At 34.7% G+C, this 144,179-nt stretch overlaps 2 protein-coding genes and 3 long non-coding RNA genes across 11 annotated transcripts; all 5 read right to left on the bottom strand.

The window, feature by feature from the left end:
• Positions 1 to 23,836: 23,836 nt before the first annotated feature.
• On the bottom strand, positions 23,837 to 29,185 carry LOC126825024 (uncharacterized). The gene is made up of 3 exons (XR_007681766.2): positions 29,127 to 29,185; positions 24,305 to 24,404; positions 23,837 to 23,906 (listed from the first exon to the last, which is right to left on the bottom strand). It is a non-coding gene; the product is annotated as an uncharacterized LOC126825024 (long non-coding RNA).
• Positions 29,186 to 38,694: 9,509 nt separating this feature from the next.
• LOC126824978 (uncharacterized) lies at positions 38,695 to 63,664 on the bottom strand. The gene is made up of 14 exons (XM_056101689.1): positions 63,615 to 63,664; positions 63,226 to 63,243; positions 59,911 to 59,928; positions 58,318 to 58,335; positions 58,080 to 58,097; positions 57,340 to 57,357; positions 50,285 to 50,302; positions 50,077 to 50,094; positions 47,697 to 47,714; positions 47,503 to 47,520; positions 46,722 to 46,739; positions 43,727 to 43,744; positions 42,876 to 42,893; positions 38,695 to 39,538 (listed from the first exon to the last, which is right to left on the bottom strand). Exons 1-14 carry the CDS (start codon positions 63,662 to 63,664, stop codon positions 39,493 to 39,495), a joined length of 312 nt encoding a protein of 103 aa, XP_055957664.1. The 3' UTR covers positions 38,695 to 39,492.
• Positions 63,665 to 65,209: 1,545 nt separating this feature from the next.
• Positions 65,210 to 109,933, bottom strand: LOC126824973 (uncharacterized). 7 transcript variants are annotated; one of them, XR_008788386.1, is made up of 8 exons: positions 109,904 to 109,933; positions 84,421 to 84,504; positions 80,253 to 80,327; positions 80,007 to 80,087; positions 76,650 to 77,083; positions 76,115 to 76,234; positions 72,563 to 72,580; positions 72,342 to 72,356 (listed from the first exon to the last, which is right to left on the bottom strand). It is a non-coding gene; the product is annotated as an uncharacterized LOC126824973 (long non-coding RNA). The 7 variants fall into 7 exon arrangements; XR_008788382.1 differs by lacking the exon at positions 109,904 to 109,933 and adding an exon at positions 104,319 to 104,462; XR_008788387.1 differs by lacking the exon at positions 109,904 to 109,933 and adding an exon at positions 102,145 to 102,163.
• Positions 109,934 to 114,498: 4,565 nt separating this feature from the next.
• Positions 114,499 to 121,987, bottom strand: LOC130013075 (uncharacterized). Its single transcript, XR_008788389.1, has 3 exons — positions 120,820 to 121,987; positions 119,616 to 119,633; positions 114,499 to 116,214 (listed from the first exon to the last, which is right to left on the bottom strand). It is a non-coding gene; the product is annotated as an uncharacterized LOC130013075 (long non-coding RNA).
• Positions 121,988 to 123,715: 1,728 nt separating this feature from the next.
• On the bottom strand, positions 123,716 to 143,673 carry LOC126824932 (filamin A-interacting protein 1-like). Its single transcript, XM_056101688.1, has 14 exons — positions 143,549 to 143,673; positions 142,166 to 142,234; positions 140,558 to 140,638; positions 138,291 to 139,297; positions 136,376 to 136,393; positions 133,325 to 133,342; positions 132,182 to 132,199; positions 131,953 to 131,970; positions 128,437 to 128,454; positions 126,749 to 126,766; positions 126,511 to 126,528; positions 125,732 to 125,749; positions 123,942 to 123,959; positions 123,716 to 123,737 (listed from the first exon to the last, which is right to left on the bottom strand). The coding sequence occupies exons 1-14, from the start codon at positions 143,558 to 143,560 to the stop codon at positions 123,716 to 123,718; spliced, it is 1,353 nt and encodes a 450-aa protein (XP_055957663.1). The 5' UTR covers positions 143,561 to 143,673.
• Between the last annotated feature and the right edge of the window lie 506 nt (positions 143,674 to 144,179).

Below are 144,179 nucleotides of genomic sequence, written 5' to 3'. Positions count from 1 at the left end.
CCTATACGTTCAAGTAAATGTACACTCCTGCGCTCTTCCAGCTGAGCTATGCCCCCAAATCAAAATTACTCCTTAGTTAAAGAGCATTATGTATGAACAAAACCTGTCTATAGCAGGTTTTTATTCTGGCTTCAAATGTTATATAAATTATTATATATGTAGACATTTATTTATACGATAAGCCTATAACCAGGGGGGGGGGGGGGGGTTGGATGGCTGAATGGTTAGCGTGCGCGCGCTGTATCAAAAAGTCTGTCATTGAGTCGACTGGCGTGGTTTCAAATCCCCGGTTGTACGTGACAAGGAGTAGGGTCGCCTGTCAAATAAAAAAATAAAAAATGGGCCGTGCGTTTCTTTTTTTTTTTGAAGAGTATATATACTTGTATTATATGGTTTATTACTAACACGGGGGGGGGGGGGGGGTGGATGGCCGAATGGTTAGCACGTGCGTGCTGTATCATACGGCCTGTCATTGAGTCAACTGGCATGGTTTCGAATTACTGGTTGTACGTGACAAGGAGCAGGGTCGCCTGTCCGACCTCGTGGGTTTTCTCCGGGTCCTCCGGTTTCCTCCCACTGCTAAAGACCCCTATGCACAAGCGAATTATTGAAATAAAATTAAACCATATGTTAGTCCCGAAATGACCTAGTTTGTGTCGAGTGGACGTTAAACCCAATTTCTCCCCCCTTCTCCCCTATAACCAACCCACTAGACGCAGATATAAACGGATTAAAATATGATTCAAATTTTAAAAAAAGGGAAAAGCGAGGTCGTGTCTCGATAAACAAGTAACTTTGATAATATATCAAAACTTCAAACAGTGATAACGTTGTTCAGGATAAGGTAATTGGAAAGAAATTTTCAATAAATTGTTTTTGAATCATTAATCATAGCAAGAACCTTCGAAATAATACATCAAAATAATACCAAAACCAAATAAATTCCCTATAAAAATCCCTAATGTATATATTTTGCGGCACAATTTGATCAACGGTCCGGTATCATTGTTACATCGCTATTCTCCGAACACTTGGACCTTTACTGGCGCTTGTCTGGTCTTTGAACGGCGCATATTATCCTGATGCTCGTGTCGTTGACAGTTGAATCAATTCAGTAAGCACGTCGCCTCTGAGCACCGATTGGCCTAAATCGTTGCCGTTCACGGAGTCCACCTTCTTCTATTGGTGTTTGAGTCATCTCTATATAACTGACTGATGTGACGAGTGATAACAGATACACGGCCGAACTTTTGGTCTTCGAAGGAATTGTTAGTGAGCAGAAATTCGCCCGTATATCCGTTATCACCCGTCACATCAGTCAGTTATATAGAGAGATGACTCGTGTTTTCCTTTGGCGTTCGTCACTTCCGATTCAGGAAACCTGTATTACTCAGCTATCGTAGCAATGATCTCTGTGTTAAAATTATATTTGGAATGTGTTTAACCACCTCTATCACATATGTGATAATGACTGGCACCAATATTGTCCTTTAATATCACTATTATCAAATGCAAAATATAGTGAATGGTACTTACTTCTCTACAGTGAGTTGTAACATATTTCCCGCGCTTTTTATCAATTGATGAGCTTGCATGTGTGTTAAGTTATGGGCGTTGGTGTTTCCTATACTGAGGATGGAATCTCCTGGACTCAGACAGTTGCTGGCTGGACTCTGTGGTTGAACCTAGAATACATATTAAAATATAAATTTACAATTATTATATCCATGATCAACAAATGTAACTGAGGCCCGGTTTCACAAAACATTCTCAGACTTGAGTTAAGTTAAGAATTTACACAAATTGTTCGCCGTATTTTAACTAAAATATAGTTTATAAAACTTTTGTTGTTTTAATGTATCAAATACATCACTAAGAAACTATGTGCAAATTTTTGTGTTTTTGGATCAAAGATATTTCTCATAAACAGTGATTGAAAGTTGGGTAAATTCTTAACTTTGGAACCATAAATGGGTCTAAAAGCATATATTAATGTATTTAAAGTGGTTTATATTCATTTTTTAAAAAAAAAGTTTTGTTATTTCTAATCAATTGTGTTAGGTAAATACGTGAATAGTCCAAACTGGTTTATATTCATTATTTTTTTTTAAAAAATATTGTAATTTCTAATCAATTATGTTGGGTGAATACGTGAATAGTCCAAACTGGTTTATATTCATTATTTTTTTTTAAAAAAATATTGTAATTTCTAATCAATTATGTTGGGTGAAATACGTGAATAGTGCAAACTGGACGACAGTCGTTTACGCCTGCTTCGTCCGTTCTAAACGTTTTTTGTGTATTATGATTTTAACATTTGGGAATCAGTCATTACCATTTACTATATCGCATTGTAATTTCAGATATGTTTTTCTTTCTTCATTGATTTTGCGCTCGAAACGAGTCGTGGATAGCATATTTTCACGGCAACATAAAAACATCAATTTGAGTTGAAATGGACCAATATTGAATTCTATTGTGTTTTTAATTTCGAATACTATGGAAAATATTGAGTTTGGAGACTTAGCTCCTTTAAGTCTGAGGGGGGTTGGATGGCCGAATGGTTAGCACGCGCGCGCTGTATCATAAGGCCTGTCATTGAGTCAAATGGCGTGGTTTCGAATACACGGTTGTACGTGATAAGGAGTAGGGTCGCCTGTCCAACCTCGTGGGACCTCCGGTTTCCTCCTACTGCTAAAGACCCCTACGCACAAGCAAATTATTGAAATAAAATTAAAACCATATGTTAGTCCCGAAATGACCTAGTTTGTGTCGAGTGGACGTTAAACCCCATTCTCTCTCTCTCTCTCTCTCTCTCTCTCTCTCTCTCTCTCCCTCTTTAAGTTTGAGAATGCTTTGTGTAACCGGGCATCTACTCTAAACTGACAGTCAATAAAACTGTTGTGTGTCTACTCTAAACTCTAAGCAAACGTGTCCCCGGATGCTTTCCAGCCGAGTTCAAGTGGAGGTTCTGCGTGACTGTGCTGTCGGTGATTTCCAGTCCCGACTCCAGTTGGGATGAATGATGGAGAGTTTAAAGCCTACTACCCTCTTGTCAAGGCTAACACAACGATAGTAGAACTGGTAATGAGCTATGGGACCAAGAATAAAGTAATTTGACTGAAATTTGCAATACATTCATTTTTCATTAACTATTTTTGAACTATTATAGCCAAAACAACCAAACCAGCTCGTTTTCTGAATCTTATAGAATGCATCTTTAATTGTACGCGTGACATGTTCAAATAAAAATAATTACAATCAGAGATACCCCGCCCCTTCCCGCCTGAAACAAAGCTCAATTTTCATGTGTGTCAGATGACCACAGATCACCAATGATTTCCCCATTGATTTTAATGTTAATTTTCGTCTCTTAAACCGGCTTTAACTTGTCCCCAAATTTTGTTTGGGTAGACCGCTTCTACGACAGATAAAGCAACGTGTGTCAACCTCTTGCTCAAAAGCATGTATGAGGTTTATCATCGAAAACTTGAGATAAACAAACTGAAAGTAGAGATAAACAAAAACATGCAATTTTCCGCCCTACATTTCAACCTTCCCAACTTCTTAACTCTCGTATCCTTACGCCTCAAAATCATGAATATTTACCACAACCTACCAGAAAATGTATATTCAAACCCTTTACTTCAGTTCTATACCAAAAAGTCGAAAAGATCGAAATGCAAAAGCAGGAAGAGGGAAAGGGAGAGAAATTAGCTTTGGCCCTTGTTTCGGCGTATGTATAATTGGTGAGCTGTGTCCAGATATCCTACTGCAGGACTTTGAGCTAAACAGATGTTCATATGTTTGTATTTTAGTAAAGTGTAATATATATAATATAACATCAATCGCCATAACAACGGCTGGTTTTAACTCCATGACAACCGTTGGTTCATGGTCCATGACAAAATGTTTTATCTATAAATGTAAATATATCTGAACACCATCAACATTTAAAGAAAAATAAATAAAAGTCGAGTATATGATTACATGGACTCCACCCTGCACTGGCATTCAACCAAAACACACTACAAGACATCCATATACCCTAGTACCAGCATATGACAAAATGAAATACTGTTCTGCATCGAATGAGCTAATGAAGATGGGCATACGCCATACAGTGTTATGAGGGACATTTTGCCCGGACAGCGACACTACGGTCTACTCTTATACTATTTGATCGAATTCCAACTGCCTAGGGCTCTTGAACGTGCACGCCAATGTGGGCCTGGCTTTTACTACCACCCGAAGAATGAGACGCCTTTTTCCTACATAGCTTCCCGTCCATCTCCACGGATAAGGGGACCTCTTGCGTATTTATTGTGAGGGGGTAGATGTTGTGACAGTAGAGTTATTCATTTAAAGGGAGGGAGTATACTGGTTTAATGCGTGTGCGTGCACGTGGAACTATAAGGTCTGTCATTGGTTCAACTTGTACGTGACAAGGAGTAGAGTCGCCTGTCCAACCTCGTGGGTTTCTCATGGGCCTCCGGTTTCCCCCACGTCTAAATACCCCTACGCGCAAGCGAAGTATTGAAATGAAATTGAACCATATGTTAGTCCCGAAGTGACCTAGTTTGTGTCGAATGGGCATTAAAACTATCTCATATATAAAACACGAATTAGAATTCCAAATTGAACTATTTCAATCAATATTGATGTTGTGATCTTGCCGTTAAAATATGGGATTCTCATATCCGATATCTAAGACACAATGAACATTTTTTAATCAAAGTTTCCGGGCGTCATTTGTAATGATCAAAAGAAAACATGCCCTAACTACATGGTTGATTCACAAACTACAAAAAAATATTGTTTAAATAAAAACACATGTCGAATGGACTAAAGCAGGCGTAAATGACAGTCGTTCAATTTAGACTGTTCACGTATTTCACCGAACATAATTAATAAGAAATTACAATATATATTTTTTTTAAACTAAATATAAATCATGCTCTTTGAAACTAATTTTCGTCTATTTTAAGATTCCAAACAATACAGCCATATGCCCTTTAAAATCTACCAGAATACCTATTTAAGTACTCGAGACGAACACGGGGAGTCCAAACGATACAGACGTCTTCCATCAAACAAAGTGCCTTGTTATACGTCCTCGTGTGTGTAAATTTTGTTTTAACATTTAGATTAAAGAACACAGAGGGCGAACATCCGTTATACTTTATGATGAGTTATAATCTGGGCGTTATTTAATTTACAACAGGAAGCAGCCAGAAACCTGAAACTGTTCAAATCTCTTGTAAAGAAATACATTCAGTCTGTTTAACAAACGGCTAGAATTCTCAACTATGAATTGGTATTAGACTTTCAAAAGGGCACTTGCAGATCCTGTCACATGCATGATAACGGTACTACACGAAATAAAGAGAGAGATGGCGTTTAACGTCCACTCGACACAGTGGGAGGAAACCCGGGGACGCGGAGAAAACCCCCGAGGTTGGACAGGCGAATTAGTCCTAGATTTCTGCATATTAACTGAACAGAAATCATACAGAAACAGATGCAATGATGTTTAACGTCCTATTTGAGATGGGCATACCCAATGCAATGGACCATAAGAGAATGTTCACCCGCGTAGATTTTTTGGGAGTAGATTTTGGAGAGAGGATGGGAGGGGGATACCCACTAGTCCCCATCCGCACATAGTACACACTCTGCTTGGCGTATACCCATCTTCGTTATCTGAGTTGATGCGGATGAACATATAACGTTTTCATTTCCCGTTATATAACAATATTGAACATATATCATATCGTCTACTCAGCAGTATATATAAATAGACACGTGGCATCAATAACACGTGCTACCAATAACTATTGCGTAACTCTCTTGTTATATGTAACCTATAGTTACCAGGTACAACGAGTCGGGGAATGTCTCATCTCAAGGGTAATCAACTATCTAATAACACGTGTGTGGGGCTTTAAAGGAACGCTGTGGGTACTGTTATATATTAAGAACCCACTATCGTCGAATTTGTTAGATACACAATAATATATTTTATTAACGTGTCACCATCTACATGTATAGGCCTACGGAAGTTTTAAAATATTTATTAACACATATAAGTAATCTACATGTATACAGAAGTTTTAAAATATTAACACATATAGTTACATAAAAGTAAAAAGTAGATGCCAGCCGATGACGACTTATGAAGCACAATACGCAGTAATATAATATAAATAAAATAGTCACACCTTTCGGGTATTTTAACTCTGTGATTCTACGGTGAGCAAACCGGGGCAAAACATGGAAATCCGTGGCGAGACCGTAGTGAAACTGAGATGATCCTGGTCAAACCGTATTCAACTACAGGTCGCTATGGTGATTTTAAAACATGACTAGTCTTATACTCCGAGACTGTCAGCAGTGCGAGATGTAATGATATTTGCAGAACGTAAGCAGGCGAACACAGAATACGATAAATTTAAGTATTTCTTTCGTTCTTTATTGATCGTATTTGTTGGTAATAACAGGTTTCGTTTATGGGAAGACGCTTGTAAAACTATGTTTTTGGTAATACGCATTTCTCTTTATAAGACTACTATTCGTATTTTGATCCCACACTTGTACGTGACAAGGACTAGGTTCGCCTGTCCCGCCTCCTGGGTTTTCTCCGGCTCCTCCGGTTTCCTGCCACTGCTAAAACCCCCTATTATTGAAATAAAATTGAACTAAAATTGTGTTATTCCTGTAATTACCGTGTTGGTGTCGAGTGGACGATAAACCCTGACTACATCAATTTATCATCTGTGTGTGTGTGAGAGAGACAGAGAGAGAGAGAGAGAGAGAGGGGGGCTTGCGACCCTACTCCTTGTCACGTACAGCCGGGGAATCAAACCACGCCAATTGACTCAATGCCAGACCTTATAATACAGCGCGCACGTGCTAACCATTCGACCATCCAACCCCCATCTATCATCTGAATTGTCATGGCAATATTAAATCATTGTGAATACTACATCGTCGAGTAATGTTGGATAATGTAGACATAAGATTGTCTACCTATATATTATAGGCATAAACATCTTAAACTGGTATAATCAGCTAACTATATCTATATTATAGATGTTAACCTCTTAGGTTAATGATATAACTATATATATATATATATATATATATATATATATAGTAAACATCTTAAACTGGTAATCAGCTAACTATATCTATAATATCTTAGAGACGTACACATCTTAAACTGGTATAATCAGCTAACTTTATCTATATTATAGATGTTAACCTCTTATGTTAATGATATAACTATATATATATATATCTAGTAAACATCTTAAACTGGTAATCAGCTAACTATATCTATAATATCTTAGAGACGTACACATCTTAAACTGGTATAATCAGCTAACTTTATCTATATTATAGATGTTAACCTCTTATGTTAATGATATAACTATATATATATATAGTAAAGATCTTAAACTGGTAATCAGCTAACTATATCTATATTATAGATGTTAACCTCTTATGTTAATGATATAACTATATATATATATAGTAAAGATCTTAAACTGGTAATCAGCTAACTATATCTATAATATCTTAGAGACGTACACATCTTAAACTGGTATAATCAGCTAACTTTATCTATATTATAGATGTTAACCTCTTATGTTAATGATATAACTATATATATATATAGTAAACATCTTAAACTGGTAATCAGCTAACTATATCTATAATATCTTAGAGACGTACACATCTTAAACTGGTACAATCAGCTAACTTTATCTATATTATAGATGTTAACCTCTTATGTTAATGATATAACTATATATATATATATAGTAAACATCTTAAACTGGTAATCAGCTAACTATATCTATAATATCTTAGAGACGTACACATCTTAAACTGGTATAATCAGCTAACTTTATCTATATTATAGATGTTAACCTCTTATGTTAATGATATAACTATATATATATATATATATATATATATATATATATATATATATATATATATATAGTAAACATCTTAAACTGGTAATCAGCTAACTATATCTATAATATCTTAGAGACGTACACATCTTAAACTGGCGATCAGCTAACTATATCTATAATATAGATGTTAACCTCTTAAGGTAATGATATATCTTATAGACGTAAACATCTTAAACTGGTAATCAGCTAACTGTATCTATAATATCTTAGAGACGTACACATCTTAAACTGGCGATCAGCTAACTATATCTATAATATAGATGTTAACCTCTTAAGGTAATGATATATCTTATAGACGTAAACATCTTAAACTGGCGATCAGCTAACTATATCTATAATATAGATGTTAACCTCTTAAGGTAATGATATATCTTATAGACGTAAACATCTTAAACTGGCGATCAGCAAACTATATCTATAATATAGATGTTAACCTCTTAAGGTAATGATATAAATATACATATATTTTAGACGTAAACATCTTAAACTGTTAACAATCTGTCTATATTTATATTATAGACGTAAAAATCTTAAACGGTTAACAATTTGTCTATATTTATGTTATAGATGTAACCATCTTAAACTGGTAATAAAAAAAATCTATATCTATATAAACTGGTAATCATATAACTCTATATTATAGATGTTAACCACTGACACCTCTATTTTTCACCTCTATTATCTGAGAGGATAGCATCCCCCTCCCCCCCTCTTCAGCCGAATAACCTGCATACGCCACCAATTATAAACAATGGCATGCTCGGGTTAATTGGAGCTGGAAAAGAGCTTACAATCTGAACGGTTGCCAAACCCGATAACTCTAGATGCCAAATTGACTTTTTAACCATTTTTCCAAAACAAATAATCAGCTGCTAAAAACTGCACGTGAATTTGGGTACGACTTTGTTTATTTCTGTTATTTACGTCATTGAATGAATCATTGAGGATATTTTCATATATTAAAAAGCGGCTAGAAGGAATCGTAAATAATTCTAAAATTAGACGATATAACAAGAATTTATGTTTTTACTGTGATGACAAACAGGCGAAACAGAGATAATGTTGAAGACAGCGGTCTTTAAAATGATTAGACCTCTTTGTTTTGGCTGGATGGGACGAAAAATCGAGGTCCCGTGTACACATCCGTTGAACAACTCTTGATATTTGTAATTTGATATAAAGGTAGGCCGTAGCGCAGCTGTCCAGGAAAAATTGGCCCCGTAACACTACATGTCGTATGCCCGTCTTCATATAGCCCAGTCGCTGCAGAAAAGTAAGGTCTTCAATCCTATTTCTTTTCAATTCATGTCTTTGATTTGGGAAGGGACGAAAAACCGAGGTCCCTTGTACACAAAGATCTCTTGACTGTTGGAATTCGATATAAGAGTAGCATATAGTGCCGCTGTCCGGGCAAAATTTCCCTCATAGCACACTGTATAGCGTATGCCAGTCTTCATTAGCCCAGTTCGGAGCAGAACAGTAGGACGTTAATCCCCATTCCAATTCATTTAATGTCTTTGATTTGGGTAATTTGGTTTGTTGTTTACTTTCTGTATTGGGTGTATATCTGCACGTAAAATGTAAGGTCTTCAGATAGAGTCAATATATTGAGAGATTAACTGATTTTGTTTATCATAGTCGACAGTTGAAATAAAAAATCTGAGGTCCTCAGACAGAGGCTGATTTTGTCTTTCATAGTTGACAGTCGAAACCGAAAATTAGTGCGTGAGAGAGAGAGAGAGAGAGAGAGAGAGAGAAAGAGAGAGGGGAATGTCTGCAAGCACCCTGTTCAACTGCCAGAAGAGACAAAAGGCGAACGTCAATGTGTGCCTTCTACAAACAAGCCGACAATCTTTCGAAAACCCCGGAGTTCCAACACGACCAAAAATAGAATGAAATGTAATTCGTCAGTCACCGGCAACAATGGGGTACCTGTAACGACACAATTCTAAAGGTATGGTTTATTGATGTGAGAACTGACATTTTATAACAGTTGATGTTGAAATCTTCACGTTACGCAAGCAAGCCATCTGTTAAACCGGTATAATAAAGAGCAATAACATTATAACAAACATATGTGTCTATAGATCTTGCAGTAAACTGCTCAGCCAGTAGAATAAGTGAGAGGGTTCGTTGACCGAGATCGCCATGTCTATCAGTGGTTTGTATCCCAGACTTTTCCATGAACAGGAGTAGGGTTGCCTGCCTAAAGGTTCTTTTTCTCCAGATTCGACGTTTCACTTCGTCTTAGCGATTCAATTAATTATAAGTAAATTACGATATACCGTACTTAAAGGCACATTAGGTAAGATTAGTAAATTGAATTAGGTTTTAACGTCCTACTGCTCCGAACTGGGCTACTGAAGATTAGATAAAGGTACGATTAGATAAAGAGCTGGCAGTTCTCGCTATAATAGTTAAAAATTCGATAATGAAAACAGAATATGCAGCAAATATCAGTCAAATTGCTTCACTCAGAACCGATGTATTGGCGATTTAATTTTAGGCTAGCCTCGATCCGTCGATCGTCATTACTATCGTTGGTACGATATTAGGATAATAGACAAAGTCTCGATTATCCATTTTTACGTTGCATAATCCATCACAAAACGTATTCAAATCAACTAAATATCGCTGGCTAACGATGGCACCGAGAGTTGATTATGGTCTTGATAAGTTAATTAACGTCTAATTAATAATTTAGATAATATTTAAGGCCTAAAGAAAGACCTGCAATAGGCAGATTTAGTTCTTGCACAATGTATGTTTAAGTCTCTTAATCCCTGGTTGTACGTGACAAGGAGTAGGGTCGCCCGTCCAACCTCGTGGGTTTTCTCCGGGTCCTCCGGTTTTCTCCCACTGCAAAAGATCCCTACGCGCAAGCGGATTATTGAAATAAAGTTAAACCATATGTTAGTCCCGAAATGACCTAGTTTGTGTCAAGTGGACGTTAAACCCCATTTCTCTCCCTCTCTCATGTTTAAGTCTGGAACTGACAAGATTTCCGTTACGTGGACGCGAGATAAGATCTCCCCCCTCTCTCTCTCTCTCTCTCTCTCTCTCTCTCTCTCTCAGTTCTGTTTACCGCATTGCATATTACTAGTTTTGTAATGTAATCTATTTAACAATACAACACGTCATAAGTTTGTACAGCGCTAAGCTCAGAAAGTTGACGGCATTACTGGTCTATTAATACCTACATACAGCTCATTCCATTCTAAACATAAATAATGTGGAACGTCTGTCATGTATGTTTGTATCAGAGGAGTGGTAGCAGACGTCCATTATATCTGTGGTTATCAATGAGGTCACCAATAACACCCGTCACGTTTTCGGTTACCGCCCCAAAACAGTAGAAAAACAGGAATTTAGAGACAAGATAGAAACTATAGTGTGTATATCATATTCACAGCGGACTATAGAAATTATAAGGTGGTTTAATTCATTCAGGGGAGCCTGATTAAACCAAATGTCATAGTTCGTTCATTAAACGAATTTAAACTGCCAATGGTTCTTTTACGTGCACGCCTATGAGTACACGGGGCCTCGTTTTGTTTATTCTATCTATACTAATATTTGTGACTGTCTTTTGTTTGTCTGTTCGGGGTTGGCGGCTACTCTAGGTCTGCCCCGAGTATAGGGGTAGCTCGGACCGGGGAGTAACATAGGCCAGGTGGCGTTAGTCTACCACTTCCGGTTTCGGGGTTATGACCCCCGAGCGAAGCCAGGCATTCTGCTAGTATAATATAAAACCTAATTACATGCCATATTGGTTTATAACGACAGAACAAGCATCACGGTGAATACTGCACAACCGTGCACATCTCATCTAATCTATAATCTGAATTAAGGCGAGACAATTAACCACAAGTTCGTCTGTTAAAAGCAATTTTCTCTTTTATCCGTTCTGTCCGCCTTTTGAATGTCAATCGTGGATTTCTTGATCCAGATTCGAAAAATGGTGTATGAATTTACATTTTCTGGCAGGTTTTTTTTTCAGAACATTTATGATTTTGGAGCCGAAGGACCACAAGGTAAACAGACATGTAAAAGAAATATCACATCACATCCGTTTTATGACTGACCTCGCGTAGACCACCCCGCTTGCATATTTTCATCAGATGATTGTGGACATTTTGGGATCAATGAGGTTATAAAGGTTAGATTCATCGGAATATTTTAACAGACGGTATCGGCAAGAACTGTTATGACATTTTCATGGAAATGAAATGGGGTTTACTGTTCTGATCCAACGGGCATACGCCATACAGTGTGTTATGAGGGAAATTTTGCCCGGGCAGCGGCATTGTGGCCTACTCTTATATCAAACTCCAACTGCGAAGGGATCTTGTACGTGCACGCCAAGGTATACACGGGACCTCGGTTTTTCGTCCCCCTCAAACGACTAGACGGTTATCCTGCACCAAAGACAAGGAAATTCTGAAGAAACTTTCACGGTCAATGCAGGGATCGAACACGCGACCTCCTGGCTAGCGAACCAGCGTCTTACCCACTTAGCCACCGTGGCTCCAATTTAACATGGAAGTCATTGTGTAGGGCATTACCAGTTTGGGTATCTACGAAGTAAATTTTATCTTTCAGTATGATTTATGGTAATGTACTAGACGATATAAACATATGTACTGATATGTTATCTTTATCACCAACCCTATATTCACCAACAGGTTATAACAAAAAAACACACATCGCATCAATAACACTATATTCACAAACAGGTTATAACAAAAAAAAAACACACATCACACCAATAACACTATATTCACCAACAGGTTATAACAAAATACACACACGTCACACCAATAACACTATATTCACCAACAGGTTATAACAAAAACACACATATCACATCAATAACACTATATTCACCAACAGGTTATAACAAAACACACATCAGAATCTTAACAACAACATCCCTAATATCCCTGGATTCACAAACAATGTGTTCCGATTATTTAAGCTGCTTGATTACAATCAAATGGTTAAAGATACACTATGGAAGATTAGATAACGAGTTGATTGGTCTCACTATAATAGTTAAAAAAAATAACGTAAATAGAATATGTCGAAAATTTTAGTCAAATTGCTCCACTCTGTGACTCTGAACCGAGATATTAGTTTTTGAATTTTAAGTCTAGATACAAAATGGGAGATTAGATAACGAGTTGATTGGTCTCACTATAATAGTAAAAAAATAGATAATGTAAATAGAATATGTAGAAACTTTCAGTCAAATTGATCAACCCTGAACCGAGATATTAGCTTACATTAATCATCATTACTAAAGTCGATACGATAAAAAAAACATAGTTTCGATTATCCATTTTTTGGATTTAATCATCAATGAGCGCTGAGTAGCAGATTGTATTCAAATTCAGCGAAAATCCGACACATAAGGTGATATCGAGTTTTGATTATGGCCTTGATAAGTTAATGTCTAATTAATAATTTATATAACATTTCAGGCCTAAAGAAAGACCTGCTGCAATAGACAGATTTAGCTCTTGCATAATGTATGTTTAATCGTGACTGACAATTAATTATCCATCATCTATAATTACCAATACTATATAACAGTTTACGTGTTTATTATCTACCCGTTTACTTCATATAGCAACGAGATAACCGTGAGATAACAACTTCCTTTATATATACACCTTCTATAATATCATGTTACCATACCATACTAATTTGGAAACGAGGCTCACGTGCAGCTCGTGTTATACATATATAATAGATTACCTTCAGGTAACATTAGTTATTAATGGTACCACGTGTTGTTACTCTCTGTTATATCCCACATCAGCCATAAACACTCTAACAGTTCAATGTTCGGTTTGGTTCTATTGTAGCCTATATTGATGGGAGCGAGAGTCGTTGATCGGGCATTACACCGTGTTACGAAAACGGCAGACATTAATACGGAAGTAGTACAATGGCCCGTACGATTTGATTCCATTGACCACTCTCTTGTCGACTTGATGTATGTCATTTTGAGACTAACATACGATATCCATACAGCAATCATAAATAATTTCCAATGTCGGATCCGATTTGAATGATTTAAACTTCTCATAGACACTTTACGTAGATCATTATGAGACCAAAATACGATTATTCTTACATAAACCATTCATAATGTTCACTATTTAATTCGGACGGTGGCGGATCATGAAAAGGCGTTTAGGCCAGAGTCATAAGACTTGTTTAGGCCAGAGTCATACAAACTGTTTAGGCCAGGGTCATAAAACTTGTCCAGATCAAGGTCAAAAATCCTGTTTAGACCAGAGTCAGAAAACTGGTTTAGGCTAGGGTCTTAAAACATTTTAAGACCAGGGTCATAAAATAATTATTTAAATTCAGTTTTTCTCCAATTTCAAACGCTTGTTTTTATCTCTCAAAATAAAATATATATTTGAAAGATGTTTCAATATTTTCTATGGCGTACTACTTCAAAAATTTAGTTATTCTTTAGTTGCGAAAGAAAATGATTTACGATTATGTGCCCTAGAAATTCTCACAAACAATGTGCACTATGTTTGATTCTAGATATGTCTGGTTTAATGTTTCACCTGGTGTGACTAACGAAGACCACAGCTGGAACTAGAGCAGTTGGTGTTTACCAGATCACACGATATGGAAAGGAGACCTTCTGGTCACCTTCGTATCTAGTTCGAAATAGATGTTTCATTATTATATTTTGCACGAATAGTTAAAGATTAAGACGTTTAGGTCTATGGGATATCTGGAATCTTCCAGCTAATTAGGTTATGCATTCTCGCAAATTTCGATGCTGGTAATTAGTGACTCAGTGAGTCCTGCCTTGGCCGAGAAAGTTCAACTGGCAAGGGACAACGCATAGTCGCTCGGATGGAACGAAAAACCAAGGTCCCGTGTACACATTGGCGTGCACGTAAAATATCCCTCGATAGTTGAAATTCAATATGGTTGTAGCGCCACTGTCCGGTCAAAATTTCCCTCATAGCACATTGTCTGACGTATGCCCATCCTCATTAGCCCAGTCGGAGCAGAAAAATAGAAGGTTAAATCCTATGTCATTTCATTGTAATTACATGCAAATAAATTTACCAAGTGCATTACTTTAAACAGTAATTATGATACTGTACACGCCTACAGCAATTACAACACGGCATAAATTCACAGCATGTTTAATTATCTTATCGTTTAGTGGTTTACTTTAATATTTAAAATGATATAACGCCTAGCAACCTGCCACGTGCTTTAATAACACAATTACCTTAATAAAATGAAGCAATTATCATTAAGAATTTGACAAGAAACCGCAGTTCATTTTAAAATTAATAACGATAAATGTTACGTAAATTCGCTGCCCCTGTAAATAATATTGTTGACACTAACATGGCAATATTTTCTACACATTGAAAGCTAGGGTTAAGCTATATATTGCTCGGATAATGGATTAAATAATTACGCAATGAATAGGATGCTTAGGTGGTGTTTTTTGAATTCCAACTAACAATGAATAGTTTCAGTAAAATGTCTTTAGTAAATAGAACACATCGTATTCTAGTTACTATACCAATCGGTCTTATCAAATCCAAAAGAGCATACCGAATGCATTGAGCTGTGACGGACATTTCACCTCGAAGACGCCGTTTTCGCCTACTCTTCGTCTTTGGTGTGCACCCGAACCCACTCACCCTAATCCCCGTCTCTAAACAACTCCAAATCGGCAGGGGTGGGTATTTTGAAACCCATACCAGGGCGGTTGTACTTAGGTTTCATCTTTCGATAACAAATGGATTTATATCAATGAAAATTCTATCTTTTATATTTCTAAAAAAACGGGGGAATTTAGTCGAATCCCCATTATGTGTAAATCAACACAATTTCTACATGTTTAAATAAGCAACACTAGTTTCAACCCAGGCAATAATTCGTTTTTTTAAAGCAAATGACGCTATGATATCAAATGTATATACGACGTTTAAACAAATACCGTAGTAACAGATGTACAGTGAAACAAATTCTTTTTAATACATGATATCTGAATATTCCACGGAGGGATGGGTTGCCGAATGGTTAGCTGTCTTATAAGGTCTGCCATTGGGTCAGCTGGCGTGGTTTCGATTCCCCGGTTGTACGTGACAAGGAGTAGAGTCGCCTGTCCAACCTTGTCGGTTTTCTCCGGGCCCTCCGGTTTCCTCCCACTGCTAAAAGTAGCGAAGCGAATTATTCAAAGAAAATTGAACCTTGTGTTAGCCCCGAAATGACCTAGTTTGTATCTTAGTGGACGTTAAACCCCACGTAAAAGATTCCTTGACAGTTGGAATTCGATATAAAAGAAGGCCAGGCAATCTCACACTGTATGGCGTATGCCCGGGCAGCGCCACTACAGCCTACTATTATATCGAATTCCATCTGCCAAGGGATCTTTTACGTGCACGTCAATGTGTACACGGGACCTCTGTTTTTCGCCCCATCCCTTGCCAGGCCCTCTGTTCTGTACCACTGACAAGGGGGAACCACGCCGGGGCCGACGTCTTACCCACCTAGCGACCGTGGCTCCGGATTTACCTATAGGTTTGGCATGTTGAAGCCAAGGGCCATGGCGTATAATATTTTTGACACGTCATCTGTTTTTGTTACACGCACTTTGGTCTTAAACCTCCTAGACTTGACTCCATTGATTTTAAGCCACACTTTAATGTTCCTGTAGTCGTGAGGGTGGAGAATGGGAGGGGTCTCCTACGTGAGGGTAGGGAATTGGGAGGGGTCTCATACGTGGGTAAACCTAGGGACCTCTCTTCATCTTCCTCTAGTCGTGAGGGGTGGGGGATTGGGAGGGGTTTCATACGTGGATAAACCACGGGACCTCTCTTCATCTTCCTCTAGTCGTGAGGGGTGGGGGATTGGGAGGGGCCTCATACGTGGATAAACCTAGTGGCCTCTCTTCTCTTCGTCTAAATCCGTCACTGCATGTCCATTAAATTTAGAAGCTTTAATATTCATAAGAGGAAAATACGCCATTTTGAATGTTCAACTAAAGAAGCATTAGTTAAGGGTTTAATAAAAAAAAGTTGGTATTTGTTGCTATAATAATTCAAGAATAGATGATAAAAAAAGAAAATATTGAAAATTTCGTTCAAATTAATTCATTCTGGGATCACTCAGGGTTCTGGTATATTCGAGACGTAGCCTCGCTTTCCCATTTTTAAATTAAATTTTTAAATGGCGAACCGTTCTAATCCAGTAAATATCACAGGTCAGCGATGCCATCGAAAGTTGATTATGGTCTGGATAAGTTAATTAATGTCTAATTAATAATTTAGATAACATTTCAGGCCTAAAGAAAGACCTGCAATAGACAGATTTAGCTCTTGCATGATGTATGTTAAACACGTAATCCACAGCTAGTTGTCTGAATTCTTCCCGTAATTATTCTTCTGGATTTTTTGTAATAGCGCGTTGCCATTTATGGACAGCCACTATGATAACCGGTGGGTAATACCTGAGCATGCTGCGCGTTAATACAAACACACACATACACTTACCTTTTTTACACTTAATACCTGTCGATAATCCCTGCCACCTGATAGACGAAATCCCCAGGATTCCTGAATATTGTTCCTATGTAAACTCACAACTACTGGCATCGACATTTTGGAATATTGAGCCCTCAGTAAGGCGGAGCGGAGTATAAACTTGTTATTAACCCGATTGTGGAACTACTGATGTATATATGTAAATGTATATATATATATATATATATATATATATATATATATATATATATATATACCTAACCCAGGACAACGCCAAATATTACATCTATAAATAGCACACGCGGTGCTCGTCTTCAAGAGTACTGGTAAACACGGTAAGAGTGGGATCGTTTCCTAGTCTACCGATTTCACACGTACGTTAAACGATACCGCCGCTTGTTTACATGATACTAAATTATAAACATTATATTTCGTAAGAAAAAGAAAAAAAACCGCTAAGTTTCTAAATTATGAATATACAAATTCGCCTGGAAACCTCCCCCAATTTCCCATCCCTAGAATTTATATTTCAAATGCACAGAGAGCAATGTATCGTTATGTAGGATAGATACTCCGTTATTCCCCCTAACAACCCCGAAAATCTTTTGTAGTTGATATTTAAAGATTTAATCATATTTAACTCAATATTAAATTTAATCATATTTAACTCAATATTAAATAACAACAAATATTTTGTGAATATATGTCTAGGTGATTTATCCGAGTGAGTAGGATATGATTTACAAGAAATTGGTATCGAGGTTGGTATGGTGATGTTTATCTGTGTAATATATACATATGTCTATACGTATATCAGATAAAGCTGTATAGACATGATCTACAGGTAATCTAATAGCAACCATTTGAATGATAGCGTGTGAAACATATGTCATAGCTTTGATCTTCCAGTAGCAAACTATTATATATACACTTTCTGTGGTTCTGTATTGTGCATCTTTTAATATACCAGAATGTATTTAAACGAACACTTGTTGTCCAAGACTTTAAATCTGTAGCGTGCATATAAAAGAACCATTGATATTTCTGCTAATTACAACCGTTTAGATTATCCAGTAACATAGTTCTATAAGATTCAATACCGATATTCTGTAAGCGTGTATTCGTTTTAGATTAAATTGTATGACAAGTAGCTTCTATGATCATATTGATTATATTGCCGGATATGACAACTTATACGACTAAATGTAAAGTCGACTCAACGTGAGACAGAATATGGGGGGTCCGCCATCCACAGTCCCACACCACAATGAATGCAAACAAAATAAAACGGAATGAAAAGGGAATGGGGTTAACGTCCTACTGTTCTAATGAAGACGGGCATACGCCATACAGTGTGCTACGGTCTACTCTTATATCGTATTCCAACTGTTGGGGGATCTTTTTCATACCACCCCAACGACTAGACAGCTGCCCTTGTCAGGCCCTCCGACTTGCATCAGTGACAAGGGGGAACCACGCCGGAAATTTGGATGAACTTTCGCGGCCAATGCAGGGATCGAACACCCGACCTCAAGGCTAGCGAGCAAACGTCTTACCCACTTAGCCACGTGACCCCATGACAGACGAGTGAAGAATGGTGACATAATTAATGGGCTTTTAATTTATTGGGACTGTGCTTGAGGGGACTTTGTCTCACGAGGGTACTTACCTGATATCGCTCGAGGAAGGGGGAGGGGGGCTACGACATACCCCACAAAATTATAAAATATTTTGGCAGATGTGTGAAACCGTCTACATGTAAATATATTTTTAGTGTGATACATGTATTTGCCAATGATGGTATCAATCACTGGCAGAAAGGTCATACGCAATGCAATGTGCTGTGATGGAACTTTGGCCCGGATACGGTATTTCCAGTTGAATTGAAATCGACATTTACGTGCAAGCCAACACGTACTCTTATTTCGAATTTCAACTGTCGAGTGATATTTTACGTGCACGCCCAAGTGTACAAGGGACCCTGGGTTAATAATCACATCCAAACGACTATACGTTGTCCCTGTTCAAGCCCTCCGTCCTATACAACTGAACAAAGGGGGAACCACGCTGGAAAACCCCGATGAACTTTCTCGGACACGGAAAGAGCATACATCTTACTTATAAGCCACCGAAGCTCTAAGGATATCGGCCATTGTTCCATAGACCTATCATAGCAGATGCCGCACTGATTTAAACTTTATCAAAATTCTCAAAATTTATTATTCGGAACTGAAGACAGAAACAATTCTTAAGACATTTTTTCTCTAGTACATAACTCCCTCGACATTCCCCAACGATTTTGAAAATTCCGTATGTAAATGTATGAAATATAAATCTACCGATTGTGGTTTGTACATATCGTGTATAAAGTGTATATGGCCATCTTATAATTAAATCGTTCCTCTACTTTACTTTACTTTTCAATATATATTAATGTTTGTATGGAGAGGGGGTCTATAGGCTATCCAGTTTATGTGAATAAATATTGACTTACACAATTTCAGTGTGGGGGGTTGGATGACTGAATGGTTAGCCTGCGCGCGCTGTATTATAAAGTCTGTCATTGAGTCGACTGGCGTGGTTTCGAATGCCCGGTTGCACGTGACAAGGAGTAGGGTCGCCTGTCCAGCCTCGTGGGTTTTCTCCGGGTCCTCCGGTTTCCCCCCACTGCGAAAGATCCCTTTGCGCAAGCGAATTATTGAAATAAAATTAAACCATGTTAGTCCCGAAATGACCTAGTTTGTGTCGAGTTGACGTTAAACCCCATTTCTCTCTCTCTCTCTCTCTCTCAATTTCATTGATTTCCACATAAACTGGAATAATGAGTAATATCACTTAATTTAAGACAATCCAATAAGTTTATGATTTAAATCCATGGTGTATTCTGGGTTTAAACCATGGTTTGTCGAAGACGTTAAAAACCATGGTTGACGACTGTACTAGTATCTGACGGTTTAGAAAATTCGTTTTCCCTGTTAAGACCATGGTATTGTTTTGTAAGGGAAAATTTGATATAATAAATATTTGATAGTTTATGTACAATTCAAATCACAAGTTATCTATCCTTTCCACATCAATATTATTTTCGCGAAAATAAATTATGACGTAATTTTAGTGAAAATGAATTATGACGTAATTTTAGTGAAAATGAATTATGACGTAATTTTAGTGAAAATAAATTATGACGTAATTTTAGTGAAAATAGATTATGGCGTATTTTTAGTAAAAATAAATTATGGCGTAATTTTAGTAACAATAAATTATGACGTAATTATCGAGCAAACAAATATAATGGGGTTTGACATCCCATTTTCTGCACCGGTCAGGATAAACAAGATAGGCATACACCATACAGTGTGCTATGATAGAAAGGGGTGTTTGCGCCCACTCTTATTCTATTTCAAACTGCCAATGGTTCTTTAACATAGCGGGTGTTAAACCTCATTTCATGTTATTCCACAAGAATTCCCCGAACAAGAAGATGGATGTCACGGTGGAGTGGTCCCCCTTTAATTGAGATAAACACATTCATCAATCGATATATCTACAAATAGTAATTGCTTAGTGCTTCTATTTATAACGATTCTCCTTCTCCCTTTCCTGCCCTTTTGCATATCAATTTGTCTATTTCATGTTCGTGATAAAGTTCCTATCGTATATGTTCTGTTGTCTGTAGTGTTACAATTGGCGAACGCCATGTGGTGTGCTATAAGGAACATATGGTCCGGACAGTGGCGTTCCGGTCTACTTGTCTTCTAATTGCAATTGCAAAAGGGTCTTTCACGTACACTCCTACGTCTACAGAGAGCCTCTGGTTTTTCGTCCTATGCGAATGACTAGACGGTGTTTCATGCTCCCGACTAGCTATGACAACCCACCACAAGACAAGAGCATCCCCCCAAATTGTATGGACAATATTTATTGTAACCTAAAATGGAAATTTCTTGGATTCTGGCTGATCGACAAGTGGCGTAGAATGGGAATAACACTTCTCTCAATTTCCATCTCGACTCACTGTGAATGAATATTTCCTGGGTATGTTTAACTGTCAGAAAACTCATTGTTATATACCTTCCGACATGTGGGGAAACTGGAAACTAACATCTAATAAGGAGCTGGGTCTCAATACACAAGGTCATAATTATACCACATATTATCGTGTGGCACTAGCTGACCGATGTGAATTCCATTTAAGAAACGGCCATGATGTACATAGGTCATATGTAATTTGTCAATAACATGCTCTTTGTCACACAGTATTCATTAACCAAGTTGTCACAAAAATGTAAGAAATTAAACCCCATTTCATTTGACCCATTTGCAATTCGTTTGACCCATTCTGTCATTGTTAGACCAGGAACTCACTCCTCTTCTTTTTGGGGGCTGCGTTCTTCGAAAAGGCCCAAGACTCAACCAATTCAAGAATGATCGACACTGAAACCCTTGTATTGAATATACAATAACTAAAACAACAATCTAAAAAATGATGGGGATATTTTACTATAAAAGCAGATAAATCAGAACAAATATAAGTAAAATATAAAAAAATGAAATGCTGAGAATTTTGATGTACCACAATGAATACAAACACTAAATGACACAATTTGCACCTACAGTTCTAATTGAAAAAGGTTTATAGACAACATTGATAGGGTTGCTAGTAAAAACCATGACGTTACCAACTCACTAACTCCTGAAATGACAAGAAACAGGAATAAAACGAATTATAAATAAAATATGGATTTAACATCCAGTCTTATACCTCTAAAAAACGCCAGGTGTTAACAGATATAAAATATTTTAAACACAATAATTCAGGTGAGACAAGAAATGAAACAGGTTTCAACGCCCTTATTGTATACCTCAGCCGGGATTAAAGGAATGAAATGAAATAGGGTTTAACATCCTACTGTTCTGCTCCTAGTGTCCTAGAGTGGCCTAGAGTGCCACACTTCGACTTCTAGCTGGCCGGTCACCTCTGGCTTGCGGCTGTGGTTTCATACCTGGTGTGAGCGTATGTGGCTTGGAGATAGGGGCGCCTTCTCAACCTCGTGGGTTTACTCCGGGTCCCCCGGTCCCCCTCACAGGAAACACCACTGCACGTGTACTAAGATAATAAAACTAAAAAATACGACTTGTCTGCGATATCACCGTGGGTGGAAGCGGACGTTAAACACTAAGAACAACAACGCCAGTACGATACACAATAGTGTGACAGGGCCATTACTGACGTCAACTGAATGTCTACACGAGAGTGATCGTATGTTACAATAATTTCTACACTAGACTAGCTAGCGATAAAACCTCCAGAAAATGGTTCACGAATTTCGCCCAGAGAGCGGGGTTGTTGCTAAATATCAAGATTGGTTTTACAAGCACCGTAATGTTGGGGTTTTTTTCATTCCACCTGAAAGACTTCACAAACTGAAATTGTTAGCCACGCAGGTTAACCCAATAAAACTAAATGACGAGTTTAAAGTATGTAGAGGATTCTCTCGGCTCAGATCGTGATTAGTACCCAAGCCATTTTAGTCGTTAGCCCAGTGCTCTGAACGTTCGACTACCAGTACCCCAAACACAGTTCTATGGATAACAATCACTATATTATAAGTGACAGTATTAGTTCTTTAATCAAGTTCTGGATGACAGACTAGTTTAACATCTTAAAATACTTTTATTCTCTGCTTCTTCGAACATATTATATACAAAACTTAAAGACGCCATAACTAACTTGTATTGAGGGAGTCCTGTCCTAGCTTGGCACAAATGTGCCAACTCTCGGGCGCTCTTCCTCGTTCCGTCTCGTGTCGAGCATAGGCGCCCATGGCCTCCGCTCTCGTGTCCTGTCCGGACCTCTCTGAGTTTTCGTTTGTTAATCTGGGTTTATAAACCATTTCAGACAAAGGAATCTTATTAGACATCTGGCTAATGTATCATATCAAGTTTAACATTCGATACATGCTAATCAGACAAAGAGAGTTTAAATAAAACATGCCAACAAGTTAACGTTTACATAATCATTACATAATCACATAGACCAAGGACTCCAGGCATGTCGATAACGAACAGGTGTCAAGTTGGCAGGAGGCGTCTTTAACATCAGATAATCTGATTATGTAACATATATACACACGACGTTTCGACAAGATTTCACTGGCATGAAATATAGTGATTGCTATCCATAGAACTGTGTTGTGTAATATTATGTTCAGTCGCTAAAAGCCATTCAAAGATTATACCAGTACCCCCATGCACTAGAAAAAACTCACCATTGAAACAGTTACTGTAATTTCTCGATATCACTTCCTCGTCGTAGCTACTGAAACCCACTTGACAGCCTTTATCCCTTAAACATTTAAAATACGGTTCCCTTTCACTGAAATATAAATATCAAAATTTATAAACGAATTCTAACCACATTCTTCAACCATAATGGTATTTTCAGTATAAGATCACTGCAGAGGCCATCGGGGATGACCCTAATTTGACGTCTGCAGGGGCGGACCAAGAGGATTGGGGTGCCTCCTATACAGCTACATAAGACAAATTTACGTCAATCGGGGTGTTGGATTTCTCTCTTTAAAAACCTCAGTGTGTATGATGGCATCATGCATTGTCAACTGTCACATTTCCATAACAGGAACCTGGCAAACCCTCTTTCTGCAAAGATTCCTGGATCCGCCCATCATTCTGGTCCATTTGCCAGGGTAAAGGTCATTTTTCCGAACACAACGGAAATATGAAAAAAGATAAGAATTATATGAAATGGTTAACCTGCATGTTGTAGCTGATTCAACCATGACATTAGATAATAAACAGGTTGATGTAGCTTCCGTACAACTAGCTTCATCGGCTTTCATCCTTTCAGTTACAGCTAAAATACATAAACATATCCAACAATAAAGAACAAATAACAACTAGCCTCATCTACGAAAGCTCAGAAGGCTCATTCCAAATTCATGTCGTATCAATCTATGACCATAACTTTGGCAGTAATCATCGGAAATCGTTAAAAATCAATAGACTTTTTCTTTCATGACCTTAAACACTGTGTATAAATCTAAAGTCAATCGGCTATTCACTTTTGCCTCCAGAGCGTTCACAAGATTGTTCAAAGTGACCAAGGGCCATAACTCTGGCAGTAATTATCGGAAATCGCTGAAAATCAATATAATAGGATTCTTCGTCTCATGACCTTAAACACTGTTTATAAATATAAAGTCAATCGGATATTAACTTTAGCCTCTAGAGCGCCCACAAGTAATTGTGGCGAAGGACGGACGGGCGACAATATACGACCACATTATACGATCGCATTTGGAATTTGGAATTTCGCATTTGGAATTTGGAATTGCGCATTTGGAGTTTCGCATTTGGAATTTGGAATGAGTCTTCTGGCTTTCGTAGGCCCAGGCATCAATTAGGTAAACTAGCACTAATTTGTTGTTTAAAATTACAATTTATTTAAATTCAAATTTTTTAATTGGGGGGGGGGGGGCTGCCAATTTGCTATTTTATTGGTAAGACATGAATTTGGAATTTCGAATTTGAAATTTGGAATGAACCTTCTGGGCTTTCGTACTCATCTACTTTTATCCCTTCAGTTACAGTTGGAATACATAAATAATACTCGTCCAAAAAAGAAACGCAATGTGACTTTCGTCGTCGGTATACCCTCGCTCTACCATCGCCTCGTTACAACAGGTACCGTGACACGCCGCTGAACCAAACTGTTCGCTAGTGTTGCTGTGGCCATACCCTCTGTGTCTAAACCCATGAAGTCGGATTTCACGGTGTCGGCGTATTTCAAAACACCCGGTTTCACGTATCCGTTTACGGACTGCCTGGTCTGAGATTTTACGCCGCCCAGGTATTGCTGCTGCAGTAGGGGGTCACGTTTTTTGGTGCAATTAAGCGAAAACAAATTTCGGCAAAAAGTATGACCAGTCACAAATAGTGACCCTACATTTAAAACCAATAATGTATTTCATTGATCCTTACATAATGACATTAAAAACAAGCAAGATTTTTGGAAACAAGGACCACGTTCAAATAAAAAATGATGAAAAATGGGCTGTGCGTTTCTTTTTTTGAAGAGTATCAACAATCATTTACAACAACAACTCGCTTCATCTCTGTTCATTCCTCCAATCACAGCTCAAATAAATAAATATATGTACACTCAACAATAAGGAACATTGTTTAACAACTAATAGATATATACAAATACATTCAACAATAAAGAACATTCTCTAACAACTAAAATATATAAATACATCCAAGAATTAAGAACAACTAAAATATAATTACATGTACATTCTTCGACAAGAACGAAATGAAATGACTGAAATGAGGTTGGACGTCCTAGTACTACTTTTCTTTCCTGACTAGGCTAATGAAAACGGGTTCAACAATAACACGTGTGCTAGGCCCTACCTGACAAGGGAAGTGGGATGGGGGGAACAACCCGCTGGAAAATCACATGGAACTCCCTCGGCCTTTATCGGACTGGATCCTTCTCACAAAGCCAGAGTAGCTCCCGATTGTAAATAGACCTGCAAATTCGAGCAAGGTCGATCATTTATACCAAATGCATTACCACATACGTCATTTGTAATGCAATATTCTTTGTCCCGTTTGATACCAAAAGCAGGTTCCGCCACTTCAAACATAGTATCTTACATCTCGATCAACCACTATCTTTATCTAACCTAATTATCATTTAATAGAGGTTTAGAAGAAAATATTACATTTCTTTAAAGTTAACACAAAAATTCGACACAAGATAAAATGAAGTAAAAAGAAATAAAATGTCAATAGCAGTAATCAAGAAACTTTTATATTTTTTTAAAAAGCAATTAGATTGACATTCTGACTAATGCACTGAGCTTTTTGTGAAACGAATTGAAAAGGGGTTTTACGTCATACTGTTCTGCTATACGCCATACAGTGTTTTCCGCTCCACCCAAACGACTAGACATTTGTCCTTGTCCGGCCTTCGTCCTGCACCACTGAAAAGGGGAACCACGCCGGAAAAGCCAACACAGGGATCGAACACGATCATAGAAATTTTCGAGAAAGCATAATCTAATTCGTTGAGAGATTCTGGATATAACATAGACCCAAACGCTTCAATCTCTCCCGATTCCTGCAAAATAATCAATTTAGCGTTTGTTCTACCAATTAGGGATGGCCGTGAGGGATGGTAAAATTATGTTGTGGTTTCGATCCAACATCGGCCTCGTATCCACGACCTCCAGGATAGCAAACCAGTGTCTTACTCACGTATCCGCCGTCGGTTCCCGAGATTTTTGATTATTTGTATCATGAGAAATCTTTAGCGAGAATTCAGCAGCCGATCGAGTGTTGCGTTCAAGGTTCAGTTGACATATCGGGTAAAATATAATGTGTTTGTGTCTACTTCCGGGACCCACGCGACAGGGAGTTTAAACAAGAAATTAGGGTATTTGTGAATCAGTTAAGTTTAGACAGGAGTGGAATATTCTGTGTTTAAAACATAATTTCGAGGAGTTTGACCTTTGAAATCTAGATCTGGATTCAAAGATTTGATCTTAAAGCAAACAGACTTTCAGTCCATAGCAATAAAAAATGTTATCTTATTAATGGAGCTTACCCTCTATTCTTTGGAGCCTAAAATGGACCAAAAGAAAAACAGATGTTAAAGGGGCATTATGTAAGATTAGATAAAGCGCTGACAGTTTTCGCCATAATCGTTTAAAAATAGATAAAGAAAAAGGAATATGTTGAAAAATACAGTCAAATATTTCACTCTTAGCGAGTTACCGCCGTTACAAGACCAGTGTTGCCTCGATTGTCATTGCAACCGTTGTTATGATAATAAACAAAGTCTCGACTATCCATTTTTACGTTAAATCATATATAAATCTGTTGAAAATCTAGAGTATCCGATAGCACCGAGAGTTGATAGCGGTCTTGGTGTGTAATAATGTCTAATTAATAATTTATATAACATTTATGGCATAAAGAAAGACCTGTCAGATTTGGATCTTGCATAATGCCTGTTTAATGTAGTATTAATGGCTAGAAACTAATTTATAGTCATTTTGTCAAAAATGTTTGTAGCAATTTCTAACCACCGTTACAAATGGCGCTCGCTATTATAGAGAACACGACGCCACAGACTGGTTTGATTTCGTGACGGTCAATTATTTTCAAACATTTACGGCGTGGATCCCCTTATCAGTCGTGCAGGACAGGGGGCCTTGTAAGGGACAGCTTATAGTAGTCGTTCTGATGGGACGAAAACCCGAGATCCAGTGTACAAATAGGCCTGCACGTAAATATCCTTTGACGGTTGGAATTCAGATTACAGAGGGCCGTAAAGCCGCTGCCTTGGTAAAATTCTGCTCATATCTCACTGTATGGCATATGCCCGTTTTCATTAGCCCAGTCGGAGCAGAAGAGTGGGACGTTAAGCCCCATTTGGGAAATTTCCCCCCCCCCCAGTTTGATATCAACATTAATCGAAAAGGAATCGCCAGGGATCTGAAAATCGCCTGTCTACATATTATTACAGCCTACTTTCCTTTATTTACGTCACTTCCCAATTTTTCAATTGTTTGTACAGATCAACCATAGCAAATATCTCTGTGGGGTTTTACATAGGCTAAGCCTGTTCCCCAATCGAATTCAGACATCCTGAATAAAAATATTGTTTATAAAAAAAAAAATAAAAAAAAAACCCTGATGGGGTTGGTGGATAGATTCTAAAGCCTGGTCTATTTAATATACGAGCCTCCTTGCACTCATCTTAGTAGGATGTCGATGGATATCATATTTTGAATGTGTTGAACTACAAGACCAAACGGTTTAACGTGTGCGCTTTGTACCTTAATGCCGGGGATCACGTGGCTAAGTGGGTAAGGCGCTCTCTCGCTAGCCTGGAGGTCGGGTGTTCGATCCCTGCATTGGCCGAGAAAGTTCATCTCGATTTTCCGGCGTGGTTTCCCCTTGTCAGTGATGCAGAACGGAGGGCCTGACAAGGACAGCTGCCTAGTCGTTCGGATGGGATGAAAAACCGAGGTCCCGTGTACACATTGGCGTGCACGTAAAAGATCCCTTGGCAGTTGGAATTCGATATAAGAGTAGGCCGTAGCGCCGCTGCCCGGGCAAAATTTCCCTCATAGCACACTGTATGGCGTATGCCCGTCTTCAATTAGCCCAGGTTAGGTGCAGAAGAGTAGGACGTTAAACCCCATTTCATTTCATTTCATTTGTACCTTAATGCCAGTCTTTGAGGCAAGTGACGTGGTTTGGATTTCCAGCTTGTTCGTGACAAGGAGTAGAATAGTTTGTCCAACCTCGTGGGTCCCCTTACGCACAAATGAATTATTGAAATAAAATGTAACCATATGATGGTTCCGAAATGACAAAGTTTTTTAGTCGAATGACCGTGGTTTTGATTCCCAGCTTGTACGTGACAAGGAGTAGGATCGCCTTGGATAATGTCTATGCGGTATCCACCCCCTCCCCCAAGAAGACACAAACAGGTTAACTTTATCAACAATTCCTTGACGACGACCATTTCATTTCAGATATCTTAAGAGATACTCACCCAATAGAACAATCACGGTCAGAAGAAAATTCATTTTAATTCTAGCCAGAGGTAGACGCTGTTGGATAATTACTATATATATATATATACGGTATTTATGTGATCACGTGAACAGTAATAGCTATAATGCAAGTTATCAAATTGGACTAGTGGCTTCATGCATTGATGTCTTTGATGTTACAGGAACCAATTAGATTTGAGAGAATATGCGATTTAATAAAGATTAGCAGTAATTGTTTTGATGGAGAATACAGATGGCCTTTAACTGGCTTTGAGTTAAAGGCACACTTTACAAACTCGATCTGTTTGTATGAGATCGGGATTTTATGTAAAGGCCAACTTCACAAACGCACTGTGCATCAGATCGTGGATTTTATGCTAAGTATGGTCACCATGGTTAAGTGGGTAAGGCGCTGGCCTCCTAGCCTGCAAGTCGGATGTTCGATCCCTGCATTGGCCGAGAAAGTTCATCCTGATTTTCCGGCGTGGTTCCCCATTGTCAGTGAAGCCAGACGGAGGGACTAACAAGGACAGCTGTCTAGTCGTTCAGATGGTACGAAAAACCGAGGTCTCGTGTACTCATTGGCATGCATGTAAAAGATCCCGTGACAGTTGGAATTCGATATAAGAGTAGACCGTAGTGCCGCTGTCCGGGCGTACGCCCGTCTTCATTAGCCCAGTTAAGAGCAGAGCAGTAGGACTTTAAACCCCATTTCATTCCATATCATTTCTTTTTTATAAAACGTTTATAGATAGGAAGTAAAGCCTGTCAAGTGAGTATGTATGATTCATTGTCTATTAATTGTAGCGACGCCAAAATGGGGTTCTGGAGGCTTTTATACAATAAACACATATTCAGCCCACCCTCACCACCCCCGGTTCTGCCGGTTCTGGATTCTACATTCAAATATGTGAAGGAGTGACGTCGTAGCGCGTTTGACGTATTATAGCCGGTGGTCCAGTATGTGTAGATTTTCGCGCTAAAATCCACTCGTTGACCTGGGATTGAAAGATGGCACAATAAATAAATTCAATAAATCAATCACCCATGAATTTGTCTTAATTGTTCATCTTGGTCGTCATGTAAATATTTGTTGGTTGAAGTTGAAATATATCGATCTGTAGGCATTACTTAAAGAAACCATTCAGTGATTTTTTTAACGTGTTTTTTTTTACTCAGTAATCTGTGAATAATTTATAATCAGGTGTCGTTCTAGTGAGAATCCAAAGAGATTGAATACTCATAAGACCTGAACACATTCATTTCTGGAATAGTTTTAGTTTTATCGGATATTTAATAAAACGGGGAGGTTACCTAGGGGGTCACGGTGATTTTCGCAGCCCGACGCCCCTTGTCAATGGTGCAGGACAGAGAGGTTGACAAGGGACAACGTATAGTCGTTCGAATAGGACTAAAACCGAGGTCCAGTGTACACATTGGAGTGCACGTAAAAGATTCTTTGGCAGATGGACATGGATATAAGAGTCCAGTCGGAGCAGAACAATAGAACATTAACCCTCATTTCATTTCGTTTTTCATTTCATTTCATTTTTCCCAGCCCTGTTTCCCATTGTCGGTGGTGCAGTCTTCATTAACTCGGTTGTTTCAAAAAATACAATTTCCGTTTATTACTATAGAATGCTTTAGTCTTTAAGTGTGCGTGTGTGTATGTGTGTTTGGTGGTGGGGGTGGGGGTGTTCTAGTGGTTTAAGGAGTGCGCGTAAAATCGCCTGTCCAACTTCGTGGGTTTTCTCATGATCCTCCGGTTTCCTCCCACTGGTAAAAAACCCGTACGCGTTAGTCTTTAATCCGAGTTAAAACAGCACTCAGCGATGAGAGAGAGAGAGAGAGAGAGAGAGAGAGAGGGAGAGAGGTTTAACGTCAACTTGGGACTAACACATGTTTCAATTTTAATTCAATATTTCGCTTGCGCGTAGAGGTCTTTAGCAGTGGGAGGAAACCGGAGGACCCGGCGAAAACCAACGAGGATGGACAGGCGACCCTACTCCTTGTCACGTACAACCGGGAAATCGAAACCACGCCAGTTGACTTAATGACTGGCCTTATGAAACAGCGCGCACGTGCTAAACATTCGCCCCTCCCTGCTCGGAAATAAGGAGTAATCGTATTCCATTGAATTGCGTTGGGTGTATTTGTTTGATTTAAATGAAATCGAAAATATCATATAGCATAATATGGGCTGTGGTTACACACCTAATGACCTATATAAAAATCAATTATTTTTACTCTGGCACTCCGCATTTCCTTGACAATATTTATCGTTTACTTTGAATCTATTGATGGTTGTATTCACTGTCATGGTCACCGATAAACGTCCCTTGTGATTGGTTGAAAATAAGGCTCACTCTTCGTTATGACATATATTGAAAACTTTCGTCTATTCTTGAATTAAACCACGCGCTTAGAATAGGTCACAATAAAACAATATAGATATATATTTAAGTAGAAATATTTGTCATTCTCAATCAAGAAAACACCAAAATGAAAGTGGGTCTTGTTTTAATAGTTTTTCTAGGTAAGTCTGTATTTTCATTTTTCATTGAATAACTGAAACCGGCTGATTTACGGTCAAAGTATAGGCTATCGGTACTTCATGTAAAATTTAACTAATTAACCTGACAAATTAGTTCCAACCTCGTGGGTTTTTTGACAGCTAAAAACCACAACGCACAAGCGAATTATGGAAATATACAAGCTAAAAAAAAGGCGATTTTTCGTACAATCAGCGGTCATAATCCAGTAAGGTCCGACATGCTCAAGCATCGAAAGGAACCCAGATAGTTGGGATATAAACATATATTTTAAGTTTCATCAAAATAAGATAAAAATTGTGACCTCTAGAGCGTCCACAACCTTAGTATTACATACTTTTACACTATTTGCCTACGTGGAGCAGCCATTTTGTCGGGCAATGTCGGTCCTATTTTCACGAAATTCGAATTCAACTGCCATTATGTTTTAACGGTGATAGATTTCAACGGTTTTTAAAATCAGATAAAAAAAATGTGACCTCTACAGTGTCCACAAGCTAAAAACGCGATTTGTCGTACAGTTAGGGGTCATAACCTAGGCAGTTTGGTGAATATCGAAAATAGCCGATATATTTGGGTTATAAACACAGATTTTAAGTTTCATCAAAATCGCATAAAAATAGTGACCTCTTGAGTTTTTACAAGCTAAAACCGTGATTTGTCGTACAATAAGGGCCATAATCCATTAACTTACCGTCGGATACATGCAAATATCGAAAGGAACAGATATCTTTAGAGATGGACCTTTATCTCAAGATTCGTAAAAATCGGATGCAAACTGTGACCTGTAGACTGTCAACAAACAAACTGTGAACGGCGTTCGAACGTACAGGGGCGACGACAATCCCATATGAAAATGTGGGCCTATAAAAAACCAAGTTCTTTAATACAAGAATTTATACACGTAGCCTCGGGTTTCCGTCTCATCCGATCGACTAGACGCTGATTCTTACCAGACCTCCGTTGTTTGCCCACACCAATATCTCCTGATTAACGATCCAGCACCGTACACACTGAGCAGGACCGGATTAAGATCCACAGAGGCGCTAAGCTCTTTAAAGATTTTGGTGCCCGCGTATAAATATAATTTATAAATATAAACAATAATAAACCACAAACAACCATCAAGCACGTGATTATAGTTTTTCTGGGATTTTTTACACGTCATTATTAATTTCGCCAAAACATGTTACATTATGAAAAGACAAAAAGAACGAAAAACTAATGGAAAGTGCTTAACTAATTATTTTTAAGTCAAATATTTTAAATTTGGTATGTAACAAAGCAGACATTCATTCTGTGATGCCTCCATTATTATGATGCCCAAAACTCGTGATTATTTTGCTTAATAGTTACTCCACCACCATCGTTACCGATCAAATGCTGATCTGATATGATCATTCGTGACTTCGCTATAGAAAATTGAACCAGCCAGTAATGCATAGAAATGCATTGTCAGCGCCAACCGGGTTATATTCGACCGTTTCGTGATATAAAACTAACTACATACACAATTAAAAGTTATGCTATAACATATTGGTAACAAATCAAACTTATGTTCACATAAGTAATACTGTTGAAGGAATGTGGCTAATAGCCATGTTCTTCTATCCCTGGCTTATATACATACATATAAACACAGGTACTTATACGAAGTATGAATAATTTATTAAAATATGAATTGATTAATGTAAAACAAATGCTGCATTTAGGTGATAGCCAACCACTCTAATACAAGGGTTACAAAGCACTAAATATTTTTTTAAAAATATGAATATTTCAGTAATTACAACACTTTAACAATCAGAGGTATCCTTGAAACTATACATAGTGTAAATATTTTGTGGAAGCAAGTTGTTTTAACTTTACATAATTTCCTGACAAAATGAGGTGGAAAAGGCGAGTTATGACATAATTCACAGCATAAAAATAGTCTGAAAAGGATATTAATTAATATTTTATTCCTCTTTAAGTGCCACATATTAAAAGATCACCACAAATAATAGATTTACATCCAAAGTGTAAAATATTAAGCTGTAAAATTCACATCTGCAACATATCCATTTTAGGGTGTGGACTCAATTGGAAGAAATGTCATAGGATTACATGTTTGGTCATAAAAAAAGTCTTAGAAATCCTTGAAATCTTAAATGTAGCTATTTGGTGGTTTATAATTCAAGCACAAAATTCAATTACTGCTAATTTGGAGTCAATATATGTTCAATTGAATATCCAAATATCATGTCCAAGAAAAAGACTTGAGGACAGAGAAATTTCCCTGCAAACACATAGCTTTTACTTTCTCGAGAAGGGAAATGCAACAATTTCAGGTTTTAAAAGATTAAAATTGTGTTAAGCCAGAGGACCACAGCAGCAAAATGCAGTTCACTCATGTTTTCAAAATTCTAACAGTACATAATTAGTCTAGATTTCTATAGTAAAATGTTGATAGTTTTTCAATATCTGACAAACATGGATCCTATCCAAGTGCTTGCCAAGTTGTTTTACAATGGAAATAAAAACATGCAAGACATTTTGGTTACCGAGATGGTGAAATTTAATGGTGGTCTGCCTCCTTATGTAAAGCTGAGTTATCTTCCTTATGTATTGCAAAACCATATTCTAATAGCCAGGGACAGACTCCGGCTTCTCCTAGGTCGAGTCTTATGGCGGTATATTAGATTCAAAATTTCAATAACTCGCTTCCGCCTAGGGGTCTTTAGAGGTGGGAGGAAAACGGAGGGCCAGGAGAAAACCCACGGGGTTGGACAGGCGGGAACCTAGACCACAAGACCATCAACACACCCTGCCCCCGTTCTTTATGTTGAGAACAAGAAACGCTCCATTTCGATGTTTTAGTAAGTAATTTATCTGGTTCCAGGAATAGTTATGATGGTGGAGGGATTTTTGGACAATCTTCAATGTGTTGCAAGTACTGCGGCATGTGTAACTCAACTCGCGACCGCCACAACGGGCCAGACTTGCAGGTTAGTCTCAGTTATTATTATTAGTAGTAGTAGTATACAACATTTGTAAAGCGCACACCAGTCACTCAAGTGTTCAGTCAGAGGCGTTGTACACGCTACAAAAGGGTGTCAACTATTCTACGTATATGTTTTGTATAAAGAGTAAACCGGATAGGGCCCAACACTGATCCGTGCGGTACACCAAACAAGATGACACATTCATTTAATGAAACAGTATTGACAACAATCATGTTTCCTGCCCACAAGATAACATTTTAACAAATCGGACCAGAGCACACGGACTATGTGTGTGCGCGTATAAAGAATTTGTAGTCGACAGTCAAAGATTGCCACCGTCGATCTTTTAAGCATTATTTCGATTGAAGTCAAGATAAAATATTGAATTCTAACAATTGAATTTTCATTTGAAATAATAAGTCTGTTGACAATGGAACATAAATTTTGTGGGTCTAACATTTTAAATGCAGATATTTCACCGAGTTAATCAAACTCAATTAGCCAAATCATCTGTCTCTGTTTTAATTATTTAATCTATTGTAATGGAATTGTTCTATTTCAGTGATAGGCGGCCATATTTTCAGTGTTTAGCAAGCAATGGTTGTCAAGCTTCTACGGATTTTTACAAGGGACAAGTTACCGCCTTAAATTATACTGGTTGTGGTACGTAAGCCTTTATCAATTATTTATACGGACGGCAGTTGATATGGGCCCTCTAACAAATAAGGAAATTCCCCTTATTAAGGTACATAGTAACTTATCTATCAATGATATTCGGTTTGGAGATGACGTTTATTCTATCCACAATTATCTAATGCCTATATATTTAAAAATAAATCAATATTTCATTTCAGATGCGGCTGAATTGTTGGCGTCGGTATCATTATTAGTAGTGATGTTGGTAGCCTCAAGACTTGTCTCAAACTAAACTTTCAGTCAGCAACTATATTTTCACTTCTTTTAAACACTGCACATGATAAAGCGGGGGGGGGGGGTACTTAATTATTTTCTCTTATCCCGCCGTTACAAATATCCTTTATATTCCATATCGTGATTAAATACAACCCCCACCCCCCACCCCCCCAGCACCAAATTTAAAAGAGCAAAAAAGTTATTGCAGAGTACTGAGGTATATGTGATACAGTTAACTTTTCTAAAACAATATTTTACTCAGGGACTAGAGAAAAGGATTCATCAAATATAAACCAGTATTTTACCCAGGGACTGGGAGAAAGAATGTGTAAAGCAGTATTTTACCCAGGGACTGAGAGAAAGGCTAGATCTATGTAAAGCATCATTTTACTCAGGAATTAGAGCATAATAAACAATATTTTACTCAGGTACTAGGAAAATAATGATTCTATGTAAAACAGTCGTTTACTCAGGGACAGGGCGAAAGGCTGAAATTATATAAACACACATTACTCTAAGATTTGGAAGCAGACTGAATATAAACCACTTCAGTCTATAAAAAACCTATGCTGTTCTTACCTAAATTCAGCTTGGCAGCACGCCATCAAAATATCTTATTAATTAAATTCATAAAAGAATAAGGAGTGAAAAATAAAAGAGACTGTACGGTTAAAATCCAGCTTGACAGAAGGCCACTAAAATATTTTATTAATTAAATTGATCAAAAATAAGGGCAAGGAGATTGTAACTAAAAACACTGGACGCGGATTGTCTAATATCTTGAAACAGGTGTGTGAGAGCTCTACAGCCGCATGGCGACGTGAAAGGCCTGGTCCATAACTAAATTTAATAATTGGCGTATTATTGGTCCCTTTATATTGGAGTGTAAATTGTCGTCTATTCTTGTGTTGTGTCCCCATTTCATAAGACATCAGCGGACAAGAGAATAAAATTGTTGAAATAAAAATATTCCACATTTCCACATATAATGTCTATGTCCAGCCCTGTAGAAAGGCGAAATATTTATTGTTAAATATATAGCACAGAAACAAAAACTAACCTTGCCACGGCCTTGTATCAAATATTATATGATATACGTGTAAGCATATTTATATATTTTTAAGAAATAAAGATATATTCAACTTCATGTGGCTTACCAGGTTACTAGAAGGATGGGAGTGTTCGCTCATTGAGTTAGGCAATAGTTCGCTAACCTGGAGATCTCAACTTCATGTGGCTTACCAAGTAACTGGAGTGGGTGGGGGACGTCCGCTCATTGAGTAAGGCACTAGCTCGCTAACCAGGAGGCCTCGGGTTCCCTACTGGTGTTAACCGATAAAGTTTTGTCGCGATTTTCTTGGGTGGCTTCCCCTAGTCAGTGGTGTAAAACGGAGGGTCTGACAAGGAAAAGCTTCTAGTGGTTCAGATGCACGTAAAATAACTCTTGGCAGATGGAATTCAATTGCTGTCCGGGCAGAATTGCCCTCAGAACACACTGTATGGCTTATGCCTGTTTTCATTATCACGGTGGGGGCTGAAAAGTAGTGTAACAGAGTGATGTTGTTCGTTGTGTGATTGTTGTGATAGATTGTCTATTAACTCTCCCAGGTTTTCTCTGTTTTGACCTGTGATCGTCTATCGTATTTGATCTGGACTTCACGTTGATTTTACACGACTAACACAGTATATCTTCTAAGTAAACTTTATTACTGTTGAATTATTCGAGGTGGCTCCCAGTAGAATTACTTCGGTAGATAAGCTCCGTTTGCCTAAAGAAACGGGTACTACGTCTTGACACCTGAGAAGACAGACCAAAAATCAGCTCTCGGATGAAGAAGAGATCTTCACTTATATTGGTAGCCGCAGTGGAGATTATTTACCGAAGTAATTCTACTGGGAGTCACCTCGAATAATTAGTAAATACATAGTAAGTACATAAATAAAGTATGTAGAACCTTCCTACAGTAGGAAGCTTAACCCCATCTCATACATTATCGAACATACAAACACTGAACTTCATAGAACAAGACATTTTACGAATAGGTTAGCCGAAGTTGAAAACACGAATATTTCAAACAACAGATCTGCCTCCACTGAGTATGATACCAACTGACCCAGACAATCGAGTCTAACAATATCTCGAATAGTGATCATTGTGACAGGTTGTCAGCGTGTTGTACCAATGGTGCAGCTTGCGATCTTTGATTTCCCCGTTTACTGTAAAATGTTTTTAAAAAACCTTCGAATAATATTATTATCACGTCATATTTGGGGGTCACAGTGGCTAATTGTGTAAGTCGCTGGTTCGCTAGCCTGGAGGTCGTGTGTTCGATCCCTGCATTGGCCGAAAAAGTTCATCCAGATTTTCTGCCGTGGTTCCCCCTTGTCAGTGATGCAGGACCGATCCAGTCGTTCGGGTAGGAAGAAAAACCGAGGTTCCGTGTACACATTAGCATGCACGTAAAAGATCCTTGACAGTTGGGATTCGACATAAGAGTAGGCCGTAGTGTCGCTGTCTGGGCAAAATTAACCCATTTCGGAGCAGAACAGTAAGACGTTAAACTCAATTTCATTTCATGAAGTCATATTTGTGAAGTGGACTCGGTCTTAGTAGAAAGTACAATGATCCTAGATAACATCTATGTAGAATTTTTAGAGAAAATTAAAGGGAAGGGGACATGGTACAAAATTCTTGTTTCTCATCTTCAGAAAGTATACGCCCTTGGTGGGTGGGGTAAGTCAATTGGAACGGGGGTTGAATTAAGAAATAAAAGCTCAGTGTCTAGTGTGGTGTTTTGGTACATTCTAAGGTAAATTCTGATTATATTAAACCATAAATTTTAAACATCAGTCAAGGGACGAATTCCAAAATAAAATGTTATATCAAGTTATTTGTTTATTTCTGTAAAACTGTGTGACCTTATGATACAGCGAGCACGTGCTAACTATCCGGCATTCCAACTCTCTTTAAAAGAACAAGTATGGAAACAAATCATTCGGAATTGAAGCTCGCAAATCGGAATTAATGGGGCGCTGCTCATATCAAATATTATTAGGTCCTAGTAACGACACTTGTAGGTGAAGTACAGATTTGTTGCAATGAAAACATAACTTTAAAATCAAAATACAAATAAGAATTTATTTTAGTTTCAGAATACATATATCTATATTTATTGTAATGAAAATATAATTTTAAAATACATAGGAGAATTTATTTTAGTTTCAGAATACATATCTAGATTTATTGTAAATCAAAATATAATTTTAACATCAAAATACAAATTAAAAGCTATATTTGAGAATACTGCTATAGATTTGGTGTAATTAAAATAATATATCAGAATACAAAGTCATGTTTGCCCTTTGAAAAGAGCTAATTGGGTATAAGAAAATAAAACATATGGTCTAGGTACAGTGGTGGACAAACTTTTTAGGTGAAGGGCCAAACACAAAGTTTTGAAACAGCAAGGGCGAAACAAGGATTATGAAATGTCATTTTATTGAATAAAGTAATACGGAACAAAGCACTTTATTTTTAACACTATCCTTATCAGGCACATTGAAAAATGAAGTTAGTGGGAACAATGGTACTGAGATTTGTCAGACAAAATAGTTTTACAGTGCTTGTCAAAAGCATTTCAACAAATCAAACAATAACGTAAAATGAAAGTAGGCCCAAGTCAAGCGATGTCACTTAGGCGCTGCAAGCTATAAATAGATCTACAAAGATTATTGATCCTAAAGAGTTTTCGGGCCCAACAATAAGCAACTTCGATTTTTTACTTCAATAAAAGATACAATTACTCATAAATTTTCAGATGTAGTGGTAGGGTCTGGCGGGCGGGTGACAGGGTTTTGTGGGTCGTAGTTTGCCCACCACTGGTCTAGTATGATGTAGAAAGCATCTGGTAGATAGGTCAGTTGTTGAGTGTTGATATTATGTACGTCTGTCTTCTGTATTCACTGTAAATAAAACAACATTTAGTTTTAATTTGTTTTAATATTAGTCAACATTTACATATTCATAAACTATAAAATATTAGTAAACTTTAACAGATTAATATACTTTAAAAATATAAGTCAACTTTAACAGATTAATGTACCTTACTTTAAAATATTAGTCAACTTTAACAGATCAATGTACTTTAAACTATTAGTAATCCCGTGAATTCAAAACACAATATTCAATCATCAATCATTGTATGTACTATATAATAAAATAAATACAAAGCTCAATCATCAATATGTTACATCATCAATGTTTTTTTATATACTATACATATTAATATAATGTTACAGCTTCAGTTAACCTAATCTCTGCTTTATAAAACAAGACCAGTCGTCCATTGGACGTTCACATTAAGGATTTGGTTGAAATAGGGGGGCGGGGGGTAGACAGCTAGGTTGGATGGCCGAATGGTTAGCACGTGCGTGCTGTATCATACGGACTGTCATTGAGTCAACTGGCATGGTTTCGAATTACTGGTTGTACGTGACGAGCAGGGTCGCCTGTCCGACCTCGTGGGTTTTCTCCGGGACCTCCGGTTTCCTCCCACTGCTAAAGACCAATGCGCGCAAGTGAATTAATGAATTAAAATTAAACCATATGTTAGTCCCAAAATGACCTAGTTTGTGTCGAGTGGACGTTAAACCCCATTCTCTCTCTCTCTCCTGTTATTGAAATGATTATTCATGCTGAATTTAAACACAATCTGTTAATATTTGCAACAAGTGGAATATTTGCAAGCAAAATATATTAACAAAAACTTGGATGTAGCAATAGATACCGTCCTCATGCTAGAAGTATGACACGTTACAAGGGGATCCATTTAGAACTGTCGTCCGTGGGCGAGACGCAAAAAATGTTCGTGACACTACACCTACGGGGTGGGCATGCATCAAAATCAATAAGTACTGTCCTTAGTGTAGAGGCAATGGATGTTTCAAGATCATCAGTTCAGATTTGCGGCCATAAAATATCAACAAAAAGGTGGCGTGGCACAACCATTGGAGTCGGGCATGCACCAAATATAAATAGGTACAATCCTGTTATTAAAATCATTGGAACTAAATCTGTTACCAATTGAGAACTGTAGAGTATTTATAGACTTATCCTATTAACACAAATGTGGTAGTGGCACCTTGCGTAGGGGTTGGACATGCGCCATATTCAATAGTTGTCGTCCTTGGGGTACAAGAAATAAGTATGCCAAGATGATGAATTTAGAATTGTGACCTGTACGAGAAACAGACAATATTGGGTATGGCGCCGCTCTGGGAACCGAGCATGCACCAAAATGTATAGGTGTCGTAATTAGGGTGTATGTGTTCAGAATTGCAGCATGTAAGCCATGTATGTCACTGGAGATTGGGCATGCACGAAACACAATATGGATTATTCTTGGGTATAAAGAATAACTATACCAAGTTCTGAAACGGTCTCCCACTGCTAAAGACCCCTACACGCAAGTGAAGTATTGAAATCAAATTAAACCATATTATTATGTTGGTACCGAAATGACCTAGTTTTTGTCGCGTGGACGTTAAACACCATCTATCTCCCTCTCTCTCTTAGACGTTCCGAGAAGAATTGTGACCCGTAAGCGACCCCCTCCCCCACCCACACACATATGAAGATAAGATCGGGCTGATAACAATACACCACCATGTTGCAATGAGGTCGTATTAAAACAGTTCGATTAAATCTAATTGAATTTACCTTAGTTCCGAAGAGTAACGATTTCTATATGTCGTAACCTGAAACAGATACATGCATATATAATTCTTCTATTCGTTCGTCATGTTGGAACATTCGTCATAAGTATAATAGTATGTATCGTGCTGCGTTTGAAATCGTGGTTTTAATAGTGGTGATCCTACCAGGTTTTATCATATATTGAGGTCAGTCGTACCCAGAGGCGTAGCCGTGAAATATATATTGGCGGGGGGCTCGCAAATGAAATTATATAAAATGTTGAAAATCTGTGACACCGGAGCCGATGTAGCGCGATGGGGAGAGTGTGGGAGGGTTTGGGGGGGGGCCACACCACGAATTTTTTTAAAGTTTCAGTCTTCTGTAAACACTGTTTTGGCATATTTTACGGGGTAAAACTAAAACATCACACCAACATATTGGGATATGTACAGATTTTACAATGATAGAATCTTAACTAATCCTAATATTTGTTGTAAATAAATAGGAGGTCCAAGTATATTCAGACCACCACCCCCCTCCGAAAAACATGGGCGTCACACATGGTGGGAGGTCCAGGGGGAGGCCGCCCCCCCCCCCCCATGTATGACGCCCCTGATCGTACCGAAACGCATCCTAATGTATCTGCACATACCAGATCGCAAACTTAACCGCGGCAAACCTATCGTAACGCATCGCACGACAGTGGGAATATAGCAGTAACATTATGTTGACCTGAATATTGGAACGTCTGTCATCAGTGTACACCGCATAGATCAAACAATTTTCAATTCAACATATCTTTGAAAATACTGAACAGAATTGAACTAATATTGGGCTGATATTCCTATTTGAGAGTCATCTTTCACACCATTGTGATTCATCTAGCTTAAAATGGTAAATCTGGACTTTTAGCATTGTTATATTATTAGAAACAATTAATACATAAAACAATAAAATCAACATTTTATACCGATAACATTAATTCTAATGTCACTGAAAAAAACCTTTCAAAAATAGATATCTAAATAGTTTATCTATTATCGAGAAAACATTTTTAAAAACCATATCTAAATATGTTATTTTACTGTTGAGAAAACTTTTGGTGTTTAAAGTTATTGATCAGATGAATTAAATTGTGTATAAACAACAAAATTGATTTTATTTGAAAGAGAACAGCTTTGCCCGCCGAAAGTAAATGTCGTGACATTTCTCTGGGATTTCAAAATGGTCGAATAATATTAACTTTCTCTTTTGCTGAAATGTTCATGCTATTGATGACATCTTACAGAACAGCGTGTTTACATTCGATTTAGTATTTAGGTCTATTACATCTTACTCTGAGAGGTAACAACAAATGGCTGACTTCTAAACAAATTTCAATTTGTAAGATTATGTAACAAGAAAGATGTAGGCCATTCTCGTGCAAATTATTATTAATTAGGCCTGACCACAATATTACAATTACATATATTATTCTATATTCATTGTATAATATCACAATTATTTATATTATTTTAAATTATCTTGGATCTTCTTGATAATAATTACATGATGTAGTATGATGTATTAGTATATTCAATCCAGTATAATAAAATAATGACTTACCTCTGGTATTCCTCCTCTCTATAAAACAAACAAATATATAATATTTATTAACATCAAATATAAACATGATTAAAACACAGAATATAAAATGTTTTAATAGTGGTGATCCTACCAGGTTTTATCATATATTGAGGTCAGTCGTACCCAGAGGCGTAGCCGTGAAATATATATTGGCGGGGGGCTCGCAAATGAAATTATATAAAATGTTGAAAATCTGTGACACCGGAGCCGTTGTAGCGCGATGGGGAGAGTGTGGGAGGGTTTGGGGGGCCACACCACGAATTTTTTTAAAGTTTCAGTCTTCTGTAAACACTGTTTTGGCATATTTTACGGGGTAAAACTAAAACATCACACCAACATATTGGGATATGTACAGATTTTACAATGATAGAATCTTAACTAATCCTAATATTTGTTGTAAATAAATAGGAGGTCCAAGTATATTCAGACCACCACCCCCCTCCGAAAAACATGGGCGTCACACATGGTGGGAGGTCCAGGGGGAGGCCGCCCCCCCCCCCCCATGTATGACGCCCCTGATCCCACCTGAAACGCATCCTAATGTATCTGCACATTCCAGATCGCAAACTTAACCGCGGCAAACCTATCGTAACGCATCGCACGACAGTGGGAATATAGCAGTAACATTATGTTGACCTGAATATTCCTCCTCACTATAAAACAAACAAATATATAATATTTATTAACATCAAATATAAACATGATTAAAACACAGAATATAAAATATAAATAAATTATGATCAATAGTGATTAGGTTTTATTGTCTCTGTTCAGTATGATTAATTAAGAAATTAATAAATTAAACTATATATTATAGTTGGATGACTTACCTGATAATACCTTTATTTCTATAAAACAGAAAAATAATATATATATATATTAACGCCAACTATAAACATATATAATTAATATATATACATGCTAGAAATATTCTATAAGCATAAAAATAGGAGTAACTAAACGATGCGCCATTGACATTTCTCGATAAAATATGAAATTTACCAAGGCTAAATATGCTAATATGTACTTAGATTGATTATTTAACATTTAATTAAGAAAACAAAATCAAAATACCAATGTTAGATAATGTCCCGGTATGGAATCAATATCGGATTTCAAACATGATTTATCATTAAATTGTTGACAATAAATAGCAGCGGGCTTATATAGTTAGCAGCATAAATCGATGAAATTTTACATATCTTTGTAAATACCGAAAGGATATGAATCATTATTGGGTTATTATTTCTATTGTAGATTCATCTTTCACAATATTGTAGTTTGCAAGTGATTGAATTTATTTAAAATGGCGCATCGGGACATTTAGCATTGTTATATTAATAGAAACAATAACATCTACATTTTATACCGATAACAACTTTCATAACGTATACTTAAATAGTTTATCTATTATTGATAAAACATTTGTAAAAAAAGACATCTAAATAGTTATTTTACTATGAAAAAGAAGTTTGGTGTCTAAAGCTATTGAATGAATTAAATTGTATATATGTAAACAACAAAACTTATTTTGTTATTTAAGAGACAACAGCTTTTCCAATCGAAAGTCTTATGTTGTATAAAGACATTTTTATAGAATTTGAAAATAGTCGAATAATATTAACCTAAAATTTCGTAGCCCAACTTTCTCATTTCCTAAATTGTTCATGCTATTGATGACATAAAGCCCATGCAATGTCTACTAAACATGGATGACATGTTACAGAAAAGCGCGTTTGTATTGGATTTAGAAATATGTAGGTCTATATACAGCATCGTATACTATAGGATGTAACAACTAATGGCCATCTTAAAACTAAAATTAAATCAGGAAGATTGTCTAATAATAATGATGTAGTCTATTTGCATATTACCTTGCTTCTATGAATATGAACACTTTATTTAACTCCAATAGTAACCCGAAACACATATATAATTCCTTATTTCGTTCGTCATGTTGGAACATTCGTCATCAGTGTAATACTATGTTGACTCGTCCATTAGAACAACGTCCATGGTCAGTATGTTAACGGTATTATTGTAACGTTTGTCGCTAGTGTAACAGTCCATTAGAACAACGTCTATCGTTAGTATAATATTATGTAACATTTCCCACTAGCACGATTCATGCTACGATTGAAATCGTGGTTTTAATAGTGGCGATCGTATCAGGTCTTATCATATATTGAGGTCAGTCGCTGCAATCGAGCTGATCGTACCGAAACGTATCCGAATGTATCTGTGCGTACCAGATCGCGAACTTAATAGCGGCAATCCTGTCGTAACGCATCGCACGACACGGGGAACATTGCAGTAACAATATGTTGACCTGAATATTGGAACGTCAGATTTCAGTACGCGTTTCCGCTAGCATGGATCAAAACATTTTTAATTCAACATATCTTTGAAAATACTGAACAGAATTGAACAAGTATTGGACTGATATTCCTATTAGAGATTTATCTTTTACTGTAGTTTGCAAGTGATTCATCTAGCTTAAAATATAACCATTGTTATATTATTAGAAATAATTAATACATAAAACAATAACATCAACATTTTATACCGATAACATTAATTCTAATGTCACTGAAAAAACTTTCAAAAATATATATCTAAATAGTTTATCTATTATCGAGAAAAACATTTTTTAAAACTATATCTAAATGTTATTTTACTGTTGAGAAAACTTTTGGTGTTTTAAAGTTATTGATCAGATGAATTAAATTGTGTATAAACAACAAAATTGATTTTGTTATTTGAAAGAGAACAGCTTTGCCTGACGAAAGTAAATGTCGTGACATTTCTCTGGGATTTCAAAATGGTTGAATCAAGTTTAGTTATAATAAATCAGTTTAGTTACACCAAATTCGCGTTGTTAATGCAAAGTGTTATTAATTAGAACCGATCACATTTTTAACAGTTTATTTATCAGATTTCCTTAACCAATGTACATATCGTTATATTGAATTACACGTACAAAATTATGTAAAAATCCATTTTCTCTTTGTTCACATTGGATAATCTTCTGAACTTCACCGTCTATAGATATTTTCTCCACAATATTACAATTACATATATTATTCTATGTATAATATTACATATAGATATAGTATTTTAAGTTATCTTTGATCTTCGTGATAACATAAAACAAACAAATATATAATATTTATCAACATCAAATATAAACATGATTAAAACACAGAATATAAAATATAAATACATGATCAATAGTGATTAGGTTTTATTGTCTCTGTCCAGTATGATTAATTAATAAATTAGAACAAGTTATTCACTAAAGACCCCTACGCGCAAGTGAAGTATTGAAATAAAATTAAACCATATTATTATGTTGGTCCCGAAATGACCTAGTTTGTGTCGCGTGGACGTTAAACACCATTTCTCTCTATCTATCTCCCTCTCTCTCTTAGACGTTCCGCGAAGAATTGTGACCCGTAAGCGACCCCCTATTGATGACATCTTACAGAACAGCGTGTTTACATTCGATTTAGTATTTAGGTCTATTACATCTTACTCTGAGGGGTAACAACAAATGGCTGACTTCTAAACAAATTTCAATTTGTAAGATTATGTAACAAGAAAGATGTAGGCCATTCTCGTGCAAATTATTATTAATTAGGCCTGACCACATTTTTAACCATTTATTTATTAGATTTTCTTAACCAATAATAGTTAACAAAATGATCTAAAAATCCGTTTCCTCTTTGTTCACGTTGGATAATCTTCTGAACTTCACGCCAATGGGTAGCAGAATTTCAAGTTAGCTAGCAGAAAATAAACATAGAAATAATTGAAAAAACTTACCTCAGATTCACCAGTAGCCTATTCAAGAAAGAAATATAATATATGATTTTATTTATATACCAAAATATTCCAATGTATCGAGAAACAGGTTTTACGATATTGTAATAACAAAACGGTTGTCAAAACTAAACGTATATTAGTCGTTCGGATAGGACGAAAAGGAGAGATCCGGTGTACACATTTGCGTGCCTGTAACATATCCCTTAACAGTTGGAAGTAAGGCCATTTTCATTATAGCACACTGTATGGAGTTAGCCTGCCTTCATTAGCCCAGTCGGTCCAGAAAGGTAGAACGTTAAACCCCCTTTAATTTCAATTCTATATATATAAATATATATTCTAGTATGTCGGGTGAACAAGTGTGATTTTTAAAGTTGGTAACGTTGCCGTTATAAATCAAGTTTAGTTATAATAAATCAGTTTAGTTACACCAAATTCGCGTTGTTAATGCAAAGTATTATTAATTAGACCCGATCACATTTTTAACCGTTTATTTATCAGATTTCCTTAACCAATGTACACATCGTTATATTGAATTACACGTACAAAATTATGTAAAAATCCATTTTCTCTTCGTACACATTGGATAATCTTCTGAACTTCACCGTCTATAGATATTTTCTCCACAATATTACAATTACATATATTATTCTATATTCATTGTATAATATTACAATTATTTATATTATTTTAAATTATCTTGGATCTTCTTGATAATAATTACATGATGTAGTATGATGTATTAGTATATTCAATCCAGTATAATAATATAATGACTTACCTCTGGTATGCCTCCTCACTATAAAACAAACAAATATATAATATTTATTAACATCAAATATAAACAGATTAAAACACAGAATATAAAATATAAATAAATTATGATCAATAGTGATTAGGTTTTATTGTCTCTGTTCAGTATGATTAATTAAGAAATTAATAAATTAAACTATATATTATAGTTGGATGACTTACCTGATAATACCTTTATTTCTATAAAACAGAAAAATAATATATATATATATATTAACACCAACTATAAACATATATAATTAATATATATATACATGCTAGAAATATTTTATAAGCATGAAAATAGGAGTAACTAAACGATGCGCCATTGGCATTTGTCGATAAAATATGAAATTTACCAAGGCTAAATATGCTAATATGTACTTAGATTGATTATTTAACATTTAATTAAGAAAACAAAATCAAAATACCAATGTTAGATAATGTCCCGGTATGGAATCAATATCGGATTTCAAACATGATTTATCATTAAATTGTTGACAATAAATGGCAGCGGGCTTATATAGTTAGCAGCATAAATCGATGAAATTTTACATATCTTTGTAAATACTGAAAGGATATGAATCATTATTGGGTTATTATTTCTATTGTAGATTCATCTTTCACAATATTGTAGTTTGCAAGTGATTGAATTTATTTAAAATGGCGCATCGGGACATTTAGCATTGTTATATTAATAGAAACAATAACATCAACATTTTATACCGATAACAACTTTCATAACGTATACTTAAATAGTTTATCTATTATTGATAAAACATTTGTAAAAAAAGACATCTAAATAGTTATTTTACTATGAAAAAGACGTTTGGTGTCTAAAGCTATTGAATGAATTAAATTGTATATATGTAAACAACAAAACTTATTTTGTTATTTAAGTGACAACAGCTTTTCCAATCGAAAGTCTTATGTTGTATAAAGACATTTTTATAGAATTTGAAAATAGTCGAATAATATCAACCTAAAATTTCGTAGCCCAACTTTCTAATTTCCTAAATTGTTCATGCCATTGATGACATAAAGCCCATGCAATGTCTACTAAACATGGATGACATTTTACAGAAAAGCGCGTTTGTATTGGATTTAGAAATATGTAGGTCTATATACAGCATCGTATACTATAAGATGTAACAACTAATGGCCAGCTTAAAACTAAAATTAAATCAGGAAGATTGTCTAATAATAAAGATGTAGGCTATTTGCATATTACCTTGCTTCTATGAATATGAACACTTTATTTAACTCCAATAGTAACCCGAAACACATATATAATTCCTTATTTCGTTCGTCATGTTGGAACATTCGTCATCAGTGTAATACTATGTTGACTCGTCCATTAGAACAACGTCCATGGTCAGTATGTTAACTGTATTATTGTAACGTTTGTCGCTAGTGTAACAGTCCATTAGAATAACGTCTATCGTCAGTATAATATTATGTAACATTTCCCACTAGCACGATTCATGCTACGATTGAAATCGTGGTTTTAATAGTGGCGATCGTATCAGGTCTTATCATATATTGAGGTCAGTCGATGCAATCGAGCTGATCGTACCGAAACGTATCCGAATGTATCTGTGCGTACCAGATCGCGAACTTAATAGCGGCAATCCTGTCGTAACGCATCGCACGACACGGGGAACATTGCAGTAACAATATGTTGACCTGAATATTGGAACGTCAGATTTCAGTATGCGTTTCCGCTAGCATGGATCAAAACATTTTTAATTCAACATATCTTTGAAAATACTGAACAGAATTGAACAATTATTGGACTGATATTCCTATTAGAGATTTATCTTTTAGTGTAGTTTGCAAGTGATTCATCTAGCTTAAAATATAACCATTGTTATATTATTTTATACATAAAACAATAACATCAACATTTTATACCGATAATATTAATTCTAATGTCACTGAAAAAACTTTCAAAAAATAGATATCTAAATAGTTTATCTATTATCGAGAAAATATTTTTTAAAACTATATCTAAATATGTTATTTTACTGTTGAGAAAACTTTTGGTGTTTAAAGTTATTGAACAGATGAATTAAATTGTGTATAAACAACAAAATTGATTTTGTTATTTGAAAGAGAACAGCTTTGCCTGCCGAAAGTAAATGTCGTGACATTTCTCTGGGATTTCAAAATGGTCGAATAATATTAACTTTCTCTTTTGCTGAAATGTTCATGCTATTGATGACATCTTACAGAACAGCGTGTTTACATTCGATTTAGTATTACATCTTACTCTGAGGGGTAACAACAAATGACTGACTTCTAAACCAATTTCAATTTGTAAGATTATGTAACAAGAAAGATGTAGGCCATTCTCGTGCAAATTATTATTAATTAGGCCTGACCACATTTTTAACCATTTATTTATGAGATTTTCTTAAAGAATAATAGTTAACAAAATGATCTAAAAATCCGTTTCCTCTTTGTTCACATTGGATAATCTTCCGAACTCCACACCAATGGGTAGCAGAATTTCAATTTAGTTAGTAGAAAATAAATATAGAAATAAATGAAAAAAACTTACCTCAGATTCGCCAGTTTCCTATTCCAGAAAGAAATATAATATATAATTTTATTGATATACAAAAATATTCCAATGTATCGAGAAACAGGTTTTATAATATTGTAATAACATGTACGTTGGATAATCTTCCGAACTCCACGCCAATGGGTAGCAGAATGTCAATTTAATTAGCAGAAAATAAATATAGAAATAATTGAAAAAAACTTACTTCTGTTTCGCCAGTTTCCTATTCAAGAAAGAAATATATATAATTTTATTGATATACAAAAACATTTAAATGTATCGGGAAACAGGTTTTATAATATTGTAATAACAAAACGGTTGTCAAAACTAAACGTATATTAGTCGTTCGGATAGGACGAAAAGGAGAGGTCCGGTGTACACATTTGCGTGCCTGTAACATATCCCTTAACAGTTGGAAGTAAGGCCATTTTCATTATAGCACACTGTATGGAGTAAGCCTGCCTTCATTAACCCAGTCGGTCCAGAAAGGTAGAACGTTAAACCCCCTTTAATTTCAATTCTTATATATATATATATATTCTAGTATGTCGGGTGAACAAGTGTGATTTTTGAAGTTGGTAACATTGCCGTTATAAATCAAGTTTAGTTATAAAGTAGAAAGTAGAAAATAAAAAGCAAAAGAGAAAATTCTTATCCAAAATGGACATTTTCGTGTGGGAAACATAATATACCGCTCTTGCCTTTCAACCTAATACGTCCACCATTTCAACTTTAAGTCGTAAATATTCTACTTTCAACAACAGAATTTCTACTTTCAATAATCAACTTTTGACATTCGACTTTCAACTTCAGATTTTATACTCAAGATTTTCTGATCGAGATTTTCTCCATGCATATTACGGAAATAAATTTGATCACCTGACTATTTCTGCATACCATTAAAATACGGTAATTTCCCGTAAAAATAAACGATCCCATAGATACCGTATTTTAATTACATGCAGAAAATTTTGAAAATTTGAGTGCACCTGGGTGCATTCCTGGGCCTCAAATTGAAGTGCCTCAGACAGGGTTTCATGGCTGAATTTTATGAAATTTCCCTCTTCGACTCCTCCCGCCGATATCATCTTGAGAGTAGCAGAGAGTGTCTTTTGAACTCTACGCCGGGGGCAATACAGCTGTAGTATCACATTGCAAGTGAACTATAGGTATTCTATTATTCTATTCATGCTGCTCAATAGGCACCTTATGTTGGACACAATAGGCACCTACATTTAAGGCACCTACATTTAAGGCGCCCGTAGGCACCCTACATCGGGCGTAGGCAAATGCAAACACTTGAACCGGCGCCTTGTAGGCGAACAAATAAACCAGGGCCTCTTTAAACCCGTAACCCGGGTATAAAAGGGCAGGTCCCAGGAAAATGGCGATAAATTATGCAGCCAAGAGCTCGAGCTAATTTTGAACTATTTCTTCTTCGTATAGCGTAATGAGGTGGACAACCCCTTCCTAATAACCCGTGCAGTTTGGAATTTGCGTGTATGAATGATTCATACAGACGGGCACTTGGTATCGTAGCAACGCGCGTAAACAAAACAAAGCTGGTGCGGCTCATTCAGATATCATCAGCATAGCGGATTACCTTATTCGCCAATTTCTTGATTATCCTTACACAACCATTTATTGAATGTAATAATCTTCGAGTGTATAATCCAATTACAATATCCTGATGTTAGCGATAATCCAAAATAGAAGACATGAATTTAAAACAATGGGATGGATTGCGTTAGCACTGGGTTTCTAGGGGACAGGAGCGCTCGAATTGTCGAACGCAGTGACGTTAAAACTGATAGATTTTAGATGCCCCTTTCCCGCCTAAACCTCGCTACAACTTTACTCCCCTCGAGGTAGACTGATCCGATCGAATTCTCAATCTCAAAACGTTCAAAAATGTTCTGTCAGTGCAAATGACAAAACACTGGACACGAATCGGAGGCTAGGCCGGTAGGACTACGCGAGACGAGAGGAGCCGCGAGTACGTGAGTTTGATGAGCGAGTACGCGTGTTCAGTGGAGACCAACACACCTCACAGTAGCTTACATCGCACGTATGGTATCAAGACAAGAGGATCAGGAGGTGATGATGACAGGCAGGCCTCGGTGGACCATGCTACGAGCCTACAGGTCGCCTACCAATTTGAAAACTCCTAAAAAATCATTATTGTCGGCAAAATATTGGGGGGGGGGGGCTAATTCGATTTTTTGAGGGGCTTAGCCACCCAATAGCCACCACGTGGCTACGGGCCAGCATGCACACACACTAGGGGCGACGGCAGTAATACGCCCACATTATAAATGAGATCAAAATAAAGACATGATAAGCTGATGACAACATACAACAACTTGATTGTAGATCTTACTATTGGAACTTCCGTCATCACAGCAGGCCACTTTCCATGTACGCGTTTCCGACAGCATGGATCAAAAAATGTTCAATTCCACATATCTTTGTAAATACTGAACGGATTTAAACAATTATTGGTCTGCTATTCCTATTATATATTCATCTTTCACAATAGTGTTGTATTCAAGTGATTAGGTATAAATACAAAGTATACCACGTTCTGATACGATCCTTTCAGTCACTACTAAAAACTTTTGTAAGGAGTTCATTCGTTGTAGACTTGGAATTCTTCTATCTTTGTAAATACTAAGCGGAATTGAACCATTATTGAACTATTATTTATATTAGCGATCCATCTATCACAATAGTGTTATAAGTGATTCATCTAGCTTAAACATACATTATGCAAGAGCTAAATCTGATTATTGCAAGTCTTTATTTAGGCTTCAGATGTTATAGAAATTATAAATTAGATCTTCATTTACACACCAAGACCAAAATCAACTCTATAGACCCACGGATGGCTTGGCTTCAGCTTGGATTTAAACAGGATTTCATTGATTGATTAAATTTTTAAATGGCGCCGTAAGCGGAGATTAACCGTTACGTTGACGTCATACTCCCGGAAATTTCAGATCGAGGCTAAATGATAGTGAACAAAGCGAGGCCGCTGTTGAGCGAGGCCGCATGTCAGTCAATTTGATTGAAAGTTCGATATATATACGGCCTTGATATTATGTTTAGCTGTGGTTAAAATGAGAGTTTGGATGTCGGTATTATACGCTCTTTTGTCATATGCGTTTACAGAAAAATTATGGAAATTGATAAACATCGCAGCTAACAATAACATCACCCCAGTTGAATTGCAGCGACATTGGATCACTGTTTGTTGTCTGCTTCGGTAGTTACGTAGGCCTAGCTACCAGCTGTACAAGAGTACACACAGGCTAACAAGAAGTCGGCTATACTTATGCCTCATTGACTTGGTCCATTCCTTTCAAACTTTCGCTTCTTATCTATATATTAAAAGTCTTATTTTTAATTTGTAGTAAAAATAAATGTTATGCGAATTGAATTGCATCCCCGCCGAATAGGCTAACGGTACCACAGCCATTGAAAACGTTACTTGATAATCGATATGATGTAGGTGGAGTTAACGCCTGTCAATCAAACGTTCGGACATTCTCGGAGACGGTGTAGAGGCAGTTGACTCCTATTTCTAGTCAAAAATTACAGTGGTGATAACTTTGTTCAGAATAAAGTAATTTGACTGAAATTTTCAATATATTCTCCTTTCATCATCTATTTTTGAACTGTTATAGCAAGAATGGCCAAATCTCTATTAAAATCTCCCATAATGTATCTTTAATATGGGGCCTGATTACTTTAAGTATTGTCTTAGAAACAATTGATACATAAAACAATAACATCCACATTTTATACAGACAACATTAATTCTAATATTATTGATAAAATAATACATTTAAATATTTATTTTACTATTGGGAAGACAATTGATGTCTAAAGTTATTGATCAGATGAATTAAATTGCGTATAAACAACAAAACTGGTTTTGTTATTTGAAAGACAACAGCTTTGCCTGTCGAAACTATTATGTAATGTCATGATATTTCTCTGGAATTTCAAAATGGTCGAATAATATTAACTTTCTCTTTACATCTTACTTTGAGCGGTAACAACCAATGGCTGCCTTCTACCAATTTCAATTTGTAAGATTATGTAACAAGAAAGATGTAGGCCATTTTCATGCAAATTATTATTAATTAGGCCAACCACATTTTTAACCATTTATTTATGAAAATTTCTTTACCAATAATATTTAATAAAAAAATAAAACATAACTAAACGATTCGCCATTGACATTTACCCCTAAAATATGAAATTTATCATGGCCTAACCCACGTTAGTATGTACTTAGATTGATAATTTAACATTTAATTATGAAAACAAAATCAAAATACCAATGTTAGATAATGTCCCGGCATGGATTCAATAGCGGATTTAAAACATGATCTACCATTAAATTGTTGACAATAAATGGCGGCGAGCTTATAATATAACAGAAAATTAATACATATATATATATTAACACCAACCATAAACATATAATTAATATATATACATGCTAGAAATATTTTATAAGCATGAAAATAAAAGTAACTAAACGATGCGCCATTGGCATTTCTCGATAAAATATGAAATTTACCAAGGCTAAATATGCTAATATGTACTTAGATTGATTATTTAACATTTAATTAAGAAAACAAAATCAAAATACCAATGTTAGATAATGTCCCGGCATGGATTCAATATCGGATTTAAAACATGATCTATCATTAAATTGTTGACAATAAATGGCAGCGGGCTTATATAGTGAGCAGCATAAATCGATGAAATTTTACATATCTTTGTAAATACTGAAAGGGTATGAATCATTATTGGGTTATTATTTCTATTGTAGATTCATCTTTCACAATATTGTAGTTTGCAAGTGATTGAAGTTATTTAAATTGGCGCATCGGGACATTTAGCATTGTTATATTAATAGAAACAATAACATCAACATTTTATACCGATAACAACTTTCATAACGTATACTTAAATAGTTATCTATTATTGATAAAACATTTGTAAAAAAGGACATCTAAATAGTTATTTTACTATGAAGAAAACGTTTGGTGTCTAAAGCTATTGAATGAATTAAATTGTATATATGTAAACAACAAAACTTATTTTGTTATTTAAGAGACAACAGCTTTTGATGACATAAAGCCCAATGTCTTCTAAACATGGATGACATTTTACAGAAAAACGCGTTTGTATTGGATTATTAAATATGTAGGTCTATATACAGCATCGTCTACTATAAGATGTAACAACTAATGGCCAGCTTAAAACTAAAATTAAATCAGGAAGATTGTCTAATAATAAAGATGTAGGCTATTTGCATATTACCTTGCTTCTATGAATATGAACACTTTATTTAACTCCAATAGTAACCCGAAACACATATATAATTCGTTAATTCGTTCGTCATGTTGGAACATTCGTCATCAGTGTAATACTATGTTGACTCGTCCATTAGAACAACGTCCATGGTCAGTATGTTAACTGTATTATTGTAACGTTTGTCGCTAGTGTAACAGTCCATTAGAACAACGTCTATCGTCAGTATAATATTATGTAACATTTCCCACTAGCACGATTCGTGCTACGATTGTAATCGTGGTTTTAATAGTGGCGATCCTATCAGGTCTTATCATATATTGAGGTCAGTCGCTGCAATCGAGCTGATTGTACCGAAACGTATTCGAATGTATCTGCACGTACCAGATCGTCAGTATAATATTATGTAACATTTCCCACTAGCACGATTCATGCTACGATTGTAATCGTGGTTTTAATAGTGGCGATCGTATCAGGTCTTATCATATATTGAGGTCAGTCGCTGCAATCGAGCTGATCGTATCGAAACGTATTCGAATGTATCTGTGCGTACCAGATCGCGAACTTAATAGCGGCAATCTTGTCGTAACGCATCGCACGACAGTGGGAGCATTGCAGTAACAATATGTTGACCTGAATATTGGAACGTCAGCCTTGAGTACGCGTCAGCCAGCATAGATCAAAACATTTTCAATTCAACATATCTTTGAAAATACTGAACTGAATTGAACAATTATTGGACTGATATTCCTATTAGAGATTTATCTTTTACTGTAGTTTGCAAGTGATTCATCTAGCTTAAAATATAACCATTGTTATATTATTAGAAATAATTAATACATAAAACAATAACATCAACATTTTATACCGATAACATTAATTCTAATGTCACCGAAAAAACTTTCAAAAATATATATCTAAATAGTTTATCTATTATCGAGAAAAACATTTTTTAAAACTATATCTAAATGTTATTTTACTGTTGAGAAAACTTTTGGTGTTTTAAAGTTATTGATCAGATGAATTAAATTGTGTATAAACAACAAAATTGATTTTGTTATTTGAAAGAGAACAGCTTTGCCTGCCGAAAGTAAATGTCGTGACATTTCTCTGGGATTTCAAAATGGTCGAATACTATTAACTTTCTCTTTTGCTGAAATGTTCATGCTATTGATGACATCTTACAGAACAGCGTGTTTACATTCGATTTAGTATTTAGGTCTATTACATCTTACTCTGAGGGGTAACAACAAATGGCTGACTTCTAAACAAATTTCAATTTGTAAGATTATGTAACAAGAAAGATGTAGGCCATTCTCGTGCAAATTATTATTAATTAGGCCTGACCACATTTTTAACCATTTATTTATGAGATTTTCTTAAAGAATAATAGTTAACAAAATGATCTAAAAATCCGTTTACTCTTTGTTCACGTTGGATAATCTTCCGAACTCCACGCCAATGGTTAGCAGAATGTCAATTTAATTAGCAGAAAATAAATATAGAAATAATTGAAAAAAATTTACATCAGATTCGCCAGTTTCCTATTCAAGAAAGAAATATATATAATGCTATTGATGACATCTTACAGAACAGCGTGTTTACATTCGATTTAGTATTTAGGTCTATTACATCTTACTCTGAGGGGTAACAACAAATGGCTGACTTCTAAACAAATTTCAATTTGTAAGATTATGTAACAAGAAAGATGTAGGCCATTCTCGTGCAAATTATTATTAATTAGGCCTGACCACATTTTTAACCATTTATTTATTAGATTTTATTAACCAATAATAGTTAACAAAATGATCTAAAAATCCGTTTCCTCTTTGTTCACGTTGGATAATCTTCTGAACTTCACGCCAATGGGTAGCAAAATTTCAAGTTAGCTAGCAGAAAATAAACATAGAAATAATTGAAAAAACTTACCTCAGATTCGCCAGTCGCCTATTCAAGAAAGAAATATAATATATGATTTTATTTATATACCAAAATATTCCAATGTATCGAGAAACAGGTTTTACGATATTGTAATAACAAAACGGTTGTCAAAACTAAACGTATATTAGTCGTTCGGATAGGACGAAAAGGAGAGATCCGGTGTACACATTTGCGTGCCTGTAACATATCCCTTAACAGTTAGAAGTAAGGCCATTTTCATTATAGCACACTGTATGGAGTAAGCCTGCCTTCATCAGCCCAGTCGGTCCAGAAAGGTAGAACGTTAAACCCCTGTCGGGTGAACAAGTGTGATTTTTGAAGTTGGTAACGTTGTCGTTATAAATCAAGTTTAGTTATAATAAATCAGTTTAGTTACACCAAATTCGCGTTGTTAATGCAAAGTGTTATTAATTAGAACCGATCACATTTTTAACAGTTTATTTATCAGATTTCCTTAACCAATGTACATATCGTTATATTGAATTACACGTACAAAATTATGTAAAAATCCATTTTCTCTTTGTTCACATTGGATAATCTTCTGAACTTCACCGTCTATAGATATTTTCTCCACAATATTACAATTACATATATTATTCTATATGTATTGTATAATATTACATATAGATATAGTATTTTAAGTTATCTTTGATCTTCGTGATAATAATTACATGATGTAGTATGTTGTATTAGTATATTCAATCCTGTATAATAATATAATAACTTACCCCTGGTACTCCTCCTCACTATAAAACAAACAAATATATAATATTTATTAACATCAAATATAAACATGATTAAAATACAAAATATAAAATATAAATACATGATCAATAGTGATTAGGTTTTATTGTCTCTGTCCAGTATGATTAATTAATAAATTAGAACAAGTTATTCACTATACAAGAACTTTAAATGTCAACACAATTATTATATTCCACTGTATATTATAGTTAGATGACTTACCTGATATACCCCTCATAGCTATAAAACAGAAAAATTATATATATTAGCATCAACCATAACCATAGATAATTAATATATATACATGCTAGAAATATTTTATAAGCATGAAAATAAAAGTAACTAAACGATGCTCCATTGACATTTCTCGATACAATATCAAATTTATCAAGGCTTAATGTGGTAGTATGTACTCAGATTGATTATTTAACATTTAATTAAGAAAACAGAATCAAAATACCAACGCTAGATAATGTCCCGGCATGGATTCAATATCGGATTTAAAACATGATCTATCATTAAATTGTTGACAATAAATGGCGGCGGGCTTATTGCCTATATAGTGCGCAGCATAATATAATTATTAAATTTCATTTTCACATATCTTTGAACATACTGAAAGGATCTAAAAAATTATTGGACTATTATTCCTACTGTAGATTCATCTTTCGCAATATTGTAGTTTTAAAGTGATTGTGAATTTATTTTAAAATGGCGCATCGGGACATTTAGCATTGCTATATTATTAGAAACAATAACATCAACATTTTATACCGATAACTTTCATATCGTATACTTAAATAGTTTATCTATTATTGATAAAACATTTGTAAAAAATACACCTAAATAGTTATTTTACATTGAAGAAGACTTTTGGTGTCTAAAGCTATTGAATGAATTAAATTGTATATATGTAAACAACAAAACTTATTTTGTTATTTAAGAGACAACATCTTTGCTAGTCGAAAGCTTTATGTTATATAAAGACAATTCTATAGAATTTGAAAATGGTCGAATAATATAAACCTGAAATTTCGTAGCACAAATTTCTCTTTTCCTGAATTGTTCATGCTATTGATGACATAAAACACAATGTCAAGTATATATATAGATATAGATAACATCTTACAGAACAGGGGAGCCACGGTGGCTAGGTGGGTAAGACGCTGGCTAGCTAGCCCGGAGGTCGCGCTTTCGATGCCTATATTAGGGATTTTCAGGCGTAGTTTCACCCCTTGTCAGTGGTTCAGGACGGATGGCCTGACTAGGACAGCTATGTAGTCATTCGGATGAGACAAAAAACCGAGTTCACGTATATATATTGGCATACACGTAAAATACCCCTTGGTAGATGGAATTCGATATAAGAGTAGGCAATAGTGAGGCTGCCAAGGCAAAATTTCCCTCATAGCACAATGTATAGCGTATGCTTGTCTAGCCCAGTCGGAGTAGAACAGTAGGACGTTTTATTTTATTTCTTCCAGACCAGCGCGTTTATATTGGATTTAGAAATATGTAGTTCTATATACAGCATCGTATACTATAAGATGTAACAACTAATGGCCAACTTCAAACCAAGATTAAATCAGGAAGTTTCAATTTTTGTAAGATTGTCTTATAAGAAAGATATTGTTTATTATTAATTAGGCCTGGTCACACTCCTTAATCATTGTACATATAGTTAACAAAATGATCTAAAAATCCGTTTCCTCTTTCTTCACATTGATAACGTTTTAAACTTTACACCTTTGGATGATAGGCGAATTTGAATTTAGATAGCAGAAAACCAATATAGAAATAATTGAAAACACTTACCTCTCTTCCCGTAACAACCTATTCAAGAAAGAAATATAATTTTATTAATTTACAAAAACATTCAAATGTATCAATATATGAATCGTTGATATCGAGAAACGGGTTTTATAATAAATATATAAACTTGGTAATACCAGAAAGTTTGTCATCAGTAATCTTACATTAGTCGTTCGGATGAGACGAAAAGTCGAGGTCCCGGGTGAACACATTTTCGCGCACTTTAAAGATACCTTGATTGATGGAACTCGAAAAAAGTGTAGAACTTGGCGCCGTTGTCAGGGCACATTTCTGTCATAGCAGACTGTGTGGCGTAAGCTGGTTTCCATCACTCGAATTGGTGCAGAAAAGTAGGACGTTAAACCAAATTTCATTTCATTTCAAAACTTACATTTTTCTTATTCTTGTTACAAAGGTACTTGGAAACATACGAGTCTTTCAAATTCAAACTGAAAAGGGATCCTTTATATGCATTGCTCATTTTTACACGATTTGGAATTCGTCGTCATTTGAAAACTATTTAATATGTGAAGTATTTTATCTGTACGATTGTGAATTGATCCTGCTTAAAACAGGCAGTTAAAAAAAGTTCAAAAACAGTATTGTAGCTAATTAGTATGGTTATATAATCTTTCATAAAATATTTCTAGGTAAAAATCTATTTTATTCCTGGTTATTCTATATCACGTGTTTATCTCATGTCTCAATTTTAAATAAATAAATCATAAAATTTTGTAATTACATGAATAGAGTTATTGTGAATATTCTTAGAAATAATTGAAATTGAGGCAATTGATTTATTGCTGAGAGGAATGGAATGAAATGGAGTTTAATGTATTATTTCACCAACCGGGCTAATGAAGAGGGACATACACCAATTATCAAGTGTTCATTTATATGCACGCCAACGTAACCACATGGTCACATTTATGTGAACGTGTATTCGTTGTTGGAAACAGCGTTTTCTTTATAAACGTCAATGATGAATAAATGGTATTCTCTTAATATTCTCTTTCGTTGTAACACCTATGGAAAGCCTAATATTTTACCTTTACACGTTATTTACGTGACTGACCCCAACTTAAACAAACCTTCCGTCTGTCGATAGTTATAACTTTCTGATTGCATCTTCGTAAAGTAAGATTTCATATTTATCAGTTTTATTGTTTCAGACACAACCACTAACATCCAAATCGTAGAAGTTCTGATGTTGATCGCTTGAACGGAAATATATATTGGTAGTTACAGGGTAACAGTGTTCAAATCCACCTCTCCTTCCCTTTCCTCCAAAAGGCCCAAACCAAGGTTCGTTAACGCACCAGCTATCTAGATTTCTAACTTTCTGGTGTGCAACTGACGTACAATTTCCATGTAACATTATTTGAACTTGCGCTATCGTAACTCTACCAGATATCAACTTGTTACATTGGAATGACGCGAGCTGCTTAGACAGGAATATAACTAGAACTTAATGAGCAGTAATACAACCAACCAAGAGTGAGTTATCATATTCGGCCATCAAGTAAAAGTAATACAATTTTAGAAAGTATCCCCAGTTTTGTTAACGGTTTGTAATGATACATTAGGATTTTTTACTTAGTATACCCGCAGGCTTTCAAAGTTGGCTACTCCCTCCCCCCTCCCACCCGTAGATCACTCCTGCAATTATTCTCCCTATTCAATGTACACTAGATCTAGGTTGTGGGAACTTCGGCATAAGTCAAATATCAGATTGATATGGTGCTTAACGTCCACCGAATATCAACTAGACTATGAGACTGACATGTTGCATATATCGCCATTTAATAGCACTCAGAGGTTTTGATTAGTTCGAGGTAAACGGAAAATGCGAGAAACCCACGAGGTTAGTCACGAATCAGCCAGGCCATATTTCAACAAGCCGGCTAATGAAGGGTGGTACATACTATGCAGTATGAGATGGGAGAATTTTGGCCGGATAATCCAGTTATCAACGGTTCTTTTACGTGCACGCCCATGCGTACACATATTATTTATGTCTATTGTGTGGATGGAGTAAGTGTGAATTAAGGGATGGGAAAGGTGGGTGTTATCATACTCGGCCACCAAGTAAAATGGATAATGGAAAATGCACTCTAAAATCAGGTTAATATGATGCTTAACGTCGACTCAACATCGGCTAGACCATTTCGAGGCTGCGTCCGATGAAGGGTGGTACATACAATGCAGTATGACATGGGGATAATCCACTTATCACTTTTATAAGCACACAAATAAAAGTAACTAAACGATGCTCAAAATACCAATGTTGGATAATGTCCCGGTATGGATTCAATATCGGATTTAAAACATGGCCTATCATTAAATTGTTGACATCAAAATGGCGGCGGGCTTATTGCGTAGCGAGCAACATATATCGATGAAATTTCACATATCTTTGTAAATAATGAAAGGATCTGAACTATTATTACGCTGTTATTCTTATTGTAGATTCACCTTTCACAACTGAAGTAAATGAATGTGTTTAAAATGGCGCATCGTGACTTAAACCATTATTATATTATTAGAAACACATAAACCAATGACATCAACATTTTATACCAATAACATTAATTCCAGTATTATTGAGCAAACATTTAAATCGTATATTTAAGTAGTTTATCTATTATTGATAAAACATGTTTTTACAAATACATCTTTATGTTACCATAGAAAAGATTGTTGGTGTCTAAAGCTATTGAATGAATTAAATTGTATGTAAACAACATAACTTATTTTGTTATTTTAGAGACAACGGCTTTGCTACGCGTAAATCTTATGGTATATAAAGACAATTCTATATAGAATTTGAAAATGGTCGAATAATATTAACCTGAAATTTTGTAGCCAGAACATTCTCTTTTCCTAAACTTTTTTTATACTATCGATGACGTAAAACCCAATGTCAAATAAACATGGATGACATCTTACAGAACATCGTGTTTGTATTGGATTTAGTAATATGTAGAGGTCTATGAAAGTATCTTATACTATAAATTGTAACAACTTATAGGAAACATCTAAACCACGATTAAGTCAAGAAGCCTCTATTTATAAGATGGTGAAACAAGAAAGATATAGTCGCATACAGATTATTATTAATTAGGCCTGGTCACACTCCTAGTCGTTTATTTATCAGATTTTCTAAACCAATGTACATATAATTAACACAATTATCTATAAAACAATCCGTCTACTCTTTCTTCACATTCTATAACCATGTGAACTTCACGCCTCTAGATAGCCGAATTTCAATTTAGATAGCAGAAAATAAATATAGAAATAACTGAAACAACTTACCTTAATTTCGCCACCAGACTATTTAAGAAAGGAATATAATTTTATTAATATATAAAATATTCATATGTATCAATATATGAATCGTTGATATCGAGAAACAGGTTTTATAATAAATATCTAAACTTGGTAATACCAGAAGGTTTGTCACCACTAATCTTGTATTAGTCTTTCGGATGGTATGTAAACCGCGGTCCCGTGTACACATTTGGGCGCACTATAAAGATACCTTGAAAGATGGAATATGAAATAAGTGTAGGATTTAGCACCACTGTCGGGACAAATTTCCCCCTTAGTGCATTGTATGGTGTAAGCAGGTCTTCATCAGTGCAGTCGGTGAAGAAAAGTAGGAAGTTAAACCCCGTTTCATTTCATTCCATTTCAAAACTTACATCTTGTTATTCTTGTTACAACTTTTAAGTATACTAATACTAGGAAACATCGGGGGCTCTCAAATTCAAACTGAAATGGGATTCTGTACATACATGTGCATGTAATTCGTCGTCATTTGGTACAAAATTATTCATTAATTCGATGTGCTTTAGGTTATTTCTAACATGCCATTTTTCAAATTAAGAACATTGATTTTGTTGTCGATAGTTATAACAGTTGAACATAACATAAATTAAATCCAAACATGCTTTACTTGTGAAAATAAACTTTTTAATGTAGACGGATATACTCTTGACAAAACAAACCAAAACATCGAAATGAATTAAATTGACACTCTATTGTTCACACAGTTGAAAACTATTTAATATGTGAAGTATGTAAACTGTACGATTGTGAAATTGACCTGCTTACAACCGGTAGTTAAATAAAGTTCAAAAACAGTATTGTAGCTAATTAGTATGGTTATATAATCTTTCATAAAATATTTCTAGGTAAAAATCTATTTTATTGCATGTTATTCTATATCACGTGTTTATCTCATGTCTCAATTTTAAATAAATAAATCATAAAATTTCATAATTACATGAATTTAACAAGAGTTGTTGCGAATATTCTTAACCCCTATCTTTAAAATTAAATGAAATGAAATAGGGCTTAACGTCCTACTGTTCTGCTTCGACTGGGCTAATGAAGACAGACATACGCCATACCGAATTCCCAATGTCAAAAGATCTTTTATGTGCACCCTAACGTGCACACAGGACCTCAGTTTATCGTACCACCCCAACGACTTGACAGCTGTCCTTTGCAGACCCTCCGTCCTGCCCCACTGACAAGGGGGAAAGCATGCTGGAAAATCGCGATCAACTTTCTAGGCCAACACCTAGATCGAAACCGCGACCTACAGGCTAACGAGTCAGCGTCTTACTCACTTAGCCACCGTGGCTCTTCATCATCTTTAAATCTGAGTAATAAACATCAAAACAGAATGAAGGAAAAGAGCCGAATTCTATCGACTAATATACATATTATTTATGTCTATTGTGCGGATGGAGTAAGTGTGAATTAAGGGATGGGGAAAGGGTATGTTATCATACTCGACCACCAAGTAAAATGGATAATGGAAAATGCACTCTAAAATCAGGTTTAATTATGATTCTTAACGTCAACTCAACATCAGCTAGACCATTTCGAGACTGCGGCTGATGAAGGGTGGTATATACTATGCTGTAAGATGTGGGGAATTTTGGTCGATAATCCACTTATCAACGTGACCTCAATTAAAAACCCCAGATTCACCAAGACAGTATACTTCATTAGCTAATCCAGCTACAGATACACCAATATAGAAATTCAACAGCAGCTTACCTCAAGTACCTGTAATAAAAACAATTAATATTTATTATTATTCAAAACATAGAAACAAATCCACAATACTGGAATTACAATTTTTCTATATAATCATTATTTTCTCCACTATATTACAAATAGATAATATTAATTTAAAATTATCTTTGATCTTCGTGATAATAATTACATGATGTAGTATGTTGTATTAGTATATTCAGTCCTGTATAATAATATAATGACTTACTCCTGGTACTCCTCCTCACTATAAAACAAACAAATATATAATATTTATTAACATCAAATATAAACATGATTAAAACACAGAATATAAAATATAAATAAATGATCAATAGTGATTAGATTTCATTGTCTCTGTCCAGTATGATTAATTAATAAATTAGAACAAGTTATTCACTATACAAGAACTTTAAATGTCAACACAATTATTATATTCCACTGTATATTATAGTTAGATGACTTACCTGATATACTCCTCATCTCTATAAAACAGAAAAATTATATATATTAGCATCAACCATAAACATAGATAATTAATATATATACATGCTAGAAATATTTTACTTAAATCACTTTTAAAAACACAAAAATAAAAGTAACTAACCGATGCGCCATTGGCATTTCTCGCTAGTAATATTTTATAAGCATCAAAATAAAAGTAACTAAACGATGCGCCATTGGCATTTCTCGCTAAAATATGAAATTTATCAAGGCTAACCTTGCTAATATGTACTCAGATTGATTATTTAACATTTAATTAAGAAAACAAAATCAAAATACCAACGTTAGATAATGCCCTGGCATCGATTCAATACCGGATTTAAAACATGATCTATCATTAAATTGTTAAAATCAAAATGGCGGCGAGCTTATTGCACAGAATACATCGATAAAATTTCACATATCTTTGTAAATACTAAAAGGATCTGAACTATTATTGCACTGTTATTCTTATTGTAGATTTAATCTTCACAATTCAAGTGATTGAGTAATTTAAAAACGGCGCATCGGGACTTTTAGAATTGTTATATTGTTAGAAACAATTCCTACATAAAACAACAACATCAACATCTTATACCGACAACATTAATTCCAATATTATTGAGAAACCTTTCAAAACGTATATTTAAATAGTTTATCTATTATTGATAAAACAGTTGTAAAAGATACAACTATATAGTTATTTTACTATGAAAAAGATTTTTGGTGTCTAAAGCTATTGAATGAATTAAAATGTAAATATGTAAACAACAGAACTTATTTTGTTATTTTAGAGACAACGGCTTTGCTACGCGTAAAGCTTGTATGTTATATGAAGACAATTCTGTAGAATTTGAAAATGGTTGAATAATATAAACCTGAAATTTTGTAGCAGAACATTCTCTTTTCCTAAACTTTTTATACTATTGATAACGTAAAATCCAATGTCTACTAAACATTGATGACATTTTACAGAACAGCGCGTTTGTATTGGATTTAGTAATATGTAGAGGTCTATGAAAGTATCTTATACTATAAATTGTAACAACTAATAGGAAACATCTAAACCACGATTAAGTCAAGAAGCCTCTATTTATAAGATGGTGAAACAAGAAAGATATAGTCTATTTGCATACAGATTATTATTAATTAGGCCTGGTCACACTCCTAGTCGTTTATTTATCAGATTTGCTAAACCAATGTACATAAAATTAACAAATATATCTATATAATAATCCGTCTACTCTTTCTTCACATTCTATAACCGTGTGACCTTCACGCCTCTGGATAGCAGAATTTCAATTTAGACAGCATAAAATAAATATAGAAATAACTGAAACAACTTACCTAAATTTCGCCACCAGACTATTTAAGAAAGGAATATAATTTTATTAATATATAAAATATTCAAATGTATCAATATATGAATCGTTGATATCGAGAAACAGGTTTTATAATAAATATCTAAACTTGGTAATACCAGAAGGTTTGTCACCACTAATCTTGTATTAGTCTTTCGGATGGTATGTAAACCGCGGTCCCGTATACACATTTGGGCGCACTATAAAGATACCTTGAAAGATGGAATATGAAATAAGTGTAGGATTTAGCACCACTGTCGGGACAAATTTCCCCCTTAGTGCATTGTATGGTGTAAGCAGGTCTTCATCAGCGCAGTCGGTGAAGAAAAGTAGGAAGTTAAACCCCGTTTCATTTCATTCCATTTCAAAACTTACATCTTGTTATTCTTGTTACAACTTTTAAGTATACTAATACTAGGAAACATCGGGGGCTCTCAAATTCAAACTGAAATGGGATTCTGTACATGCATGTGCATGTAATTCGTCGTCATTTGGTACAAAATTATTCATTAATTCGATGTGCTTTAGGTTATTTCTAACATGCCATTTTTCAAATTAAGAACATTGATTTTGTTGTCGATAGTTATAACAGTTGAACACAACATAAATTATATCCAAACATGCTTAACTTGTGAAAATAAACTTTTTAATGTAGACGGATATACTCTTGACAAAACAAACCAAAACATCGAAATGAATTAAATTGACACTCTATTGTTCACACAGTTGAAAACTATTTAGTATGTGAAGTATGTAAACTGTACGATTGTGAAATTGACCTGCTTAAAACCGGTAGTTAAATAAAGTTCAAAAACAGTATTGTAGCTAATTAGTATGGTTATATAATCTTTCATAAAATATTTCTAGGTAAAAATCTATTTTATTCCATGTTATTCTATATCACGTGTTTATCTCATGTCTCAATTTTAAATAAATAAATCATAAAATTTCATAATTACATGAATTTAACAAGAGTTGTTGCGAATATTCTTAACCCCTATCTTTAAAATTAAATGAAATGAAATAGGGCTTAACGTCCTACTGTTCTGCTTCGACTGGGCTAATGAAGACAGACATACGCCATACAGTGTGCTATGAGGGACATTTTTGCCGGACAGCGGCGCTACGGCCTATACCCTTATATCGAATTCCCACTGTCAAAGGATCTTTTATGTGCACCCTAACGTGCACACAGGACCTCGGTTTATCGTACCACCCCAACGACTTGACAGCTGTCCTTAGCAGGCCCTCCGTCCTTCCCCACTGACAAGGGGGAAAGCACGCTGGAAAATCGCGATCAACTTTCTAGGCCAACACCTAGATCGAAACAGCATCTTACAAGCTAACGAGTCAGCGTCTTACTCACTTAGCCACCGTGGCTCTTCATCATCTTTAAATCTGAGTAATAAACATCAAAACAGAATGAAGGAAAAGAGCCGAATTCTATCGACTAATATACATATTATTTATGTCTATTGTGCGGATGGAGTAAGTGTGAATTAAGGGATGGGGAAAGGGTATGTTATCATACTCGACCACCAAGTAAAATGGATAATGGAAAATGCACTCTAAAATCAGGTTTAATTATGCTTCTTAACGTCAACTCAACATCAGCTAGACCATTTCGAGACTGCGGCTGATGAAGGGTGGTATATACTATGCTGTAAGATGTGGGGAATTTTGGTCGATAATCCACTTATCAACGTGACCTCAATTAAAAACCCCAGATTCACCAAGACAGTATACTTCATTAGCTAATCCAGCTACAGATACACCAATATAGAAATTCAACAGCAGCTTACCTCAACACGCTGTAATAAAAACAATTAATATTTATTATTATTCAAAACATAGAAACAAATCCATAATACTGGAATTACAATTTTTCTATATAATCATTATTTTCTCCACTATATTACAAATAGATAATATTAATTTAAAATTATCTTTGATCTTCCTGATATTAATTACATGATGTAGTATGTTGTATTAGTATATTCAGTCCTGTATAATAAAATAATAACTTACCCCTGGTACACCTCCTCACTATAAAACAAACAAATATATAATAGTTATTAACATCAAATATAAACATGGTTAAAACACAGAATATAAAATATAAATAAATGATCAATAGTGATTAGATTTTATTGTCTCTGTCCAGTATGATTAATTAATAAATTAGAACAAGTTATTCACTATACAAGGACGTTAAATGTCAACACTATTATTATATTCCACTGTATATTATAGTTAGATGACTTACCAGATATGCCCTTTATCTCTATAAAACAGAAAAATTATATATATTAGCATCAACCATAAACATAGATAATTAATATATATACATGCTAGAAATATTTTACTTAAATCACTTTTAAAAACACAAAAATAAAAGTAACTAAACGATGCGACATTGGCATTTCTCGCTAGTAATATTTTATAAGCATCAAAATAAAAGTAACTAAACGATGCGCCATTGGCATTTCTCGCTAAAATATGAAATTTATCAAGGCTTAACCCGCGCTAGTATGTACACAGATTGATTATTTAACATTTAATTAAGAAAACAAAATCAAAATACCAACGTTAGATAATGCCCTGGCATCGATTCAATACCGGATTTAAAACATGATCTATCATTAAATTGTTAAAATCAAAATGGCGGCGAGCTTATTGCACAGAATACATCGATGAAATTTCACATATCTTTGTAAATACTAAAAGGATCTGAACTATTATTGTACTGTTATTCTTATTGTAGATTCAATCTTCACAATTCAAGTGATTGAATAATTTAAAAACGGCGCATCGGGACTTTTAGAATTGTTATATTGTTAGAAGCAATTAATACATAAAAGAACAACATCAACATTTTATACCGATAACATTAATTCTAATATTATTGAGAAAACTTTCAAAACGTATATTTAAATAGTTTAGCTATTATTGATAATACATTTGTAAAAAATACATCTAAATAGTTATTTTACTATGGAGAAGATTTTTGGTGTCTAAAGCTATTGAATGAATTAAATTGTAAATATGTAAACAACAGCTTTTCCAATCAAAAGTCTGATGTTGTATAAAGACAATTTTATAGAATTTGAAAATAGTCGAATGATGTTAGCCTGATGTTTCGTAAAACAACCTCCTCTTTTCCTAAATTGTTCATGTTATTTATGACATAAAGCCCAATGTCGACTAAACATGGATGACGTCTTACAGAACAGCGCTTTTGTATTATAATTAGAAATTATACAGGTCTATATACAGCATCGTATACTATAAGATGTAACAACTAATGTCCAACTTCAAACCAAGATTAAATCAGGAAGTTTCAATTTTTGTAAGATTGTCTAATAAGAAAGATATAGGCTATTTGCATACAGATTATTATTAATTAGACCTGGCCACACATTCAACCGTGTATTTATCAGATTGTCTTAACCAATGTACATAAAGTTAACAAAATGATCTAAAAATCCGTTTACTCTTTGTTCACATTGATAACTGTCTGAAATTCACGCCTGAGGATAGTAGAATTTGAATTTAGATAGCAGAAGATCAATATAAAAATTATTGAAAACACTTACCTCTCTTCCTGCAAAAACCTATTCAAGAAAGAAATATAATTTTATTAATTTACAAAAAAATTTGAATGTATCAATATATGAATCACTTATAACTAGAAACGGGTAATATATAAACTTGGTAATACCAGAAAGATTGTCATCATGAGACCAAAAATCGAGGTTCCGGGTGTGCACATTTGCACGCACTTTAATGATACCTTGACAGATGGAATTCGAAAAAAGTGTAGCAGACTGTGTGGTGTAAGCCGGTTTCCATCAGCCGAGTCGGTGCAGAAAAGTAGGACGTAAAACCCCATTTCATTTCATTTCAAAACTTACATCTTGTTAATCTTGTTACAACGGGATGGCCGAATGGTTAGCACGTGCGTGCTGTATCATAAAGCCTGTCATTGAGTCAACTGGCGTGGTTTCGAATCCCCGGTTGTACGTGACAAGGAGTAGGGTCGCCTGTCCAATCTCGTGGGTTTTCTCCGGGTCCTCCGGTTTCCTCCCACTGCTAAAGACCCCTACGCGCAAGCGAATTATTGAATTAAAATTAAAAACCATATGTTAGTCCCGAAATGACCTAGTTTGTGTCGAGTGGACGTTAAACCCATCTCTCTCTCTCTCTCACAACGGTTAAGTATACGTAATACTAGGAAACATACGTGGCCTTCAAATTCAAACTGAAAAGGGGTCCTGTACATGCATTGATAATCTTTACACGATTTTGAATTCGTCGTCATTTGGCACAAAAAAATAAAAGGTTTATAACTGGATGTGGATTGTGTTATTTCTAAGATGATATTTTTAAAAATTATATCCCAAATATAGGCTTTGCTTGTGAACCTAAACGTTCTAATGTAGATGAATATATTGTTGACAAAGCAAATCAAAACATCGAAATGAATTAAATTGACACTCTATTGTTCACACAGTTGAAAACTATTTAATATGTGAAGTATGTAAACTGTACGATTGTGAAATTGATCCTGCTTAAAACAAGTAATCAAATAAAGTTCAAAAACAGTACTGTAGCTAATTAGTATGGTTATATAATCTTTCATAAAATATTTCTAGGTAAAAATCTATTTTATTGCATGTTATTCTATATCACGTGTTTATCTCATGTCTCAATTTTAAATAAATAAATCATAATATTTCATAATTACACGAATTTAACAAGAGTTGTTGCGAATATTCTTAACCCCTATCTTTAAAATTAAATGAAATTAAATGTGGTTTAACGTCCCACTGTTCTGCTTCGACTGGGTTAATGAAGACGGACATACGCCATCCAGTGTGCTATGAGGGACATTTTGCCAGACAGCGACGCTACAGCCTACTCTTATATCGAATTCCTACTATCAAGGGGTCTTTTACGTGCACCTCAATGTGCACACCGGACCTCGGTTTATCGTACCATCCCACTGACAATCGCGATCAACATTCTAAGCCAACACCTAGATCGAAACCGCGACCTACAGGCTAACGAGTCAGCATCTTACTCACTTAGCCACCGTGGCTCTTCATCATCTTTAAATCTGAGTAATAAACATCAAAACAGAATGAAGGAAAAGAGCCGAATTCTATCGACTAATATACATATTATTTATGTCTATTGTGCGGATGGAGTAAGTGTGAATTAAGGGATGGGGAAAGGGTATGTTATCATACTCGACCACCAAGTAAAATGGATAATGGAAAATGCACTCTAAAATCAGGTTTAATTATGATTCTTAACGTCAACTCAACATCAGCTAGACCATTTCGAGACTGCGGCTGATGAAGGGTGGTATATACTATGCTGTAAGATGTGGGGAATTTTGGTCGATAATCCACTTATCAACGTGACCTCAATTAAAAACCCCAGATTCACCAAGACAGTATACTTCATTAGCTAATCCAGCTACAGATACACCAATATAGAAATTCAACAGCAGCTTACCTCAACAAGCTGTAATAAAAAGAATTAATATTTATTATTATTCAAAACATAGAAACAAATCCACAATACTGGAATTACAATTTTTCTATATAATTATTATTTTCTCCACTATATTACAAATAGATAATATTAATTTAAAATTATCTTTGATCTTCGTGATAATAATTACATGATGTAGTATTAGTATATTCCTCTATAATAATATATTGACTTACCACTGATACGTCTTCTCACTATAAAACAAACAAAGATATAATATTTATTAACATCAAATATAAACATGATTAAAACACAGAATATAAAATATAAATAAATTATAATCAATAGTGATTAGGTTTTATTGTCTCTGTCCAGTATGATTAATTAATAAATTAGAACAAGTTATTCACTATACAAGGACGTTAAATGTCAACACTATTATTATATTCCACTGTATATTATAGTTAGATGACTTACCAGATATGCCCTTTATCTCTATAAAACAGAAAAATTATATATATTAGCATCAACCATAAACATAGATAATTAATATATATACATGCTAGAAATATTTTACTTAAATCACTTTTAAAAACACAAAAATAAAAGTAACTAAACGATGCGACATTGGCATTTCTCGCTAGTAATATTTTATAAGCATCAAAATAAAAGTAACTAAACGATGCGCCATTGGCATTTCTCGCTAAAATATGAAATTTATCAAGGCTAACCTTGCTAATATGTACTCAGATTGATTATTTAACATTTAATTAAGAAAACAAAATCAAAATACCAACGTTAGATAATGCCCTGGCATCGATTCAATACCGGATTTAAAACATGATCTATCATTAAATTGTTAAAATCAAAATGGCGGCGAGCTTATTGCACAGAATACATCGATGAAATTTCACATATCTTTGTAAATACTAAAAGGATCTGAACTATTATTGCACTGTTATTCTTATTGTAGATTTAATCTTCACAATTCAAGTGATTGAATAATTTAAAAACGGCGCATCGGGACTTTTAGAATTGTTATATTGTTAGAAACAATTAATACATAAAACAATAACATCAACATCTTATACCGACAACATTAATTCCAATATTATTGAGAAACCTTTCAAAACGTATATTTAAATAGTTTAGCTATTTTTGATAAAACAGTTGTAAAAGATACAACTATATAGTTATTTTACTATAGAGAAGACTGTTGGTGTCTAAAGCTATTGAATGAATTAAAATGTAAATATGTAAACAACAGAACTTATTTTGTTATTTTAGAGACAACGGCTTTGCCATGCGTAAAGCTTGTATGTTATATGAAGACAATTCTATAGAATTTGAAAATGGTCGAATAATATAAACCTGAAATTTTGTAGCAGAACATTCTCTTTTCCTAAACATTTTTATATACTATTGATGACATAAAATCCAATGTCTACTAAACATGGATGACATTTTACAGAACAGCTCGTTTGTATTGGATTTAGTAATATGTAGAGGTCTATGAAAGTATCAATAGTATATAAAAATGTTTAGGAAAAGAGAATGTTCTGCTACAAAATTTCAGGTTTATATTATTCGACCATTTTCAAATTCTATAGAATTGTCTTCATATAACATACAAGCTTTACGCGTAGCAAAGCCGTTGTCTCTAAAATAACACAATAAGTTCTGTTGTTTACATATTTACATTTTAATTCATTCAATAGCTTTAGACACCAAAAATCTTTTTCATAGTAAAATAACTATATAGTTGTATCTTTTACAACTGTTTTATCAATAATAGATAAACTATTTAAATATACGTTTTGAAAGGTTTCTCAATAATATTGGAATTAATGTTGTCGGTATAAGATGTTGATGTTGTTGTTTTATGTATTAATTGTTTCTAACAATATAACAATTCTAAAAGTCCCGATGCGCCGTTTTTAAATTATTCAATCACTTGAATTGTGAAGATTAAATCTACAATAAGAATAACAGTGCAATAATAGTTCAGACCCTTTTAGTATTTACAAATATATGTGAAATTTCATCGATGTATTCTGTGCAATAAGCTCGCCGCCATTTTGATTTTAACAATTTAATGATAGATCATCTTTTAAATCCGGTATTGAATCGATGCCAAGACATTATCTAACGTTGGTATTTTGATTTTGTTTTCTTAATTAAATGTTAAATAATCATTTAGCAAGGTTAGCCTTGATAAATTTCATATTTTAGCGAGAAATGCCAATGGCGCATCATTTAGTTACTTTTATTTTTGTGTTTTTAAAAGTGATATAAGTAAAATATTTCTAGCATGTATATATATTAATTATCTATGCTTATGGTTGATGCTAATATATATAATTTTTCTGTTTTATAGAGATGAGGGGTATATCTTGTAAGTCATCTAACTATAATATACAGTGGAATATAATAATTGTGTTGACATTTAAAGTTCTTGTATAGTGAATAACTTGTTCTAATTTATTAATTAATCATACTGGACAGAGACAATAAAACCTAATCACTATTGATTCCCCACTGACAATCGCGATCAACATTCTAGGCCAACACCTGGATCGAAACCGCGACCTACAGGCTAGCGAGTCAGCGTCTTACTGACTTAGCCGCCGTGGCTCCTCATCATCTTTAAATCTGAGTAATAAACATCAAAACAGAATGAAGGAAAAGAGCCGAATTCTCTCGACTAATATACATATTATTTATGTCTATTGTGTGGAGGGAGTAAGTGTGAATTAAGGGGTGCTGTACTTTCTAACTTTCCAATAAAAATTCTGTTTTCTTCCGACTGCTAAAGACCCCTACGCACAAGCGAATTATTGAAATAAAATTAAACCATACGTTAGTCCCGAAATAAACTAGTTTGTGTCGAGTGGACGTTAAACCCCATTTCTCTCTCTCTCTCTTTCTCTCTCTCTCTCTTTCCAATAAAATGAAATGGGGTTATACGTCCTACGTTTCTACAAATTTCCAATACCCGCCAGAGCATACTAGTATACAAAGAAGATATACAAAAATATAGGTTTGAATTGGCCAAAATTAGAAGATAATTAGGTTGCTGTTTATCGGACTGTTATTGGGCCTTTGATACACATTATTAAACGATTTCTGGGCAAAATATAAATGATATTTTATGACACGTCAGCATCAACCGGAATATCTGAAGTGTATACTAATTTTGCCTCGTTATTTGTGGAGCATCGGATATTTACACATATGAATGGATACTTTCGCATTTTTTATAAGAATATTTTTAAAATATAAATACATTATGCAATTATTTTGAGGTATTTGTTGACACGATAGCACAATTAATCACTTATCTCAAATCAATTGAGATAAACGTATCAATTTATACGACTTTGTGATTCAACAATAAACATGTCTATTACTTCTAGAACATCTGATACTGCTGTTTATAGGTGTCTTGGGTAAGTTCCAGCTGTTGTCATTGAAATATCTTCAATATTTCCAGCATGCAGCTATGTCCATAATTGTGGAAGGAGGACTTGGCTAGGAACATTGTATAATCGTTGGGATGCGACAAAACCGAGTTCCTATGATCAGTTGGTGTGTACTTAAAAGAGCAATCGATGAAGACCAGAAGAAAATGCAGCTCTCCTGACATACTCAGCCATCTATGACATGTTTTTATTAACCCAGTTGGAGTAGAAAAGTAGAACGTTAAACCCCGATTTCACTTGATTTGATTTCACATACATCTTACTAAAGCATATGCGTCTTACTATAAAACACTAAAATACACTCACTTCCATGGATATCCAGTCTTGTTCTTTGTGGTTGTTTTACCAGATAATGCTTCTCCATTCAAGTTGTCAGATGATAGTTTCACATCTTTGTTCTGATTGGCTGCATTTGGGAGAGGCGAACTAAGGACAGAAAGAGGTTTCACGTAGAGTCAAGTTTCGGTGATAATAAGCCTATAATATAACTGACTACTAAGGTCATCCACTTTAATATTACCTGATATCATATATTCAAAAGCACTAAAACAGTTGGTAGTGAACTACCGATTTAGATTCCTTCAGGGTATGTTACAAACTGTTTTGACCAAACTATTGTATCATGATTTAAATAACATGCCTAAAAACAATAATATAATCTTATGTTACCTTTTAATAAATTTATTTGGACTAACTTTCAACTTTAGAGACTTTACACCGATTTAGATTACTTCAAGGTATCTTATAAACTGTTTTGACACGAACGTTTTTCTTACTCGTTATATAAACAATATCATCTTTCATCACACACAATTAAAACAATAATATAATATAATGTTACCTATTAATAGATTTCATCTTTAGAGACTGTATCTCTTCTTGTTGTATATTAATGGAATGTTGCAATCCAGTAATAGTTTTCTTGTTTTCAACGTCCGATTTTTTCAATTGTCTGATGCTTTCTTGTTGTTCGGTAACCTTATCCTGTAGTATATATATCGCTTGCTGATGTTCTTGGATGGTTTGCTTATGTTCCATGTCTGCCTCCCGTAATATGTCTATCGCTTGCTGATGTTCTTGGATGGTTTGCTTCTGTTCCTCCCGCAATGTGCGTATCGCTTGTTGATGTTCTTGAATGGCTTGCTTCTGTTCCGTGTTTGCCTCCTGAAGTGCTATACATTTTTCCTTAATACCATCCAATCTTCGAATGTCCATTCTGGGTTTTTCCCCAACTTGGACATTAGTGCAATTTGTAAAGTGGTATGTTTTCCCTTTCTGTAATATAAAAGTTTGTGTCCTACAACAGTTGATGGTTTAATGTTAATCCTACAACAGTTGATGGTTTAATGTTAATCCTACAACAGTTGATGGTTTAATGTTAATCCTACAACAGTTGATGGTTTAATGTTAAACTATTTCCATGTTTATACTCGAGGTATATAGTACAATATGCAATTTCGTTGATTTCTTTGCCGGCCAATGGTGACCTTTCCCCTACTCAGAAGCGGGTTAATTCCCAGCTGTCCCACAATTGACCACCCAGAAAAGGATTCCAAGAAACCGTTTGATACCGGTTTGTGCTTATACTGAGATATTCATTTAATGTTGATTGATCGTTGCCGATCAATGGTAACATTTGTTATTGGGAATCCTATGGAACATTTTGACAGAGATTTGGGGGGTGTATTTGAGATGTGTTATATAACCAATGTTGGCGCTGTCCCCACACTACTTGTTTTTTGGTTCAGTTTTGTTTTTTTGTGTGTTTGGGTTTCTTTTGGGGTGGGGGGGGGGGGGCATTTCAAATAGAAAAAAATCACGATTGCCATCAAACTATAAGAAGAAATGAAATGATATGAAGATCTATGACATGTCACCTCCAACAGGGCTATCTTTATTGTGCAACAATTTGGGCGAAATATGAGAAAGGCTAAAGTATATCACAAAACAAAATATTTGCATGTGTGAAAAAAATATCAAAATTTGATCCGGTAACCTTTGTAGACCTTTGTTCCCGGTATCCGATAACTGGGCGGACATAATGATATTATATTACACTTTGTTTCAGGGCCCTATTTCACAAAAACTTAAACTAAAATCACTAAAATAGATTTTAACTAAAATCAAACTGAAATTTTAAATTTTATGCGTTTCACGAAGATCAATTGTAACTTAAAATGCAATTTTGATAGATTTTAGTTAAAATTGCTCGCACGGTGCACAATTCCAGCGAGGGTACTTAGGGTGTAAGGAACTGTTGCCACTTGCCAGGTTGAACTAACCGTTATAATACCAAAAAGGGACGTTTATATGTTGTAACAATGTCTGCACATGGCCAGACAGTCGTCGAGAGATGAAATAAATAAGTTTATTGCGTATTATTCGTTTTGAAATGTATCAGTTGATTGGCCTTGAATTTGCACGACTCTTTCGTGACCTTGGCATTTGATTTACTCGCAGGCTTCAATGGAAATAATGAGTATCGATAAACTAAATGGCTTGAATTTCGTAGTTTTATGGTATTTTGGATAACAGAAACTATTGAAAATTGTCACAAACATGTGATATTTCTGAGTCAAACGATTAATCTAGACTAGAGTATTGTCGAATTTTAAAAGTATTTAACAACTTTTAAACTAATAAACGAAATAACCAATGTTCAGATGATTAAATTTGAAATGTCAGTGCCATGACCCTTTCAATAATAATTTGAAAATGCCAAAGTGACACACTCCTTATTGGATAATGCCTATCTATCTTACTAAATTAAAATAATTTTTCCCCAATACAAAATACCCCTGGCTCCTATATAAATCACCATAACCCCAAAACCATAAATACTTTGCATATGGCGTATGTAGTATTATAAGACTGACAGGGTTTAGATTCCCCGGTTGTACGTGACAGGGAGTAGGGTCGCCCGTCCAACCTCGTGGGTTTTCTCCGGGTTCTCCGGTTTCCATCAAATAATATTGAACCATGTGTTTTTAGGCCTACAAAGATATTTTTTTAGACATTAGATATGAAGAGGGTTTAGATTTTTTTTTTTAGGTTTTTTTTTGGTCTATTAATTATTTGAAAATAGTATATTTTATACTATTAATTATTTGAAAATAGTATTTTTATACTTGAATCATATATTAAATAATAACACAGAGTTTTGTTAACTTTGATTTTGAGGGGTTTTTTTTGTTCTTGAGGTTTTAATTTGATGCGTCATCTAATTTCTTATATTGCCTTACAAAAAAAAATGAACGGGTGGGTTGCAGCTATATTTCCCATGCAATGCAAAGAAATTGAATGGAAATCAATTTTTTGAACTTGAACTTTATTACAGGCGAAGCAAAAAGTTTGCTGTGGCCAGTTTGAATGATAGTATGTTTAAATTATATAACCCGGGCCATTGGCAATATTATCATTATTCCAAATATATATATCATATGTCGCAATAGATCTCACAAGGTAGCTCTAATCAATGTTTGTTAATGTCGTGGTTTTATGTTAGGAGAATGTGGCGGCTTTCCTAAGTTAAAATTGATTTTAGTTAAATTGTCTCCAAACTAGCTTTATGAAACGCCACTACAATTTTAACTTATAATATTATTCTAGTAGATTTTATCTAAAATGCTTAAAATCGTTTTGTGAAATGCATCTATCTTAAAGATACATTATGGGAGATTCGATAACGGGTTGGTAGTTCTCACTATAATAGTTAAAAACTAGATAATGTAAAGGCAATTTGCTGAAAATTTCATTCAAATTGATCCAATATGAACCGAGAACTAACCATTTCAAATTTTCGCCTAGCCTCTATCATCATTACTAAAGTCAGTACGATAAACAGCATAGTCTCGATTATTCATTTAATCGTTAAATCGTCAAGGAAAGTTATGCAGTAAATCGGCTCATAATCCACTTAAGATCGCAGGCTAACGATGCCATCTAGAGTTGATTATGGTCTGGATAGGTTAATTAATTTCTAATTAATAATTTAGATAACATTTCAGGCCTACAGAAAGACCTGCAATAGGCAGATTTAGCTCTTGCATATTGTATGTTTAAGTTAGGATGGAATTTTAGTTTAAGACGATTTTAAGGAGATTTAAGTTTTTGTGAAACAGGGCTTAGGTAACAGAGTACACGGCAGACAGGACATGTAACAAATCGTAAATTTTGTTCCTTTAAATTATTGACCTACTTTTGATATCTTGTTCCTCGCTCCACCGCCAATGTTTTCGTCACTACAAGTATTGTCCTCATCAGAAGTATCTACAATGATCTAGAAGATAAGAAAATTTGATCTTTTGTAGACATTTGTTCCCGGTATCCGATAGCCGGGCAGACATAACTGCCTCAAAGTACACTTTGTTTCACGTAACCGAGTACACGACAGACGGGACATGTAAGATATAGTAAATTTTGTTCCTTAAAATTATTGACCTACGTTTGATGTCTTGATCCTCACTCCACCGCCAATATCATCGTCACTAGAAGTATTTTCCTCATCAGCTCCTATGATCTAAAAGATAATTTGTAGACATTCATACAATATTGAGAAATATGTAAACATGGACAGGATTTTAATTTTAATTTTTTAATCATCCCTGATATAAAGCATCACACTCGATTTCTGGTTCGTGTCAATCTTTAGTGACAGATCCTAGTAGATTCCACAAAGATGTTGGCGATTGGGAATTCTATCATTCTTGAAATGTCATCGTTTTTTCAACGGGAAAACAATATTTTCCACTAATTTCGCAATCCAGGAAGGGAAGACAACTCTGCTTGTGATAATGAGTCACTATGAGCTCCGGGGGCCGCCACATTGCTACAACTCATGCACCCGATGACAGCTTGTGGCTGCGAATCCGAATTAGTTCGTGTGTATACAAGGAACAATGTTACCCCTCATCCCTGCCAAATTTAGAATTTATAGTAAAACAAGCCAATCGTATAAGGCTGGTGTCTCCCGTCGCAACCCTAAAATAAATAAATGACACTGAATATTGTACATTTAGCTTTTTTGAAATACATCGAACAATCAAACTGATTATCCATACTTAGTCTAAGCAGAAAATGCTCATGATCGAACCCAGTCAAGGTTTTGAGGTACCTGGTAGTGAAACTATACGCCAAGTTTCATCTCCTCTCTCAATCAGTTAGAATAGAAGTTATCGTGTTCCAAAGCATCGGCCAATGATGCTTACCTTTATTGTTATTCTTTGAACTCAGTCAAGACATTAACATAATGAACACCTGCACTAAGTTTAAGCATTCTACCTCGTTCGAAAGCAGAGGTAGGGTTGTTATGATTCAAAGTTTCGGCCAATCAAATTGCTTATCGCTACTTAGCCTATGCAGACAATTCTCATCATCGAACATAATCAGGGTATTGATATAATGAATTTACACTCTGGGTTCCATCACTCTCGCACAATTAGAACCATAGTCGTCGTGTCCTAAAGTCTCAATAAATCAAATTACATTTCTTTTCTTAACATTAGTGAGAAATGCGCATGATCAAACACTGTCAATGCATCCACTAATAAAAACATGCACCAAGTTTGAACATTATAACTCATTTAAAAGTTATTGTTTTACAAAGTCTCGACCAATCGTAATGAAGTCTCTTCTTAACCTAAGCAGAAAATGCTCATCGTCGAACTTAGTCAAGGTATTGCTTTGATGTAATAAAACTATACGAAAAGTTTCGCCACTATTACTCCATGAGAAATTAAAGATATCGAGCTCAAAAGTCTCGACCAATCAAATTGCTTATGGTTCTGCCTTCCCTGAGAATAATATTTCCATAATGTCCTGTTGCAAGTTTAGAAAAATGTTGTTTTTTATATTGAAATAATAATTGTTAATCATACTCACTATGTGGACTTATCTGTCAAGTTCAATTTTTCTCTAAATGTCATTATTACACAATTCAGTTTTACTTATAACAGTGGGTTAAAAAAAACTATTTTGGGAAAATAAATGCAATATTTATGATAAGTTGACTGTACACCATAGATAAAATTTGCTTTATTTGCTTAATTCTTGGTTAAACTAGTTTATTAGAGCATGCCATTTAGACCAATTCGTTTGAAACCACATCCGTTTTATATTGCTTTTATGTCACATGTCGATAATGAAATTTATAAAATGCTAGAAATGATCCGTCAAATAGTAATTATTCGTTTCCAGTAAAAAAATCAAACCATTCTGCATAGATTTTCGTGTTGTAAACCGTACAACTGTCTTTAATTCAAGAAAGAACCCGGACGGGGAGCCATGGTTGCTTAGTGAATAAGACGTTGACTTGCTAGCCTGGAAGTCCCGTGTTCAATCCCGGTGTTGGCCGAGAATGTTCATCAGAATTTTCCCGCGTTGATCCCCCTTGTCAGTGATGTAGGATGGATAGGATGGAGAGCCTTGCAAGAAACAACGGACAGACGTTCGGGTGTACGAAAATCTGAGGTCCTGTGTGCAGGTGGGTGTACACGTTAAAGAACCACTAACCGGGATAAATTTGCCTCACAGCACATGTCCGTCTTCAGTAGGCCAATCGGAGTATAAAAGTAGAACGTTTAACACCATTTCACTTGTCTACGATATCACCCTTGGTGGAAGTGGACGTAAAATCTCAAGAAACGAACAAACGCCATTTCATGTCATAACCTCAAATATATGCTTGCAAAAATGGCCGAATGTGGGTGTCGATACCGGTCAAAAGCAGACTTATCGAAAGGAACTCCACCTCGAAGGCCACGCCATTTGGCTTGTTGAATTTTCCATCTCATTTCAGTGTGGGAAAATTGCTTTTGGGAAGTGAAAATTCGAATAATTTCCAGATTTAAAGATACTTTAGTTAAGAGCTAAACCTGCCTATTGCAAGTCTTTCTTAAGGGTTCAGATGTTATTAAAGATAGGTTGCCAGGCAACGAAACATATGCCCACAGCAACTAAATCGTCCGGGCAGTCAACAAGGGTTGTCGCATATTTTTACTTTTTTCGGTAATTAAACATTTATAATAAACTAAAATCTGATTAAGAGCAACAACTCACGAAGTAATTATCAGAAAACTATTAGAATTTGTTTGGTTTTTATAAAGTTCTGCCCCATGCTAACGTTTTGTATGCAAAGCTTTTAATATCATGGATTTAACTGTTCAAGTCATAAAAATTCATTGAAAATCAATATACTTGTTCGTCTCAAAATCTTAAACTCTGTGTATCAATCTTAAGTCAATCGGATGATAACTTTAGCCTTTAGAGCGTCACAAGATTTTGCAAAGTGATCAAGGGCCATAACTTTGGCAGTAATTATCGGAAATCGTTGAAAATCAATAGGAATCTTCGTCTCATGACTTCAAACACTGTGTATAAATTTAAACTCAATCGGATATTAACTTTAGCCTCTAGAGCACCCACAAGATTTTTTGAAGTGATCAAGGGCCATAACTCTGGCAGTAATTATCAGAAATCGTTGAAAATCAATAGGCTTCTTCGTCTCAAGACCTTAAACACTGTGTATAAATTTAAAGTCAATCAGATATTAACTTTAGCCCCTAGAGCGTCCACAACCAATTGTTGACGCCGGACCGTCGGACGTGTCTCGATGACAATATACGACCACATTTCAATGTGGGCGTATAAAAATGATTAATAAGACCTTTATTTACATGACAAGCTCAATATCAAGCCTGAAGACCCTCGGATGCCATTTGGCTTGGGTAATGTTCCTCCTCATTTCAGTCTGTGAGTGAGAAAATTGCTTTTGGGAATAATTGTCAGATTTAAAGGTACATTAGTTAAGAGCTAAACCTGATAATTGCAAGTATTTCTGTAGGCTTCTGTTATTTCTGTTATCAAAATTATAAATTAGACCTTCATTTACAAGATCAAGCTCAAGATCAACTCGGTAGACTCCCGGATGGCTTGGATACAGCTTGGATTTAAACAATTAATAATTAAATCAATACATGGCTGACCCGTTTAACTTTTACCATTAGTCACTGAGGTCACTACCGGAGACTGTCGATGAAAGACCTGCCAATCGATGGTACTGTAGCCATTGAGAATGTTACATGATAATCAAGAATATGTGGGTGGAGTTATCATCTGTCAATTAAATGATTGGCAGTTCTCGGAAACGGTGCGAAGACAGTTGATGCCTATTTCTAGCCCAAACGTCCAACAGTAACAATTCCATTCAGAATTAAGTATTTTCTTTTTTTATTATATATCTTTGAACTAATATGGCCAACTCTTTTTTAAACTCTAAACCGATGCATCTTTAAAGTTGACAGAAGTGAAGAAAGGTGTTTATTCTCCATACTCATACTTCTTATAATGGGATTTGGGTGATTTTGCTGCTAGTATTGGATTGCCAATCACTTTTACCCACTGTTAACTTCAGGATACTGAAACTAAAAGTTTCACATGTCGACTGGCAGTGTCTTTATACTGTCCTATTGGAATAACACTACTGATTCACCTCTGGGTTAATTTGATTTTAACAATTTGCTAGCGCTTAGCGATCTTAAGCTATGAGAGGAAACCAGAGGACCCGAAGCAAAGTCTTCCGTGCTAAATCTAAAACCATCGTGAACAAAACTTACCTTTACCTGTGTATTCTCATCGAATACATCATCATATTCACTGCTAGAAATATGATAGTCTTCATTCTGTGATTCAGCATCGATCTGTAATGATATCAAATATAGCAGAAAGATAACCTGGATTGGTCTGGACACCCGAAATTAATTACCCGTATTTCAAGTCTCCGCCACAGCAAAGTTAATACTATTGTACAGACTGGAATATCGAGACTGTGCCAAACACGTGCTTTCTAACAATAACATAGCAATCGGCCCGCAATTTTCATGGTATAATATGGCTCAAAGTACTTAGTTTATTTCAAATGATATGCTTAACGTGCTATCCCTATAGTCTTTGTAAAATAACATTTAACGAAATCTTCTAGCCTGATGCTTTTGTGAATAAATATTATTATTAGGCCTAATCGACTATTTAAGATCTTAATATGGTAAAGATAATTGTGTTATGACAAGGACAGTGCCTAGTCCTTCAGAGGGGCAAAAGTTACAATGCATGGCTGAAACTCAAGAACAAAAAAGATCCATACTAGGGAAATATATTTTACAAAAATTTAACCATGTATATTGGGACTTTCACCAAGTCCCATTGACCTTTAAAGCAAAGCCCCCCCCCCCCACCCCCTCTATATAAGCTTTTAATAATGTGATATAAGTAAAACAGGTGTTAGCTATGACTAGTTGATTATTTCGTGTAAGCATTTATAGATACTTATGTAGTTTATAATTATGACCTGATCTTTATCCCCACACAGGAGGTACTTTGGCTATATATCTAGGCGGTGCCCGTCTGTCCAATTATTTTTACTTTTTTTCTTTTTCTTTTTTTTCGGGGGGGGGGGGGGGGTCAAACCTTGTGTAACTGATGACCATGTTATTTATTTAGTCATTAGCTTTTGGGCTATATTTCATTTCATTTCATTTCAACCTACACCAGCTCTAGTTTTAGCAGATGTTTGGTTTTCCCAGCTTGTGAAGAGACGTTTGGTCATGTAAAATTTACTAATGTTTAACCCATATAGTAAATGACCATATATAATGAACTAATGTTTGATCCGTATAGTAAATGACCATATATAATATAGTTAACTACTGTTTGACCCTAGTTAACTAATGTATTTGACATAGCCTACAGTAAATGACTATATATAATTGATGAAAGTTTAACCCATATGCTTAACCCTTATAGTAAATGACTATATATACGTTTGTAGTTAACTAATATATTTCACATACAGTAAATGACCACGCATAATTAACTAAAGCATGACCTAGTGATTGACCATACGTTATGGCTACCTATATATAACTAACTAAATTATGACCTAGTGATTGACCATACATAATTAACTACGTTATGGCTACCTATATATAACTAACTAAAGCATGACCTAGTGATTGACCATACATAATTAACTACGTTATGGCTACCTATATATAACTAACTAAATTATGACCTAGTGAATGACCATATAACTAAAGTATTGACTAATGATCGAGATACGTATTGTAGAGGTGTTAGTAAATGACCATATAACTAAAGTATTGACTAATGATTGAGATACATATTGTATAGAGGTGCTATATTTCACCGATACAGTATCAGTTATAGGTAGTAGTAGTAGTAGTTGTTTATTAACGTCTCACCAGTTATAAATACATCACATTATAGGTGTTATAGAAACGAGTGTATTTATATTCATCAAAGCATGTATAGTATATGTGTCACTCGTATATAGGTTGTGTGAAGATCGCTGATATATAAACCATTGTATTTATATTGATCAAAACGAATGTTACTTGATCTTTACAATATAATATAAACAATATACATGATTACTTACATCTTCCGACATCTTTATTCCTTACGATAATTAACAGTTTGATTCTTAGCAAGACGTATAGCTATGGGGAACCCCCTATAGTACTGATGCGTATTTCAGGTCTCTTTGACAACACTGCTAATAATACTATTCTAGAGACTAGAATATCGAGACTTTGCCGATCACGTGCTTATAACATAGCATTTGGCACACATAGTTGACTTCGTATAATATGGCTCAACATACTTCGTTTATTTTACATGACACCACCCAATGTGCAATAGCGTTAAGTGCGTTTGGTATTATATCCAGATCAAAATAGACTTTGACTGAAATAATTATAGACATATATTAAATCAATTAAAAGATTGTATATTTCTATATTTTATGTCAATCACAGATTGGCTCAATTAACCAGAATATTATCTATAGAATTGTTTGTTATATTTTAGATCAATCACAGGTTAGCTGAAATAACCAGATAAAACTTTTATCTACAGGTTATTTGAAATAATATAGCAGCAATATATCTTAAATATCTTAAATTTTTATATAATTATATTTAGTTTTAAAGCTTCCTTTCCTTAGGTGTTAACTCTGCTCTATGTCCCCAGTGTGGAAAAACCGATGACTCATGCACTGAAAAGTATGTGGAGTAAGCCTACAAATTATTTCCTCGTCCCGTCCATGGCAATGTTAAAGAATACAGATAAATGTAACTTATGTAGAGTAACACAAATATAGATACAAGACAAGACACAGATTTTATATACAATTGTATTTAGTTTTAAAGCTTCCTTTCCTTAGGTGTTTACTCTGCTCTATGTTCCGAGTGTGGAGAAACCGATGACTCATGCGTTGAAAAGTATGTGCAGTAAGACTACTAATTATTTTCTCGTCCCGTCCATGACAATGTTAAAGAATACAGATAAATGTTACTTATGTAAAGAAACATGAATATAGATATCAATATAATATAGATCTACAAGTTATAAATTAACTGATGTACAATACGAGACAAACCACATACAATTGTCATCTATTGATATACATTAAAAACAAATATTATGACAATATATTAGGTATACATATTTAAAAACGAAAATGAAATGGAAAACAAATAATGTACAGTATACAATAAAAATGTTCTATAGCAAACGGTTGTCATGCAAGATACACCCACATTTGCAAAATATACATGTAGACTGAGAATAGAGAAATTCAATAGGACTCCTATACACTCATTGCCTCATTTTTTCACAACCAATTTTAAAAGAAAATCAGTTAAATATTCAAGATTTACTACTATAATTTAGTCTATGATACACATGCTCACATAAGCTCAGTTTTAAAAATAGTGTCCATATTGGTCAAGGTTATTGTATAGTTTTTGGGAAATATAACACATTGGGAACAATGATCAAAATATACATTGTTTGATATGTTATTTATCTTAATATTCCCAAGTCTACTGTGTATGGCAAGCCAAAGCGGAAAAATTGCAATATACCAAATTAGGAACAATGATCAAAATATACATTGTGTGATATGTTGATTTATCTTAATATTCACAAATCTACTGTGTATTAACATAATAACTCACAGTAAATATACATCATATAACCCCCATGTTATAAGATACAGTGTTAAATAGTGATCATTATAAACAGAAATATAAATTTGTTTGTTCTGTAATACAAGTGTATTTCCTAAATAATGCAAGATTCAAGATATTAACATATTTGTTCAGCTTCATCTGAATCAGACAAAAGTTGTAGTCTCTAGAGAGTCAATATATATTTAAGAAACGCAGGCTTTATGCCATTTATTTTGACTACTGGCGTGCTTTTGATTATATCTTTGGAATAAAATTCATTTTAATTTATCAACATGATAAATCCTAAATTAAATCGTTTATTATAGCTTGATGTGTAATGGACATGTTAAAAAATAATGAAGATACTAATAATAAATGTGAAATGAAATACAGGTAAGGTAACTAATAGTCTTTGTAAAATGAACAATAATGAATTCTTATGAACATAGCTTAATATCATTATTATTAATCGAATATTTAAAATTTTATATAGTAAAGACAACTGTATTGTGATAAGGACTCAACGGTAAGGATGGTCCATACTTTGAAAACATTTATTACAAAAATCTAATCATGGGGGGGAGGGGTGGCTGAATGGTTAGCACGTGCGTGCTGTATCATAAAGTCTGTCATTGAGTCAACTGGCGTGGTTTCGAATCACCGGTTGTACGTGACAAGGAGTAGGGTCGCCTGTCCAACTTCGTGGGTTTTCTCTGGGTCCCCCGGTTTCCTCCCACTGCTAAAATGAAATTGAACCATGTGTTAGTCCCGAAATGACCTAGTATGTTAAACCCCATTTCTCTCTCCCTCTCTCTCTCTCTCTCTCTCTCTCTCTCTCTCTCTCTCTCTAATCATGGATCTTGGATCGGATTGACCTTTATAGCCCAGCCTCACTAAATAAAGGTTAAAATATCATTTCATTTCAACTTAGATCAGCTCTATTTTTAGCAGATGTTGGGTTTTCCCAGCTGGTGGTGCACCCGATTAGATTTTATTACATACTTCGAGAAGGTATTTGTTGAGTAATAAAACCTTCTAGTAGTTTATCGAGGGCTGGCCGTCCTTACCGCATGGTACAAATAAAACCTTCTAGTAGTTTATCGAGGTTCGGGTGCTTCCGGAGTCCAAAATGGCCGCTTTATATAAATGAGAATTTTGGGGATAACTAACCCGAACCCTAACCCTTTTTAAAAGACCATATATAAAATGAAATACTAATGTTTGACCAGTATAGTAAATGACCATATATAATATAGTTAATTAACTAATGTTTGTCCGTATAGTAAATGGCAATATAGTAGATGACCATATATAATGAACTAATGTTTAACCCATATAGTAAATGACCATATATAATGAACTAATGTTTGACCCCTATAGTAGATGACCATATATAATGAAGTAATATTTCACCTGTATAGTAATTGGCTATACAATATATTTAACTAATGTTTGACCCTAGTTAACTAATGTATTTGACATACAGTAAATGACCATGGCTACCTATATATAATTAACTAAAATATGGCTGCCAATATATAATGAACTAATGTTTCAGCCATTAACGTATTGTATAAAGGTGTTATATGTCACCAGTATAGTATTAGTTAGAGGTGTTATAGTTAGAGTGTATATATCCATCAAAGCATGTATAAGGCGTTATGTGTCACCTGTATACAGGTTGTTTCAAGATCGCTGATATAGAAACCATTGTATTTATATTGATCAAAACGAATGTTACTTGATCTTTACAAAATAATATAAACAATATAAATGATTACTTACATCTTCTGACATCTTTATTCCTTACAATAATTAATACTTTGATTCTCAGCCAGACATGTAGCTATGGGGAACCCCCTATAGTGACGACGCGTGTTTCAAGTCTCTTTCACAACACTATTAATATTATTGTAAAGACTGGAATATCGAGACTGCCAATCACGTGTTTTCTCACAAAGCATTCGGCACACTTAGTTGACTTTGAATAACATGGCTCAACGTACTGCGTTTATCACAAATAACATCACCAAATGTGCAATAGCGTTAAGTGTGTTTGGTATTATATCCAGATCAAAATAGACTTTGACTGAAATAATTACACCTGTGTATTTTATTACGTACAATTTTTATATTTTAGATCAATTACTGAATAGCTGAAATAACCAAAGCAGAATATTATCTATAGAATTATTTGTTATATGTTAGATCAATCACAGGTTAGGTGAAATAACCAGATCAAACTTTTATCTACAGGTTAGTTGAAATAATATAGCAGTATTTTATCTAACAGATAAGATTTTATATCTTAAATCAACCAAAATAATACTGTGCATACACAATTTTTATATAATTATATTTAGTTTTTAAGCTTCCTTTCCATAGGTGTTAACTCTGCTCTATGTTCCGAGTGTGGAAAAACCGATGACTCATGCATTGAAAAGTATGTGGAGTAAGGCTACTAATTATTTCCTCGTCGACGGCAAGATAAATAAAGTGAATGGAAGTTATGTAGAGTAAAGCGAAAATATAGATATCAATATAACATAGATCTACAGATTATAAATTAACTAAAATAAAATGAAATGTTTTACGACACGTCAGCGCCCAACATATGATTTACAATGCGAGACAAGCCACATAGCGTTGCTACCTATTGATATACATTAAAAACCAAAAAGAAATGGGAAACAAATAATGTATACAATAAAAGGGTTCTTTAGCAAGCGGTTGTCATGCAAGATACACCCACATTTGCAAAATATAGACTGAGAATAGAGAAATTCAATAGGACTTCTATACTCTCATTGCCTCAATTTTTCACAACCAATTTGAAAAGAAAATCAGATGGACAGGGAATAGAGATGTTCAATAGGACTCATCCTCCCATTGTCCCAATGCTCCACAATAAATTTTAAAAGAAAACCAGTTAAATATTCAAGATTTACTACTATAATTTAATCTGTGATACACATGCTCACATAAGCTCAGTTTTAAAAATAGTGTCCATATTGGTCAAGGTTATTGTATAGTTTTAGGGAAATATAACTGATAATTATAAACACAAATATAAATTTGTTTGCTCTGTAATACAAGTGTATTTCCTAAATAATGCAAGATTCAAGATATTCGTTCAGCTTCATCTGAATCGGATAACATCAGTAGTCTCTAGAGAGTATATATATATATATTTGGGGAATGCTCACTAGTCTGCGGGTTCATTAATTAGTCGTCTATTATTAGGGTTGGGTTAGGGAGAGGGTTGGGTTAGGTTTGTTGATACCTATATTTATAGTATTTCTTATAGTTGTGGACTATAGTGAACCCTTCTCATATGTTTAAGAAACGCAGGCTTTATGCCATTTATTTTGACTACTGCCGCACTTTTGATTGTATCTATGGAATAAAATTCATTTTAATTTATAGACATGATAAATCGTAATTTAAATCGTTTATAGCTTGATGTGTAATGGACATGCTTAAAAATAATGAAGATACTAATAATAAATGTGAAATGAAATACAGGTAAGGTAACTAATAGTCTTTGTAAAATGAACAATAATGAATTCTTATGAACATAGCTTAATATCCTTATTATTAATCGAATATTTAAAATTTTATATAATAAAGACAACTGTATTGTGATAAGGACTCAGCAGTAAGGATGGTCCATACTTTGAAAACATTTATTACAAAAATCTAATCATGGGGGGGGGGGGGCTGAATGGTTATCACGTGCGTGCTGTATCATAAAGTCTGTCATTGAGTCAACTGGCATGGTTTAGAATCGCCTGTTGTACGTGACAAGGAGTAGGCTCGCCTGTCCAACTTCGTGGGTTTTCTCCGGGTCCTCCGGTTTCCTCCCACTGCTAAAGACCCCTACGCGCAAGCGAATTATGAAAATAAAATTGAACCATGTGTTAGTCCCGAAATGACCTAGTTTGTGTCGAGTGGACATTAAACCCCATTTCTCTCTCTCTCTCTCTCTCTCTCTCTCTCTCTCTCTCTCTCTCTAATCATGGATCTTGAATCGGATTGACCTTTATAGCCCAGCCTCACTAAATAAAGGTTAAAATAGTGTAATATCAATAATATATTGTTGAACCGCCAAATGATTCAAGATAATAACACAAATATAGAACATGTTAGTTAGTTATTTTACTTATAAGAATTTATAGATAGCTTATGACCTAAATTTTGTCCCAGCTGTGCCAAGTCTGACCAATTTTTTTTTTATTTGTATGGACTGCCACTTCAAATTAGGGGGTCAAGCCTTTTGCAACTGATGACCATATTATTTGATCATTAGCTTATGGGTTATAATATCATTTCATTTTAACTTACATCAGCTCTATTTTTAGCAGATGTTGGGTTTTCCCAGCTGGTAAAGAGACATTTGGTCATGTAAAATTTACTAATAGTTTAACCCATATAGTAAATGACCATATTAATGACCATATATAATGAACTAACGTTTGACCCCTATAGTAAATGACCATATATAATGAACTAATGTTTGACCTGTATAGTAATTGGCTATATAATATAGTTAACTAATGTTTGACCCTAGTTAACTAATGTATTTGACATACAATAAATGACCATGGCTACCTATATATATAATTAACTAAATTATGGCTACCAATATATAATGAACTAATGTTTGAGCCATATACGTATTGTATAAAGGTGTTATATGTCACCAGTATAGTATTAGTTAGAGGTGTTATAGTTAGAGTGTATGTATCCATCAAAGCATGTATAAGGCGTTATGTGTCACCCGTATACAGGTTGTTTCAAGATCGCTGATATAGAAACCATTGTATTTATATTGATCAACACGAATGTTACTTGATCTTTACAAAATAATATAAACAATATAAATGATTACTTACATCTTCTGACATCTTTATTCCTTACAATAATTAATACTTTGATTCTCAGCCAGACATGTAGCTATGGGGAACCCCCTATAGTGACGACACGTGTTTCAAGTCTCTTTCTCAACACTATTAATATTATTGTAAAGACTGGAATATCGAGACCGCCAATCACGTGTTTTCTCACAAAGCATTCGGCACACTTAGTTGACTTTGAATAACATGGCTCAACGTACTGCGTTTATCACAAATAACATCACCAAATGTGCAATAGCGTTAAGTGTGTTTGGTATTATATCCAGATCAAAATAGACTTTGACTGAAATAATAACACCCTTGTATTTTATTACGTACAATTTTTATATTTTAGATCAATTACTGAATAGCTGAAATAACCAAAGCAGAATATTATCTATAGAATTATTTGTTATATGTTAGATCAATCACAGGTTAGCTGAAATAACCAGATCAAACTTTTATCTACAGGTTAGTTGAAATAATATAGCAGTATTTTATCTAACAGATAAGATTTTATATCTTAAATCAATCAAAATAATACTGTGCATACACAATTTTTATATAATTATATTTAGTTTTTAAGCTTCCTTTCCATAGGTGTTAACTCTGCTCTATGTTCCCAGTGTGGAAAACCGATAACTCATGCATTGAAAAGTATGTGGAGTAAGACTACTAATTATTTCCTCGTGGACGGCAAGATAAATAAAGTGAATGGAAGTTATGTAGAGTAACACGAATATAGATATCAATATAACATAGATCTACAGATTATAAATTAACTAAAATAAAATTAAATGTTTTACGACACGTCAGCGCCCAACATATGATTTACAATGCGAGACAAGCCACATAGCGTTGCTACCTATTGATATACATTAAAAACCAAAAAGAAATGGGAAACAAATAATGTATACAATAAAAGGGTTCTTTAGCAAGCGGTTGTCATGCAAGATACACCACATTTGCAAAATATAGACTGAGAATAGAGAAATTCAATAGGACTCCTATACTCTCATTGCCTCAATTTTTCACAACCAATTTGAAAAGAAAATCAGATGGACAGGGAATAGAGATATTCAATAGGACTCATCCTCCCATTGTCCCAATGCTCCACAATAAATTTTAAAAGAAAACCAGTTAAATATTCAAGAGTTACTACTATAATTTAATCTGTGATACACATGCTCACATAAGCTCAGTTTTAAAAATAGTGTCCATATTGGTCAAGGTTATTGTATAGTTTTAGGGAAATATAACTGATAATTATAAACACAAATATAAATTTGTTTGCTCTGTAATACAAGTGTATTTCCTAAATAATGCAAGATTCAAGATATTCATTCAGCTTCATCTGAATCGGATAACATCAGTAGTCTCTAGAGAGTATATATATATATATTTGGGGAATGCTCACTAGTCTGCGGGTTCATTAATTAGTCGTCTATTATTAGGGTTGGGTTAGGGATTCGGGGAGTGAATTCGTCCACCGATATCTATCAATAAGGAGAGGGTTGGGTTAGGTTTGTTGATACCTATATTTATAGTATTTCTTATAGTTGTGGACTATAGTGAACCCTTCTCATATGTTTAAGAAACGCAGGCTTTATGCCATTTATTTTGACTACTGCCGCACTTTTGATTGTATCTATGGAATAAAATTCATTTTAATTTATAGACATGATAAATCGTAATTTAAATTGTTTATAGCTTGATGTGTAATGGACATGCTTAAAAATAATGAAGATACTAATAATAAATGTGAAATGAAATACAGGTAAGGTAACTAATAGTCTTTGTAAAATGAACAATAATGAATTCTTATGAACATAGCTTAATATCCTTATTATTAATCGAATATTTAAAATTTTATATAATAAAGACAACTGTATTGTGATAAGGACTCAGCAGTAAGGATGGTCCATACTTTGAAAACATTTATTACAAAAATCTAATCATGGGGGGGGGGGGGGCTGAATGGTTATCACGTGCGTGCTGTATCATAAAGTCTGTCATTGAGTCAACTGGCATGGTTTAGAATCGCCTGTTGTACGTGACAAGGAGTAGGCTCGCCTGTCCAACTTCGTGGGTTTTCTCCGGGTCCTCCGGTTTCCTCCCACTGCTAAAGACCCCTACGCGCAAGCGAATTATGAAAATAAAATTGAACCATGTGTTAGTCCCGAAATGACCTAGTTTGTGTCGAGTGGACATTAAACCCCATTTCTCTCTCTCTCTCTCTCTCTCTCTCTCTCTCTCTCTCTCTCTCTCTCTCTCTCTAATCATGGATCTTGAATCGGATTGACCTTTATAGCCCAGCCTCACTAAATAAAGGTTAAAATAGTGTAATATCAATAGTATATTGTTGAACCGCCAAATGATTCAAGATAATAACACAAATATAGAACATGTTAGTTAGTTATTTTACTTATAAGATTTTATAGATAGCTTATGACCTAAATTTTGTCCCAGCTGTGCCAAGTCTGACAAATTTTTTTTTTATTTGTATGGACTGCCACTTCAAATTAGGGGGTCAAGCCTTTTGCAACTGATGACCATATTATTTGATCATTAGCTTATGGGTTATAATATCATTTCATTTCAACTTACATCAGCTCTATTTTTAGCAGATGTTGGGTTTTCCCAGCTGGTAAAGAGACATTTGGTCATGTAAAATTTACTAATAGTTTAACCCATATAGTAAATGACCATATTAATGACCATATATAATGAACTAACGTTTGACCCCTATAGTAAATGACCATATATAATGAACTAATGTTTGACCTGTATAGTAATTGGCTATATAATATAGTTAACTAATGTTTGACCCTAGTTAACTAGTGTATTTGACATACAATAAATGACCATGGCTACCTATATATATAATTAACTAAATTATGGCTACCAATATATAATGAACTAATGTTTGAGCCATATACGTATTGTATAAAGGTGTTATATGTCACCAGTATAGTATTAGTTAGAGGTGTTATAGTTAGAGTGTATATATCCATCAAAGCATGTATAAGGCGTTATGTGTCACCCGTATACAGGTTGTTTCAAGATCGCTGATATAGAAACCATTGTATTTATATTGATCAACACGAATGTTACTTGATCTTTACAAAATAATATAAACAATATAAATGATTACTTACATCTTCTGACATCTTTATTCCTTACAATAATTAATACTTTGATTCTCAGCCAGACATGTAGCTATGGGGAACCCCCTATAGTGACGACACGTGTTTCAAGTCTCTTTCACAACACTATTAATATTATTGTAAAGACTGGAATATCGAGACGGCCAATCACGTGTTTTCTCACAAAGCATTCGGCACACTTAGTTGACTTTGAATAACATGGCTCAACGTACTGCGTTTATCACAAATAACATCACCAAATGTGCAATAGCGTTAAGTGTGTTTGGTATTATATCCAGATCAAAATAGACTTTGACTGAAATAATTACACCCGTGTATTTTATTACGTTCAATTTTTATATTTTAGATCAATTACTGAATAGCTGAAATAACCAAAGCAGAATATTATCTATAGAATTATTTGTTATATGTTAGATCAATCACAGGTTAGGTGAAATAACCAGATCAAACTTTTATCTACAGGTTAGTTGAAATAATATAGCAGTATTTTATCTAACAGATAAGATTTTATATCTTAAATCAACCAAAATAATACTGTGCATACACAATTTTTATATAATTATATTTAGTTTTTAAGCTTCCTTTCCATAGGTGTTAACTCTGCTCTATGTTCCGAGTGTGGAAAAACCGATGACTCATGCATTGAAAAGTATGTGCAGTAAGGCTACTAATTATTTCCTTGTCGACGGCAAGATAAATAAAGTGAATGGAAGTTATGTAGAGTAACACGAATATAGATATCAATATAACATAGATCTACAGATTATAAATTAACTAAAATAAAATGAAATGTTTTACGACACGTCAGCGCCCAACATATGATTTACAATGCGAGACAAGCCACATAGCGTTGCTACCTATTGATATACATTAAAAACCAAAAAGAAACAGGAAACAAATAATGTATACAATAAAAGGGTTCTTTAGCAAGCGGTTGTCATGCAAGATACACCCACATTTGCAAAATATAGACTGAGAATAGAGAAATTCAATAGGACTCCTATACTCTCATTGCCTCATTTTTTCACAACCAATTTGAAAAGAAAATCAGATGATCAGGGAATAGAGATATTCAATAGGACTCGTCCTCCCATTGTCCCAATGCTCCACAATAAATTTTAAAAGAAAACCAGTTAAATATTCAAGATTTACTACTATAATTTAATCTGTGATACACATGCTCACATAAGCTCAGTTTTAAAAATAGTGTCCATATTGGTCAAGGTTATTGTATAGTTTAAGGGAAATATAACAAATTGGGAACAATGATCAAAATATACATTGTTTGATATGTTGATTTATTGTTTGATATGTTGATTTATAACATCTTAATATTCCCAAGTCTACTGTGTATTAACAATATAACTAACAGTGAATATACATCATATATCCCCCATGTTATTAGATACAGTGTTGAATACTGATCATTATAAACACAAATATAAATTTGGTTTGATCTGTAATACAAGTGTATTTCCTAAATAATGCAAGATTCAAGATATTTGTTCAGCTTAATGTGAATCGGACAAAATCAGTAGTCTCTAGAGAGTCTATATATATTTGGGGAATGCTCCCTAGTTCGTGGGTTCATTAGTCATCTATTATTAGGGTTGGGTTAGGGATTCGGGGAATGAATTTGTCCACCGATATCTATCAATAAGGAGAGGGTTGGGTTAGGTTTGTTGATACCCATATTTATAGTATTTCTTATAGCTGCGGACTAGTGAACCCCTCTCATATGTTTAAGAAACGCAGGCTTTATGCCATTTATTTTGACTACTGCCGCACTTTTGATTATATCTATGGAATAAAATTAATTTTAATTTATGGACATGATAAATCGTAATTTAAATCGTTTATAGCTTGATGTGTAATGGACATGTTTAAAAATAATGAAGATACTAATAATAAATGTGAAATGAAATACAGGTAAGGTAACTAATAGTCTTTGTAAAATGAACAATAATGAATTCTTATGAACATAGCTTAATATCATTATTATTAATCGAATATTTAAAATTTTATATAGTAAAGACAACTGTATTGTGATAAGGACTCAACGGTAAGGATGGTCCATACTTTGAAAACATTTATTACAAAAATCTAATCATGGGGGGGGGGGCTGAATGGTTAGCACGTGCGTGCTGTATCATAAAGTCTGTCATTGAGTCAACTGGCGTGGTTTCGAATCACTGGTTGTACCTGACAAGGAGTAGGGTCGCCTGTCCAACTTCGTGGGTTTTCTCTGGGTCCCCCGGTTTCCTCCTACTGCTAAAGACCCCTACGCGCAAGCGAATTATGAAAATAAAATTGAACCATGTGTTAGTCCCGAAGTGACCTAGTACGTTAAACCCCATTTCTCTCTCTCTCTCTCTCTCTAATCATGGATCTTGGATCGGATTGACCTTTATAGCCCAGCCTCACTAAATAAAGGTTAAAATAGTGTAATATCAATAATATATTGTTGCACCGCAAAATGATTCAAGATAATAACACAAACATAGAACATGTTAAATAGTTATTTTACTTATAAGAATTTATAGATAGCTTATGACCTAAATTTTGTCCCAGCAGTGCCAAGTCTGACTAAATTTTTTTTTTTATTTGTATGGACTGCCACTTCAAATTAGGGGGTCAAGCCTTTTGCAACTGATGACCATATTATTTGATCATTGGCTTATGGGTTATAATATCATTTCATTTCAACTTAGATCAGGCTGACCTTAAAAATATCTTTGTTTCGCCTAACGCGACCGACTAACTAAAACCACCCCCGACTTAAATTATTTTATTGCACTTTTCCACGATCTTTTTATTTTATTTTGTGTGTCAACCTGAAATATATCACGAGAGTTATTTCCCTTTACTATGGCTTGATTCATTATTGAAACTGGTTGATCAAGACGAAAGCGTCATAGGTGTCGCTTCTCAACAAAATGGTTGCAGACGAATACACGTCCATTCCCACGAAATGATTCTGCTTCTATGTCTGTGGTGCGTAGTTTTAAACATGACGACGATATTTTCAATATCCGTTTTCGAGAAAAATGAAGGCACAACCCGCAGTATCGTTAAACACGTGATGAAGGAGTTTCACACTTCAAGTTCGTGGCAAATCGTTTGCGAGTCGGGCATCACGAAAAATTCCCGATGTCATTCACTCATTTATTTTTTTGCCAATTGAATAAAGAAGACGAATGTTTCCACCCGGAAAATTATTAAGCTGTCAAATTAGCTCTTAAGTTTAATAAAAAAAACTTTCAGTTCGTTACTTTTTACGTCAGACCCCAAATTCATTAAACAAAATTAATGAATCTGTAGTATACAGCTAATAAGTTTTCTGTATTGATTTCTCTAACTTTAAAAAAAAAATCTGAAAAAAAACCCGACCTACCGACCCTTCTCCTCGATTGTGGGTCGGGTTTGGTGAAACAAAGATATTTTTAAGGTCAGCCTCAGCTCTATTTTTAGCAGATGTTGGGTTTTCCCAGCTGGTGGTGCACCCGATTAGATTTTATTACATACTTCGAGAAGGTATTTGTTGAGTAATAAAACCTTCTAGTAGTTTATCGAGGGCTGGCCGTCCTTACCGCATGGTACAAATAAAACCTTCTAGTAGTTTATCGAGGTTCGGGTGCTTCCGGGGTCCAAAATGGCCGCTTTATATAAATGAGAATTTTGGGGATAACTAACCCGAACCCTAACCCTTTTTAAAAGACTGAACATGGGTCTAATTTAGTTTTTACTTCTCTTAAAAGGGTTAGGATTCGGGTTAGTATTCCCCTAAATACTCATTTGTATAAAGCGGACATTTTGGTATGAGTTCTGGCTTGTTCTGGAATGTGTTGCTTCTAGTGGTGATAATATTTGTACAGTGTGGTAAGGACGGCCAGCCTTCGATAAACCACTAGAAGGTTTTATTACTCAACAAATACCTTCTCGATGTATGTAATAAAATCTAATCGGGTGGGTAAAGAGGCATTTGGTCATGTAAAATTTACTAATAGTTTAACCCATATAGTAAATGACCATATATAATGAAATACTAATGTTTGACCAGTATAGTAAATGACCATATATAATATAGTTAATATAGTGGTGATAATATTTGTACAGTGCGGTAAGGACGACCAGCCTTCGATAAACCACTAGAAGGTTTTATTACTCAACAAATACCTTCTCGATGTATGTAATAAAATCTAATCGGGTGGGTAAAGAGGCATTTGGTCATGTAAAATTTACTAATAGTTTAACCCATATAGTAAATGACCATATATAATGAAATACTAATGTTTGACCAGTATAGTAGATGACCATATATACTATTCAAAAAAAGTAGGGGATATTTGATTTTTAAGTGTTATTAAAGTCACCTAATGAAACTGACGAAGAAACAAATGACAAAATGAAATGAAGTTCACATTCATCGATTTATTCCAAATGATCGTTAGACTAAGTAAGGCACAGACTGACCATTATAAGGGTAAAATGATACCCTGGGTCAAACAGCAAAGTTACCACAGCATCACAACCAAGTAAGTAACGGGTAAATCCTCCTCTGTTTGCCAAACAAGCATTGATCCGACGTGGCATACTCCTAATGAGACGTCTAAGGTCATTTTGGTCCAGATTGTCCCATTCCTGTTGCAACGCAGCAGCAAGTTCTTGGACATTGGCAGGACGTTGTTGACGTTGACGTAACCTCTGTCCAAGCATGTCCCAGACATGCTCGATGGGGGAGAGGTCGGGACTCAGTGCTGGCCAAGGTAATGTGGTGATGTTCTGTTGTTGGAGGTAACCTGTAACGATCCTGGCCCTGTGACATCTTGCGTTGTCATCCTGGAAGATGAAACGGCGGCCATGACGTCGTGCGAACGGCACAACATGGACTGCCAAGATGTTGTCCCGGTAGTACTGGCCTGTAACACGCCCTACAACAACATGTAAAGCCGTTCTTCCAGCAACAGTGATGCCTCCCCACACCATAACAGAACCACCCCCAAATCGATCATGTCTGATGACGTTAACGTCTTGGAAGCGCTCGTTTCGACGACGCCACACCCTCCTACGTCTGTCCAAAAAATCAACAGTGAACCTTGACTCATCTGAAAACATCACATTGCTCCAGCGTCGATTATCCCAGTGTTGACGATCCCTACACCAACGACATCTTGCCTGAATGTGATGATCCCTCACACCAGTGTCTGTTTGAAGACGAGCACTGATCTGATTTGCTGTGATGACACGATTTCTCAAGGCCAAGGTACGGATAAATCGATCCTGGGCTTGAGTTGTCGCCCTTGGTCGACCTGAGCGTGGTCTGTCCTGTACAGATTGTGTATCACGGTATCTGGACCATAGCCTGCTTATGACAGACTGAGAAACATTCATTGTCCGCGCCACAACCGCCTGTGTTGTGCCGATCTGTAGCATGCCAAGGGCACGTAACCTTTCATTTTGGGTAAGCCGACGCATATCAAAATTTGTTTTCTGGTCACTAAAACAATTAAACTGATGTTTCCACCCTGGAATTCAATGTCACAATGACTGTAACATTCAAAGTCAGAGTCGTGCAAATCTTGGGTTGGACCCCCATGATGATCCCAAGCATCACCTGCATTCCATGCGGTAGCTATTGGTGCGTTTGGGCGTCACATGTAACTGGAAATGTTTCTTCTGTTAGGTTCTATAGTGACTTTTTTCGTAGTCATTTGCATATTTTAGTATTATGCCCCCAAAATCAAATATCCCCTACTTTTTTGGAATAGTATATAATGAACTAATGTTTAACCCATATAGTAAATGACCATATATAATGAACTAATGTTTGACCCCTATAGTAGATGACCATATATAATGAAGTAATATTTCACCTGTATAGTAATTGGCTATACAATATATTTAACTAATGTTTGACCCTAGTTAACTAATGTATTTGACATACAGTAAATGACCATGGCTACCTATATATAATTAACTAAAATATGGCTGCCAATATATAATGAACTAATGTTTCAGCCATTAACGTATTGTATAAAGGTGTTATATGTCACCAGTATAGTATTAGTTAGAGGTGTTATAGTTAGAGTGTATATATTCATCAAAGCATGTATAAGGCGTTTTGTGTCACCCGTATACAGGTTGTTTCAAGATCGCTGATATAGAAACCATTGTATTTATATTGATCAAAACGAATGTTACTTGATCTTTACAAAATAATATAAACAATATAAATGATTACTTACATCTTCTGACATCTTTATTCCTTACAATAATTAATACTTCGATTCTCAGCCAGACAGGTAGCAATGGGGAACCCCCTATAGTGACAACGCGTGTTTCAAGTCTCTTTCACAACACTATTAATATTATTGTAAAGACTGGAATATCGAGACTGCCAATCACGTGTTTTCTCACAAAGCATTCGGCACACTTAGTTGACTTTGAATAACATGGCTCAACGTACTGCGTTTATCACAAATAACATCACCAAATGTGCAATAGCGTTAAGTCAGTTTTAAAAATAGTGTCCATATTGGTCAAGGTTATTGTATAGTTTTAGGGAAATATAACTGATAATTATAAACACAAATATAAATTTGTTTGTTCTGTAATACAAGTGTATTTCCTAAATAATGCAAGATTCAAGATATTCGTTCAGCTTCATCTGAATCGGATAACATCAGTAGTCTCTAGAGAGTATATATATATATTTGGGGAATGCTCACTAGTCCGCGGGTTCATTAATTAGTCATCTATTATTAGGGTTGGGTTAGGGATTCGGGGAGTGAATTCGTCCACCGATATCTATCAATAAGGAGAGGGTTGGGTTAGGTTTGTTGATACCTATATTTATAGTATTTCTTATAGTTGTGGACTAGTGAACCCCTCTCATATGTTTAAGAAACGCAGGCTTTATGCCATTTATTTTGACTACTGCCGCGCTTTTGATTATATCTATGGAATAAAATTCATTTTAATTTATCAACATGATAAATCGTAATTTAAATCGTTTATAGCTTGATGTGTAATGGACATGTTTAAAAATAATGAAGATACTAATAATAAATGTGAAATGAAATACAGGTAAGGTAACTAATAGTCTTTGTAAAATGAACAATAATGAATTCTTATGAACATAGCTTAATATCATTATTATTAATCGAATATTTAAAATTTTATATAGTAAAGACAACTGTATTGTGATAAGGACTCAACGGTAAGGATGGTCCATACTTTGAAAACATTTATTACAAAAATCTAATCATGGGGGGGGGGGGCTGAATGGTTAGCACGTGCGTGCTGTATCATAAAGTCTGTCATTGAGTCAACTGGCATGGTTTAGAATCGCCTGTTGTACGTGACAAGGAGTAGGCTCGCCTGTCCAACTTCGTGGGTTTTCTCCGGGTCCTCCGGTTTCCTCCCACTGCTAAAGACCCCTACGCGCAAGCGAATTATGAAAATAAAATTGAACCATGTGTTAGTCCCGAAATGACCTAGTTTGTGTCGAGTGGACATTAAACCCCATTTCTCTCTCTCTCTCTCTCTCTCTCTCTCTCTAATCATGGATCTTGAATCGGATTGACCTTTATAGCCCAGCCTCACTAAATAAAGGTTAAAATAGTGTAATATCAATAATATATTGTTGAACCGCCAAATGATTCAAGATAATAACACAAATTTAGAACATGTTAGTTAGTTATTTTACTTATGACCTAAATTTTGTCCCAGCTGTGCCAAGTCTGACCAATTTTTTTTTTATTTGTATGGACTGCCACTTCAAATTAGGGGGTCAAGCCTTTTGCAACTGATGACCATATTATTTGATCATTAGCTTATGGGTTATAATATCATTTCATTTCAACTTACATCAGCTCTATTTTTAGCAGATGTTGGGTTTTCCCAGCTGGTAAAGAGACATTTGGTCATGTAAAATTTACTAATAGTTTAACCCATATAGTAAATGACCATATTAATGACCATATATAATGAACTAACGTTTGACCCCTATAGTAAATGACCATATATAATGAACTAATGTTTGACCTGTATAGTAATTGGCTATATAATATAGTTAACTAATGTTTGACCCTAGTTAACTAATGTATTTGACATACAATAAATGACCATGGCTACCTATATATAATTAACTAAATTATGGCTGCCAATATATAATGAACTAATGTTTCAGCCATTAACGTATTGTATAAAGGTGTTATATGTCACCAGTATAGTATTAGTTAGAGGTGTTATAGTTAGAGTGTATATATTCATCAAAGCATGTATAAGGCGTTATGGGTCACCCGTATACAGGTTGTGTGAAGATCGCTGATATAGAAACCATTGTATCTATATATTGATCAACACGTATTGTACTTGATATTACAACATAATATAAACAATATAAATGAGTACTTACATCTTCCGACATCGTTATTCCTTGCAATAATTAATACTTCGATTCTCAGCTAGACATGTAGATATGGGGAACCCCCTTCAGTAATGACGCGTATTTCAAGTCTCTTTGACAACACTGTTAATAATACTATAGTAGAGACTGGAATATCGAGACTTGGCAGATCACGCGATTTCTAACAACATAGCATTCGGCACACGTTGTTGACTACATATAATTGACTCAACATATTTCATTTATTTCAAACGAGTCCACCCAATGTGCAATCGCGATAAGTGTGTGTCGTATTATATCCAGATGAATTAGACTTTGAATGAAATAATTACACCCATATATTTCATTAACTACTAGTTCTATATGTTTATATTTAAGATCAATCACAGATTAGCTTTACAAACTAAAGCAGTATTTTATCTATATCTAAATTTTTATCCACATGTATTTGAAATAATGTGTATACTGTGTGTACAAATATATCTAACTTTAAGCGTTAGCTCACTTTTAGTTCAATGTTAATTTTGCTCTATGTTCCGCGTGTGGAAAACCCGATAACTCATGCATGCATTGAAAGGTATCTGGAGTAAGACTACTAATTATGTCCTCGTCCATTATAATGTTAGACAATCAAGATAAATTGAGTTGGAGGAATATAAACATCAATATTGGAGGTCTACAAACCTCATACATGTTAATTGCACTAGGGGAGTTGCCATTTTGACGGGCAGTTTTGGTCCAATTTGTCATGAAATTCGAACTCAACTGCCATTATGTTGTAACGGTGATACATTTGAACGGCTTTTTCAAATCAAATAAAAATTGTGGGCTTTAGAGAATTCACAAGCTAAAAGCGAAATTTTTCGTACAATCAGGGGTAATAATCTGTAACGTTACAATTAGAACCGAGATCGTTGGAATATAATTGTGACGTCTAGAGTGTCCACAAGTTAAAACCACGAATTTGTGTACAATCAGCGACCATAATACATGCAGATATTGTCGGATATGCGCCAATATCGAAAGTGATCGAGATTTGTGTGATACCAAAATTGAAGGGTCACGTGCTCTTGAAGGGTCACGTGCTCGTGATATATGATTTTTTTTCGTCTTGACATGTGAATTTTTCCGTCTTGACATGTGAATTTTTTAGTGTTGACATATGAATTTTTTCGTCTTGACATGGGTATTTTTTTTGTCTTGACATGTGAAAAATAATTTTGTTGAATTGTTTATACAAACCGAATATAGTAGTAAAATATTTCCGTGAACAGTATAAATTGACTTGACTATAACAAAATACAAGAGCAGCAATGGAAAAAAAATAATCTTTATTAAATCTTTATACGTCGTTTTGTACAGAAAAAAATGCTTGGAAGGATATGAAAAAATTGTTATATACTCGATTTTTTCTCTTTCCATGCACAAAAACGGTCTTGCAATTAATTCCGCTTTGGGTTGCCATAACTGTGTATTAAAAAAATAACTCACAGTAAATGTGCATCATGTAACCCCCATGTTATAAGATACAGTGTTGAATAGTGATCATTATAAACACGAATATAAATTTGTTTGTTCTGTAATACAAGTGTATTTCCTAAATAATGCAAGATTCAAGATATTTGTTCAGCTTCATCTGAATCGGACAAAATCAGTAGCCTCTAGAGAGTCTATATATATTTGGGGAATGCTGACTGGTCCGCGGGTTAATTAGTCCACCGATATCTATTATTAGGGTTAGGGTTGGGTTAGGGATTTGGGGAGTGAATTAGTCCACCGATATCTATCATTCAGGAGAGGGTTGGGTTAGGTTTGCCATATTTAGAGTATTTCTTATAGCGGCAGACTAGAGTGAACCCCTCTCATATATCTAAGAAACGCAGGCTTTATGCCATTTATTTTGACTACTGCGCCGCGCTTTTGATTGTATCTATGGAATAAAATTCATTTTAATTCATGGACATGATAAATCGTAATTTAAATCGTTTATTATAGCTTGATGTGTAATGGACATGTTTAAAAATAATGAAGATACTAATAGTATGTGTAATGAAATACAGGTTACTATAAAGTATTTTAAATTGAACAAACATGAATTCTTTGAATATATCTTATTATTATTATTAATCAAATATTTAAAATCTTTATATGGTAAAGACAATTTTGTGTTGTGATGACAGTGTCTGGTCATTCAAATGGGACGAAGGCTACCTGGCTGAAACTCAACAGTAAGGATGGTCCATACTTGCAAAAACTTTTATTACAAAAATCTAATCATGGATCTTTTTATGGTAAAGACAACTGTGTTGTGATAAGGACTCAACAATAAGGATGGTCCATACTTGGAAAACATTATTACTAAAATCTAATCATGGATCTTAGGACTTTCACCAAATCGGATTGACCTTTATAGCCCCACCCACCCCCTCTAAATAAAGCTTAATACCAATAACATATTGTGTAATACCAATAATATATTGTTGAACCGCAAAAGGATTCAAAATAATAACACAAATATAGAACATGTTTGTTAGTAATGACCAACAGATTTATGCTTATGACCTAAATTTTGTCTAAGCAGTGCCCAGTCTGACCAGTTATTTTTCCTTTATGGACACCGACTACAAATTTTGGGGTGAAATCTTTTGCAACCGATGACCATATTATTTGCCCATTAGCTTATGGGTTATAATATCATTTCATTTCAACTTACATCAGCTCTATTTTTAGCAGATGTTTGGTTTTCCCAGCTGGTAAAGAGAAGTTTGATCATATAAATTGACTATTGTTTAACCCATATAGTAGATGACCATATATAATGAACTAATGTTTGCCCCGTATAGTACATGACCATATATAATTGATAAAAGTTTAACCCAGTAAAAGTAAATGACTATATATAGTTAAACATACATTATGGAAGAGCTAAATCTGCCTATTGTATGTCTTTCGTTAGGTCCGAAATGTTATATAAACTATTAATTAGACATTAATTAACGTATCCAGAACATAATCAACTCTCGATGTCAACGCTAGCCTGAGATAATTGTTGGATTATGATCCGATTTGCTGCATAACTTTCCTTCTCGCTTTAACGATTAAATGGATAATCGAAACAATGATTTCTGCCGTACCGACTTTGGTAATGATGACCGAGGCTATGCCGAACTTTCGATCGCTAATTTCTTGGTTCATAGTGGATCAATTTGACTGAAATTTGCAGCAAATTGCCTTTACATTATCTAGTTTTTAACTATTATAGTGATAACTGCCAACTCGTTATCTAATCTCCCATAATGTATCTTTAACTATTGTTTATAGTAGATGTAATTAACTAATGTATTTGACAGATAGCAAATGGCCATGCAAAATAAACTAAATTGTGGCTACCTATATATATAATAGTATGACTATAATTGTGGCTACCTATATATAATTAACTAAAGTATAACTACCCACATATAATTGTGGCTACCTATATATAATAAACTAAAGTATGACTATAATTGTGGCTACCTATATATAATTAAAGGACAATATTGGTGCCAGTCTTATCACATATGTGTTAGAGCTGGTTAAACACATTCCAAATATACTTTTAACACAGAGATCATTGCTACGATAGCTGAGTAATACAGGTTTCCCGTATCTCATCCAAATCCTGAAATAGTATCTTTAAAACGTAGCGAAGCCTTAAAGGCTTGTTCAGACTGGTTAGTAGACAACAAATTATCCCTCCATTTAGGTAAAACTGAATGCATGTTATTTGGCCCAAGTAGAAAACTAAAGAAAACTAGTAGTTTTGAAATAGTGTGTAATGATCATGTCATTCAGGCAACAGATAGTGTAAAATATTTAGGTCTATATATTGATCATTGTCTCTCTGGTGAATTAATAGTTAATAATATTATTAAAAAGGTCAATACCAGATTGAAATTTTTATATAGGTATAACAAGTCTTTAACAAAGTATACTAGGAAATTATTAACCAATGCTCTTATACAATGCCACTTAGATTATGCATGTTCAGCTTGGTTCTCAGGCTTAAACAAGAAGCTGAAGAACAAACTACAAATTATTCACAACAAAGTTATCCGATTCATACACGGCTTAGGTCCCAGAGATTCAATTACCCAAAATTTGTACAAAGATTTAAATAGTTTAAATCTTGATAATAGAGTCAAACAACTGAAACTGAACCATGTTCACAAAATCTTTCATAATGTGTCTCCGGTGTACATGAAAGCCAATTTTCGCTTAGTGAGGGATGTTCATCTACATAGTACTAGATCAAGTCAAGCATTTATAATTATGTTGTACCAAAATGCAAAAATAATACCCAATACTCAACTTTCTACTATTCAAGTATTCAGGCCTGGAATGAACTTCCAAACCAACTTAAATCAACAGAGAACATTGGCACTTTTAAGAAAAATGCTAAACAACACTTGCTAGGAAAACAAATACAAATGTGTTAGTTTATGTATGTATACCCCGATGTCTTTCATACCTCTTTGTACTTCACATCCCTTATGGTACACACACATTTCACTATTTATTGTCATATTCCATCCTTCATCGTTCATTAATGAATCTGCCCCTCTATGATGACATAACCTGATCCTCCCCCAAGGACCCCATTGGAAATAAACCTAGTGTTATTTTAAGCAGGTTTTTATGGGTTATCCTCAAGAGGCTGGTCATCCATGACATCATTACTTTTTCTCTCATCAAAACTTTCTCATCTTATTATCATGTAACTTCATATGATCATCTATATTGTCATGTATGATATGCCTCTTGGAAGAATAAATAAATAAAAGTATGACTATAATTGTGGCTACCTATATATAATTAACTAAAGTATGACTACCCACATATAATTGTGGCTACCTATATATAATAAACTAAAGTATGACTACCTACATATAATTGTGGCTACCTATATATAATTAACTAAAGTATGACTATAATTGTGGCTACCTATATAAAGTATGACTACCCACGTATAATTAACTAAAGAATGAGTCATATACGTATTGGAGCCACGATGGCAAAGTGAGTAAGGCGCTGGTTCTCTAGCGTGAAGGTCGAGGGTTCAATCACGGTGTTGGCCGAGAAAGTTCATCGGGTTTTTCCGGCGTGGTTTCCCCTTGTCAGTGGTTTCCCTCATAGCGTACTGTATAACGTATGCGAGTCTTCATTAGCCTAGTCGGAGCAGAACAGTAGGAGGAAGTTAACCCCCATTTCATTTCATTTCATTTAACGTATCAAGGGTTCACCGTAGAACCGGATTCTTGTCTCACATCACTGAAAATGGCATTTCGGTGCTTCTGGTTTTCGAAATTTTCAGTGATTTCGCCTCCCGTGCGTCCCCTATCCATAGTCTCTGGATCTGCCCTTGCATATATTGTAGGTTAGAGGTCATATATAGAGACGAGTGTATACTATGTATACTATAAAGGCGTTGTGCGTCACCCGTATACATGTTGTGTGTTGATCGCTGATTATAGAAACCATTGTATTTATATTGATCAAAACGAATGTTACTTGATCTTTACAATATAATATAAACAATATAAATGAGTACTTACATCTCCCGACATCGTTATTCCTTACAACAATTAATACTCCGATTCTCAGCCGGATGTATTGCTATGGGTAACCCCCTATATTAATGACGCGCATTTCAAGTCTCTTTGACAACACTGTTAATACTATTGTAGAGACTGGAAAATCGAGACTTTGCCCATCACCCACTTTCTAACAATACCAGCATCCGGCTGACATAGTTGAGTACCTAGTGACTCAATGTACTTGGTTTATTTCAAGCGATACCATCCAATAGATGTAGCGATAATATTTAGATAAAATTAGACTTTGAATGAAATAATTACAATCAAATATTTCATAAACTAGATGTTCTATAATGTTTATATTTAAGATCAATCACAGATTAACTTTAATAACCAAGGCGGTATTTTATCTATAGAAATGTAACCAATGCAAAATTTTATCCACAGTTTATTTGAAAATAGTGTGTATACAAATATATCTAACGCTAAGCGTTAGCTCTCTTTTCAAACGTGTAGGGGGGTTGGATGGCCGAATTGTTAGCACGTGCGCGCTTCGCTGTATCATACGGTCTTTCATTGAGTCAACTGGCGGTGTTTCGATTCCCCGGTTGTACGTGACAAGGAGTAGGGTCGCCTGTCCAACCTCGTGGGTTTTCTCCGGGTCCACCGGTTTCCTCCCACTGCTAAAGAAATAAAATTGAACCATGTGTTTGTCCCGAAATGACCTAGTTTGTATCGAGTGGACGTTAAACCCCATTTCTCTCTCTTTCAAACGTGTTAATTTTGCTCTATGTTCCGAGTGTGGAAAACCCGGTGACTCATGCATGCTTTGAAAAATATCTGGAGTAAGACTACTGTGGGATATAAACATATATTTTAAGTTTCAGCAAAATCGTATTACATACTTTTACACTATTTGCGTAAAGGGGGAGGAGGCATATTGTCGAGCAGCTTCTGTCCGATTTTTATAAAATTCGAAGTCAGCCATCATTATGGTGTAACGTTGATTTAAAACATAGATATGACGTCACCCTTTGGTGTTTTTAACCAGTATATAGGAGAATGTACGCTTTTCTTAAACAATCGTCTATTATTTATAAAACTGTCCATTGTTTATTGAAAATAATGGACAGGTTTACAAATAATAGACACTTATTTGAAAAATGAACATGTATTTTGGGATAATTTATTCTCTGTACAGTACAAAACATGAAATTACTTTAAAACTTCATAGTTACCGAAATGTCAAATGACCGAATGTTGATTTCACGTGTTTGTCTACATAAATAATTCCTTTATATCCGCCCGTTATATGTCACTTGTCCGTTTAATAGTACGTTGGGCACTAGATCAATGATACGTTTTTATACGCCCACATTTTCACACCGTCTTTGTGGACACACTACAGGTCATAACTTGAAATATAGGTATATATCCCAAAGATCTCGATTCCTTTCGATATTGGCTTGTATGGGACCGTAACTTCGTGGATTATGGCCCCTGATTGTACACACTAGAAGTCACAATTTTTAGCCCATTTTGAGGAAACTGTGTTTATAACCCAAAGATCTCGATTTCTTGCGATATTGGCGGATATCGGACCGTAACATCCTGGATTATGACCCCTGATTGAACAAAAAACGTGTTTTGAGCCTTTACGGGGTTCACATAGCCATCAATTTTTCACTCTGTAGAAATGTTCATATTCGTATGTCCTCGGTCCATACTATTCATTCGAATAGGAGTGTGTACACCGTTTACCAGGGCATTCCATTTGTTGACGGACGAAAGGAGGCGAGGATATATTACGCCCATGCTTCAATGCCGAGGAGGGGCATATAAGTGGTATCAGTTGTTCTAGGAAAATTAAACATACTCTGCACTAACTTTTTGTTCTCATCTATATGTACTTTAGCGGGGTTAGATGGTCGAATGGTTAGCACGTGCGCGCTGTATCATAAAGTCTGTCATTGAGTCAACTGGCGTGGTTTCGTTTCCCCGGTTGTACGTGACAAGGAGTAGGGTGGCCTGTCCAACCTCGTGGGTTTTCTCCGAGTCCTCCGGTTTCCTCCTAGTGCTAAAGACTCCTACGCGTGTACAAGGTTCTTAAAACAATTGTTGAGTTGCCCAACGAGCGTGTTTCTAAAATCAATTTCTTGTTCCAGCTTTCTGGTATGTTTCGTAATAAAGTAGTCTTGATTATCCCGGCCTGTCAATCAGACGGAGAATGATGGGTAGACTGGTTAAGCGAGACTATTTTCAAAACAAGGGCATGTAACCTATTTTCATTCAAATGTGCCCGAATTTTATGACCGACACTCGTAACCATTTTTCAGTCTATTATTTATTGATGGTTAAATGGTCATAGCTTATTAATTATAACATGACCGTTTATTTAGTGAATATAAATGTGCGAAACTGATATAAAAGCTTGTTTAATTGTCGAGTTATTTGGAGATAGCTATTTATGGTTGGGCACCCTAACAAAAGACAACTTCATTCGCAGATCCTACTGCAGTGAAGGCAAGTAAAACGAAATTTTGAACTCTAAAAAACGAAACGAAAAAGAATCTGTGTTTTAATCAGATTGTCTCGTTTTGAACTGTAAATTTACTTACAAATCTCACATACGATCTCCACTTGAATCTTATGTGTAGGACTAGCAGGATACCCGGCTTCGCTCGGGGGTCATAACTCCGAAACCGGAAGTGGTAGACTTACGCCACCTGGTCTATGTTACTCCCCGGTCCGAGCTACCCCTATACCCCAAATTTCAGACTCGGAGCAGATGTAGCCGCCAACCCCGAACAGACAGACTTCGCTCGGGGGTCATAACTCCGAAACCGGAAGTGATAGACTAACGCCACCTAGCCTATGTTACTCCCCGGTCTGAGCTACCCCTATACCCCAAATTTCAGACTTGGGGCAGACCTAGTGTAGCCGCATACCCCGAACAGACCGGCTTCGCTCGGGGGTCATAACTCCGAGACCGGAAGTGGTAGACTAACGCCACCTGGCCTATGTTACTCCCCGGTCCGTGCTACCCCAAGACCCCAAATTTCAGACTCGGGGCAGACCTAGTGTAGCCGCCAACCCCGAACAGACAGACAGACAGACAGAAAAAGGACAGTCACAAATATATATATAGATAAATTGTTGTAATTTATGTAATTCACATAAAATCTTAAAATAACAAGTACAGAAACGATCAAACGGAATTGATAAATCGGAAATCGGAATTAATAGGGCGCTGTCCACATGGGCGTCACACATTGGGGGTCCGGGGGGGGAGGGGGTCCTGCCCTATTTATTTACAACAATTATTAGGATTAGTTAAGATTTATCTGCATAAAACCTGTACATATCCCAATATGTTGGTGTGATGTTTTAGTTTAACCCCGTAAAATATGCCAAAACAGTGTTTACAGAAGATTGAAACTTTAAATTTGTTTTATGGGGGGAGGGTGATCCTCCTACACCCTCCCTGTCGCGCTACATCGGCTGCTGCGCAGCCTCGCGCCTCCGGCGTCACAGATTGTCAACATTTTATATAATTTCATTTGCCCCCCCCCCACATTATATATTTCACGGCTACGCCTCTGGCTGTCCACATCATATATTATTAGGTCAATACGGCAGTGCTAGGAGAGTCCGAATAACGACACATATTAAGTGTAGTTGTGATTACAGTATACCGTTCTCAGAATTTGAGGATGTTCGAGTAACGACACTTGTAAGTGTAGTTGTGATTTAAAAAACAAACGTCCTCGGAATGAAAGGATACAGACTGAGATTTACTGCAATGAAATAATATAATTTTAAAATCAAAATACAAATAAGAATTTATTTTAGTTTCAGAATACATGACTAGATTTATTGTAATCAAAATAATTTTTATAATTTAAAAATTAAAATACAAATATGAATTTATTTTAATTTCAGAATATAGATACATATTTATTGTAATCAAAATATAATTTTAAAATCAAAATACAAATTAGAGTTTAATTTAATTTTAAAATACTGATATACATTTTTTTGTAATTAAATTCATATTCCAGTTAGGAAAGAGCTAAATGAGTATAATAAAATAGCACGTATGACATTGGTAATAAAACGTATATAAATATAAGTATATGATGTTAAGTATATGCTTTGTGACATATATCAATTAAATCTCGACAGTAGTAGTGATACAATGAATCTGAATCGTTCAGTTTGATGTAAATCAAGTGAGATGCAAATGGCATCTGGTAGGTGTTAGTAATAAAGAGAGAGAAATGGGGTTTAACGTCCACTCGACCATAACTAGGTCATTTCGGGACTAACGTATGGTTTAATTATATTTCAATCATTCGCTTGCGCGTAGGTGTCTTTAGTAGTGGGAGGAAACCGGAGGACCTGGAGAAAACCCACGAGGTTGGACAGGCAACCCTACTCCTTGTCACGTACAACCGGGGAATCGAAACCCCGCAAGTTGACTCAATGACAGGCCGTATGATACAGCACGCACGTGCTAACCATTCGGCCATCCACCACCCCCACCCCCCCGTGTTAGTAATAAACCATATAATACAAGTATATATACTCTTCAAAAAAAAGAAACGCACAGCCCATTTTTCATTTTTTTATTTGAACGAGATCGTTGTTTCCATAAATCTTATTTGTTTTTAATGTCATTAAGGATAAAAGAAATTCATTATTGGTTTTAAATGTAGGGTCACTAATAATGACTAGTCATCCTTTATGCCGAAATTTGTGTTCGCTTGATTGCACCAAGACATATGAATTTAACAACGAGCTTTTCGCATGGAACCTAAATCTAAAGCCTTTAAAATCCCGGGGTTCCCGGTTTCGAAATCCGTTGCACATGTAAACACTCAAAGAACCAAGTGGTGCCACATCTGAACGAAGACCAACGCAACAATGCTCTTGGTCGATTACAAGCAGTTGAATCCCAGACAGATGTAGCCAGACTGTTGAATGTTCCCTGAGTTCTATTTTACGCCTTTGGGATAGGTACCGAGAGCGAAGTTCAACACGTGACCACCCAAGCTCAGGCCAAACAAGAGTGACCCCACCTGTCCTGGATCGCCACTTCCGGTTACGTCATTGGCGGAAACGGTTCTCCACAGCGACCTCTACTGCAGCAACAGTTCCCGGACGGCGTATAATCTCAGACCAGACAGTCCGTAAACGCCAACGTGAAACCGGATTACGAGCCAGGCGTCCCTGTTACAGCTCCTGTTTTGAAATACGCCGACGTCGTGAAATCCAACTTCAGTGGGTTCAGACACAAAGGGTATGGCCACAGCAACACTGGAGAGCAGTTTGGTTCAACGACGTGTCGCGGTTCCTGTTGTAACGAGGCGATGGTAGAGCAAAGATATACCGACGACAAAATGTCACATGGCGTTTTTTTTTTTTGGAGAGTCTATTATGATGTTACATACACATGTTGTTTTATGACATATATTAATTGACTAGCAGGATACCCGGCTTCGTTCGGGGGTCATAACCCCGGAACCGGAAGTGGTAGACTAACGCCACCTGGCCTATGTTACTCCCCGGTCCGAGCTACCCCTATACCCCAAGTTTCAGACTCGGGACAGACCTAGTGTAGCCGCCAACCCCGAACAGACAGGCTTCGCTCGGGGGTCATAACCCCGAAACCGGAAGTGGTAGACTAACGCCACGTGGCCTATGTTACTCCCCTATACCCCAAATTTCAGACTCGGGGCAGACCTAGTGTAGCCGCCAGACAGACAGACAGACAGAAAAAGAGACAGACAAACGAAAGTCACAAATATTAGTATAGATAGATGTAATTAAATCTCGACGGTAGTATGATCAAATAAATCCAAAAGTTCAGATTAATTAGCATTATGACTGATCCCAGGCGTTGATCTGATCTGCGACCTTACAAATAAACAATAGATAAAAATACAAACCAAAATTGAGGCTGATTACCCCCGTAACGTTTAGTCTGATCCGCGAACTATTTATAGCTAATCAGCATCTCCGTTTACAAATAAACAATAGACAAAATAGTCAGAAGTGAGGCTGATTTCTCCCGCCTTAATTCCAAAATAAATAGACGACAAATAATAAATAATTATACTTTAACTATGTTTACTCAACATCCAACTTATTGCCTCATAAATAGCCACGTCATGTTAATCGAGAGTTTTATTTTGAAGACTAGGAATAGATTGCTATTTTTGCAGACAAAATTTTAGCAACCACTGTAATCAAACTTTAGACATATAAAGGTCGGTTGCTATGGGTTGATATTATGTAGGTCTATCTTTATATTCTAGTGATGATTTCTGAAAAAAAAAAAACAACGTGTGATCAGATACATTCCGTTCTAATACGTAAATCATAGTCAATTTGAACAGATTCGCGTACTATAAGATATTAGTTACGAAAATTCTTGCTATTCTTCAAATATGTAGTAATCGATTTTATGCGTATAAGTTGTTTATGTATGTTGAATACAAAAACGTCAGTGGTATCAATATTGACAGTTTAGTCCGTTAACTGAAGTGCAGCAAGAATTTTTGTTTACGGTAATATTCCATTCCTTGGTTTAGAATATTGGCTAACCAAAGCCGTGAACCCGTTATCTCCGGTCTACACAACCGCGGGTTTCATCATGGCAGTCCAATTCAAATGAATTTGTGTTTTTGAATCGCAGATTTCTACTTGAAAATAGTGTTGAATTATTATAAATTTGTGTTAGATTTGTCGAGAAATGATTCCATTTGGCGAATAAAGAAGAATCCAGGTGAACAATAGAAGGTAACGATTCCAAAATAGCCCTGGAACAAAGGTAGTGAAAAATGTTATTTTCATATTCATATAACGTTAAGAGGCCAGCTTCTATCAGACATCGTCACTAAAGTACCTAATGTAGACCTTATTATCGTAAAGCCCGTCACCAGTGCAATATTATATACACAAAGAAAAAAATAAGCACCTTACGTATTTTTTTACAATGACTTGTTACTAAGTTTGGCGCTGAGACCCTGATAATATAACCTCGGACAAACAAATTTGATTTGCAAAAATAGATCTTTGACAATAAGAAAACATATACAGTTTATCCAATTTTTCTTATTTCAATCACCATTATGAAAAAAAATCCAAGATGCCGTATTTAAGCCAAAAAGGAGTCACAATAAGCGTGAAGTCGCAGAGTCAGAAACACAATTCAACATCGTGATTGAAGATGAAAATGTCATTTAGATTCCACGGATGACGTTGGTGACACAAATCACCAATAGCTGTTTTACCCATTATTGATGATATGCACCTTCATACTTTCACAATCATGATTCAAATCTGAAAATTGGACAAACTCTAAATGTTTTCTTATTGTCAATGATCTATTCTTGCAAACCACATTTGTTTTTCCGATATTATGTTTTCCAGGTTTCAGCGCCAAGCCTAATAGGACAAGTCATTGTAAAAAATACATCGGGTGGGTGCTTAACTTTTTTCTTTGTGTGTATGTCGACCTATTAGTACATCCGTCGTCAGTGTAATGATGGATATTCTGTAGACATTACTATTATAACGTCGACCTGTTAGCATGTTCGTCATCAGTGTAATGATGAATAATGTGCAGACCTTACGATTGACACGCCCACCATTAGTGTAATATTTTATACGTTCGTGGGCTTAGTACAAATCGAACAAAATAGCAGGCGACAATGGTCATTCCTGTATAAGTTTTAAGAAATATTGTGACCATTGAAATATAGTTTTGATCTTAAGAGTGCTGGCAAGCCTTGGACGAAGAGTTAAAAAAGAATTTGAAACATCTCAAAAAATGATGCAACAATTTTAACTGGGGACTTGACATCAGCCTGTAGATGCAGTAATATTGTTCAACCTCCTTACAGGAGGCTGCCAATTTCTGTGGCGCAAGATGCAGAACTTACCGTTAGAACGCCTATCATCAGGGTAATAGTATGTATACCTTACTATCAATCTGATTAAAACACCGATCCTATTTCGTTTCGTTTTTTATAGTTCAAAATGTCGTTTTCCTTGTCTTTACTTCACTAGGATATGGAAGAGTTATTATATAACCCGCGTTCTAGATCATGTGAGGGATTAGCCAATGAAACGGTCTGCTACGACAAGTTTTTGGTGCGAAGTGCACAGAACTGTTGGTAACCTACAAATCAACGCTGATTGGTTAATCAAATGTCTGACGTCATAGGGTCAAATGTCTCTCGTATGACCTCTGACCGGTCAGATCTTCATGAAAGTATAAAAAACGAATCGAAATATAGATCTGTATTTTAATCAGATTGACCTTACTATTGTAACATTTGTCACCAGTGTAATAGTATGTAGACCTTACTATTGTAACATCTGTCACCAGTGTAATAGTAGGTTTATCAACGCCAGTCATCAGTGTAATAGTATGTAGACCTTACTATTGTAACATCTGTCACCAGTGTAATAGTATGTAGACCTTACTATTGTAACATCTGTCACCAGTGTAATAGTATGTAGACCTTACTATTGTAACATCTGTCACCAGTGTAATAGTAGGTTTATCAACGCCAGTCATCAGTGTAATAGTATGTAGACCTTACTATTGTAACATCTGTCACCAGTGTAATAGTATGTAGACCTTACTATTGTAACATCTGTCACCAGTGTAATAGTATGTAGACCTTACTATTGTAACATCTGTCACCAGTGTAATAGTAGGTTTATCAACGCCAGTCATCAGTGTAATAGTATGTAGACCTTACTATTGTAACATCTGTCACCAGTGTAATAGTATGTAGACCTTACTATTGTAACATCTGTCACCAGTGTAATAGTATGTAGACCTTACTATTGTAACATCTGTCACCAGTGTAATAGTAGGTTTATCAACGCCAGTCATCAGTGTAATAGTATGTAGACCTTACTATTGTAACATCTGTCACCAGTGTAATAGTATGTAGACCTTACTATTGTAACATCTGTCACCAGTGTAATAGTAGGTTTATCAACGCCAGTCATCAGTGTAATAGTATGTTGACCTTACTATTGTAACATCTGTCACCAGTGTAATAGTATGTAGACCTTACTATTGTAACATCTGTCACCAGTGTAATAGTAGGTTTATCAACGCCAGTCATCAGTGTAATAGTATGTAGACCTTACTATTGTAACATCTGTCACCAGTGTAATAGTATGTAGACCTTACTATTGTAACATCTGTCATCAGTGTAATAGTATGTAGACCTTACTATTGTAACATCTGTCACCAGTGTAATAGTAGGTTTATCAACGCCAGTCATCAGTGTAATAGTATGTAGACCTTACTATTGTAACATCTGTCACCAGTGTAATAGTATGTAGACCTTACTATTGTAACATCTGTCACCAGTGTAATAGTAGGTTTATCAACGCCAGTCATCAGTGTAATAGTATGTAGACCTTACTATTGTAACATCTGTCACCAGTGTAATAGTATGTAGACCTTACTATTGTAACATCTGTCACCAGTGTAATAGTAGGTTTATCAACGCCAGTCATCAGTGTAATAGTATGTAGACCTTACTTTTGGAACGCCTGTCGTCAGTGTAATAATATGTATATCAACGCCTGTCATCAGTGTATACATTAATATTAGAACGCCCTACTTAATAATAATTACATGATGTAGAAGGTTGTATTAGTATATCCAGTCCTGTATAATAATATAATGACTTACCTCTGGTAATCCTCCTCACTATAAAATAATTATGAAATATTTATTAGCATCAAATATAATTATGTAATATTTATTAGCATCAAATATAATTATGTAATATCAAATATAATTATGTAATATTTAATAGCATCAAATATAATTATGTAATATTTATTAGCATCAAATATAAACAGCAAGTTATTCACGATGTAAGGACCCTAAATATCAACACCAGGTTTAATTGTCTCTGTCTAGTATGATTAATTAATAAATTAGAGCACGTTATTCACTATACAAGGGGGATCACGTGGCTAAGTGCGTAAGACGCTAGCTCGCTAGCCTGGAGGTCGGGTGTTCGATCCCTGCATTGGCCGAGAAAGTTCATCCAGATTTTCCGGCGTGGTTCTCCCTTGTCGATGATGCAGGACGGAGGGGCTGACAAGGAAAGCTGTCTAGTCGTTCGGATGGGACGAAAAACCGAGGTCCCGTGTACACATTGGCGTGCACGTAAAAGATCCCTTGGCAGTTGGAATTCGATATAAGAGTAGGCCGTAGTGCCGCTGTCCGGGCAAAATTTCCCTCATAGCACACTGTATGGCGTATGCCCGTCTTCATTAGCCCAGGTTAGGAGCAGAACAGTAGGACGTTAAACTCCATTTCATTTCATTTTAAATGTCAACAGTATTATTATATTTTTAAAAACTAATTCTAAATAGTTATTTTACTATTGAGAATACTTTTAGTATTTAAAGCTATTGATCCGATAGATTAAATTATATGTATTATTGTGTTATTTGAAAGAAAACAGCTTTGCCTGTCGAAAGTCTTATGCAATGTTAAGACATTTCTCCAGAATTTCACAGAGATCGAATAATATTGACCTGAAATGTCATAGCACAATTTTCTCTTTTTCCAAATTATTCATGGAATTGATGACATCTTACAGAGCAGCGCGTTTGCATTCGATTTAGTATATAGGTCTATAACATCTTATTCTATGAGAGGTAACGGCTAACGGCTGTCCTCTAAATCATTTTCAATTAGTAAGATTGTGTAGCAAGAAAGATCTAGGCTATTTTCATATACATTATTAATAATTAGGCCTGACCACAGTTTTAACCGTTTATTTATCATATTGTTTTCATCCTGAACTTCAAGTTTGTGGACAGCCGAATTCAAAGTTAGCTAGCAGAAAACAAATATATAAATAATTGAAAAAACTCACCTAATATACTCGAAGTTCCTATTCAAGAAAGAATTATAATTTTATTAATTTACAAACACATTCAAAAAGAAATAGAATAATGTATTAATATAATATGGAGAAATGGGTTTAGCAATAAATATCTAACTTTGGTATGGTAATAACAGAAAGGTTATCATCACTAAACTTATATTAGTCGTTCGGATGGGAATAAAAACCGAGATCTCTTGTACACATAAGCGTACATGTAAGTGATCTCTTGACAGTTGAAATTTGAAGTACGCGTAGTCACAAAGTTCCTCATATCACATATCTTCATTAGCCCAGTCGGTGTAGAAAAGTGGGACGTCAAAGCATATTTCATTTAAGTTGGGGGGGGGGGGGTGAATGGCTAACGCGTGTGCGTTGGATCAGAGGTTCTGTCAGTTGGCGTGGTTTCGATTACCCACTTGTTCGTGACAAGGAGTAGCGTCACCTGTCAAATTTAATGTGTTTTCTCCGAGTCCACCTGGTTCTTCCTACTGCTAAAGACCCCTATATTATGTTAGTCCCGAAATATATATTATGTGGCGGTAGGAGGTGTGAATTTAGGGGTGGCAAAAGGGACATTGTCAAACTCTGCCATCCAAGAAAAGTAATACAATTTTTGAATGTATGTCCAGTTTTGTTAACAGATTGTACCCCCCCCCCCTGGGTAATACACACTAATTCGAACATCAACTAGACCATTTCAAGACCGACATGTGGCTCTCATCTTCATTACGAAACCTCTCAGAGAAAACTCACGAGGTTATTCACGGTACAATCCGGGACCAAACCACGTCTCTTTAACCGATGACACACCTTATTTTCTAAAGGGCACTCGACAACAGCCCCAGCCCCTTCACCTCATGAATAAAGTATAATAAGATTAGTTAGTGTGGTTAATTAATCAAAGCGACATTAAATTTTCGTTGAGGCTCCTCTCAACGTCATCAAGCGAAATACTTATTATCGTTTATACATATCTTATCTTTAAGCCACTTGAGAAAGTGCATATAGACTATACGTCATCAGATGAAGTTATCCGGCTATCAATATAGAAACTCATTTAAACATCATCTTACCTCATACACCTGTAATAAAAGCAATCAATATTTATTATTATTTAAAACAATTATGTAAAGCAGCAACTCCACAATATTAGAACTGATATATTTCTATATTATTGTTATATTCTCCATAATATTAGAATTACATATATCATTTTATGCTTAATACAGTATTACAATTACATATATTATTTTATATTAAATATAAAATATAATTTTATATAAATATAATTTAATATTTTATATTAAATGAATTATATTTTCCATAATATTAGAATTACATATATCATTTTATGCTTAATACAGTATTACAATTACATATATTATTTTATATTAAATATAAAATATAATTTTATATAAATATAATTTAATATTTTATATTAAATGAATTATATTTTCCATAATATTAGAATTGATTTATTTCAATATAATTATTATATTCTCCATAATATTAGAATTGAAATATTTCTATATAATTATTATATTCTCCATAATATTAGAATTGATATATTTCTATATAATTATTATATTTTCCACAATATTAGAATATATATATATTTCTATATAATTATTATATTTTCCACAATATTAGAATATATATATATATTTCTATATAATTATTATATTCTCCATAATATTAGAATTGATATATTTCTATATAATTATTATATTTTCCACAATATTAGAATTGATATATTTCTATATAATTATTATATTTTCCACAATATTAGAATATATATATATTTCTATATAATTATTATATTTTCCACAATATTAGAATATATATATATATTTCTATATAATTATTATATTTTCCATGATATTAGAATTGATATATTTCTATATAATTATTATATTTTCCATGATATTAGAATTGATATATTTCTATATATTTATCATATGTTCCATATTAGAATTGATATATTTCTATATAATTATCATATTTTCCATGATATTAGAATTGAAATATTTCTATATAATTATCATATGTTCCATATTAGAATTGAAATATTTCTATATAATTATCATATGTTCCATATTAGAATTGATATATTTCTATATAATTATCATATTTTCCATGATATTAGAATTGAAATATTTCTATATAAATATCATATGTTCCATATTAGAATTGATATATTTCTATATAATTATCATATGTTCCATATTAGAATTGATATATTTCTTTATAACTATTATATTCTCCATAATGTTACAATTACATATATTATTCTTTATCATCCAATAATACATTCTACACTAGATATCGATTGTGTGATAAATGTCATAATCTACTGTGATGTATTCTTAGAAAATATCGCTTTAAATGAATTTGATTGGTCAATCAAAAAGGAACTACTTTTTTTTATTTTCAAAGAACAGTTCATTTTTTATTTTCAAAGAACAGTTCATTTTTTATTTTAAGTAACTTCTTTCTTATTAAAAAGGAACTATTTTTATTCAATTGGCCTTGATGAAAACACTGGGTCAATAAAAAGGACTTTGCAATGGTTGAATTGCTGTCAAAAAATGATATATCACTAATGTAATCGGGTTCAATAAAAGTGAAATCTTTAGCAAAGAATTATATTTATATGTCTGTGCATATAAGAAAGGATTGAGTGATAAATAAAATCCCTTACTCGCCTTTTTTTGGTATCAATTAGATGTATTATTTCATTTCAATTTAAACTTTAGGGTCCGTGATAATAATTACATGATGTATATAATCAATAATGTTGTATTGTTGTATAATATAATGATGTATTCTGTTGTATTATCATTCTAATATTAATATAATCAATTCTGTATAATAATATAATGACTTACAACTGGTACGTCTTCTCACTATAAAACAAACAAATATATAATATTTATTAACATCAAATATAATCATGATTAAAACATACAGTATAAAATATAAATAAAAGATCAATAGTGATTAGGTTTTATGATTAATTAATAAATTAGAGCAACTTATTCACTATTCAAGAACGTTAAATGTCAACACAATTAATGTATACCACTGTGTATTATAATTATATGACTTACCTGATACGCCTCTCAGCTCTATGAAACAGAAAAAAATGATTGATATTAAGCATCAACAAACATGAATAAAAACATTTTAATACATAGCTAATTAATATATATACACATGCTAGAAATATCTTACAAATATTAAAGTAACTAAAGTAACAAGTGACGCGTCATTGACATTTCTCGCTAAAATGTCAAATTTCTCACGCCTTAATCTACGCTAATATGTGTCCAAATTGTTTTTTTAACACTAAACAAGCCAACAGTGAGGCTGATGTCCCCCGCCTAAATCCCAAAATAAATAGATGACACACATTAATTAATCGCACTTTTTTTTCTCTCAAACGTATCAAGCAATCAAACTATACACTAAGTTTTATCACTCTCTATCAGATAGAATCAAGATTATCTTTTCCCAAAGCGTTGACCAATGAAATTGATTAGCTCTGCTTAGCTTCAGCTCGAAAGATTAATCATTGAACTCAGTCAAGACATTCACCTAATGAACATCTACATCAAGTCTAAACATTCTACCCCAATTAGAAGGTGAGTTATTGTGTTCCAAAGTCTCGACCGATCAAATTGCTTATCGCTCTGCTTACCCTCAGCAAAAAATATTCATAATCGAACTCAGTCAGGGTATTGATGTAATAAAGCTATACACCAAGTGCCATCACTCTCACTTAATTAGAACTAAAGTTATTGTGTCTCATGTACATCAACCAATCAAATTGCTTATCTCTGCTTACCCTAAGCCGAACATTCTCATCTTCGAACTCCATCAAGGCATTTACCTAATCGACACCTATGCCAAGTGTGAACATTCTAACTCAATTAGAATGAGAGTTATTGTTTTCCATCTCTCGACCAATCAAATTGCTTATCGCTCTGCTTACCCTGAGCAGAAAACGCTTATGGTCAAACTTAGTCAAGGTATGGATGTAATGAAACTATACACCAAGTTTCATCACTCTCACTTAATTAGAACCAATGTTATCGTGTCCCAAACCATCAACTAATCAAATTGCCTATCTCTGCTGACCCTAAGCCAAAAATGCTCATCTTCGAACTCCATCAAAGCATTGACCTAATAAACACCTACACCAAGTTTGAACATTGTAGCTCAATTAGAAAGAGAGTTATTGTGTCCCAAAAAGTGTGACAGACAGGCAGACAGACAGACGGACGAACCCATTTTAATAGTTCCCTGCTTTCTTCGAAAGGCGGGGGACAATTGAGGAAATAAAATCAAAATACCAACACTAGATAATGTCATGACACGGTTTCAATCTGATTTAAAATATGCCTATCATTAAATTGTTGACAACACAATGGCGGCGGGCTTATTGCAAAGCGAGCAGCATAGACCGATGAAATTTTAATTCAACACATCTTTGTAAATACTGAACAGAATTGAACAAAGCTTCTTAATTTCTGATAATTTTTTCATATAAATTGGTTGGTTTTCTAAAATCTAGAAATCGGTACAGAAAATATAGGCAAAATAAAGTTATGTTTGGTTAACACATGAGAAGCTAGTGTTCAGATGGTGTAAATATATTCATCTTTAACACAACTTCAACACCACGAACCTTCCAATACAGAGAGTAAGGTTTGAGGTAGAGTTAGCACAGCGTTACATCGGTGCTACACTGGGCTAACTGGTGTTAAACTCTACACCACCTTAACCCGGGACAAGAAATGGCCCATTGTATGAGCGTCTGAACTTAACGCTCCTGGTAGGCGAATTTCAATTTAGATAGCAGAAAATCAATATAAAAAAAATAATTGTAAAAACTAACCTAATACTCTTCAATGTCCTATATAAGAAAGAAATTTAATTTTATTAATATACAAAAAAACATCCAAAAAGAAATAAGATTGCTTGGTGGAGTGTGATGGCCAACAACGAGGTTGTCCTATTTAGAAATAATTGAAATAGGTAATTGTTGAGCATAGTGATACAAAGAATATATAACGATACAATGTTTTCTAGAGTTCTTTCACGTGCAGGCCATGGTGTAAAAGATGTAACATTTAAGCTAACGACTATTCGTTGATGGAAATATTTTTGTAATAAACGTCAACGATGATTAAATGGTATTTAATATTACATAGAAGAACCGGGGCAAAAAAACAAATATGAAATACGTTTTTTGCTGTAACACAGATTTGTTACCTGGCGAAACTTACATTATATGTGATTAAAAGCCTAATATGTCACCTGAAAGATACACCTTAAACCGTTAACATACCTTACCAACCCCAACTAAACTAACAAACCTATCGTCTGTCGATAATTATAACTTTCTGGGATGAATCTTTAGAAGCTTTCATATTTTTTAAGTGTACACAACAACCAACATACAAATCGTAGGAGCTCTGGTGTGCATCGTTTGAAAGGAAAATATGTTGGCTGTTTCACGTAAGCGGTGAATTTAATAGGCACTAATACAACCAAGATTCCGTGAGAATAGATCTAGTTCACTAATTGTGTTCTTTAAATTATCTTTGATCGTTCGTGATAATAATTACATGATGTAGTATTAGTATATTCCTCTATAATAATATAATGACTTACCACTGATACGTCTTCTCACTATAAAACAAACAAAGATATAATATTTATTAACATCAAATATAAACATGATTAAAACATACAGTATAAAATATCAATAAATGATCAATAGTGATTAGGTTTTATTTTCTCTGTCTAGTATGATTAATTAATAAACCAGAACAAGTTATTCACTATACAAGGACGTTAAATGTCAACACTATTATTATATTCCACTGTATATTATAGTTAGATGACTTACCTGATAATCCCCTCATATCTATAAAACAGAAAAATAATTCATATAAGCATCAGCCATAAACATGATTAAAACATTTTAAACATAGATAATTAATGGTAGAAATATTTTACTCAAATCAATTAAGTAAATTTATATTTGTTGCTAAAATATCAAATTTCATACAGGTTAATCTAAGCCAACATAGATAATTAATAGTATAACCATTTTACTCAAATCAATTAAATAAATTTACATTTGTCGCTAAAATATGAAATTTCTTACGAGTTAATCTACGCTAACATAGACTTAGGTTGATTATTTAACATTTAATTAAAGATACATTTTGGAAAATTAGATAAAGATACATTATGGAAGATGGATAAAGATACACTATGGAAGATGGATAAAGATACACTATGGAAGATGGATAAAGATACACTATGGAAGATGGATAAAGATACACTATGGAAGATTAAAAAAAGATACATTATGGAAGATGGATAAAGATACACTATGGAAGATGGATAAAGATACACTATGGAAGATTAAAAAAAGATACATTATGGAAGCTTAGATAAAGAGCTGACAGTTCGCACTATAATAGTTAATAATAGATAAAATTCTAAGATATTTTTTCTATTAAAATTCTAAAACAGTTTTTCTATTAGAATTCTAAAATAGTTATTATATTATTGAGAAAACATTTTTTTAATACATATCTAAATATTTTATATATTACTGAGAAAACATCTTTTCTAAATATATCTAATTAGCTTTAATATTAGTAAGAAAACATTTCTGAAAAAAATTAATTGATCTATTATTGAAAAAAACATATTTAAAAAGTACATCGAAATAGTTATTTTACTATTGGTGTCTAAAGCTACAATCTGATTAAAATTCAGATGCTATTTCGTTTCGGTTTTTTTTTGTTCAAAAATTCGTTTTGCTTGTCTTCACAACAATAGGACCTGGAAGAATTGTTATATAACCCTCGTTCTGGTTGTTGTGAGGGATTAACCAATGAAACGGTCTGTTACGGTGAGTTCTTGGCGTGGGGTGCACCGAACAGTGGGTAGACCGCTAGAAACGTCAACACTGATTGATTATTCAATGTCTGACGTCATAGGGTCAAAATCCACTCGTATGACCCCTGATACCACCCCCCTTTCCACCGGTCAGATCTTCATGTAGTGTGGCCCATCGAAAGTATAAAAAACGAAACGAAATATAGATCTCTATTTTAATCAGATTGCCTGAAGCTATTAAATGAATTAAAATAATTTATTCGAAAGTCCTATTTTATAGAAGGAAAATTCTCTAGAATTTGAAAATAGTCGAGAAATATTAACCTGAAATCTTGAAGGACAAGCTATTGTGCATGCTATTGGTGACATAAAACCCAATGTCAACTAATTAAAAAGAAAACATGGATGATATCTCACAGAACAACATGTTTGTTTTGGATTTAGTAATATGTACGTCTATATCGTATTACTTTGATTACTATTGATACTAATTCTAGAACATCTTCTGCTTTAAGACTTTTAAACCACCATTAAATCAGGAAGTTGCGATTTGTAAGATTGTTAAATAAATTGGCCTGATTACACTTTTAACCGTTTATTTATTCCCTCTTAACTTCACACCTGTAGACAGTCGAATTTGAATTTAAGTAGCAGAAAATCAATATAGAAGTAAAAACTTACCTCCTATTCACCAAGTCCCTACCCAAGAAAGAAATATAATTTTAGTAGCATACAAAAACATTCAAAAAGAAATATAACTAGAACTGTCCCAGAAACAATCAAACACTTATACATTAATTACAATATTTATTTGATTAATGTGTATTGTTGACCTGTTTCTTTTTAAAGACCACTTAAGATCAAAAATCTAAATTTCATGTATGTATAGCCCATGGTTACTATATCAACTTTAAGGCAAGTTCACACCAATCTGATTAAAATTAAGTCCGCTGTTAACGTTTAAGTATCCGACACGTCAAAGCGCTTTTCGATTTTTCAATTACGACCTTAATCCGGTTGAATGGCTGGTGACGTCACAGGCACTACACATAGGATATACATTATCTATACAATATCTCACCGTATGTACAATATAGCACTATCAATACACACGGCAACTGGACAAGCGTCTATTGACGGTCCAATTACCACGTGACTGGCCTAATCATAATCACCGAATTATCGTCTTTCATTGGTATAGATTAGACATTTGTGATTGGAATATTTTAGAGTGAATTTAAAATGCCATATCATGCCGTAGATCAATTTAAGCTGCCTTTGTTTAAATAGGCCACGTGTCAAATGAAGATGACTCAAGAAATTAGCGCATTTACCGGTAATTTGGATAACCCCGTAATACTTGATATCCCAAACGTAAGTACAGAAATACGCAAATGGTGCCAGTCATTTTGTCGATATATTCATTATTAGCTATATATAATAATAATAACCATTTCTATACATAAAGAACAACTACAGTAAATATGGAATTTTCCGATGACTATGCATAACATGTACAATAGATCGCACTCATTTCTCTGCCAATCAACGCTTGGTATCTTATTATCATGTACCGTTCCATGTACTACGGGTGTAGTAAATGAGGTTAAACTTCGCCGCGAAAATTGCACGAGATCATTCGTGGAGTTCCTGGTGCCGTTTGGTGAGTGATTAAACTGTCAATGCCGTTGTTGTTGTTGTTGTTGTTACAAATTTAACGTCCAATACAAAATGCATGATATTATGGACAGGTTGATTTGATTAAGTTATTTACTTAAATAAAAAATAGAAGTTAGGTAAAAACACTAAATAATAAAAAGTTCTTGTATATCTAAACGTCACTTTAAAACAGATTTAAAATAATTAAAAGTTCTTGTAAATCTAAAAATCACTTTAAAACACGGTTTTATAAATGGCTTGGAAATCGTTGTCGTGGGAAAAGAGGGCGGGTCATCTTCTCACTTTGTCATAATGAAAGTTGAAATAGGAGATGCAATTGTAAAATACTTTTATTATAAAGAAGATAACCGATGTTAGACATTATAACCTAATCGTATGAAAAACGTTAATCTATCCATAAATTAAATGTTGTTTAAACGCCAATCAACAAACAATACGAGGCTACTTGATTACAAAAACACCGGTGAGCAATAATTATTGGGTATATAGTAACTTTAAACAAATTATTAGTAAAATTTAATTTATTTTATACAATTAATGTGTGTGTGTATGATTCTACCATTAGTTCGTTCGTGAGGTATTACGCACACGTTCCACTGAGAGTGATGTCTTTGATCTGACCGGCGTAAAAAAAGATAATTACCTAATCAACATTCTTAATCCCACTAACACTCACTGCTAACACCAACTTGAAATTAATTTATGACCCATGCCTGTATAACTTTTATAGTCGGATTGATTAATTAATGACAGATATTAACGACACTACACTTTATGCAGTAAAAACCACATAACTAGACCCGTATATTTTTTACATATTAAAAGTGTTCGTCCAATAAGTTCCATATTGTAAAAAATTAATTAAGAGTTCAGGACTTCAAAGTTTAAAAGTTGTAGGCACCCTAAATTGGATCTTAAATTAAAATGAATTACGAAACAAATTATTCCGTAGTCAATTGTTTTATTTAATTAGGGGGATTAAGGAATCCTTCAGGCGTTAAAGAATACACACGCCGGCTGTATATAGGTAATTAAGGAATAAACATTCCGAATATGCATTCGGTCACTGTGACGTCACTGGCGTCTGAGGGGATTAAGAGTGTTTTCGATAATTGGCAAAGCCGTTTTTACGGAAGGTCTATTTTTACGACTTTGAATGAAGATAACTGAACTTGCCGTAAAGTGGATATAGTAACCATTGGCTACACGTATCTCAAATCTTCCGGGACCATCTTATGTGCACTTTAAGAATTATTAACTAAGTTATAATGACAGACATTTCACCCGGGCCAAATCTCCCATTTTTAAAAGTTGTTAAAACTTTCAAAATAAGCACCAAATCGTTTGCGATCAACTTGACCTTTAAAATAAATTAATGACGTCAATTAATTAATGACGTCAATTAATCAGAAAAAGAAATCTGCCAACACCGACTGAGTTATACTTATGAAAAACAATCACTGATTTTATTTCACACTACCCATCAGATGTTACCGATGTTATTAAGAGTCTTAAAGAAAACATAATTATTAACTAAGTAATAACGGTAAACATTTCAACCGGGCAAAATATCGCATTATAAAATTTCAAGAGTTGCACAGAAACTTTGTTTATCAACCGATTTTGATAAAACTTTCTGAATATGCATCAATTGACAAAATAATCGTTTATCATCGCCATTTACATAATTTCAAAGTTTTACAAAAGATCTAGTTCAAATATCAAAATTTGTTGTTATTTCACATCTTTGGTCTAATTTACTACATTTTAGACAGGTGATCTAAGAACAGAAAAGGGTTCTACATGGTAAATCCTCTGATATGATTACATTAATAAAAAACATTATTCCTATTTTGTATGAATCAAGACGAATTTCTTCTTTGAGTAGTATTTAGCAATTGATATATGTAATAAACACAATACAATAATACGGAACACAATTAAAGCGACATTAAATTTTCGTTGAGGGTCCTCTCAACATTATCGAGCGACAGATTATTAACGTATGTACATATCTTAACTTCAAGCCACTTGAAAATGTACACGTAAACTATATTTCATTAGTTGAAATAAACCAGCTATATAAAAATTCATTTCAATTATATCTTACCTCATTAACCTATAATAAAAACAATTAATATGTATTAATATTCAAAACAAATATACAGATACACAATATACAAATATACAATATTACAATTGCACATTTATATATAATTATTGGTTTCTCCATAATATTACAATTACATATCTTATTCTATTTGCGTAGTACAATATTAGAATTTATATATTTCTATATAATTGTTATATTCTCCATAATATTACAATTACATATTATATCATTCTATATGCTTAATACAGTATTATAATTAGATATATTATTTTATATTAAATGGTCGTTATTGATAATAACTACATGATGTAGTATTGATAATCTAATATAACGATGTATTGTGTTGTATTATCATTCTAGTATTAGTATATTATTAAATTCTGTATAATAATATAACCACTTACCACTGGTAATCCATTTCACTATAAAGCAAACAAATATATAATATTTATTAACATCAAATATAAACATGATTAAAACACAGAATACAAAATATAAATAAATGATCAATAATGACTAGGTTTTATTGTCTCTGTCCAGTCTGATTAATTAATAAATTTATTCACAATGTAAAGACGTTAATTCTCAACACTATTATTATATTTCACTGTGTATTATAGTTTGATAACTTACCTGATAATCCCGCTATCTCTATAAAACAGAAAAATAATTTATATTAGAATCAACAAACATGATTAAAAACTTACAAGACACAGAAATATTTCATTCAAATCACTTTTATAAGCATCAAAATTAAAGTAACTTAATGATGCGCAATCGGCATTCGTCGATAAAATATGAAATTTCTCACGGCTTAATCCACACCTATATGTGCTCATATTGATTATTTAACATTTAATGAAGAAAACAAACTCAAATACCAAATCTAAATAATGTACCGGCTTGGATTTAATCGGATTTAAAACAGCCTTAGCATTAAAATTTCGTGGGTAATACAATGGCGATGGATTTACTGCAAGGCCAGCAACATAGATCGAACAAATTTCAATTCCACATTTCTGTTTCTGAACGGAATTGAATCATTATTGGACTATTATTCCCATTAGAGATTCATCGTTCACAATATTGTTGTTTGTAAGTGATTCCGTTTGCTTAAAATGGAGCGTGGTTTTAAGCATCGTTATATCATTAGCAATAATTTTAATACATAAAACAATAAAATCTTAACTTTAATTAATTATAAATGGTTATTCTTTTATTGAGAAACTTTCAAAAAATATATTTATATAGTTAATCTAAATATTTATTCTATTATTGAGAAGGATTAAAAAAATATGTAAACGACAAAACTTATTTTGTTATTTGAGAGACGATAGCATTGCCATTCTTATGTCTTATTTAATACAAAGACCTTCCTCTAGAATTAAAAATGGTCGAATATAAACCTGAAATGTCGTAGCACTACTTTCTCTTTTCCTGAATTTTTCATAAAACCAAATGACATGAATGACATCTTACTTTTGAGAGATAACAATCAAATTCTGATTTCTAAACAAGTTTCAATTTGTAAGATTGTGCAACAAGAAAGGTGTAGGCTATTTTCATATACATTATTATTAATTAGGCCTGACCAAAGTTTTTACCGTTTATTTGTCAGATTTTCTTCACCAATATACACACAGTTAACAAAATTATCTAAAAATCCGTTTACACTTGTTGTTCTCATTTGATACACTTCTGAACTTTACGCCCTGTGAATAGGCGAATTTCAATTTAGATAAGAGCACCAATATGGAAATTATTGAAAACCCTTACCTGTCATCCTCCAACAGCCTATTCCAAAAAAGAAATATAATCATATTAATATACAAAAACATTCAAATGTATAAATATTTATACGTTAAGTTTCCCGAAAATCGGATAACAATTACATACTTTTGCACTATTTGCGTACAAGGATCGGCCATTTTTTCGAACAGTTTCGGTTCGATTTAAAAAGCGGATAACAATTGCGATCTATAGATAGGCCCATAATCCAGGAAGTTACGATCGTACAGACAGGTGCCATAATCTATGAAGTTACGGTCCGATATATTGAAAGGAACCAACATCTATATTTCAAGTTCTGTTAACATTGGATAAAAATTGTGACCTGTAGAGTGTCCACAACTAAAAATGTGAACGGAATGTAATCAAACATTAGTCGATTACTCATGCAATTTAACTCACTTTGCCCTCCGTGTAACGCTCACTAGTTCCCGGTTGTTGGATTTCGGCATGATTCAAGTATCAGGATGAGAAGGTACTTAAAGCGAGAATTTCAAATTTTCTAAGAAATTCAAAACATAATTATTTCTATGTCTTTTGCTCAATAGGTTATCAACTCACTATTATACGATCATGGGCATTATTTCCCATCCTTCATGGGCATTATTTCCCATCCTTAAAAATCTATGACACAGGAAATAACAACACAATTACCTCCCCTGTTTGCTATTGACAACATGGGGCAGCCATTTTCCAACGTCGGAATTTGAAGTTAAAAATGATATTTTTGCCAATTTCTGAGCTGGCAATAGCGAATTATAGGATTAATAGGATTATTCTTTAACAAGGTAGGACTGTTTATGGATACCATCTATTTTAAGGCTTTATTTTAATACATTTTAAAAATATAACTTGAAAATTTGAAATTGCAACTTTAACATCGACTTGACTTCACTTAGGTCACTTCGAGACTGACTTTTGGCCTATATCTTTATTTTTTATTTCAATAACACTCAGAGGTCTTCATAAGTGAACTGGGAGAAAACCCACAAAATTAGTAACGCATTAGTCCAGACAATATGAACGTGTGTACATATCTTAACTTCTGGCCACTTGAGAGTAGACTATGCGACGTTGACTATTAATACATCAATATAGAAATTCACTTAAACTAAGCTTACCTCTTTATCCTGTAATACAAACAATTAATATTTATTAATATTTAAAACAAATACGCAGAAACAAATCAACAATACTAGAATAGCTAAATATTTATATATTATTAATATTTATTCCACAATATTACAATTAGATATATTCTATTTACATTGTACAATATTGAAATTAGTGTAAAATGATCGGTAGCATTTTTACTCTTTAAATTAATAATAGCACTATATTAACTAATTATATTAATTATTGGGATTCATATTATAGACCAGTCATTTCTTACGCACTCAAATGAATGACTGATGGGTTGACACATAAAAAAGATTTATAATTTGATAAATATAGCTGGCTCTATTTGAAAACAAAATACCACCAGACCACTTATGATGGAAAAGTTACCATGACATATTTGGCATGAGTGACCAATCACGTGATTATTTACATCATAATAAGGCAATATAATAATTAATAGCTGTGAATCTGATCGTATATAACAAATAGAATGTGCGCTCTCGGGTAGACACCATGCAAATTTTTAGAGCATGTTGAGGCTTAAGAGACACCATCTAGATTGAGTTGACCCCACTGATTTGTAGGAGAGCCATATTGGATGTAATGTGTGTCTTCAGTAAACTCAATCTGCGAATTAGGGAGAGAGAGAGAGAGATAGAGAGAGAGAGAGAGAGAGAGAGTAACGTCCACTCGACACAAACTAGGTCATTTCGGGACTAACACATGGTTCAGTTTTATTTCAATAATTCGCTTGCTCATTGGGGTCTTTAGCAGTGGGATGAAACCGGAGGACCCGGAGAAAACCCACGAACTTGGACAGGCGAACCTACTCCTTGTCACGTACAAGCGGGGAATCGAAACTACACCAGGTGACTCAATGACAGACCTTATGATACACCGGGCACGCCCTAACCATTCGGCCATCCACCCTGCCCAAGCGAATTAGGGTGTGGATAGACAGACATATAAATTTTAAGTACTGTACTATAATGTTACCTATGCTTGTAACCGATGAAATATAGAAACAAACTGATATTTTTTATTCGGGTAGCTAGCCATAAACTGGGTAAGCGGATAGAAGAAAATACAGAACGTGAGTACTAAGAAGAGAATGAGAAGCAAATATAACCAGAGACAATATTAGCGATCACAAGGCTATTAAAATATGTAGCAGAGAAGAGAGTATGCGTCACACATCGGCTGTGGGAAGCTACCCCATGTACTTTCCATATCTAACCAGCGACGCATAGCACTACTTTAGATATATTATTTTATTTTAAAGGAGCTAAATCGCTAATAATTGGGACGTACTGTCTGAACCATCGTAAAGTTTAAACAGATTTCCGTTTAAAATTTACGATGTTCACACAGTAGAAATTGACACAAATTACATTTAAAAATGAATATGAATGTATATAAACTGATTTACATTCAATTGTTTCTGTTTTTACTGTGATAATCAGTTATGTTCCGCAAAATACGCCAGAAGTCTCAATCACTGCCATCTAGTTATTCCAGTCTACAAGAAGCCCATTTTCCTGGTAAGATCACAACATCAACGTTGATTTAAATTGAAAAATAATTTGTGTTTTCGATGTCGAAGACTTTGGATGATATCAAGTTATTGACCTAGCTACTTTAAATTATCTTTGATCGTTCTTGATAATAATTACATGACAATAATAATAATATAATAATAATATAATGAATTTATAAAACGTCTGCATCCCAGTAAAAATTACTGCTCCGCGGCGCTATTACATTTTGTTAAATAAAATAAAAATTGAATTATACATATAATAACGGAAAATTTAAGAAATGTGAAGTTATTAAAATGATAGCGCAAGCATTATATAAAAATTACCCACTACATGATGTAGTATTAGTATATTCCTATATAATAATTTAATAACTTACCTCTGGTAAAATTCCTCACTATAAAACAAACAAATATATAATATTTATTATCATCAAATATAAACATGATTAAAACACAGAATATAAAATATAAATAAATGATCAATAATGATTAGATTTTATTGTCTCTGTGCAGTATGATTAGTATTCATACAGTGGTTTAGTAGGCGTGCTTTTGCTTACTTTGAACATTTAATTTCATGACGATAATGATAAAGTGTTCAGGTATTATTCTGATCTTAAAAGGTACTTCTCCGCTTGTATGTGACAAAGAGAGTAAATTTTCCCCCCACTGCTAAAGACTCCTACGCGCAAGCGAATTATTGAAATAAAATTGAACCATTTGTTAGTCCCGAAATGACCTAGGTTGTGTCGAGTGGACGTTAAACCCCATTTCTCTTTCTCAATAAAGTCCTGTTTTCTTCTTTTACTATTAAACATATTACCAGGTGCCAATAATTACCCAGTGCCTATATACTGTATAAGTGATGTTATGTTTTTCGAATAAGTTTGTTTTTAATAATCAAGCGATGGGAAGTTGGGGTTGTTGTGTGTAACACGGAAGAGGGCTGTATTTTTTAAAAGTCGTTGGGAGATGTCGGCTTTCCAATACAAATGAAATGGGGCTGTACGTCCTACTTTTCTGCAACTTTCCAAATTATACACTAGCACAATGAAGATAGATAAAAAAAAAGGTTTCAATTGGGAATTGATAAATTTAAATTTTAGAAATTATACGATAGCACGACATTTACAAATTTAGAATTTTGAGTCGAACGAATTTTAAAGTAAAACCGAAAGTAAATGACATGGAAATTCAAAAATCGGCTCCCCACAAACTGTTGCCATTTAGAGTAAGTTCAAAACATAAAAAAGTATTCGAAAATCGGAATCAAAATTGCGACTGGATATCGATTTGACGTTTTTCTGTAAATCAAAATATGGCAGCCAAACCGTTGAAAATGTTATGGAACAAGATAATATGTAATTTTTAGTCTATTTTAAATTGAGACAACTATTCATGTTCTGGAAATATCGGAAGGCCCCGGTCATTTCCGGAAGCCGCCATAAAAATTTTAATATACAATGCGTACATTGTCAGAAAAACTAAATCAAGATCACACATCACCCCAGTCTGGAACAGATTGCATTGGCTCCGTGTTCAAAAAAGGATCAAATATAAAATCTCATCGTTAACCTATCGCTCGATAAACAAATCCGCGCCAGGTTACCTTCAAAATCTAGTATCACTGTATCAACCAAAACAACCATTAAGACCAGAATGGAAACTATTATTGGATGTAACTGCCTATAATTTGAAATCATTTGGATCCAGAATTTTTCAAAACAGCGCATCAATTCTGTGGAATGCACTTCCAGAAGTTATCCGACAACGTGAAGCTGTGCCCGTTTTTAAATCCAAAGTGAAAACTTAGTTATATTATTAATACTCCGAAGTGAGAACATTTTCTAGCGCCTAGTACACCCCCCCCCCCCCCCGTGGATTAAATAGTTGCGCTATACAAATATAATTTGTATTATTATTATTATTTTGAAGGCATCCATGTGTTCATTAGTCCCACCAAGTTGCAAGTCGATCCCTCAAATACCAAAGGAGATACGCCCTGTTGACTGTCGAAAGTATGCGGACAAAAATTGTCGCAAAACCTTGATACTAAAACTATTCGAGAGAACTTCCAAATTTTGAAAAGCCGTTAGTCAGAGCCCATGTGGGATTCGTCCAAAGAATCAAAAATGAAACCCGATGAAAATAGTTCATACTGGCAATCTGAGATTATTTTTGTCCTATTGTTATAAAAACTCTTACGAAATCAATACGTTTTTCGTACCGAATTACCCACACACTTAAACAAAAATCTTTGTAAAAACAAGTAATAATATAATCTAATGTTACCTTCCCGCTGATTTATTTGGATTAACTTTCGTCTTTACGTACTGTATCTCTTCTTGTTGGATATTAATGGAGTGTTGTAATCCTCTAATATTTTGCTTGTTTTCAGCGTCTGCCTGCTCTAATTGTCTGAATATTTCTGGTTGTTCCCCAAACTTATCTTGTAGTATGTTCATCGCTTGCTGAAAGTCTTGGATGGTTTGCTTCTGTTTCGTGTCTGACTCCTGTAGTGTGTGTATTGCTTGCTGGTGTTTTTCAATGGTTTGCTTCTGTTCCATGTCCGCCTCCTGTAGTGTGTGGATCGATTGCTGAAGTTCTTGAATGATTTGCTTCTGTTTCGTGTCAGCCTCCTGTAGTGTGTGGATCGCTTGCTGTTGTTCTTTGGTGGTTTTCCTGTTTGCTGTGTCTGCCTCCTGTATCGCTTTCTGATGGTCTTGGATAGTTTGCTGCATCCCATCAATGGTCTCCTGTTGTTTAGTTAATCTTTTCCCAACCTTATCCGGTAGTATGTTTATCGCTTGCTGAAGTTCCTGAATGGTTTGCTTCTGTTTCGTGTCTGCCTCCTGTAGTGTTTGTATCGCCTGCTGATCTCTTTCAATGATTTGATTGTGTGATGTGACTGACTCCTGTAGAGTGTGTATCGCTTTCTGATATTCTTGGATGGTTTCCCTGTGTCCCGTGTCTTCCTCCTGTAGTGTGTGTATGGTTTTCTCATATTCTTTCATAGTTTGCTTGTGTTCCGTGTCTGCCTCCTGTAGTGTGTGGATGGTTTGCTGATGTTCTCGGATGGTTTGCGTGTATTCCGTGTCTGCCTCCTGTAGTGTGTGAATGGTTTGCTGAAGTTCTTGGATGGTTTGCTTGTATTCCGTGTCTGCCTCCTGTAGTATTTTTATGGTTTGTTGCAGTGCAGTAAACCGATCCTCAATAACATCCAATCTTTCCGTTTGTTGTTTATTAGATTTCCCCACTTGTACATTTGTGCAGTTCGTAATGTGGTATGTTTTCCCCTTCTGTAATATAAAAGTTCATGTCCTAAATTGACGTTTTAAGTTTACCCATGATGTGCTTGTGCTGATAAATGCATTTAAAGTCGATTTGCGAGGCCGACCAATGGTGACCTTTGCCCTACTCAGAAGCGGCCATTCCCACAATTGATCACTCAGAAGGGCACCTCAAGGAACAATTTGATACCTATTTGTGCTTGCACTGAGATATGCATTTAATGTAGATTATGCGTGGCCGATCAATGGTAACCTGTGGCGTACTCAGAAGTATGTTACCCCCCCCCCCCCCCACAATGGATTAATCAGAAGGATTTATGTTGTCATTTTGAATCCTAAAGAACAATTTGATACAGGGTCGTGGATGTACCCGATGTGTTATAAAGCCAATTTTGGCCGAAATGTGAACAGCGTACCCTGTTGGTGTCCCCAAAGCATTACTTAAGAGTTGGGGTGGGGGTGGGGTATCATGTAAATTAAATCTTTGCTAGCCCCAGGGGTCTACGTTATTTGGATAGAAGATGTCATAACATCAAAATGACCACCGACATAGAATGCCAATTACTGTAAAGGGTCTCTTTAAATAAAAAAAACAACAAACCGAGATGGTCATCACAGACTAAGGAGAAATGAAATGATATCAAATGGAGTTTTATGGCACGTCAAACCGAGCTATGATGCTGCTCAAAACATAGGGCGAAATGTGAGACAATCTGAAGTATATCACAAAACAAAATATATATATATATATATATATATATATATATATATATAAATAAAAACAAATATCACAGTTATAGATTTATAAAATTAAAAACAACATACAAATATATATATTTATAAAATAAAGATAATAATGATACTTTAAATATTTATATGTATTTTGATATTTTTTTAATCTGAAAATATCTTTAACTGTAATAAAAGTCTGTCACTTTAAAATTATGATTGCAATATAAACGCGGTTAGACTCACATCAAATTCCATATGCCTGGGCATATTTTACGTCCACACCAATGTGTACACGTGATCTGTTTGTCATCCCGTCGGAACACCCGATGAACCTCCTTGGCCAAAACCGACGTCCAACAAGGGATCCCAGGTTAGCGAGCCACCGCGGCTCAATGGTACATAAACGGTAATATACAATAATCATAACTTTGATCCGTTAACTTTTGTAGACCTTTGTTCCCAGTACCCGAGTACCGCGCAGACATAAATGTAACATAGTACATTTTGTTACAGGTAACCGAGTAGATGTTAACCTACTTTTGGAGTCTTGTTCCTCGCTCCACCGATAATATCATCTTCACTTGAAGTAGTTTCTTCATCAGTACCATCTTCCTTTGTCTTAAAGATTAATTTGTAAGCATTATTATAATACATATAATCAATGATGAATACTTTCATTTAATTTTAATTTTGCAATCTTCAACGGTACTTATCTAATAAGCATCCATCATAAAAAGCATCGCATTCGACTTTTGGTCCGTGTCAATATTTAGTGACAGATCCTAGTAGAATCCACAAAGATGTTGGCGATTAGGAATTCTACCATTCTTGTGATGTCGTCACATGTGTAACGTTAGTCTGGCAGCAATAAAACAGGTATTGATCAACAAAATAACCAATATTTTCCACTAATATCTTTATCCATCAAGTGAAGACAGATTTACTTGATTGCGGTAAATTAGATTAAAAAATCTAACATGCTATCGTCTAATTTCTTACTTCTATTTGTGAATTTCTAACTTCTATTCATGTAATTTCTACATCAAGACAATGTACATGTATAACCCAACTTCTTTATTTGTTCAGTGTAAATTTTAATTCTATTTCATATTATTTCTATCATTGATGCTTTACACTTTTATCATGAACATCAACGACTTTACAATGATGGTTGCTAGGAAGAAGTTTCAAATAATAGAAATAAGGTCAAACAGAATTAAAATTTACACTGAACAAATAAAGAAGTTGGATTATACATTGTCTTAATTTATAAATTATATGAATGGAAGTTAGACGATAGCACGGTCGAATTTGAAATCTTATATACCGCCATACTACTTGGGAGCATGATTCACCATTTGGCTCGTTGGGGCTGCACAGGATACCATCGTACAACTGATGCACCCGTACGCAGCTTGTAACTACGAAGCCGAAATAGTTGGTTCCATCTAAATTTGGAATTCATAGCACAATAAGTGTATAGAAGACCGTGGACTAACAGTCATTTGTAGACAACGAATACAGAGTCTGGACTTAAAATATATTTACAAGGAGAGTCGTCACTAATAGTCGTTATTAGACAACAAATATATTTACAGTGAGACAAATATTTACATATTGTTCTGATGCTTTTCATGATGAAATTATAATTCTTTTATCATTCTGTGGGCTGTTCTTTAAATATCATTATTACACAGTTGAGTACATGTGTGATATTGCATTATGTTTATGTTATTCTCACATCATACCGGGGTGACGTCCTTAATACGCTGATACGTCGACGGAAAATGGTCTCAGAGCGCGCCTAGAGCGCCATAAGCGTCGTGAAAGCGTGGTGGAAACGCCAGATATCGTGCTGTGGTCTCCTTGGTAGTAAATGATCGCCGGGTCACGGTGTTTGTTTTAAGCATGCTCAACACAATCGCCAAGGTTTTGCGATCTGCGAGAAACATGGCTTTTTCAAGTTTGTAAGTTTTTGGGACATTTTGTCGCGTTGAGTTCACGTTTGCCGGCGACCTTGCGAAGTCTCTGGTCGCCGAACGGTCGCAGCAGCGCAGTAAGGACGCCACCCCAGTCTGACGGGGGCATTACGTATACCAGTGAGAACAGGAAGACCAAAACACACAACAAATAGACATAATTTACCTGTGGACTGTTTATCTGTACTAAGGTATTTTCCTCTATCTGATATTCATCAGAATTATTTTCTGTTAACTGAAATTAAAAACGTGAGTTAAGGTCTACTAACAAATGAAATGAAATGGGGTTTAACGTCCTACTCCTATACTGGGCTAATGAAGACGGGCATACGTCATACAGTGTGCTATGAGGGAAATTTTGCCCGGGCAGCGGCACTATTGCCTACACTTATATCGAATTCCAACCGCCAAGGGTTCTTTTACGTGCATTCCAATGTATACACGGGACCTCGGTTTTCCATCTCATCTGAAGGACTAGACAGCTGTCCTTGTCAGGCCCTCCGTTCTGCACAACTGACAAGCGGAAACCACGCCGGAAAATCTGGATGAACTTTCTCGGCCAATGCAGGGATCGAACACCCGACCTCCATGCTAGCGTGCCAGCGTCTTTACCACCTAGCCACCGTGGCTGCGTCTACTAACAAGGTCCAAATAATGGCCATGTTTAATCCCGGTGTTGGCCAAGAAAGTTCATCGGGATTTTCCGGCATAGTTCCCCTTGTCAATACACGGTGGCTAAGTGCGTTCGGAAGTTGGCTCGCTAACCTGAAGGTCGCGTGTTCGATCCCTGTGTTGTCCGAGAAAGGTCATCTGGATTCCCGGTGTGGTTCCCCCTTGTCAGTGGTGTAGGGCACAGAGCAACGTATAGATTTTTATATAAAAACAATATTGTTATTCTCAGCAAAGGATTGAGGAACAGGCTAGGCCTATATTATCTCCGATGCCCCGTGTACACATTGGTATGTACGTAATAGAATCATTGAAAGTTAAAATTCGAAATAAGACGGTCATCACACCGCTGTCTTGGCAAAATTTCCCTCATATCACACTACACATTACCCCGGACATAGAGACAAGACGTTAAACCCCATTTCATTTCATACTATAATGTTTGAACCATAATAAAGTGAATGACAATATACATGATCTGTACATACATGTAGGAAATGAAACTAGAACTGCGTAAAAGCTGTGGTGACGTGTATCGGTACGTCAGGTCACGACTGGTCATGTCAACAGTCAAGTTACACCATGAAGGGATACTTGACACGCCAGCGCCAAACATGATGTACAATGCGAGACAAACCACATATATAATTGCAATCTATTTTTATACATTTTATCACAGAAGAGTAAATGAACTAAACATATTTATAAACGAAACAATCGAAAACAAATAAAGTACACAATCACATAAAGGCGAGGTCTCACTCGTATATTGTTTCGGTGAAGATCGCTGATATACAAACCACTGTATTTATTATATTGATCAAAACGAATGTTACTTGGTCTTTACAACATAATATAAACAATATACATGACTACTTACATCTTCCGACATCGTTATTCCTTGCAATAATTAATAGTTCGATTCCCAGCCAGACGTATAGCTATGGGGAACCCCCTATAGTATTGACGCGTGTCTCAAGTCTCTTTCACAACACTGTTCGTACTATTGTAGATACTGGAATATCGAGACTTTGCTTTCTAGGAATAAATAGCATTCGGCACACATAGTTACTTCGTCTAATATGGCTCAACATACTTCGTTTATTTCAAACGAGTTCACCCAATGCACAATCCCACCCCGATAAGTGCGTTTGGTTTAATATCCAGATAAAATAGACTTTGACTGATATAATTATAGACATATATTAAATTAACTAAAAGATTGTATATTTCTATATTTTATATAAATCACAGATTAGCTGAAATAACCAAAGCAGAATATTATCTTAGAATTGTTTGTTATATGTTAGATCAATCACTGGTTAGCTGAAATAACCAGATCAAACTTTTATCTACAGGTTAGTTGAAATAATATAGCAGCATTTTATCTATCAGATCAGATTTTATTTCTTAAGTCAATCAAAATAATACCGAGCATACACAATATGTATGCAATATTTAACTTTAAGCGTTAGCTGTCTTTTCACGGTTGGTTAATTCTGAACTATGTT

The sequence above is a fragment of the Patella vulgata genome, chromosome 6, assembly GCF_932274485.2.
Source record: "Patella vulgata chromosome 6, xgPatVulg1.2, whole genome shotgun sequence".
Taxonomy (NCBI): Eukaryota; Metazoa; Mollusca; class Gastropoda; family Patellidae; genus Patella; species Patella vulgata.
The sequence above is the reverse complement of the archived record's forward strand: the minus strand, read 5'-3'. Positions and strand labels throughout refer to the sequence as shown.

Coding starts and splice junctions, on each gene's coding strand:
- LOC126824978 (XM_056101689.1), bottom strand. CDS start 63,664: ATGTTTCCTAGTATTAGTATACTTAAAAGTTGTAACAAGAATAACAAG.
- LOC126824932 (XM_056101688.1), bottom strand. Junction 140,639..142,165: donor TACAGATAAACAGTCCACAG/GTAAATTATGTC, acceptor TTAATCTTTAAG/ACAAAGGAAGATGGTACTGA. Junction 139,298..140,557: donor CGAGGAACAAGACTCCAAAA/GTAGGTTAACAT, acceptor TTTATATTACAG/AAGGGGAAAACATACCACAT.